This window comes from Dendropsophus ebraccatus, chromosome 1 (assembly GCF_027789765.1).
Source record: "Dendropsophus ebraccatus isolate aDenEbr1 chromosome 1, aDenEbr1.pat, whole genome shotgun sequence".
Taxonomy (NCBI): domain Eukaryota; kingdom Metazoa; phylum Chordata; class Amphibia; order Anura; family Hylidae; genus Dendropsophus; species Dendropsophus ebraccatus.
Window position 1 is genome coordinate 105,036,044 of NC_091454.1, and position 144,179 is coordinate 105,180,222.

Genomic DNA, 144,179 nt, shown 5'->3' on the forward strand with positions numbered 1-144,179 from the left:
TTTAGAGGCTGGAATGGAGGAGGGAGGCTATGTCGCAATTACAAAGCTCCTGTGCTGCCATGACATTAGAAACCCCCCACAAGCGACCCCATTCTGGAAACTAGATCCCATAAGGTATCTAAAAAGGGGTGCAGTGAGCATATGGACCTCATATGTGACGGGCACATATGTAGAACATGTGCCGTGAAAATAAAAAATAAATTTTTTTTCATTTTCACAGTAAAAATGTGCGCGTCACCAAGGGGCCATATCCCCGCTTCCCCCCTTGTTAGATTCCTTATGGGGTGTAGTTTCCAGAATGGGGGTATTATGCCAATTATTAGTTTATAAGGTTGAAAAGTACAGGTGTCCATCAAATGAACCTGTGTTGATCCAGAGGAAGGCAAAACCCCCCGTGAAGCAGACAACAGTAGCCTCATCAAAGAGAAAAAATTCCTTCCCGACTCAATAATGGCAATCAGAATAATCCCTGGATAAACGTGACCCCTCAAATAGGAATAAGGGACAACTCTAATTTATTTGGGGGTATTAGGCCAATTATTAGTTTATAAGGTTGAAAATGACAGGTGTTCATCAAATTCAACCTGTGTTGATCCAGAGGAAGGCAAAAAAAAACCCTCGTGAGGCAGACGACAGTAGCCTCATCACAGGGGAAAAATTCCTTCCCGACTCCATATTGGCGATCAGAATAATCCCTGGATCAATGTGACCCCTGAAATAGGAATAAGGGACAGAATTTAGAAAATGTAGAACTCCAATGACGTGTGGTACGCCTTGAAGCGATCCTGTATGCAGAGGCCGGGGTGATCAGGACAGGTGTCACACTGTAAAATAGTGTCCTTCCTGATCCCCGTTATGCCACACTCTGCACTTCTTCTGAGGTCTCCAGCTTTTCAGTGTGCATTTTCAGACGTCAGCCGGGAAAATGTTGCCCTGGTGCGATACGGGGTCCTTCATATCCAGAAGCGCTGGGTCCGCTCCATGGCTGCTAAATATTAGGGCTCTATTACTGCTTCTGGTATTTTCCGATTGTGCCGCAAGCTACAGTAGCTAGGGCAGCGAGGGACCGGAAGAGGGGGATGCTGGTATAAAAGTTATCCCCGTACAGGTGGTAACCTTTATTCAGCAGTGGGAAGATCAGTTCCTGAACGATCTTCCCACTAACTCGGAGGATGGGGGGGCATCTTGGGGCTGGATTCAGATGTCCCTTCCTTTATACACTCTAAGGCTGGGTTCACACTACGTATATTTCAGTCAGTATTGTGGTCCTCATATTGCAACCAAAACCAGAAGTGGATTGAAAACACAGAAAGGATCTGTTGATACAATGTTGAAATTGAGTGGATGGCCGCCATATAACAGTAAATAACGACCATTATTTCAATACAACAGCCGTTGTTTTAAAATACCAGCAAATATTTGCCATTAAATGACGGCCATCCACTCAATTTCAACATTGTGTGAACAGAGCCTTTCTGTGTATTCAATCCACTCCTGGTTTTGGTTGCAATATGAGGACCACAATACTGACTGAAAAATACATAGTGTGAACCCAGCCTAAGGCTGGGTTCACACTACGTATATTTCAGCCCCTCTATATTTTCCATATAGTTAGGCCCCTCTGTACCCATATATAGTAAATAGGTTTCTCTTTGCCCTTATATATAGTAGTAAAGCCCCTCTGCCCTAATATAGTAGATAGGTCCTTTTATTCCCCTATATAGTAGTTTAGGCCCCTCTGTGTCTCCATATAATAAATAGGCCTCTTTGTGCTCCCAGAAAGTAGTTAAACTCCCACCTTGTGGAGGTAGGTCTGCTGTAGGAAGTATCCCCAAACTAATCATCCCACTGTAGATAATCCCCCCAGTAGTTAGCCCCCCAGCAGGTTGTATCCCCCCCGTAAATAGCTCTCTATGTAGGCAGTATGTAAATAACCCCATAACATAGAGAGCCCTGTTTCAAGTAGGCAGTGTCCCCGTGTACATAATTCCCCTAACAGTAAGATCCCTCTCCAATTTAGGTAGCCCCCTAGCAATGAGTCCCCACCAGTGGGTAGTATCCCCATGTAATTATGCAGGAAGCCCTCTAGCAGTAAGATGCCTGCTTCAAAATAGGCAGTATCCCCATGTGGGTAACCCCCTATTAGTGAAAAAAACTTGCCGACCCATAACCCCCACACACACACACACACACATCCCCAAACCCACTACACCACTACCCCCCTCCAGACTGATGGGATCCCTGCTCTGTAAAAAAATAAATAAAAATTAACCAGTACTCACCTAGCTCCCATTCAGTCCCTTAAAGTATCCCCCTGTTCTCTGCTCCGCTCTCACTAACTGAGCTTCAGTGTCACACGAGTGACTCGTGCACCACTGGAGGTCAGTTGATAAGAGTGTCCTTTAAATCTGAACATAATCTAGGAAATTTAAAATGTATTTGTAAGACAAATTCTTGATGAAATGCTTGTACGTAGAGATGAGCACTTTAAGGGTGCCTTCACACCTAGCGACTCGCAGCGTAAATTACGCTGCGAGCCTGTCAGGTCCTGGCAGATCACTTTCACTACATACACGCAGCTGTCTGAACGACCGCTGCGTGTATGTAATTCTTCCGGCCCCTTAACCCCTTCAGCTCACGCCCGGCTCCCGCTAACACTCCGCTGTATACATTACCTCTCCTCGCTGCACGGGTCCCGGCGTACTGCTCTCCCGCCCGGCCAATCAGTGGCTACGGCAGGGCAACACACTGATTTGCCGGGCGGGAGAGCAGTACGCTGGGACCCGTGCAGCGAGGAGAGGTAATGTATACAGAGCGGGAGCGGAGCAGGAGCCGGGCGGCAGCTGAAAGGGTTAAGGGGCTGGCAGAATTACATATACGCAGCGGTCGTTCAGACCACTACGTATGTAGTGAAAGTGATCTGCCAGGACCTACCCGAATCGCAGCATAATTTACGCTGCGAGTCGCTAGGTGTGAAGGCACCCTAATAATAGTCTTAACAAAACGTTACTTAAAAAAATACCAAACTTTCTAACATTAAAGAATATAATTTAACAGCAGGTTAGCAGATATAACTTATCAAAATAACAGTGGGAAAACCACAATCCCTATGCAGCAAATACCAAATTCAAGAATTAAAGAGACATGCGTTTATAGGGGAATTTTTTTTAAAAAAAACTTTAATTAATTAATTTAATTTTATTGTTCACAAGGTAAATTAAACCCAAACACGGGTCAACAAAATACCTCACATAGCAAAAAAATGACAAAACATAAAAGACACATGAACCTCACACACAGCTAAAAGTGAAGGACCCTGGAGAACCTAAAACTCTAAGTCACATAGTAATGATAATGTGCAGTATTCCCCCAGAGAATACACATACACATCTATCAATAATCAACAGAGGGTCCAGGGGCCATACAACCCAATGTATATTTCGCTGCAATGCAGCTTCTTCTGGGGGTTCTTCCAGGAAGAAGCTGCATCACAGCAAAACGTATGTCAGGTTGTATGGCCCCAGACCCTGTTTTGATTATTGATACATTCAGCGTTCATTCAGGTTTATGTATCTTTTATGTTTTGTCATTTTTTTTTGCTATGTGAAGTATTTTGTTGACCTTGTGTACAGGAAAATTATGCTTTTTAAAAATTTCCCTATAAACGCATGTCTCTTTGATTGTTGAATTTAACAGCAGGTTGAAAAACAGTGCTAACTGTGTTAGTTGAGCTTGCTTTCATCATTGTTTTCTCTGCATTGCATATTGTGTTCCCTTGATCTCTGGCTTTATTTTTCAGACCTTGGCTTAGTATTTGGTACTTTGCTATGAACTGTGTTTTTGATCTTGGCTTATTATTGGTAACACTTTGCTTTTTATTTGGTACTGCATTGTCTCTCTTATTTTAACCCCTGCTTAGTTATCTGACTTTGGCTCTTGATTCTAATTTGTGGCATATATGTCCCTGTTTGTTGCTGACACAGACTATTAGCTATGCACCTTGACTGGCTCTGCCCTTAGCAGTGTAAGGACTGTCGACCAGTTGGGGTCTGTCGCCTAGGGCAACATGTCCAAGTAGGCAGGAACAGAGGGCAGAGTTCGTTAGGGCTCACTGTTCCCCTTGATGCATGTGACAATTAGATAATAGATGTTGTTTATTTCTCTTAAAGGGAATCTGTCAGCACCCAGGCCCTACCTAAGGCACTGACAGTGTGCTGTAGCTGGCAATAGTGAGCATGGTGACTTTTGGTAATTTGTTCATGGAGTGGATTATGTACAATCTCACGTCTCCTGCTGTAATGAAGTGTCAAAGAGGAGTTGTTTATGCCAAACTCTGGCACACCTCACCACTCCTTCCTCCTCCCTCATCTTTATAAATAATCAATGCTGTCTGGCCTCCTGCTCGCTCAGCTGTCAGCCAGTGTCTCTAATTGCAGATCTGTCCTCTTTAGGCAGTTTATGTCTTAGGGTAGCTTCACACGTACCGTATCGCAGCGGATTCTCTGCTGCAGATCAGCAGCAGACTTAACTAAAGGAATGAACACAGCATCAAATCCGCACTGTCAAACTTGCTGCAGATCCGCAGCAGATTTGATGCTGTGTTCATTCATTTATTCAAGTCTGCTGCAGATCTGCTGCGGATCCGCAGCAGAAAATCTGCTGCGATGTGGTACATTTAAAGCTACCCTTAAAGAAACAATAAGATATAGTTAATTCTTTGAGCCTAAATGTGTTGGAACTGTGGTCTAGGTGTAACTCACCTGGTATAAAGACCTGCCAGCAGTTCATTCTTTGATGACCCCTTTAATGACTAAATGAAAACACGAAGCTTGATGCCCGATGAAGATACTCGAAAACTTACTAGCTGCCATCTTTTTGGTTGGCCATTAAAAAGATGTCAACAACAGAGAACTTTTTTTTATAATTTCTGGAAAATTAAAGCTTCCTTGATATGAAAAAGGTATGTATGTAATGTAGTACATTTACCAGCCAATATGTAACCATTGTTATGTCAGAAGACATGTCTCCTTGCAGATGTTAGTAGATGTTAGTAGATGACTTATTCTGTTTCTCAAAAGGCAGTTTTTATTTAGCCAGTGCAGATATACTCAAAAAAGGGGAAAGATTCAACAGATTTTTTTGGAAATGGAAGCTTTTCATTACACAACCGTTCTAAACAGCCAAAATAAACATGAAGCCCTTCTACCGAAACCAGCGGTATGTAAGTAAGAACTTGAGGGACACTGTGGGCATGGTAAAAGTCTCAGATTCAGGGTCATTTTGGTCATTGACCTGAGGTATGGTGATGATCTGTATATCTGCAATGGGTGATAGATGCTCTTCATTGTGTTCTTTGGCCAGTCAATCTGATTTTGGTTGCATTATGTTTTTTATTCTTGTTCTCTGTTCTTTAAGAAAATTAGATTTTTCTTTTCCTTTATAGTTTCTTTTTGTCTTATTGTGACACTAGTATACTTTTACAATGACACATTAAGGTATTGTCTTTACAATCACTCGTAAAGATGTTTTCTATCTGCTAAATTGTACTATTTGGTGTTATAAATCTAAAGCTAATAAAATGTTATATAAAAATGTCAGAATGCTTTTTAAGCTGATTACTTGTACATTTACATTTACCTCTTAAAATTCATAAAGGTTTTTGTAACTTATTTTGGAACACTGGTAAACACTGATTGACTGCTAAGTGAACCATAGGTAAAATTAGCTACCACCAATATCAACATGCACGTAAATAATCACAACATAATAATAGAATAAAACAAAAAGTTCAATTTGTTCAGCTTTATATATAATGTCCACAAGATGGCCTCAGCATACCATAATCAGAGTTCATTTGTCTTTTGTTTTGTTAAGAGCTCCAGTGTTATAAATTTATATACTTTACTCTGATCACTCATTTCTAGGCAATAATAATAATAATAATAATTTACAGCCTTAATTTTTTTTTTACATATGTATCATAGTTATAAAACTTGTCACAATAAACATCAACATTATCAGCTATTAACTTCCAGAGCCCTGCGTATATAAAATACAGAGGGGTTTACAGGGGACTGAGAGTCCTGTCCACAAGGATTTATAACCAAAAAAAAACCTATAGATGGGGATAGAAGCTGCCACGATTGTCTATTAACCCTTAGGGGACACAGCCAGTTTTCATTGTTGCGTTTTCGTTTTTCCCTCCTTGTGTATATAAGGCCATAGCGCCTGCATTTTTCCACCTAGAGACCCAAATGAGCCCTTATTTTTTGCACAACTAATTGTACTTTGCTATGGCAGATGTAATTTTGCCTAAAATGTGCCGGGAAAGCAGAAAAAAATTATATGTGTGGTGAAATTTAAAAAAAATATGTTTTTTTTTTTAATTTGGGGGGGGGGGGTTGTTTTTACTCCGTTCGCCCTAGGGTAAAACTGACTTGTTATATATGTTCCTTAAGTTGTTACGATTACAACGATATGTAACATGTATAACTTTTATTTGATTTGATGGCTTGTTAAAAATTAAAACCTTTTAAAGAAAATATATGTTCCTTAAAATCGTTCTATTCCCAGGCTTATAGCGCTTTTATCCTTTGGTCTATGGGTCTGTGTGAGGTGTCATTTTTTGCGCCATGATGTGATCTTTCTATCGGTACTTTGATTGCGCATATACGACTTTTTGATTGCTTTTTATTACAATTATTCTGGATTTGATGCGACCAAAAATGCGCAATTTTGCACTTTGGGATTTTTTTGCGCTGACGCCGTTTACCGTGTGAGATCAGGAATGTGATTAATTAATAGTTCAAGCGATTACGCACGCGGCAATACCAAACATGTTTGTTTATTTATTTATTTTTATTTATAAAATGAGGAAAGGGGGGTGATTCAGACTTTTATTAGGGGAGGGGGCTTTGTGTTATTAAAAATACATTTTTCTTTTACTTTACACATATACTAGAAGCCCCCCTGGGGGACTTCTAGTATATGCACTCTGATCTCTCATAGAGATCCATGCAGTATAGTTATACTGCATGAATCCATGAGATCAGATCAGAATGCCGAGTCGGGATCAGCGCCATTACGGCGCAGACCCCGGCCCGGGATGGATGCGGGGATCACCCCCCCACAATCGCGCCGTGGGGGGGGGGCGATCCCCCCACTAGACCACCAGGGATGGAGATGAGCAAGTATTTAGAAGCAGCTGTCAACTTTGACATGCAAAAAACAAAGAGTGGTCAGCACTCACAACATGAAAGTCCCTTTAGATGGAATGTGGTGTTCTTATTATGGCTGTATGCCTCTCCACGAGCACGCGAGAAAAAACCCCCGGACCCAAGGGCATCCAACAAGGTATAAGCACGAAAGTACTCTCCAGCTCGCTTGATTACTTTTAAACCTTTATTGTATAATGTTTAAAAGGCCGACGCGTTTCGGGCTCTCTTGCCCTTATTCATGGCTCTAAACAACATGGAATACGGTGTGTTAGAACATACATATCTGCATATACAACCATGTAAGTAACAAAACAGATAAAAGAAAAAACCCACATATAAAGCATATATACATACAGAAATGTGAATGACATGCACAAAAACAAATACATGAAATTAGTAATGTTAATATTAAAACATGCAATGTCACGTATGAATTGAAAAAAGTACTGGGATGAAAGGAAAACTAGAATGAAAATGCTAGGATAGGAAGAAAAAAAAAAAAAAAAAAAAGACCCTCTTTGTCAACTTTGACAGCTGCTTCTAAGTACTTAATTAGCGGGCACGGCGATCGGACCGTGCCCGCTAATAGCCGCGATCACGGGCTACATGCGACACCCGGGATCGCGGCAGTTCAGAGGGGGGGCGCCGCGCGACCCCCCTCTGAACTCCCATAGCAGCACGAGGACGTTCAGTAACGTCCTGGTGCAGCTATGGGTTAAAGCACTAAACCAATTTCATATAATCACAATCATTTATTAATTTAAAATTAAAATCTTTTCACAAACATGATAAGGCTATGTTCCCACACAGTATTTTTGCTCAGTATTTTGCAACCAAAACCAGGAATGGATTGAAAACACAGAGCTAAAAATTGAGTGGATGGCCATCATGGCAAATAATTGCTGTTATTTTAAAACAACAGCTGTTTTGAAATAATGGCCGTTTTTCAGTTACACCATTGTAGTAAATACAGATTTATTGCATTAAGCCATTAACAGAATAAGTACTAACCCAGTGCACACCTTATTCTAGCATCTATATAAAGTATTCCAAACATATAAAGCATAGTTGCCCATCTAAGGATATGCCAGGCATTACCTGATAATAACTGCGTGAAGTCACCTCCCAACACTCGTCTCCTGCCACTAGGTGTCTCTGGTATTGTATTGCACGGCTGATAGTTAAAAGTACATAAGGGTTTACTGATGTGTCCATTATTATGTATTTCCTGCCACTGTCTTCAGATATTCAACTAACCAATCCCTGAGCTAGTTACCTCAGGAGATCTACCCTATTACAGAGGGTTATTCCAGGTGTATTACCCACTCAGATCCCCTTTTGTTAGCTCTATGTAAATAATGGGGTGGGACTAATGGGGTGAGTCTTCAGTTCCAGTTGTGGCCTAATACAGCCAAGTATATGAGAGAGAGCAAGGTTCCAGAGCCCGTTGACCGGCTACCTTCAGGCTCTGACCTGCTGCCAGGAGCCTTGCGCAGGATTTCTGTATTTTCTTCTGTCTAGATCCTAGCCATGTCTGACTAGAGCACCATGTGGAGCTGTGGTGAGGACGGGACTAACCTATTACACTGTGGGACTGTCTTCTCTACTTCTGCTACCTCTGAAGGAGTCTACAAGAGTAACTGAGGTAGCAAACTCTCAGTCAGTCAGTAGTTTAGCTAACTTCAAAGGCTGAGTCTCTACTGCAACTTGCCAGAAATATCCGTAGAGGGTCTCCTGGACAACTAAATCTTCCACTAAGTGGACCTATAATCCCTATACCGTGTCACTTCATGCCCATGTAATAGTTCAACAGATGTCCTTTCCTGTGGATTCCGGACTTGTCTCTCACAGGCCCAGCTGAGCCACCATGCCAATAGGTCCCCAGCTTCCAATAATCCGGCAGCATCCTAACCTACCTACACTCTACAACTATAGTCTATTTCAACTAGCTACAAAAGTCTACTTCAACTGCAAAGTGTCAGTATATTGTCTACCAGTATTCAATTTGTCTGTTATATTGTCAGCTACAAGTGTTATCTCGAGTCTATTCTAAATTACAGCTGTCTTCTCAAGCACTACAAAGCTTTATTGTATTCTCATTTTGTCAAGTCTTCAATCAAGACTGTCTGTATATATATATATATATATATATATATATATATATATATATATTTCTGCAAAACTGTGTATCTCTTCAAACAAAATATTGTTGTATTCAAAACTGTTAACTTCTATACTTGACCTTCAAAGTATTGCAAATAAAAGCTATTCTTGGTTTACTAAAACCTGTGTCTCAAGTTTACCATTGACTTATACATACAGCAGCTGTGCAAGGCTCAGATCTCTACACGGCACTACAGCAGCTAGAACTTAACTGTGCATGCGGTGCTGCTGAGCCAGCGCTCAGGAATAGCCAGCTGGCCCCACTTCTGGCTTACTGTGAGAAGAGCCCGTGGGGTGCTTCCCAACCAACCCAACATCTGCCTCCCTCTGTTGCTGCTGCTCGTCCGTGGCCCGAACGCTGCACATAGGCTAATAGAGAGTAATGTAGATTCAGATTCACTTAGGAATTCATTTGCTGTATATGTATTCTCTGAACGCAGAAGAGGCTCAAGGGGCATTAGTACTATGTGGAGGCACAGACAGCATTATTACTGAATGGAAACACAGGGGCATGATTACTATGTAAGGAACACAGGGTGCATAGTTTCTATGTGGAGGCACAGGAGGGCATTATTATTAAATAAGGGCACATGGGGTATTTTAATTGAATGGAGGCACGGGGGCATTATTACTATATGGTGCACAAGGTGTACTATTACTATATGAGGCATAGGGGGCATTATTACTATATGTGGGCACTAGAAGGAATTATTACTATATGGGGCCACAGGGGCATATAAACTATATGGGTGCATAGGGGGAAATATTATTATATGGATGCACAGGGGACATTAATACTATATGGGAGCACAAGAGGGAAATTTTAGTATATAGGGGCACAGTGGGGAATTATTATTAAATGACAGCACAAGGGGCATATTAACTGAATGGTGGCACACAAGGCATATTAACTATATGGAGGCACAGGGGGCATTATAACTAAAGTGGTATCTTGGTTTAAGAGTAACTTGGATTAAGAGCGTTTTGCAAGAAGAGCTTACAGTTTTTCAAAATTGTAACTTAATTTAAGAGCATTGCTTTGGTTTAAGAGCTCCCTGTACTGGGTGGGAGCGGGAGTGGGGGAGGGGCATGGTCTGCACAGCATAGTCTAGAGCTCTGTACTCTGACCCAGGAAGTCTCCATTATCTTCAAAATCATAGCAGATCCACTTCAGGCTGGGGCTCACATCAGGGGACAGGACTGTGGAGGTAATCTCTCCATAGCTGTAACCCCATTATGTGTCCACATCTGCCCTGCTCATTCCTTCATGCTCCCTGCAGTCTCCGTCAGCCCTTGTGTTTCCCATCCTTTCCATTCCTGCTATAATGTGCCTGCACTTAAACTCAGCTGCTGTTTTTTCAGGTTTATGCACTTACTATGCATTATACTTTATATTCTGATTGCTATACTGTACAGTAACTTATAATATCACATATTCAGCTGTTTCTAAATGTTTATTTTATCTGTTCTACAAGTTATTCAGAATAAAAAAAAATATTTTTGGGTTGTGGAACCAATTGTCTGCACTGCAGTTAAAATTTGCTTTGATCTAAGAATGCTTGTAATACAAGGCACCACTGTATATGGGAAAACAGGGCATTATTAATCTATTGGAGTACAGGGGTATTCTTACTATATAAGGCAATGGGGGGCATTACATGGGGGCATTACTTATAAGGGCAAAGTGGGGGCATTATTAGTAAGCAGGTGCACAGTTAAGGCATTAATAGCAAGTGACGGCACATTTGGGGCAACTTTACTGTATACTCTAATACACCCTATTCTGAAAAGAAGAGTCACAGTTGGAAGTCCTCAAATCGTTCTGAGTCAAATGGAGAAGAAAAGGGAAAGAGAACAATTGTGATCAGAACGGATGCAACCTGTGAGTCACTAGATGTAACTGCAGTCACTTATATGTGCTGCAGACCTTCTATATTTATACTAGTAAGTACCACTGTATAGGAGTAATAGGAGTTATATTGGTTATAATCATCTTTTCAGAAGATGCATTATATGTGGTCTTGGTGTGGAGGAATAAGTGCAGGATTATGCTACATTAGCTGTGGCTTACCTCCCCAATGACAAAAGAATTGAGCAGTTGAAATCCAACATGCTTAAAGGGGTGCTCCAGCTAAAAGTAAAAATAAAAAAAAACCTACAGAAGTATATAGCATTGCTTACCTGTATGGCCCAGTTCTGAAACTACCAAAAATCCATTTGTTTTGGGGGCCTTAGTTCTGTATTTTCTTGTTATACTTCCTGGTTGAGCAACTGCTCAATACTACAGGTTCCTCAGCTGTTCATCACAGTCCCCACCATGCCAATTCAATGCCTATAGCTGTTGCAGAACATCTAGGCTGTGTTCACAAATTGCAGTTTCATTGTGTCACTGCATGACTTTATTGTGTTCTTGCCCACACAGAGCACTGTATTTTCTTCCTGTAACGCCGTTATTGGGATAAAGTAGTGATCTTTTTCAATTTAATTTGTGCATTTTTTTTTCTTTTCATCTCCACACACATATTCTGATCCAGCATCTTTTGTCTTTGAACTTGAACCCCTCAAGGACTTTATCCGATATTATCTTACACCTGATAGATATACTGTGTATAACTCATTATTTGTCTACCGTAGGTGGGATTGGCAGTGCCAGCTCTGATCTTCTGTTCCGTTTCGTATAATTTAATTGTGTTACTGTATCATTTTTGTGAAGAAGCTGCAGTACTGCAATGAAACTCCAACATGTGTGAATTTCACTGCAGACTTTTGCACAAGCAGTGAAGTTGCGGCAGTTGCCTCTGTCACTCCTTGTCTGCTCAGGTGTAGGCTGAAGGGCCGGTCAGAGATGGTGAATTGGTTAATCACTCAGGGGGGTGGGAGATCCAGCCAAGTCTCCTGTGATTGGTAATAACATTACATTAGAAAGTTATGTATTTTGCGGTGATAGAGTACCGCTTTAATCCCTTTATCTTTAACATTCAATATTAGGAGAGAGTTAAAAAGCTGCCATATACATTAGATTGTGGGTTCAGCTAAAATTCATACGATGTGTATGGTCAGCTATAGTGTATCATCATATATTTATCCACATTAACAGGGCATACAGTAAATAATTTTTTATAAGTAAATTCTGCTCAGACAGGTGGTAAGAGTAAAAAAGAGAAAAAACCTATACTTACCTTCCTCTCTCCCCTGCTGCTGCAGTTACCTATGAGCCTCTGCCCAACTGCGCAGCTCTTCTATTATCACAGTAAATTATCTGACAAGTTTGCTTTAAGAATTTAAATCTCTAACTACAATGTTTTTCTTGAAATGTGATAATATAAATAAAGATCTCTGGCTAACCTCACAAAGGATTAGCATGCAAACATGTTTTCTAAGCTAAGTCTTTGAATATATTTCACTGGTCTCTAGATATGTGGTTCAGATATCAGTAAAGGATAGTAAGAGTGAAGATGAAAGCCAAATGATTCATTAAACTTTGGCAATTGAGAATATTTTAGAACTACACTGGCTAAGACTACTGATAAAAATATATATGGTAATATAACATTGGCTCTAGCTTTAATAGTGGATTATAAAAACAAAATTTAAACAAGTAAAATGTTCCAAAAGTAAAATGCAGAAGGCAAGGTAAGGACAATGGTGGGAATATATTGTGATCGCTATACAAGCCCAACGATCGAAGATAAATACCTGCCCCCCCCCCCTGCCAGATTTACTAAGAGGCTCACACCTATCAGTAAAATCAGAGATTCTGAGGCCGCTGCAAGGTTATTTTCACACATTGTATTAAATATTTTATAATTGAAAGATTGGCACAATTTCTGTGTTTTTTAACCCACTTCTGGTTTTGGTTGAATACTGTAAATACTGGCCAAAAGATTGACAGAAATACTACATGTGAACATAGCTAAAACTAAATAAAAACAACAATCTTGTAGTTCTAGTAGTCTAATTATTAGAATAGAGAAGCAGGGCTGTTAGAGGTCTGTGTGGTTACATGACAGCAAGGGGGGGGGGGGTGTTCAGCATGGACCAATCAGGAAGTGAGAATCACAGCGCTGTGCAGGAGGACAGTGACAGTAACTTCTCTATACAGCAGTGTGAGTGGCTAAGTGTAAGTGCAGGCACATTATAGCAGCAGTGTGTATAGCTGAGTGTGAGTGCAGGCACATTATAGCAGGAAAGGAGAGGATGGGAAACACAAGGGCGGACAGAGACTGCAGGGAGCATGAAGGAATGAGCTGCACATATGTGGCCACATAAATGCAGCACTTTCTGTCTGGGGATAGATGGGTTATAGCTATAAAGAGATTACCTCCACAGTCCTGTTCTGTGATACAAGCCCCAACCAGAAGTGGATCTGCCACGATTTGGAAGGTGAGGGAGACTTCCTGGGTCAGAGTACAGTGCTGTAGACCACGCTATGCAGACCATGCCCCTCCTCCACTCGCGATCCCACCCAGTACAGGGAGCTCCTAAACCAAAGCAATGCTCTTAGACCAAGTTACAATTTTGAAAAACTGTGAGCTCTTCTTGCAAAATGCTCTTAATCCAAGTTACTCTTAAAACGAGGTACCAATGTACAGTATATGTTTAACCCAGGCATGTTTACATTCTGTTATTGTGGATTTGCCTACCACATCTGTTGGAGGTTTGTTTGAAGCATCTACTACTGTTTCAGTAAAATAATATTTTCTCATGTTGTTTCTGATCTCTGTGTCCTCTTGTTCTTGAGTTTAGTTTATTTTTCTAAAAACACATCCCTCCTGAACCTTATTTAATCCATTAACATAATTAAAGGTTTAAATTATGTCCCCTCTTTCTCTTCTTTCCTCCAGACTATACAGCTTCAAATCCTTAAGTCTTTCTTTTCATGAAAAGAGCAGCCAAAGAAGGAAAATGAAACAAGGAGAACGAGGAAAGAGGAAATGAATGACTGCAATCAGGGATATTTTTTGGTAAGTGTATTAATACTATTCCAAGATTTGTTATATAGTATACAGTATATACAGAGCTGTGGCAGAGCTGATGCATTTATTGTCCTGATATAATAATATAGGTGTACTGGCCCTTTCATATATTCAGAAATTAGTATGTACATCCTGATCTATTCTAACAGATTCTTTGCCTACAGTTATAGAAATCAATTTCCCTCCTCTGACATGCTATAAACGCACACACAACATAAGAGACAGGTTGATCAGAGCAGACATAGGAAGTACTGCCCCATCCACAACACAGACCACAATAACATCATGCAAGGTAAAGACCTACCCTTGCTTATCCTGTAGTCACTGCTCATCCCTCATAAAAGGGGAATACATTTTGCACCCCCACACAGGAAAAAGAATACCAGCCAATGTTTTTTTACATGCAGTTCAAGTTTTGTGGTCTATCTACTAAAATGTCCATGCAGTTTGGCATTTATGTCAGGGAAACCATACAACGGATTTGTGACCGTTTAAAGAAACACAAGTCAACCATAAAGTGTAAAAATACTTTGGGGGATATTTACTAAGGAGTCTAATTTGTGTGACTCTTCTTATGAGGATTGGTGCAGGCCCGCATGACTGGGGTTTGGAGGTGGGACCTGCACGTGAGTCTGGGCCGGGGAGAACATAGGAGGCTATATTAGGGGGTGGGGGTGAGCGGGAGAACATTCTGGCAGGAGACCGTTGAGCAGTGCGGATCTCCTGTGCTGTCCTCCCCTCACCATGGCTGACGTACCTGGCCTCCTGGAGCAGATTAGAGCTGCTGCCGGCTCCACTGATGCGGCATGGTTGGAGGAGAGGCTCAGGGAGCTGCTGGCAGCTGCTCCCCCAGCGTGGAACGCGTCTCCCCCGCCAACTCCAGGTACCTCCCGGCGCCCCGCCCGCAGGACCCGGCCGCCGGCTAGATTGATCCCGGACCAGGTGAATAGAGGGGTCAGGCGGCGCCCACGGAGCCCCTCCGGGGACCCTCCCTGCCGAGCCCCGCGGCCTACTGCCTCTGGCAGGTGGGCTCGGTCCGGGAGGAATCTGTACAGGCGGCCTGGCCTAGCGGTGGGGAGCAGGTCCCCTCCCGGGGTGGGGGCGGGGCCTGCCCGTCCCTCCTCAGCTCCCAATAACTACTCCGTGGCGGCCTCCGGCGATGCTCCGGCTGGACCGCTGGCCCTCCGCCCCCTGCTTCCGGTCCCAGTACCCCGCTCAGCCGTGACCCGGCCCTACAGAGATGGCGAGGCGCCTGTCCTGGCGGCCCCTGGTCTGCAGTCGGTTGCAGCACAAGTCCCTGCAGTCCTGGCAGCGCCCACAGTCCACAGACTTGCCTCCAGCTGGGCCTAAGGTGGGGCACTTGATGAAAACGTGGGGCACAGCCCTGCAGCCCTGACTGAGTCGGACAGTGGTCGGGTGGAGTTGCCTATGCCAGCTGGTGGGATCACAGCACCTGCGCAGCCTGGTGAGTGTTTGTCCCTGTCTTATCCTTTTCCCCCTATTCTGATGTCTCAGGGTGCTGAGGTTAGGCCTACGTTAGGTTCCCCTCTTACTCAATCGATTGGTGGGGGGAGTGGGTTGGAGGGCCAAGGGGATAGCGTTAGCGAGCTGCTGGGTAGTGTACGGGAGCTCCTGGCTAGGTGTGAGTCTGGGATGGGGGTGAGTGGGGGGGGTTCCCCTATTGCGGCTTGGGTTCAGCAGCAGTCTGGGTCACTACCTACTAGGGCAGCGGTGGCAGTTTCGGTGCAGACGGACAATGAGAAGGAGGGTGATCAGGTGAGGTTGGACGATAGGGCGCGGGGGGAAGTGTACGTCTGCTTTGAAGGCCCCCTAGGTTCCCACTTGAAGAAGGAGATTAGAGAGAAAATATGGAAGGATGAATATATAGAGATATTTTCGCTCCTTCCATTGGAAAAATTCAATCTAGATAAGACCAAGAAGGATGATAGTAAAAAAGAGGATGAGGAGAAGAGGCGGTGGCGTCTGATCCCTCAGACTTTTAATAACTGGTTGCAGGCATTTGGCATCTTGGCAAGTGTTATAGGAGAAAAGGCGCCGGAACATTGTTCGGGCCTTTTCTGCTATATGGACGCCATCAGTGAAGCTCATCGGGTTTATGGGGGCCAGGCTTGGCTCCGCTACGATGAGCAGTTTCGACAACAAAAAGCGATTAGACCCTCAATTAGGTGGGATCATAAGGATATAGGCCTGTGGCTTAGAGTAATGGCTCCCACTCGTTACGGGCATTCCTTTCCAGGTGGGGCCGGTTCGGCCGGCCATGGAAATTCGGGGGGGGGGGGGGGGTCGTCCTCCGGTGGCCAGCACGCGGGACAGAAGTCCGGTGTTTGTTGCCAATACAACGAAGGGCAATGTAGATGGGGGAATGATTGCAAATTCAAGCATGTTTGCTCGGTCTGTAGCAGCACCTTGCATGGGGCAGCAAAATGTTATAGAAAGGGTAGGGGGCGGGGTTCGGGGTCCGGTAATAGCCAAGGGGGAAACACCGGTGAGGCTGGTCGCGATGCTCTCGGATCTAAGTAGATTCCCTGATAGGCGGAGAGCAGAATTATTGCTTGCAGGGTTCAGGGATGGTTTTGTTATCCCATCACCTCCGCACCATATACCCTTTTAAAGTCTGCTTACCAGCACCCCCAGGTTGTTACGGACAAATTGGGTAGGGAAGTTGCATTGGGTAGGATGGCGGGTCCTTTTAGTCCCCCCCCCCATACCAGATTTGATCGTTTCTCCTCTGGGGGTCGTCCCTAAAAAAGAGCCGAATAAATTTCGGCTCATACATCACCTATCGAATCCCAGAGGTTTGTCCGTCAATGATGGTATAGACCCGGAGCTTTGTTCTGTGGTCTATACGTCGTTTGACGCAGCGCTACATTGGGTTAGGGCTTATGGGGTGGGCTCCTTGATGGCTAAGGCCGATGTGGAGGGGAATTTCGACTCCTGCCGGTCCATGCCGATAGTGTCGGGCTTCTGGGTTGCTTCTGGGACGGTGCATATTATGTGGATCGGTGTTTGCCCATGGGATGTTCCATCTCATGTGCTTACTTCGAGGCCTTTAGCTCGTTCATCGAGTGGGTGGTACGGGATGTGGCCGGTGTCCAGTCCCTCATCCACTACTTGGACGATTTTTTATGCATCGGCCCGGAGGGTTCCCCTGTATGTCGGGCGCTGCTGGACACTTTGGAAGGGGTGACACGGTCTTTTGGAGTCCCCCTTGCACCCGAAAAGACTGAGGGGCCCACGACGGTGTTGAGTTTTTTGGGAATCACGATTGATTCCATTGCCATGGAGTGCCGGCTGCCGGAGGTCAAACTGTTGTCCTTGAGGCATGAGGTTGGGCGGATTAAGTTGTGCAGGAAGGTTCAGCTTAGGGTGCTGCAATCGCTGCTGGGGAAGCTGAACTTCGCCTGCAGGATCATCCCTATGGGCCGGGTGTTTTGTCGTAGGATAGCGGCTGCTACCGCGATCTGGCAGTGTGGGACAGTTTCTTGAAGCAATATAATGGGAGGTCTCTGGTGATGGCGGAAGTTAGGGACAATGCTGACTTTGAGCTGTTTACCGATGCTTCAGGGAGCTGGGGTTTCGGAGCTTACTGTCAGGGGCAGTGGTGCGCGGAAAGGTGGCCGGCAGAGTGGGAGGGGTCGGGGTTGCAGCGGAACCTGGCCTTTTTGGAGTTGTTCCCTGTGGTGGTTTCAGTATTTTTGTGGGGGGACAGGTTTCGGGATAGAAAGGTTAGGTTCCACTGTGATAATATGGGGGTTGTCATGGCTCTTAACAATCTGACGGCTTCTTCTCCTCCTGTGGTGCGTTTGCTGCATTGCCTGGTGTTGGAGTGCTTGCGGTTGAATGCGTGGGTGGTTGCCGTGCATGTGCCAGGAAGTCTTAATTCAATTGCGGATTCTCTCTCCCGCTCGCAGTTCGATCGCTTTCGGCAGCTGGTTCCCGACGCGGAGATCATAGGTCTGAAGTGTCCGGAGCACCTCCGGGAGCTGGGCTGCGGGCGGCAGGACAGTTGATTCGGTCTTCCTTGGCTACTGGTACGTGAGCCTCTTACGAGTCAGCGTGGATGGCTGTGGGAGGAGTGGTGTGAGAGTCTGGGGGGAGTGTCCTCAGAGGAGGGAATAAGAGTAAGCTTGCTTTGTTGGCTGGGGGACATGTCGGTTAAGGGGTGGTCGGTGTCAAGGCTTAACAGGGTGCTGCCGGGCTTGGCTTTTGGATTTAAGTTGCGTCGGTTGCCGGACGTTACGAAGGATTTTGTGGTGGCACAGGCAGTAAAGGGTTTAAGGAGGTGTAAAGCGGTTAGAGATTCGCGGTGGCCCGTCGGGTTTCAGCTGTTAGATAGGTTGGGGGCGGTGGTGGATGAGGTATGCTGTTCTCCCTATGAGGCAGTGCTATTCAGACTGGCGTTCGTGTTGGCATTTTTTGGGGCCCTCAGGATTGGTGAACTGGTGGCGCCTAGTGGTAATAGGTTGGGCGGGTTGTTGATGACTGATGTGCAGATTTTTTCGGGTCGGGTAGAGTTCTGGATTAGGAAGTCAAAAACGGACCAGTTGGTGCTTGGGGAAGTGGGCGGTTCGATCGTCTGTCCGGTTCGGTGTTTGGAGATGTTTTTGAGTTTGCGCCCTTCTGGTGCTCTCCCGTTATTGTGCCATGCAGATGGTAAGTACCTGTCCCGATACCAGTTTACGGTTATTTTCCGACGGTGTTTGTCATTTTTGGGGTTGGATCCGTCTTGTTTTGCGCCACATTCTTTTAGGATAGGGGCCGCGACAGAGGCGGCCGGCTGGGGTCTAGGGGCGGAGGTAGTGAAACGGATCGGACGTTGGGACTCAGATCGCTATAAAAGTTATGTTCGCCCACATTTCAATCATAGTTGAGTGCTTATGGGTAGGCTTGGGGTGCCGGGGGGGATTGCTCGGGCTTAGTAATGAATTTTTGTTATGTGTCTTGTTTTTCCTCTTGCAGACGTACGCCCGCGCTTAGTGTGGATATTGGGGCATTCCTACGTGGTCCGGGGTGCTCGACGTGCGGATGTCCGCCAAAACGAGAGGCAGCTTGGTTTCTCACGGGAGGTGGCGGTAATCAGATGGCTTGGTTTTAGAGGCTTGGTGTGGAGCAGAGTCTTGCCGGAGGTACACCGTTTTGTGGGGTTGGATCGTCCTCCTGAGGTGTTAGTTCTCCATGTGGGGGGAAACGATCTGGGTGCCCGCCCTATGTGGGAGCTTATCAGGGACATCAGGAACGATCTGTTCAGGCTGTGGAGGGAGTTCCCGCGTACGATCATTGTCTGGTCGGAAATTGTGCAGCGGGCAACTTGGCGCACAGCCAGATCAGTCGAGAGGTTGAACAAAACTAGGATTAAAGTTAACCGAGCAATCTCTGGGTTTGTTACGCGTAATGGGGGAGTGGCTGTCCGTCATGTGGAGTTGGAGGGTGGCCAGGAGGGATTCTGGTTGGGGGACGGGGTACATTTGTCAGCGATTGGTATTGATATTTGGGCTCTGGCTTTGCAGGACGGAATCGAGAGGGCATTGGTGTTGGGGGGTCTCTCGCAGGCTAGAGGGTTCAAGGCCTACTCGTTTATGGCTTGGTGTCTCTGAGTCGGGCTGGGTGGCTGGAGGCAAAAGACTACAGAGATTAATATTTAGAAGTGGGCGTCAGATCTATGGGGTAGCTACAAGGACCTCCTCCAGGGCTATTGAACCTGTGTTAATGTTATAATAAAGTTATTGGGTTAATTGCAATAAAAGTTTGATACATTTTTTTATGATTTTGTATAAATAAACATTGGCTGCTGTGGCCATATTTAGCCAAACAATGTCTCAGTGTTTCTTGGGGGGGGGGGGAAACGGGAGGTAAAGTGGGTGGGGGTGGTCAGGGAAGGGTTGGTGTCGTGGGGCGTGGTTTTGGGACCATACTCTACAATACCAAAGTCAAGAAGGGCTGGAACGGGGCCGCAGGCCTGCGTGCAGGCCCGCATGACTGGGGTTTGGAGGTGGGACCTGCACGTGGGTCTGGGGCGGGGAGAACATAGGAGGCTATATTAGGGGGTGGGGGTGAGCGGGAGAACATTCTGTCAGGAGACCATTGAGCAGTCCCTCCCCCTCCCTCCCTGGTTCTCGTGATGTTGGGTTGTTTGGGGGGGTCACAGCAAATGGGGGGGGTTTGGTTTGCTGGGAGATGTAGTCGTCATGGCAGCCACGGCGGGGGAGTTCCTTGTAGTTAGAGGTCAAATTGGTGGGGGGATGGGGGGGATCATCGTGGGGTATGACCCTCCTCCTCAATAATGATTAAGGCATTTTTTGAGGTCTGGCGCATTAAGGGGCTCTCTAACGGAAGGTGTATCGCCAGAGAGCAGGAGTTGGTTTTGGTAGCCATACATGGCTTGGTGTCTCTGAGTCGGGCTGGGCGGCTGGAGGCAAAAGACTACAGAGATTAATAATTAGAAGTGGGTGTCAGATCTACGGGGTAGCTACAAGGACCTCCTCCAGGGCTATTGAACCTGTGTTAATGTTATAATAAAGTTATTGGGTTAATTGCAATAAAAGTTTGATACATTTTTGTATGTTTTTTTATAAACATTGGCTGCTGTGGCCATATTTAGCCAAACAATGTCTCAGTGTTTCTTGGGGGGGAAAAACGGGAGGTAAAGTGGGTGGGGTGGTCAGGGAAGGGTTGGTGTCGTGGGGCGTGGTTTTGGGACCATACTCTACAATACCAAAGTCATGACATTCTTATCTGTACCTGAACACTACACACTACATGCTCATATCAGTGTATAAATGGCATTACATTGCAGGTTATTTAATTACACAGCATACATAGAATAACATTTCAGTGCTCCGGAGACTAAGTTCCTTCTTGGAGCCCCGGCCGTTAGGACAATAACTGCATCCCCTGCTGAACAGACCGCAGGACAGATCTTGGATTAAAAGCAGCTATCCGAAGGTACAAGTGGTTTGGGGGGGACAGATTGAGGGTACAGAGTCGCTTTAAAGTGAATCTGTCAGCTCCTGGGCCCTACCTAAGGTACTGACAATGTGCTGTAGCTGGCAGCCCCCAGTTAGCATGGTGCCTTTTTAGTAATTTTCCGTGCAGCGGATTATGTACAATCTTATATCTCCTACTGTACTAAAGAGTCACAGAGCAGTTGTTCGTGCCACACTTTGGCATGCATCTTCCTCCCTCTTCATTTAATGGCAAATATTGGAAGTTGTTTTAAAATAACAGTAATTATTTGCGATTAAATGACGGCCATCCACTCAATTTCAACAGTGTGTGAGCATAACTTTTCTGTGTTCTCAATCCACTCCTGGTTTTGGATGCAAAATACTGACCAAAATACTGAGCAAAAATACTGTGTGTGAAAATATCCTTAAAAATGATACAATAATGAGAAAAAAAAGACATCTATTTCATTTCCATCAGGGAACCAGAGAATGAACTGCTGGCGGTCTCTAGACAGATGAGTTACCCCTAGACCACAGTGTTTCTTTCAGACATAAACTGCCTACAGAGGACTGATCTGCAATCTGACAGCTGAGCGAGCAGGAGGCCGGGCAGCATTGATTATTCATGAAGAGGGAGGAGGATGCATGCCAGAGTGTGGAAGGAACAACTGCTCTGTGACTCTTTAGTACAGTAGGAGAGATACGATTGTACATAATCCGCTGCATGGAAAATCACCAAAAAGGCACCATGCTCACTGGGGTCTGCCAGCTACAGCACACTGTCAGTACCTTAGGTAGGGCCCAGGAGCTGACAGATTCCCTTTAAGAAAATTGGGCATAACACCTTCCATTTGGTTGACTGGCGTTAGAGCATGAGAAGAGACAATGGGAGCCTGCTGAAAAAATCTATGCCACTGCTCTTCTTAAAGGGGTACTCCAGGCAAAATATATTTTTAAATATATTATTGCATAAAGAAAGTTATACAAATTCCTAATATACACTAATTATGGGAAATGCACATATAGTGCTATTTCCCTAAACTTAGTAGATCAGGCAGGCTCACTTCCTGAAAAAAAAAACGTGACGTCACGTTTCAAGTGTAGGGTCCAGCAGTGGGCGCATGTAAAAGTATAGGAATAGATTAGACGTCTATTTTCCCTCTCTCCTTCTGTCCCACCCCCCTGCCCAGTCCTATTACAGCTTCTGCAGTGGGGTGAGCGCTCTTTATCCGATGCTCACCCCAACTAGCCGCCCCCACTAAGCCAGTCTCCCCCCTGCGCCTCAGCGCTCACCCCGCCACCCGGTCCCGGTGGGGTGAGCGCTCATGCACCTCCTCACAAGCAAGCTACATCTTCTCCAAAGCAGCTTGCTTCATGTAAGCCCATCTCCCCCCTGCGCCTCAGAGCTCACCCCGCCGCTCAGTTCCGGCAGGGTGAGTGCTCCTGTTCCTTCTACCAAGTTCTCTCCCATGCTGCCCACTCTCCCGTGTCGCCCGTTCTCCCGTGCACGAGCGCTCACCCGCCGCCGGGTCCTGGCGGGGTGAGCGCTGAGGCGCAGGGGGGAGACGGGCTGACATGAAGCAAGCTGCTTTGGAGAAGATGCAGCTTGCTTATGAGGAGGTGCATGAGCGCTCACCCCACCGGGACCGGGCGGCGGGGTGAGTGCTGAGGCGCAGGGGGGATGCTGGCTTAGTGGGGGCAGCTAGTTGGGGTGATCAGGTGGGGCATCAGATAAGGAGCGCTCACCCCACTGCAGAAGCTGTAATAGGACTGGGCAGGGGGGTGGGACAGAGGGAGGGAGGGAGAATAGACGTCTAATCTATTTCTATACTTTTACATGCACCCCCTGCTGGACCCTACACTTGAGACATGACGTCACTTTTTTTTCAGGAAGTGAGCCTGCCTGATCTACTAAGTTGAGGGAAATAGCACTATATGCATTTCCCATAATTAGTGTACATTAGGGATTTGTATAACTTTCTTTATGTAATGACATATTTAAAAGTACATTTTGTCCGGAGAACCCCTTTAAAACTTTTTTATATCTCAGATCTAGGGATGGTCCGAACCTGCCGAGGTTCGGGTTCGTATGAACCCGAACGCTCTGCAGCAGATTCCCGCTCTCTGCCTGCTCCGTGGAGCAGGCGGATCCAGCGGGAGTAACGTCTGGAAAACTGGGATACAGCCTATGGCTGTGGCTGTATCCCAGTTTTCCAGGCGGTCCTCCCGCTGGATCCGTCCTCTCCACGGAGCGGGCAGACAGCGGTAATCATTACCGAGGGTTCGAGTTCGTACGAACCCGAACCGAACTCGGTTCGGACCATCCCTACTCAGATCCAAGAAGATAGGGTGCAAGAATTCGTTAAAGTCATGTCGTCAACTTGCCCCCCTGACAGACACAGACACTGAATAACCTTTCACCCTGCCCACCTAATCCATGCCTACTCTCTTCCTGCTCACACCCCACTCCTTTAATGAAAATCTTTAAAGGGGAACTCCGGATAAGAAAAATGTTTTCTATTAAAAGTACATTAAAAGTTATATAAATGTGTCTATACAATGTATTACCGTATCTTTACGGTTCTGCCACACTGGTAGCTGATAGAAATCTAGGAAGTGAAAAAATATGGCCTCTGTGCGGATCCACATTGTCTCCTGATCCACTGGTCTCCCACTGTAGGAGACAGATATTCCATGCCTCTGTCTCACATTGTGTGTGTTTGCTAGGCACAGGCTGATGATGCAGACAGGGGGCAGGGCGTGATTCACCATCTCAGACTGGCCAGAAGCAGGTGTTTCGGCTTCGCTGAATTGTGCAAAAGTCTACAGAGAAATTAGGGCTATGTTCACACATGTTGGAGTGTCATTGCAGTACTGCAGCATCTGCACAAAAATGATGCAGTAATGGTGCGTTTACACAGACAAATTTATCTGACAGATCTTTGAAACCAAAACCAGGAGCAGACTGTAAACAGGGATCAGGTCATAAAGGAAAGACTGGGATCCATCCTCTTTTTAAATCCATTCCTGGCTTTGGCTTCCAAAATCTGTCAGATAAATCTTTCTGCGTAAACGCACCCTAATGCTAAGTTTACACGAGGCGATTATTGGCCCGATCGTACGATTAACGATTTCGAAGTAACAATTTTTTTCTATAACGATCAGCGTTTAGACGGTATGATATATCGTACGGAAAAATCGTGTTGCGATCATGCGCCCACAGCCCGGCCCGCCCGCCGCCCGCCCCCCCCCCCCCCCGCTCAACTGCAGCCCCCTGCGCCGCCCCGATCACCACCCCCTCTGCTCCGATCATCTTGCATTGATTGGCTGAAGAGATGAGCCGGGAATTTCAAACGGCTCCCCTTCAGCCAATCAGTGCTGAACAGGAGCACTGATTGGCTGAAGAGAAGCCATTTGAAAAACCCGGCTCATCTCTTCAGCCAATCAGTGCGCTGAAGAGGGGAGCCGGGGATCTCGAAGACCTGATGCGCGGAGCAGGTAACGTATGCTCACGGCCGCGGCGGTGGGGGCGATCGGAACGGCGATGGGGGGGGCGATCGGAGCGGCGGCGGGGGGGGCGATCAGATCGGCGGGGGTGTCGATCAGAGCGGCGGCGGCAGGGGTGGCGATCGAGCCGGCGCAGGGGGCTGCGGATGAGCGGGGGGCCGGGCTGCGAGCGGGGCTGCGGGCGGCCGGACTATCGCGCGACGACTGTTTACACGGGACGATCTGCGAATTTTTTGCGATCGGCGAACGACGATTTATGAACATGTTAAAAGATCAAAATGAACGATTTTTGATCGTTCGCTGCGTTTACATGTACGATTATCGTTCGAATTCAATCGTTATCACGAAAATTCGCCCGATAATCGTTTCGTGTAAACGTAGCATAACACAATTAGATAATGCTAAACAGCAGAGAGGATCAGAGCCAACACTGCCAATCCCACCTGCACAAAAAATAAGGCATAAATAGTATATCCCATGTAAGATAGTATCGGATAAAGTCCTTTTTGTGGGAATCAACTTCAAAGATAAAAGATGCTTGATCATAATATGTGTGTGGAGATGAAAGAAAAAATTTTATCTAAAAAGTTCTTTGCTTTATTCCAATATCAGCGTTACAGGTAGAGAATACAGCGTGCTGTGCGGGTGGGACCACAATGATATTATAAAGAACTGCAAATAATTCAGTAACACAATGAAACTGCAATGTGTGAACACAGCCTAGATGTTCTGCAACAGCTTTGAGCGGGGAATAGGCAAGGTGGGGGACTGTGAATAACAGCTGAGGGAAAGCATTGCATTCTGGAACCTGTAGTACTGAGTACATCTGCTCAACCAGGAAATACAGAAACACAAAACAGAACAAAACCCCCCAAAACAAATGGATTTTTGGTAGTTTCAAAACTGGGATAGATAGGTAAGTATTGTTATATGCTTCTGCAGAAGTTTCATTTTTTTTTTACCTGTACCCGGAGTTCCCCTTTAATTGTTAGTAATCTCTACAGTCTATTTCCTTAAAGAGTCACTGTCGTATTTTTTTTTTTGCAGAAATCAATAGTCCAGGCGATTTTAAGAAACTTTGTAATTGGGTTTATTAGCCAAATCTGCCATTATCTGCATGTAAAAAGCCTTTTCCCAGGTCCTCCCCTCCTTCCTCTTTTTCATCCACTCCAAAAAATCTGAAAATTGTGACTTGTTGCAGGAGTCGTCCCCTGTCTGCTCTAGGGAGAGGGGAGGGGGGAGGAGGAAGGAGGGAGTTAGCCGGCAGCAGAAAGCAGATAACAGAGGATTACAGGCACGGAGCTGGGTGACAGCTGTAATCCGAGCTCAGACAGGTCAGTGGTGACTGTCCCAGGAGATATCCCATGAGGGATTTGTAGATTAACTCTTTGTTGTCCTGTTTTGGTCTTTTCTTTAGCTCTCTCCATAGGAGAACAATGAAGACAGGGGGAGAGCTTCAAACTGCTTTTTCATGATAAAAATGCATTTTTCGGATAATAAACCCAATTACAAAGTTTCTTAAAATCGCCTGGACTATTGATTTCTGCAAAAAAAAATTTCACGACAGTGACACTTTAATATTTGAATGTATGTTTTTGCTGTTTCTTTTATTCCTTTATTTTTCCATTTTGTATTTGGTCTTCTCCTTCCTTCCTTGCATTCACTAAACATTCGGTCAGCATAAAGCATACTAGTAAGTCATTTTACATCTGTAATGGTTTAGACTATAAATATGCTGGTACATGGCAAGTTATCATGCATATTTTTTTTACATTACAACACACTCAATTATGTTTCATGTTATTGGCATGTTCAATGAATTTTGATTTTGTGTAATTTGTGCCCAAGTGCATTTAAATAGAAAAACTAAAATTTTAAATGTTGTGTGTAGGTTTATAATAAAGTCAATGTTATTGCTGTTTTGCATAAATGTCAATTCAATGTACTACTGATTGAATGATGCACAAAATACAGTATTTTTTTTTAGTCTTATTACAAATTGACAAATTGAAATACTGAGGCATGTTTACAACAAGTGTCTGAACTAACTCCCTATGTAGTGTGGATTTTGCCTGACTCAAGAACTGTCATAATATCTATTCAACTGTGCATATACTATGAAGTCAACAAAGGTCAAAATGATCTCATAAGGATAAATGTAAGCAAGACACTAAAAAGGGATTGCTTTCCATTTTAGGTCACATTATTTGTTAATGGAATCATACTTTCGTAACGAACATTAAAGAGGAATCATCAACAGGTTAGACAAATTAAACCTGCAGATATGTTCCTATTGGGATGAAGATGAAGGTATGTCCTCGGTCTGTACAGTTAGGGTCCTATTTCACGGGCCGAGCAGGGACCAATCAACGATGTAAACGAGCGCCGATCTGCTAGATCGCCGCTCGTTTACTGGGCCTATTCCACGGCCCGATGATCGTTGAGCGAGGGCTGCAGGGACATCGTCACCAATGTCCTTGCAGCCCTCGCAGCATACATTACCTGTCAGGTCTTCTGCTCTGCTCCGTCTTCCTCCCCGGGTTCCCGCGCACTCTGGCTTCAGAATGGCCTGTCAGCTGACAGGCCACTCAGCCAATCACAGGCTGCGGCGGTCCCGGCCTGTGATTGGCTGAGCGCTTCGTCAGCTGGCAGGCCACTCTGAAGCTAGAGCGCGCGGGACCCGGGGAGGAAGACAGAGCGGAGGAGAAGATATGACAGGTAATGTATGCTGCTGCTGCTGCTTCTCAAATCGTCGGTCGCCTGCCGCGCACCGCTATTCCACGTAGCGATGCGCGGTGGGGGAATGATGATTTTAGGTTGGCCCTAAATGAACGATCAGCAGATGACACGATCATCGGCTGATCGTTCTCTCTATTTCACCGAGCGATAATTGGCCGAATCAGGCCGATTCGGCCGATTATCGTTACTGTGGAATAGGGCCCTTAGTCCCCAGTGAGGTAAGACTCCCCCCCCCCTAAGCGCCAACCTGGCCTGCTCCATTGATAATCATTAGAAGGGGTGGGCCGGACGGGGGCTGATCGGTGACATGGGGATGAAGGTAAAAGACATACTTTCATCTTTAGCATATCTTGCACAATAGGGGGCTATCAGCAGGTAAGAATAGTCTAACCTGCTGATAGCTCCCCTTTAGGTGCAGATCCGCAGCAGATTTGATGATGCAGATATCAATGTAACTAAATAACAGAGCACAGCATCAAATCTGCTACAGATTTTCTACAGATCCTGTACATGTCAACGCACCCTTAAAGCATTCTTAAAGTGGTATTTCCACTTCAGCTAGTTATTCTCTATTTAATCCAATGGGAACACAATTGTCTCCTGAATAAATGGAGCATGCAATGCGCCTGTGTGGCCACTGCTCCATTAATTCTCTAGTCCCATAAAGAATCAATAAGGTGCAGGTCGTAGGGTAACAGCTGAGATAGGGTTGCACCTTTAAATCTGACACAACACTGATTTCATTTTGTCTGGGATACAAACTTAAAAAAACATTATGTTTTACCCAATGGCATAGTTGTAATTTTTACTTAACAAAAGAGTAATTTAGTGAGGAAGACATGTACTGTGTCAGCTTGTGTTAATGTCTAGCTGTCTAGAAATATAATCTGAAAAAAAGAAGTTGTAAACTGAGACCTATTTCTTTGGCACTCAATGAAGAATTTAGACTTAAAATGTTCTGTGTACAAATTAGAAAAGTAAATATTCAAATTCCAGGCGAAAGATTTAGTTCTATTTTTTCACTCTGCCAAAATGATGTAGATACCATTCTATGTTATTGTGTGGTTAGTAACGCTGCAAGAAGCACCACACTATTCGAAAGAAGAGAACTATATGTTAGCAACACCTCAAAGCAATGGACACTACTTGCCTAAAGAGAATGACCACCTTCAGTGCTACTGAAATAAAAACAAAGCATTCCAGCCTGCCAAATGTAAAATACTACTGTATAGATCTGGTGGAAGGATATTCTGTATACTTAAAATAGGACATACACATTCTGTATTTGTGATTATGATTGTGATTGTGACATTCTGAATTAGTGGTAGCTACATACTGTATAGAAGTGGCTCCCTCATCATGGCAACACTAATTCATATGCCCTGTCATAAGAAGGTAACCTGTTCAAGACTCCCCCTGTGCCCCCATAAGCCCCCATAAGAGTGGAGAGTTGCTCTCTATTGGCATGATCACATAGAACAATTATTTTTAGCAAAAACTGTGTTTTTCAGCCTAAAAATCATGATGTCTTTGGTTAAAAATCCCCTCCCATTGACAGACTTGTGAAAAAAACACAATCTTTTGCATTTTTTTTCTTCCTGACAAACCGCACCAAAGTAAAAAAAAAAAAAATAATAATCCAAAAAACTATTCTAAATTAGATGTGGGTTTAGAGTTTTTTTTTTTTTTTTGCAAACTGAATTGTTTATATGTGTTTTTAAACATTGTGAACATGACCTAAGGAGTCATGTTGATTTGCAGACCACCAAAACAGTTCTAATCTGAAAGGCATTTTCTTTGTGTCATAACCCTTTTACAATAGGTGGTGTATTAGTATTGAGAAGGCAGTAGATTGTGTAATAATAATAATAATAATAATAATAATAATAATAATAATAAAATTGTGTAATACACAGTCCTGTTCTAACAAGAAATGGCAAGGCAACATCTGATCTCCTTTTATACCCTTTTATAGTATGTCCCCAATGAAACCTGATTGCAGTTTGTAAAAGTAAAAGCAAGGATTTTTCTCTGCAATGCAATCTATACCCATGAACAGAGCATAAAATGAAGATACAGCACTCATTGTGTCTTGAATCCAGGCATAAACTTTCATTACTGATGGATTACGGGATGCAGTGGGGTGCAGGACGTGTCTACAAAGGCAACATCCGTTTAAGGCATTCGCTTTTATACACATTGAGACTGTGCAGATCTCCTACATCCACTCTCCACAAACGGCTTCTGTGTCTGGTGGTGCCGGCCAACTGTTTCTACCTGGACTACTAGCAATCTACACCCATAGACAGCTGAGTAGACTCTGGGTTCATGAAAGGGGTTATCCAGATAACAAAAACAATCTTCTACACTATTCCCTTCCCAATACCACTCATTGTCTAATACACATGTATAACCTATCTTGCATCCTTTCCCTGTTTTTTCCTCATTCTTATCCGCTTTGGATGTGTAAAATCCTCTACTCTGGGTCAGGGCCGTTTCTTGTGCCGGGCGGGCTGGGTGACGGCACGGGGCGCCGACAGTTAGGGGGCGCTGGTGGCACCCCCAGGACCTTACACAGCAGGGTTGGCTAGCACGCCACATGCCCCCCAGACCGTCATTTATACTAGTAAGTACCACTGTATAGGAGTAATAGGAGTAATATTGGTTATAATCATCTTTGCAGAAGATGCATTATATGTGGTCTTGGTGTGGAGGAATAAGTGCAGGATTATGCTACACTAGCTGTGGCTTACCTCCCCAATGACAAAAGAATTGAGCAGTTGAAATCCAACATGCTTAAAGGGGTTCTCCAGCTAAAAGTTAAAAAAAAAAACTACAGAAGCATATAGCATTGCTTACCTGTATGGCCCAGTTCTGAAACTACCAAAAATCCATTTGTTTTGGGGGCCTTAGTTCTGTATTTTCTGGTTATACTTCCTGGTTAAGCAACTTCTCAATGCTACAGGTTCCTCAACTGTTCATCACAGTCCCCCACCATGCCCATTCAATGCCTATAGCTGTTGCAAAACATCTAGGCTGTGTTCACAAATTGCAGTTTCATTGTGTCACTGCATGACTTCATTGTTTTATTGCCCACACAGAGCACTGTATTCTCTTCCTGTAACGCCGTTATTGGGATAAATTAATGATCTTTTAATTTAATTTGTGCATTTTTTTTCTTTTCATCTCCACACACATATTCTGATCAAGCATCTTTTGTCTTTGAACTTGAGCCCCTCAAGAATTTTATCCGATATTATCTTACACCTGATGTACTGTGTACGAATCATTATTTGTCTACTATTTGTAGGTGGGATTGGCAGTCTATTATTTGTAGGTGGGATTGGCAGTGCCAGCTCTGATCTTCTGTTCCATTTCGTATAATTTAATTGTGTTACTGTATCATTTTTGTGAAGACGCTGCAGTACTGCAATGAAACTCCAACATGTGTGAATTTTACTGCAGACTTTTGCACAAGCAGTGAAGTTGCAGCAGTTGCCTCTGTCACTCCTTGTCTGCTCAGGTGTAGGCTGAAGGGCCGGTCAGAGATGGTGAATTGGTTAGTCACTCAGGGGGGTGGGAGATTCAGCCAAGTCTCCTGTGATTGGTAATAACATTACATTAGAAAGTTATGTATTTTGCAGTGATAGTTTCCTTTAAATACAATTTTCTCATACTGGAGTACCCCTTTAATCCCTTTATCCCTAACATTCAGCATCAGGAGAGAGTTGAAAAGCTGCCATATACATTAGATTGTGGGTTCAGCTAAAATTCATATGATGTGTATGGTCAGCTATAGTGTATCATCATAATAATTTTTTTATAAATAAATTCTGCTCAGGCAGGTGGTAAGAGTAAAAAAAGAGAAAAAAACTGTACTTACCTTCCTCTCTCCCCTGCTGCTGCAGTTACCTAGGAGCCTCTGCCCAACTGCGCAGCTCTTCTATTATCACAGTAAATTTTCTGACAAGTTTGCTTTAAGAATTTAAATCTCTAACTACAATGTTTTTCTTGAAATGTGATAATATAAATAAAGCTCTCTGGCTAACCTCACAGTGGATTAGCATGCAAACATGTTTTCTAAGCTAAGCCTTTGAATATATTTCACTGTATGGGAGCATCGGTGCTCAGGGATGGTCCCTGAGTGTCAATGCTCCGAGAGAGGTGGGATAAGAGCCAGCTTGAGTACCATCCGTTACTAGTTTAGCGCTGAGGAAATGCTCAAATTAGTTTAGCTCAGATTAGTTTAGGGTAATTTGCATACAGTGCAATACATTTACAAACTTCATTTTTAGGGAGTATAGGCAAAGCTCATAGATGTCAGTTACACATTTGGAAACAGTGCAGGGGGTTTCAATACACCGTACGTATAGCTTCTTGGGCATATTGGCAGTGATTGGTTCTTTTTAAACATGTATATTGGTAATATAACAGCAGTTATACAGGTAGTACATGCTTTATTCACAAATATGTTTTCAGGCTGCTGCAAGTCTCTGTTAGCAATGTGCTTCTTCTTACATGCAAAACTGCTACACTGAACAGAACAGGAAGCAACAATAGTTTCCTGATGCTAAAATCTGCTCTATTGCAGAAGCAGTTAGACTATGATCTAAGGGCCCTATTCCACAGGAACGATAATCTGCCGAATCGGCCCCATTCGGCCGATTATTGCTCGGGGGAATAGAGAGAACGATCAGCCGATGATCGTGTCATCGGCTGATCGTTCATTTAGGGCCAGACCTAAAATCATCGCTCCCCCCACCGGGCATCACTAAGGTGGAATAGCGGTGCGCGGCGGGTGACCAACGTTCTGAGAAGCGCAGCATACATTACCTGCAGGGCTTCTCCTCCGCTCTGTCTTCCTCCCCGGGTCCCACGCGCTCTAGCTTCAAGTGGCCTGTCAGCTGACGGAGCGCTCAGCCAATCACAGGCCAGGACCGCCGCGGCCTGTGATTGGCTGAGTGGCCTGTCAGCTGAAAGGCCATTCTGAAGCTAGAGCGCACGGGACCCAGGGAGGAAGACAGAGCGGAGGAGAAGACCTGACAGGTAATGTATGCTGCAAGGGCTGCAAGGACATCGGTAACGATGTCCCTGCAGCCCTCGCTCAACGATCATCGGGCCATGGAATAGGCCCTGTAAACGAGCGGCGATCTAGCAGATCGGCGCTCGTTTACATCGTTGATCGGGCCCTGCTCGGCCCGTGGAATAGGACCCTAAATGTAAAGTGGAACCAAAAGGCTCAGGAGGCTGTGCCTGGTGAATCTTTCTTAAAGTGAGACCTGTCAAAGGGTGGAAAGAAACAGCTGCGGATGTGTCAGGAAGCAATGATTATTCATTCCTACTACAGGGTAATCTTGTGCATTAAGGACACCTCTACTGTGATTTAGCCAGCTTTAGAACCCATTGTGCTAAAAGACCAGGTCCTTTGGCTTAGGAGAACTCATCCAAAAGATCATGGACCAATTCCTGGCCATGGATCACTTGGTCCAATCTTGAGCAGAAGAGGTGTATTTTTATAACTATACCTGGTAAGTACCAGGGGGACTACCTACAAGAGGGATTTCTACCTACTTAGGAGGGGGGTCTAGCTTCAGGGGGAGCCTAAATACAGAGGGGATAGCTACTTGGGTGATACTACCTACTGTCGGCCTATCTGCACTGAAGCCTAATTACTATTTAGATGGGCAGAGGGGGGCCTAACTACTATTCGGGTGCTAAAAGGACGCTGGTTGACTTCAGGCAGATCAACCAAAACACCGCAGAGACACCATCACATTTCTTGACGTCATTGTATTCTAGAGCATTGCCCCCTGGGAAATCGAATATGCAAAAGAACACTGCAGAGACACCATCACAGAGACGTCAGTGAACTAGCCAGACCTTCTCCAGGAAGGAACAACCAAGCCAAGGAATGTCTCCAATCATGGAAACCACCCAAGCAAGGTATCCATCCACAGACAGCTGTTTCAGGGTAATACCCTTGGCTTGGTTGTTCCTTCCCAGAGGAAGGTCTGGCTAGTTCACTGACATCGAGACATGTGATGGTGTCTCTGCAGTGTTCTTTTGCATATTCGATTTCCGAGGGGGCAATGCTCTAGAAAACACTGACGTCGAGACATGTGACGGTGACTCTGCGGTGTTTTGGTTGATCTCCCTAAGGTCAACCAGCGTCCTTTTGCATGCACTTACTAGTCATTGCTCCCACTAGCCAGTTTCCTACTCCACAATGATGAGGGGCAAATACCCCGAAACAGCTGTCTGTGGATGGATACCTTGCTTGGTTGGTTTCCTTGATTGGAGACATTCCTTGGCTTGGTTGTTCCTTCCCGAAGGAAGGTCTGGCTAGTTCACTGACGTCAAGACATGTGATGGTGTTTCTGCAGTGTTCTTTTGCATAACTACTATTTGGGGGCACAGAGGGGACTATCTACTATATCAGTGTTTCTCGACTCCAGTCCTTAAGACCCACCAACAGGTCATGTTGTGCGGATATCACATACAGCTGTGGCAGTTACTGGTGCACTGACTATAATTATATCACATGTGAAATCCTCAAAACATGACCTGTTGGTGGGTCTTGGGGACTGGAGTTGAGAAACACTGTACTATATGGATGCACAAAGGAGCCTAACAACAATATGGGGCACACAGGAAACCTAACTACTATATAGGGACACAGGGGTAGCAATGAACCTAAAATGTTTCTTTGGCAGATTCTGCAAAGAACAGTTGAGGCTGGAGCCAAATGGAAAAAAGTGAACAACTCCAATCAAACCATGTCACTTGTGAGCCACTAAATATGAGTGCACTCTCATCATTTGTACATTCAGCAGAGACTAAGTAGAACTAGAACATTTACCTTTTTTGGTCAATGTATAGGGAGATATTGCTCTTAGTATAGTACAGAATTTTGTTCAGTAAAATATAATGGTAATGGTAGTGATCATGCATGTTATTTGTTTCTTGTATACTGGCATTAATTACCTATTTGGGTACAAGTAGACATCTATCTATCAAGGTCGCTAGAAAAGGGAGAAGCCTTCAGGGAATGCCCTGATGATTTGTAGTTCAAGCAGTATGAAAGTGATGACAGTTTCCCTTTAACGGGGAACTATTAGCAGGTTAGATGAATCTAACCTGCCGATATGTCCCTAATGCACAGGAGACGCAACCGTTCCCGTGCAGCAAGTCATGTTCCCCATGGTCCGATGAGACCACTAGGATCACTGGGGCACCTGTTAGGAGCACTGCCCGCTTCATTCATTATGAGCAGAAAGGGACGAGCTGGATCTGCACTATTGGGGTGGGCAGTTCTCCTAACGGTCTCACCAGACCATGGGGAGCAAAACTAACTGCACCGGAACAGTGCCGAGGAGGAAGGTAAGAAACATACCTTCCTCAGCATCTTCTATGCAGTAGGGACATATTAGCAGGTTAGCTTTGTCTAACCAGCTGAAAAACCATTTTGAAATCCAGCATAGACTATTCTCTCCCCCAAGCGGCAATCCCCTATGCAAATTAGATAGCTGGCCAGGTTAGCCTGTTTAAGGCTTCCTGAAGTCTTGATGAGTTTTCAGGAGTGCACATACAAATTATTGATATAATGTTCGTTGTTCCGTAGCTGAAAGTTTTCCATTAGTTGCTCAATACATCAGGCCTTGATGTTGGTGCACTAATGGAGCCAGGCCTGTTCATCTGGTTAATTTGCCCCTTGCATCCAGTCTGTTCTGTATAGGAGTCCCAAATCCCAAAACTTTTGCCGGTATAAGATGGATCTTGCATGCCCAGAGCATAGGGGTATTACATGCCATGAAGAGGCCATAGTACAGTGTAGGGTCTGCCCCAAGCATGAGGCCACCTTATCGTGGTGGGTCGGTTCACACTGTTTGCAAATGGTAACCAAGAGCTTCATTATTTTTGTGGAAGTTTTTTTTTTAGCAGTTAGGGGGCTACTTTTAACTATTTTCATGTCTGTAGTGGGTCTGTATCTTGCCATTGCGGTGAGCTGTTGCATTTTTCTGTGTTTTTGTGTGTTTGGGTAATCTGAAACCATTGTTTGTCCGAACACATTTTAACATTTCGCAAAACTATGCATGGTATGTAGGTAAGGTGACATTACTCCCTCAGACCCTCATGCGGTCATGTCAATTTCTTATTCTGGAGAGATTAACTTCTTCCTGTTTCATACGACTCGTTAAAAGGCAAAATAGAGGGGCTGTGACAGGACCTGTTGTTTGTAAAAACTTTTGAAACGTCAAAGAGACATATCAAAAGTATGGATTGGTCCAGTTCAGACCCATACCGATCAGGTAGCCGCTCCTGATTTTGCCTACAAATATTGACCAACATTCTGGCAGAGAATTATTGTACCAAAATCGCCTTTCTGTGGCTAACACGGTACAATACTCTACTAGCAACTTGGAAGATACCACACAAGAATGGAACTGAAAAATTGCCTTTCTATGGCCAACATGGGAGAGGACATGTGCATGTACATTTATGTGTGTGTGTGCGGTCTGTATACAGGGGGAGAGGTGGGGGGGGGGGGGTCTGTATACCAGTTGAAGACTGGTGGGGGTCTAAATACAGGGGAGAGTCTGGATATAGGGGAGAGGAATGGTGTGGGGGCATCTATATACAGGGTAGAGGACTGTTGGGGGGGGTCTGTATACAGGGGGAGAGGACTGCTGGGGAAGGTCTGTATACAGGGGGTGAAGACTGGTGGGGGTCTAAATACAGGGGAGAGTCTGTATATAGGGGAGAGGACTGGTGTGGGGGCATCTATATAATGGGGAGAGGACTGGTGTGTGTATGTGTGTGTGGGGGTCTGTATACAGGGGGGAGGACTGGTGTAGGGGATCTTTATAAAGGGTAGAGGACTGGTGGGGGGGTCTGTATAAAGGGGGAGAGGACTAGTGTTGGGAGTTCTGTATACAGGTGGAAAGGACTGGTGTGTGTGGGGGGTCTGTATACAGGGAAGAGGACTGGTATGGGGGGGGTGTCTGTATAAAGGGGGAGAGGACTGGTGTGGGTGTCTGTATACAGGGGAGACAACTGGTGTGGGGGAGTCTGTATACAGGGGGAGAGGACTGGTGTGTGGGGGATCTGTATACAGGGGGAGAGGACTGGCGTGTATGGGGTCTGTATACAGGGGGAGAGGACTGGCGTGTGGGGGATCTGTATACAGGGGGAGAGGACTGGTGTGTATGGGGTCTGTATACAGGGGGAGAGGACTGGTGTGTATGGGGTCTGTATACAGGGGGAGAGGACTAGTGTGTGTGGGGGTCTGTATACAGGGGGAGAGGACTGGTGTGTGTGGGGTCTGTATACAGGGGGAGAGGACTGGTGTGGGGTATGTATACAGGGGGAGAGGACTGGTGTGTGTGGGGTCTGTATACAGGGGGAGAGGACTGGTGTGTGTCTGTATACAGGGGGAGATGACTGGTGTGGTGGGGGGGTCTGTATACAGGGGGAGAGGACTGGTGTGTGGGGGATCTGTATACAGAGGACTGGTGTGTGTCGGGGGAGGTCTGTATACAGGGGGAGAGGACTGGTGTGTGGGGGATCTGTATACAGAGGACTGGTGTGTGTCAGGGGAGGTCTGTATACAGGGGGAGAGGACTGGTGTGTGTGTGGGGGGTCTGTATACAGGGGGAGAGGACTGGTCGGGGGAGGTCTGTATATAGGGGGAGAGGACTGGTGTTTGGGGTCTGCATACAGGGGAAGGGACTGGTGTGGGGAGGTCTGTATACGGGGGAGAGGACTGGTATGTGGAGGTCTGTATACAGGGGAGGGGACTGGTGTGGGGGGGGGTCTGTATACGGGGGAGGGGACTGGTGTGGGGGGGGTCTTTATATGGGGGAGAGGACTGGTGTGGGGGGGGGTCTTTATATGGGGGAGGGGACTGGTGTGGGGAGGTCTGTATACAGGGGGAGGGGACTGGTGTGGGGAGGTCTGTATACAGGGGGAGGGGACTGGTGTGGGGAGGTCTGTATACAGGGGGAGGGGACTGGTGTGGGGAGGTTTGTATACAGGGGGAGGGGACTGGTGTGGGGAGGTCTGTATACAGGGGGAGGGGACTGGTGTGGGGATGTCTGTATACAGGGGGAGAGGACTGGTGTGTGTCTGTATACTGGTGAGACGACTGGTGTGGGGGGGGTCTGTATACAGGGGGAGAGGACTGGTGTGTGTGTCTGTATACAGGGGAGATGACTGGTGTGGGGGGGTCTGTATACAGGGGGAGATGACTGGTGTGTGGGGGATCTGTATACAGAGGACTGGTGTGTGTGTCAGGGGGAGGTCTGTATACAGGGGGAGAGGACTGATGTGTGTGGGGGTCTGTATACAGGGGGAGAGGACTGGTGTGTGGGGGGGTCTGTATACAGGGGGAGAGGACTGGTGTGTGGGGGGGTCTGTATACAGGTGGACACATACACCAGTCCTCTCCCCCTGTATACAGACCTCCCCCCACACACACACCAGTCCTCTCCCCCTGTATACAGACCTCCCCACACACCAGTCCTCTCCCCCTGTATACAGCCCTCACACACCAGTCCTCTCCCTGTATACAGTACCCCCCACACACACCAGTCCTCTCCCCCTGTATACAGACCCCACACACCAGTCCTCTCTCCCGTATACAGACCCCACACACCAGTCCTCTCCCCCTGTATACAGACACATACACCAGTCCTCTCCCCCTGTATACAGACCTCCCCACAAATACCAGTCCTCTCCCCCTGTATACAGACCTCCCCACACACCAGTCCTCTCCCCCTGTATACAGCCCTCACACACCAGTCCTCTCCCACTGTATACAGTACCCCCCCCCCACACACACCAGTCCTCTCCCCCTGTATACAGACCCCAAACACCAGTCCTCTCCCCTGTATACAGACCCCACACACCAGTCCTCTCCCCCTGTATACAGACACCATACACCAGTCCTTTCCCCCTGTATACAGACACATACACCAGTCCTCTCCCCCTGTATACAGACCCCACATACCAGTCCTCTCCCCTGTATACAGACCCCACATACCAGTCCTCTCCCCTGTATACAGACACATACACCAGTCCTCTCCCCGTATACAGACCTCACACACCAGTCCTCTCCCCATGTATACAGATCCCCCCCCACACACCAGTCCTTTCCCCCTGTATACAGATCCCCCTCCACACACCAGTCCTTTCCCCCTGTATACAGATCCCCCCCCCACACACCAGTCCTTTCCCCCTGTATACAGATCCCCCCCCACACACCAGTCCTTTCCCCCTGTATACAGATCCCCCCCCACACACCAGTCCTCTCCCCCTGTATACAGATCCCCCCCCCACACACCAGTCCTCTCCCCCTGTATACAGATCCCCCCCCACACACCAGTCCTCTCCCCCTGTATACAGACCCCCTCACACACACCAGTCCTCTCCCCCTGTATACAGATCCCACACACCAGTCCTCTCCCCCTGTATACAGCCCTCACACCCCAGTCCTCTCCCCTGTATACAGACCCCACACACCAGTCCTTTCCCCTGTATACAGACCCCACCCACCAGTCCTCTTCCCCTGTATACAGACCCCACCCACCAGTCCTCTCCCCCTGTATATAGGCACACACGCACCAGTCCTCTCCCCCTGTATACAGACCCCACACACACCAGTCCTCCCCCCCTGTATACAGACCCCACACACACCAGTCCTCCCCCCCTGTATACAGACCAGTCCTCTCCCCCTGTATACAGACCCCACCCACCAGTCCTCTTCCCCTGTATACAGACCCCACCCACCAGTCCTCTCCCCCTGTATATAGGCACACACGCACCAGTCCTCTCCACCCTGTATACAGACCCCACACACACCAGTCCTCCCCCCCTGTATACAGACCCCACACACACCAGTCCTCCCCCCCTGTATACAGACCCCACACACACCAGTCCTCCCCCCCTGTATACAGACCCCACACACACCAGTCCTCTCCCCATGTATACAGACGCATACACCAGTCCTCTCCCCCTGTATACAGACACACACGCACCAGTCCTCTCCCCCTGTATACAGACCCCACACACCAATCCTCTCCCCCTGTATACAGGCACACACGCACCAGTCCTCTCCCCCTGTATACAGACACACACACACACCAGTCCTCTCCCCCTGTATACAGACCCCACACAGACCAGTCCTCTCCCCCTGTATACAGACCCCACACACCAGTCCTCTCCCCTGTGTACAGACCAGTCCTCTCCCCCTGTATACAGACCCCACCCACCAGTCCTCTCCCCCTGTATACAGGCACACACGCACCAGTCCTCTCCCCCTGTATACAGACCCCACACACACACCAGTTCTTCCCCCCCTGTATACAGACCCCACACACCAGTCCTCCCCCCCCTGTATACAGACCCCACACACCAGTCCTCTCCCCATGTATACAGACGCATACACCAGTCCTCTCCCCCTGTATACAGACACACACGCACCAGTGCTCTCCCCCTGTATACAGACCCCACACACCAGTCCTCTCCCCCTGTATACAGGCACACACGCACCAGTCCTCTCCCCCTGTATACAGACACGCACCAGTCCTCTCCCCCTGTATACAGACCCCACACACACCAGTCCTCTCCCCATGTATACAGACACATACACCAGTCCTCTCCCCCTGTATACAGACACACACACGCACCAGTCCTCTCCCCCTGTATACAGACCCCACACACACCAGTCCCCTCCCCCTGTATACAGACCCCACACACACCAGTCCCCTCCCCCTGTATACAGACACATACACCAGTCCTCTCCTCCTGTATACAGACCCCACACACCAGTCCTCTCCCCATGTATACTGACACATACACACACCAGTCCTCTCCCCATGTATACTGACACATACACGCACCAGTCCTCTCCCCATGTATACTGACACATACACGCACCAGTCCTCTCCCCATGTATACTGACACATACACCAGTCCTCTCCCCCTGTATACAGACCCCACACACCAGTCCTCTCCCCCTGTATACAGACCCCACACACCAGTCCTCTCCCCCTGTATACAGACCACACACACCAGTCCTCTCCCCCTGTATACAGACCCCACACACACCAGTCCTCTCCCCCTGTATACAGACCCCACACACCAGTCCTCTCCCCCTGTATACAGACCCCACACACCAGTCCTCTCCCCCTGTATACAGACACATACACCAGTCCCCTCTCCTGTATACAGACCTCACACACCAGTCCTCTCCCCCTGTATACAGACCCCACACACCAGTCTTCTCCCCCTGTATACAGACGCATACACCAGTCCCCTCTCCTGTATACAGACCTCACACACCAGTCCTCTCCCCCTGTATACAGACCCCCCACACCAGTCCTCTCCCCCTGTATACAGACCCCACACACCAGTCCTCTCCCCCTGTATACAGACGCATACACCAGTCCTCTCCCCCTGTATACAGACACACACACGCACCAGTCCTCTCCCCCTGTATACAGACACGCACCAGTCCTCTCCCCCTGTATACAGACCCCACACACACCAGTCCTCTCCCCCTGTATACAGACACACACACGCACCAGTCCTCTCCCCCTGTATACAGACACATACACCAGTCCTCTCCTCCTGTATACAGACCCCACACACCAGTCCTCTCCCCATGTATACTGACACATACACGCACCAGTCCTCTCCCCATGTATACTGACACATACACGCACCAGTCCTCTCCCCATGTATACTGACACATACACCAGTCCTCTCCCCCTGTATACAGACCCCACACACCAGTCCTCTCCCCCTGTATACAGACCCCACACACCAGTCCTCTCCCCCTGTATACAGACCCCACACACCAGTCCTCTCCCCCTGTATACAAACCCCACACACCCCAGTCCTCTCACCCTGTGTACAGACCCCCCTACACACAAGTCCCCTCCCCCTGTATACAGACCCCACACACCAGTCCTCTCCCCCTGTATACAGACCACACACACCAGTCCTCTCCCCCTGTATACAGACCCCACACACACCAGTCCTCTCCCCCTGTATACAGACCCCACACACCAGTCCTCTCCCCCTGTATACAGACACACACACCAGTCCTCTCCCCCTGTATACAGACCCCCACACACACACCAGTCCTCTCCCACTGTATACAGACCCCACACACACCAGTCCTCTCCCCTGTATACAGACCCACACACACCAGTCCTCTCCCACTGTATACAGACCCCACACAGACCAGTCCTCTCCCCCTGTATACAGACCCCACACACACCAGTCCTCTCCCCCTGTATACAGACCCCACATACCAGTCCTCTCCCCCTGTATACAGACCCCACACACACCAGTCCTCTCCCCCTGTATACAGACCCCACATACCAGTCCTCTCCCCCTGTATACAGACACACACACCAGTCCTCTCCCCCTGTATACAGACCCCCACACACACCAGTCCTCTCCCACTGTATACAGACCCCACACACACCAGTCCTCTCCCCTGTATACAGACACACACACACCAGTCCTCTCCCACTGTATACAGACCCCACACACCAGTCCTCTCCCCCTGTATACAGAACCCACACACACCAGTCCTCTCCCCCTGTATACAGACCCCACACACCAGTCCCCTCTCCTGTATACAGACCCCCCACACCAGTCCTCTCCCCCTGTATACAGACCCCACACACCAGTCCCCTCTCCTGTATACGGACCCCACACACCAGTCCCCTTCCCCTCGTATTGTGGATATTTGAGCTCCCTTCCCTCTGTTTCCCAGCATACAGGAGTGCACAGTGCAGCATCTCACTGCTTCCTACTTCCTGCTTCTAACCTCACTAGGACCCCGCCCCTCCTGAAAGAGACCCCGCCTATCTTTGCTGACATCACACTCTAAGGAAAGTATACACTCCAGCATCTTGTGTGTGGGGCAGAGCCGGCAACTTCTTCACAGTCCCTCACAGAGCAGACAGGAGCCATGGAACTGGAGAAAGAAGTGAAGAAGGTGAGAGCAGCTGGTGAGGGGTCAGCATGGAGGGGACACACCTTCCTGCATTGTGTGCTCAGGGTGTGGCCGCCCCAGGGCTCAGGCACAGGACAGCTGGAGTCTGGAGAAGCCATGGTGCTGCTGGGGAGGGCACAGTGTGGCCTCATAGACTTTGCACAAAGTTACCTCTGCATAGAAGATAGAGGATCACTGTATTGGGTATAAGGTGTGTGTACCTGGGGGTATGGGAGGTCATAGTCACAGGCCAATGGCTGAGCCCCAGTGTGGCTGGGAATACCTGAGGTGATCAGGTATAGGACACATGGCGGCCATGTACAGCAGACTTGCCGCCACAGGGTGCCCTATACTATATGACAGTGACTGACAATCCCCTATATACATATATTCTGCCAGCTGGGATTTCACCCTGTTCACATGTGGCGGATTTATTGCAGAAACTTCTGCCACTACCAATCAGATCCATGTATCTGGAGCTGTTCCTGCTGCTGTGTGTGAATAGGCTTCTGCCCCTCTCATTCTGATGACTGGGACACTCACAGCAATGTCTGCAATGTGTAACCTCATCCCCACAGTCTCCCTACTGGAGATGAATGTCTATTGAAGGAAGGCGCTCTGCGATCAAGCTCTAATAGATTCTTTGTGCAAAATGGCCAATTTTGAGCAACCAAGTCAATAAATGAAGTCCAAGAAAGATAAGTTTGTTGATAAAAAGATAGTAACGCCTGAGCCATTGTATTAGTCATATCAGCAAATAGGAACACCTTTTAACCCCTTTGCAGCCAGACGTGTCAGGAGTTTTTGCATCTCTCTCTCTCTTTCTAGTTTGTAGGCTGCCCCTGCACCCAGGGTCCTAGCACCTCTGGGCTCTAAATCACAGGTGTCAAACTCAGACCCTCCAGCTGTTAAAACTACAATTCCCATCATGCCTGGGCAGCCAAAAAAAGCCTGGAAAAGCTGGATCCAGTCCTAGGAGAAGTTTCCCAGGACTGGATCCAGATTTTTCAGGCATCAGGAAGCTGATATTTAAAGGGGTATTCCACTCAAACATAACTTTTGATATGTTGCTGCTCATGGTGAGACTAACAATTCCTTCCAAACTTGTTATACATTCAGTCTCCTTCCTCCAGTTCTCAGCTGCTGCTTTCTGCTAAGACACAAAGATCTGTGAGTTAGCCTCTCTGTCTCTCTCTCACACACACACACACAGACATTTTGTGTTTTTATCAGAAAGCAGCAGCTGAGAACTGGGGGAGTGGAATACCCCTTTAAGACTCTGCAGCGGACATTTGTAATGTATATCTGGGGTATGCATACACCTTTAGGCACATGTGTGGGCGATATGTGTTGTTGATTATGTTGAAAAGCGTTCTAGAGTTGTTATTACAAAGAAACTCTCAAAATAAGTATTCCACACAAAATTACCCACAGTGAGCATCTCTATACACTGGAGCTTTCTTTGCTGATGCAAGGAGATTTAAAGTGACTCTGTACCCACAATCTGCTGCCCCCCCCCCCCCCCCCCCCCCAACCGCTTGTACTGTCAGATTGCTACTTTTAATCCAAGATCTGTCCTGGGTCCATCAGCAGGTGATGCAGTTATTGTTCTAAAAAACAACTTTGAGGGTATAAACCCACACACCGTATACACAGCGTATTTACTGCTGCGATACGCAGCGAATACGCAGCAAAAACGCAACAAATACGCAACAAAAACGCAGCAGATTAGATCTAAATAACTGAACTCAGCATTAAATCTTCACCATCAAACTGCTGCGTATTTGCTGCGTATTTGTTGCGTATTTGTTGCGTATTTGCTGCGTATACGGTGTGTGGGTTTGTACCCTGAGGGTACGTTCACATGTACCGGATCCACAGCGGACTTTCTGCAGCAGATCCACAGCAGATTTAATCTACATAACTGAACACTGCATCAAATCTGCTGCGGATCCTGTACGTGTGAAGGCACCTTTAGGGTGCCTTCACACGTACCAGATCCGCAGCGGATTTCTCGATGAGAGTTTGCAGCGAAATCCGCTGCAGATCCTGGTATAGTAAAGGTCTATGGGGTCACATACCCGCAGCAGAATTTTTCATTTAGCTGCAGATATGTGACCCGGCCCTTTAAACCCCCGCAGCATACATTACCTGCTCGGCGCCGCAGCTGTGTGTAAGGCTCCCGTTGGTCCCCATCAGCCAATCAGTGCTTAGGGAGCCATACACACAGCCTTGGCGTCGAGCAGGTAATGTATGCTGCGGGCGCAGGATGCGGGGGGGTTAAAAGGGCCGGGTCACATATCCGCAGCGGGATGAAAATTCTGCTGCGGGTATGTGACCCCATAGACCTTCACTATACCAGGATCTGCAGCGGATTTCGCTGCTAACTCTCAGCGTGAAATCAGCTGGATCTGGTAAGTGTGAAGGTACCCTTAAACTTGCAACCCTGTGTCAAATTGGTTTGACCCAGAGTACCCGTGCCCTAGGCCTGCACTGCCTCTCAGTCCCTCCTCCCTGCCCTCTTCAGGAATGCCTGAGTATGATTTCTCCTGATCACCACTTGTCTGAGCACTGCACATGTGTTGGATTGTTAAGGCACCTGTGCAGTGATCAGACAAGTGATGAATAGGAGAAATCCTGCCTGGAGCACTCCTAATGATGATGAGGGCGGGAAGGAGGGACGGAGAGGCGTTGCAGGCCTACTGTAGGGGTACTCTGTGCCACTCCGATTTGACACAGGGCTGCAAGTTTGAAAAGTGTTTTTAGGACAATGACGGCATCACCTGCTGAACGGACCCCAGGACAGATCTTGCATTAAAATCAGATGGTTCAAACGATTGGGGAGCAGATTGTGGGTACAGAGTCGATTTAACACCTGTGTATACTACTGAACAGAGCCTAATGTATAGGGCTTACAATTTGGATAGTTTTTATGTAGATTTTTCTGTGGTGAACTCCTTAAAGCGTGAAGCTGCCTGGTTAATAAGAATACAGTATGGAGTCTGTGAGAAGTGTCTTTAGTGGCAGCTAAAATAAAACAGAGATGTCTTGAGCATTGCTCTGTCTTCCCCACCCAGGACACATACAAGCAGGAAATGACTAACACACTCTGATCTATTGCTGGTAGCTGTCAGAAGGAATGCACATATACTGTATATAGCTGGGCTTTCCATGGACAGCGCTAGTCCTGTACGCCACAGCTAAAAACTAGGAGGGAGCCAAGAGCATCACTGAATCTGGAACCAAAGTAACCCGTAGCAGTTTCTCTCATATTCTTAAACATTTTACTTCTATAAACTGTTTGTATTTCCTGGTTAAAAATAATACCCTTAAAATGAAGAATTATGTTAGAAACTGCTACACACGTACACAGTATCACTGCACCCAGCTATGGTTATATGACAGGAATGTTTGACTGCACCCATTGGTAGACTTAGTACCGAGGGGACTTTCAAGTGTTTAAGGGACTAATAAAAGTAGGTATACTGTATGCCCCAACTGTTTGCCATACATAGAGTATACAAAACCCCTTATTTCCTCCATAAAATAGGATATAGACAGACCTCCACTTGTCCGAGATGTGGAGACGCTGAAGCACATATTATACATATGTTCTGGGCTTGCAGAGAGCTGGAATCATACTGGAGAGGAATAGTTACTCTTGTAAAAGATGTGTTTGGTATAGTATTAACTCTTACGCCTAAACATTGTATTCTGGGACTTATGGGGAGTACTCAGCCTGATGATCATACTGCTCTGGGGATCCAGCGGATCCTTTACTAGGCCAGGAAGACATTTGCCTCCAAGTGGACACATACTGACCCACCGACTATGGAAGAATTTACATGTAGAGTGAATGCTGTGATTAGGCTTGAGAGGGGTGTATATATGAAACAGAAATGCCTTAAGAAATTTGAAAATATTTGGGGAAGGTGGATAGACACTCCTGGCCTGCCCTCACCTATACTACATAGAATTTGTAGAAACCCATTTCGGATCCTGTTGAATGCGTTCTAATGGTGTCTAGTGGCTACTATGGTGTCCCAAGACTTGCTGTAATGTACTATGTCTTGTGACCTGCTAAGTTAGTTTATGTTTTGTACACTGGAAGAGGGATGCACTGGTTTAAATTGTTTATGGGAACAAATACAAGACATATACTTGTTTCTCAGTTATCTTTTTTTTTTTTTTTTTTTTTTTTATAAATATATTTCCACCCCAGTGGTTACCGTGTGTGGTATCAGAGTGTATGACATGGTCTGCAGTTGGACCTTACTTACTGTTTCATGATACTGTAAAAGTGTGTGATGCTCCATCTGTCTTGAAAAATGTTTTATTACGTCTATTTGTGGGAAAAATCCAAATAAAAATGAAAAAAAAAAAATGAAAGTAGGTATATTGTATACAGAAAAAATAAGTCTTCTGTAACAACATACAACCATCAGTCAATCATATTATTAGATGATGATGATGCCGATGTGTCGACCATCGTGTGGCAAGGGCTGGGAAGAAATTGTTAGTGGTGTCTCTGCTGCCCTTGCTTTCACATAGAAAATAATAACGTTTATACTTGCCTTTTCCTTGTGTTTCTTGCTCCCTGCAGCCACCTCTGACACTTCAGGGACTTCTGGTTGCTCAGCCAATCACTGGCCGAGACAGGACAGCCTTGCAGCCAGTGATTGGCTGAGTGGCCTGTCAGTATAGATAAGGGGCCAGAAGTGTTAGAGGTGGCTGCAGGGAGCAGGAAACACTGGGTAAAGGCTGCAGGACACCAAGGGAGCCTGGACACATAAGTATAAACTTTATTATTTACCTTACACTGTCATCAGCTGTTGGCTGTTCATCACTAACACACATAGCAATGTGCGCTCGGTGGCCTATGATTTTTCAACATGATCGGCTCTTCAGCTGTCTTTATTACACGGATCCATAATCTTCTGAATCGGCCGTGTAATAGGGTCCTAATTCATATAGCCTATCCACTGTACACCACATGAAGTATGTTGCCTGGATATCTGTTTAATCCTGTATATTTCCCCTGTAAAGGGTTATCTAGGATGAGAAAACTATAGCTCATTTCTTCCAGAAACAACGCCACCCCTGCCCTCAGTTTGTGTGTGGTATTACAGCTTCGTTCAATTGAAACAAATAGAGCTGAATTGTAATACCATGCACAACTTGAGGACAGGTGTGGCATTAGAAGAAAGTGATTGTTTTTCTAATTTTAGCCAACCCCTTTAAATTACCATGTTACAGTGTATGAGCAAAGTCATCCCCCAAATTATGCCCCTGCTTAAGAAGAGAGCTGGGTTGTGAAATTCCACAATGGACAGACAACCTCTCTGTAGAATGAGTAAGTGCCCCCTTAGTACGTTAGCTACTTGTAGATCCATGAGTAAATACCTAGGGGGTCCTGAAATAGAGGTTTTACATGTTTTATGGATATAAGGACTGTAGCTTTCAGCCTAACTCATGAAGTTCTAAATGCAAGAGCAGTATAGCCTGTGTGTGTGTTAAGGGCATTTTCTTGTTTTTTCAGAGCTTTATGTTTCTGTATTGGATGATATAAATCAAGTGAAGTGTAGCTCTTTAATGATGAATGTGAAAGTGCTGAGTGGCCCTGGTTTCAGAAACTGGATGTACCATGTATCCCAGGACCTCTGACCAGTTAAAATGTCAGTATGTTACAAAAATATTGTTATTTAGTTATTTAGTAGAATTCCCAACTGTTTGTATGGGACCACGTGTTGTTGCCATGATCACATACCTAGTAGTACATAGTATGCTTAGTAAATGACCTAGGAATTAATTTTGATTTAATAAAAAAATACACATGGTATTACTGCAGTTGTACAGGACCTGCAGTCTCCTATTCTCTGTGGAAGGCAACATTGAGCTAAACATATTACAGGCCAGGAGGCTATCTTTATGAGATGGGAATGCCCATTTAACATACTGTAGACTATTTATTTCCTCTATGTTTAAAAAAAAGGTTTGGTATGTTTAGCTTTCTATAGCATAAAAACAATAACGCAAAGATTTAACCCCTTAATCGGCTCCAGATAGTGCCTATAGGCAGGAGCGGATTAACTTTACCATGGACCCCGGGCTGTTCATCAAGCTTGGGGCCCTCCCCCCAACCCACTGTAACTATAGCAGCACTAGCTTTAGTCTTTTTCTTCCATATTGCAGCCTGTAAAGGACCTGTGATGACATCATTGTCACATGATAAGGTCCTTCAGTATGTTCTCTAATGTTACTGCATTGTCTCCTAGCGGCAGTTTTGCCCTGATTTGTGCAAAATTGCAGTAAAAAGCAGCGATTTTTATGCAAATTGTGGCAAAACTATAGCATGGAGATAATACATCACTGAAAGTATAAGTCTGGGGGGCCATGGGCGCACGCGGCGATACTAAATATGTATACTTTTCTTTTTTCTCTACATTTATTACACTATATTTATTTATATTTTTATTTGTGTGTGTGTGTTTTTTTTTTTTGTTTTTTTTTTACTTTTTATGCTGTTCCACAATGGGGACAGGCAGATTACATTGCAGTGCAGATCTGGATTGCATTGTCATCTCCTTGTCAAAGGCACAGCTGAACAGGGTCTGCCTTAGGGTGGTATTACACGGAACGATAATTGGCCCGATTCGGCCGATTATCACTGTGTAATAAATGCAATGATCAGCCGATGACAACGATCATTGGCTAATCGTTGATATAGGTTAGAACCTATTTTTGTCGGGCACCGACCGCGTACCGCTGCGTGTAATAGCGGTGCACGGGCGGCGACTAACGATATACATTACCCATCTACGTTCCAGGGCTGCTCCTGCTGTCCGCTTCTCCCCGGGTCCCGTGCGTGCTCTAGCTTCACAGCGGCCTGTCAGCTGATAGGCCGCTCAGCCAATCACAGGCCGCGGCGGTCCCGGGCTGTGATTGGCTTAGCGGCCTATAAGCTGACAGGCCGCTGTGAAGCTAGAGCGCGTGGGACCCGGGGAGAAGCAGACGGCAGGAGGAGCCCTGGAACGTGGATGGGTAATGTATGCCAGTTTAGCAAGGGCTGCAAGGACATCGGTAACGATGTCCTTGCAGCTCCTGTTAAACGATTATTGGGCCGTCTAATAGGCCCAGTAAACGAGCAACGATCTAGCAGATTGGCGCTCGTTTACAGGTATTATCGGGCCCTGCTTGGCCTGTGTAATACCACCCTTAGGGCTGAGCCTGATCAGCCACCATAGCTATGACACAGAAGACCTCAGGGAAGCCTCTTGCTGTCATAGCAACAATGTGGGCTGTGCGATCCCTTTGCACAGCCCTGATGTGAACACTGGGAGAAATCTCCCTCTATTTTACACTGTATTTTACTGCCGTGGCACACCTGCATTTTAGAAATCACCGGAATTCTCCTTTAAAATGCCCCTATTGTGACTCTTATAACACTTTTTAATTTTTTTTACCTATGGGGCTGTATGGGATGTCATTTTTTGCGCCATGATCTCTAGTTTTTATTATCATGTTTGTGTAGATCAGACATATTGATCAGTGATCCTGGCGTTTTTTATCGCTTTTTGTTTATGCTGTTCACTGTACAGAAACAATATTGTTTTATTTTAATAGATCTGACAATTACGCCGGATGCAATATATCACATTTTCATTATTTTCATGTGTTTTATTTGTAAAATTGGAAAGGGAGGTGATGTCAACTTTCATTGGGGGATGAGCTTTGGTGTATTTACAAAAAAAAAAAAAAATTAAGTCCCCCTGGCAGACTATTACTCGCAATCATTAAATTGCATAAACTGATCAATGCTTTGGCACAGCATCCTGCAGGGTAAGTGCTGTTTATTTAAAAATAAATGCATAAATAAATGAATTGCTGTTTTATTTTGTCACCTTGACACCTAAAATTATATAAAAGGCAATCGGGCAGCCCATCACCCCCGAACCAGTGTCCTGCCCTGGGCACTGATTGGCGGAGAGAGCAATCACCCTGGTACATAACGTTGCCGTTAGGAAAGCTATGTGGCATGAGGATATGTAAGTATAGTTTATTATTTTCACGCAGCCCTTTTTTTGGGGGGGGGGGGGGGACTTCTGAAAAATGTAGCTCCTCCCATGGAACAAGACACTTTTGTATATTTATTTCAAAGCAAAAAAATAAGGTGTTTGCTCTTGGAAGAAAAAGATTAAATTAGATTTTTAAAGAGCTAAAGGTAAAGCTACTTCAGCTGCCAATATCAGACATGTAAATAATAATTTTGCAGATAAAATAAAAGTATGGTGGGTTATCTGTTCTGGCTTCCATATATGGAAATATCATTGTTGTCTTGGTTACAAAATATTTTTGTTAGGTCTTGTGTATCTGTGGTTGTTCTGCATGGTGCATATTGTTTATGGACACACTGCCTAAATAATGACCTTTCTTGTGCAAATCATTGCTTTCTGGCCTCAAAATCTTTCCGAAGATAAACAAATATAAATAAAACCCCTAAAAAACTAAAAGCTTGTGCTTTATGCATATAAAAGCTAGGCTACAAAGCTTAAAGCGACTCTGTACCCACAATCTGACCCCTCCAAACCACTTGTACCTTCAGATAGCTGTTTTTAATCCAAGATCTGTCCTGGGGTCTGTTCAGCAGGGGATGCAGTTATTGTCATAAAAATAACTTTTAATCCAGCAGCGCTGTGTCTAACGGCCGGGGCTTACATTTGTATATGCATTAGGCTGGCACACCCTCTCTGTCCTTCCTCCCCACCCTCCTCATCATTAGGAAAGCTCCATGCAGATAGCTTCCTATTCCCCACCTGTTTGTATTATGAACATGGGCTGGATCGTTAATACACCTGTGCAAAGCTCAAACAGCAGTAAATGTTGGGGAGGGTGGAAAGGAAGGACGGAGAGGTGGTGCCAGCCTAATACATATACAAATGTAAACCCCGGCCGTTAGACACAGGGCGGCCAGATTAAAAGTTGTTTTTATGACAATAACTGCATCACCTGCTGAACGGACCCCAGGACAGATCTTGGATTAAAAGCAGCTATCTGAAGGTACAAGTGGTTTGGGGGGGGTCAGATTGTGGGTACAGAGTCGCTTTAAAGCTACAGAGCTTTTTTTTTTAGCCCATACTCATTGTCCTGTGTATCTTTTTAGTTTTGTTATTCGTTGTTACAATAATAGATAGAATGCTGTGAATATTTTTTCATTCTAAGTGCCTTATGTTTTATTTTATTGAAGAAATAGGCTACATTCACATTTATATATCCTGGTAAAATGTGTCCATACAGGTCCATTGTCAGACAGAGGCCAAAAGAGTGTCTTTCGGGACTTCATCTGACTGGTATACAAGTACAGAATAGAGTGGCAAACAAATTTCGGCCATTAAACAAATACCATATTATACTATAGGTGAGAACCCAACAAAAATATGACATCTTTTTAATGGATACATTTGGAAGCGCCAGTTACACTGCTGTCTATGGACATTGTCCCTGGGGCTTTTGTAGGCAGAAATGCAGGGATCTACTTCTCCTTTTTTCCTGAGCTCCTTCGAGGGAAGTGGTACTGCTGGCAGTGTCTGTCAGATGGCTGTTTTGTGGTACCACTGCTGTGCATGAAGTACTAAAGTAAGGCTAAATTTCCTGCACTGCAATTTTGCACTTTGGAATTTTTTGCGCTTACGCCATTTACCGTGAGAGATCAGGAAGTAAATAAATTAATAGTTTGGGTGATTACGCACTCGGCGATATAAAACATGTTTGTTTGTTTGTTTATTTATTTATTTTTATTTATAAAATGAGGAAAGGGGGGTGATTAAAATATTTTATTAGGGGAGGGGATTTTTTATTATTAAAAAAGAAACTTTTTTTTTACACACACATTTTAACTTTGGCAGCTGCATTTAAAAGGCTAATTAGCGGAAACAGCGATCAGACTGTGCCCACTAATTGCTGCGGTCCCAGGCTGCAGATATCACACGGGATCGCGGCGGTTCAGAGCGGGGTCGCCACGTGGCCCCCCTCTGAACTCCCCCACCGGCATGAGGACACACAGTTACACCCTCATGCGGAAAGGGGTTAAAGGGGTTTTCCAGGCAAACTTACTGATGAGCTATCCAGAAAATAATTCATCAGTCATTGATCAGTTAACTGTTCGGTACCTGCACTACACAGTGAAGGGGTGCAGCAGTTGGCTGCATTCACTGCGTAGTGGTGGCGACATGCAACTCCAATTCAACTCCCATTCAATTAAACAGGAGCTGAGCTGGAGTAACCAAGTCCGGCCACTACACAGTGAACGGAGAAAACTGCTTCCAGCTCTGGACGGGCCCCCGAAAATGGCGCAGGATAAGTTTACTACAACTGTTTTACAGATTGATGGGCTTTACCACTTTTTAGAATTACTAACTGTGTTTCTACAAAAATATGACAGGATCTTATATTATTATATTTTTTTTCCAAATATTTTTATTAGATTTTTCAAATTTTATCTATAACAATACAGTTACATATCAAAGGAAGACATAAATAGGATACAATATAGTAAGTTTGAAAACAATTTTGCTATAAAAAACAATAGAATCTAAAGAACAAAAATTAATGCTCTACAGGATCGAAAGAAATGTAGATAAAGAATCTCTATCTTTAATATAATTAAGGAACTCTGAGTACTCCTAGGGTGCCCCTTGCCTCCGCCGTCTGATACCAAACAGTATTACAAAAGTCTTTCATAACAGCTTCCCTCTCCTCCTGCTATATTATTTTTTTTTCTCCAAAAAAGGCTAGAACTTATTTTTATGGTAGTTCTTAATTTCAGAGAGACTGTTGGCAAACAGTGGGGGCATGAAATTATTTATTTTACAAAAGAAGAATCACATTACAATGAATAATTTAACCCCTTAAGGACAGAGCCTGAAATGGCCTTAATGACAGAGACAAATTTTATGAATATGAGCAGTGTCACTTTATTCATTAATAACTTCGGGATGCTTTTACCTATCCGGCTGATTCTGAGATCGTTTTCTCGTGACATATTGTACTTTACATTTCTGGTAAATTGGAGTCGATACTCATAACAAATCTTTATGAAAAAAAACCAAATAATGTGAAAAAATGCATTTTTCCAACTTTGAAACTTTTTTGCGTATACAGAAAGTGGTTATACCACATAAATTATATATTAAATAGCATTAGCAACATGTCTACTTTATGTTGGCAGCATTTATTAAACTATCTTTCATTTTTTTTAGACGATAGGAAGTTTAAAACATTAGCAGCAAATTTCCAAATTTTCAGTAAAATTTCAAAATCAGATATATTTTTAGGGACCTGTTCAGGTTTTTAAAGTGTATTTGAGGGGCCTGTATGTTAGAAAGCCCCACAAAGCACCCCATTTCAGAAACTGCACCCCCCAAACTCTGCAAAAGCATATCCAGAAAGTGTTTTAACCCCTTAGGGGAGTCACAGAAATAAAAGCTAAGTGTGTAAGGAATTTGAAAATTTTAATTTTCTGTGCAGAGATTTTATTGTAATCCAATATTTTTCATAATTATAAACCTATTACCAGAGAAATGCACCCCAATAATTATTGTCCCGTTTCTGCAGTTTATAGAAATACCCCATATGTGACCCTATTGCGCTATTTGACGCAACCACAAGCCTCAGATATAAAGGAGCGCCTAGTGAATTTCAACGCCTCCGTTATATTTGGTCATTTTTGACTGTACCACTTCAGGTTGGCAGAGGCTCTGGGGTGCCAAAACCTAAAAAACACCCCTAAAGGGACACCATTTAGAAAACTACACCCCTCAAGGAATGTAACAAGGGGTGCGGTGAGCATCTGGACCCCGCAGGTGCTTCACAGATTTTCCGAACAATATGGCGTGAAAAAAGAAAAATTTATTTTTTACACTAAAACATGTTCTAGCCTTCAATTTTTCATTTTCTTAAAGGGATAAGAGGCAAAAAAAGACACAAAATGTGTAGCGCAGTTTCTCCCGAGTACGGAAATACCCCACATGTGGCGATAAAGTGCCAAGGGGGCGCAGGACGAGCCTCCAAAGGGAAGGAGCGCCAATTGGCTTTTGGAAGCTGAATTTCACTGAAAAGGATTTCAAGGGCCATGTCGCATTTACAGAGCCCTCGTGCTGCCAAGACACTGGAAACCCCCCACAAGTGACCCCATTCTGGAAACTACACCCCTCAAGGAATCTAACAAGGGGGGCAGTGAGCATATGGACCCCACTGGTGACGGGCACAAATGTGGAACAATGTGACGTAAAAGTAAAAAATTTCATTTTTTCACTTTCATGGCACAAATGTGCCCGTCATCAAGGGGTCAATATCCTCACTGCACCCCTTGTTAGATTCCCTGAGGGCTGCAGTTTCCAGAATGGGGTCACTTGTGGGGGGTTTCCAGTGTTTTGGCAGCACGAGGGCTCTGTAAATGCGACATGGCGTTCATCATCCATTCTAGCCAAATCCAACCTCCAAAAGCCAAATGGCGCTCCTTCCCTTGGGAGGCTTGCCCTGCACCCACATGGCGCTTTATGTCCACATGTGGGGTATTTACGGACTCGGGGGGAAATTGCTCTACACATTTTGTTTTTTTTTTCCTCTTTTAACCCCTTGTGAAAATGATAAATTCAAGGCTAAACCAACATTATAGTGTAAAAAATGTAATATTTCATTTTCACGCCACATTGTTCCACATTTGTGCCCGTCACCAGTGGGGTCCATATGCTCACTACACCCCTTGTTACATTCCCTGAGGGGTGCAGTTTCCATAATGGGGTCACTTGTGGGGGGTTTCAACTGTCTTGGCAACACAGGGGCCTTTTGAATGCAACATGGCCCCTCGAAATCCATTCCATCCAAATCCAGCCTTCAAAAACCAAATGGCGCTCCGTCCCTTCGGAGGCTTACCCTGCACCCGAATGGCGCTTTATGTCCACATGTGGGGTATTTCCGTACTCAGGGGAAATTGCGCTACACATTAAATGTTTTTTTTTTATCTTTTAACCCCTTGTGAAAATGAAAAAATCATGACAAGATTAATGATTTAGAGTAAAAATTTTACAAAAATTACACTAAATGTTGGTCTAGCCTTGATTTTTTTCCATTTCCACAGGGGGTTAAAAAAGAAAATGAACACAAAACGTGTAGGGTAGTTTCCCCTGAGTACGAAAATACCCCACATGTGGGCATAATGTGCCATATGGGCACAGGGCAAGTCACCAAAGGGATAGAGAGAGCGCCATTTAGAGGCTGGAATGGAGGATGGAGGCCATGTCGCAATTACAAAGCTCCTGTGCTGCCAGGACAGTAGTAACCCCCGACAAGTGACCCCATTCTGGAAACTACACCCCATAAGGAATCTAACAAGGGGTGCAGTGAGCATATGGACCCCACTGGTGATGGGCACTTACGTAGAACATGTGCCGAGAAAATAAAAAATACAATTTTTTTCATTTTCACGTCCCAAATCTGGCCGTCACCAGGGGGCCATATCCCCGCTGCCCCCCTTGTTAGATTCCTTATCGGGTGTAGTTTCCAGAATGGGGTCACTTGTGGGGGGTTTCTACTGTCCTGGCCGCACAGAGGCTTTGTAATTGCATCATGGCATCCTCTAATGGGAATGGTGGCCATACCTACTTAGCTGGGGAAAAGGGACAATTCTAATTTATTTGGGGGTATTAGGCCAATTATTAGTTTATAAGGTTGAAAATAACAGGTGTCCATCAAACTCAACCTGTGTTGATCCAGAGGAAGGCAAAAACCCCTCGTGAGGCAGACGACAGTAGCCTCATCACAGGGGGAAAATTCCTTCCCGACTCCATAATGGCGATCAGAATAATCCCCGGATCAACGTGACCCCTGAAATAGGAATAAGGGACAGAATTTAGATAATGTAGAACCCCAATGACGTGTAGTACGCCTTGAAGCGATCCAGTATGCAGAAGCCGGGGGGATCAGGACAGGTGTCACACTGGTAAATGGTGTCCTTCCTGATACCCCTGTTACGCCACACTCTGCACTTCTTCTGGGGTCTCCTGTTTTCCAGTGTGGGGGATGTCACCTGGAAAATGTTGTCCTGGTGAGATACGGGGTCCCTCATATCCAGAAGCGCTGGGTCCGCTCCATGGCTGCTAAATATTAGGGTTCTATTACTACTTCTGATATGTTCGGATCGTGCTGCAAGCTACAGTAGCTCAGGCAGCGAGGGACCGGAAGAGGGGGGTGCTGGTATAAAAGTTATCCCCGTACAGGTGGTAACCTTTATCCAGCAGTGGGAAGATCAGTTCCCGGACGATCTTCCCACTTGTTCCGAGGATGGGGGGGAGGGGGCATCTGGGGCTGGATTCGGGTGTCCCTTCCTACATACACTCTAAGGGTAGGTGCACACTGCGGAATCGCGACAGATAACCCTTCGTGCATTCCGCAGTTGGCACCCGCCGGCGGACTGATGCAGGCGCACGTCTCCACACGTGTCATAGACTCCATTCTATGCACGGGCGGATTCCGCTCTCCGTCCAACGTGTTCATTCTTTGGACGGACGATGGAATCCGCCCATGCATAGGATGGAGTCTATGACACGGACGGAGACGCACGCCCGCATCAGTCCGCCGGTGGGTGCCAGCTGCGGAATGCACAAAGGGTTATCCTTCGCCATTCCGCAGTGTGCACGTACCCTAAATCTGTAAGTGTACCCTGAGGTACTCTCACAGAGTTTGTAGAATTTCACTCCATACCGTCATCTCTTATTGGGACGGTACTGGCGGAAAAGACGTGTCTGGGGGGCAGCGTACGCTACACTACCCCCCAGACATGTCACTGGATGATGAGGATGATGAGGATGAATGGAGGAAAGAAGGATCCTCCCATTCATCCTCACTGGCTGTTTCGGTGTCGGAGGCAATAATAACGTATCCCTCTGACGCCGAAAACACCCTGGGGGCCATATTTATACGGGGATTGGTATATGGGGTATGTAGTGGTGTAGTGTCAAACTTTATTCAATGTAGTGTGGTGTAATGTAGTGTTTTTTACGTGTTTTTTTACAGTAAGTATAAAAAAAAAAAAAAAAACTACGCCAACAAAGGAGTTGCTGATAAATGCCGCACTTATGTGCGGCACTTATAAGCAGACCGTGGCAGTAGAATATAGAAAAAAAACACCCTACGCCAAAAAGGAGGAGTTGCTGATTAGCAGCGCACTTTCGTGCGATGCTGATCAACACTCAGCGGCGATAGGGTGCGGAAAATAGAAAAAAAAAAACTTTGAAAAAAAAAAAAAACCTTTTTCTACATTCTGAACATCCCTGTAGCTGCTGATAAGTGTATTACACATATCAGCCGCTAGAGGGCAGCAGAGCGCAAAATACGGAAAAAGCCGACGCTGGAGCCGAAAATAGCCGAGAGAAGCCGAACGTGATGTCACGGAGGAAGCCGAAGACCCGAACCAACACGAGGACGCCGCGAACCCGGAAGACGCCGATCAGGAGCCCGGGACAGGTGAGTAGTGTACAAATATCTGCTCTGGACCCCTCGGCTACCTAGCTGAGGGGTCCAGGGCAGGTATTTACTATTTTGTGGGACTCTGATCGCCGTGCCACCGGCCCGATCGCCGTGAACGGCCGGCCGGTACCGTACAGCCGTTCACGGCGATCGGGCCGGTGGCACGGTGACCACCATTACTTTTTACAGTAATGGCGGTCGGTGCCGTCCTCGGACAGCACCGACCGCCATTTTTTTCCGGGTCATCGGGTCACCGATGACCCGGAAAGGTTCCGATCGCCGCTATTGGCTGATCTGAATTGATCAGCCTATAGCGGCGATCGTAAGCACGGGGGGTGTTAACCACCCCCCGTGCCGAGAAGCTAAGATGGCCTGCTATGATTTATAGCAGGCCATCTTCCCCGATCGCTGTGTGCGAACACGCAGCGATCGGGGAAACATCGGGCGTAAATTTACGCCCTGATGCGCCAAGTACCAGGACGCGAGGGCGTAAGTTTACGCCCGATGTCTTTAAGGGGTTAAAGATACCCTTTAAATTCAACCTTGCAAGTAAAAATGTCCCTGCTCTGTTGGCTCTTCTCTTCAGCTCTGCTTCCAGACAAGTGCAGTGATTTACAGTGTTTCTTTCATCCTTTCTCTCTAACAAATGACCAGCTCACATAATAAATAAATGCACCACTTATGTAAATGTTCCAATGTTAAACTATCAGACGAGGCATAATTCAGAAGTATAATGTCATAAGCCCTTTGGCGTCCAGAACTGTGTTCATACTTTTCACAACACAATCAGTTATAAAATGTAATTAATGAAATAAATAAATAAATAAATAGAAATGTATGCTCCATGGACCTCATATACTTGGAAAAATAAGATTCTTGGCTCTGAAGCGGGTTGTCCAGGCTTTTAAAATTGGTGGCCCTATCCTCATTATTGGATCACCTGCTGGTGTTCAAGCAAACGCTTTAAGGGTATAAACCCACACACCGTATACACAGCGTATTTACTGCTGCGATACGCAGCGAATACGCAGCAAAAACGCAACAAATACGCAACAAAAACGCAGCAGATTAGATCTAAATAACTGAACTCAGCATTAAATCTTCACCATCAAACTGCTGCGTATTTGTTGCGTATTTGTTGCGTATTTGTTGCGTATTTGCTGCGTATTTGCTGCGTATACGGTGTGTGGGTTTGTACCCTAAACGCTTATCTGCTATTACTGGCACACACCACACTTCTAGGGCTGTGCTTCCATATGCATGCATCTGAAACCTGCCCTCATGCATTCTCCAGTGCAGTGTTGCTGTACCTTTCTTCAACCTTCTGCTGCCATTGGTAACCACATGGGTGGTTTCAGCCATTCAGTATGTAGGGACTACACTTTGGAGATGCGGTCTAAAGCAAATGATATTATTGAATGTGTACATTGTTGATATGAATAGACTTGGAGCCATTTGATTTCTAATCCTGCATATGCATTTGTGTAAATCATGTAATAGTCTTGGTGAACACATTGTTGGACAAAGTCATTTATAGTTGTGCCAGCATTTTTTGTGATGGTTATGCAGGTTCTGGGGACAGGTGGGGGGTGGTTCTAACTGCAGCAGTATTTCTCTCACAGGGTCTGAGTGGGTCCCACACTATTAGATGGGAGGAGAGCATTAGTCTGTACGTACTGTATAACATAAATTTATTTGATGGGATAACTTTTCTTATTCTCATCTAGGCCATATGAGAGAAAATGATTAGCAATGGTTTCATGGTTAACCATTTATTTGACTAGGTAAACTGGCCCCTATCAGATCATCTAACTCATGACCTGGCTACTTAAAGCGACCTTCAGATAGCTGCTTTTAAACTTGCAGCCCCATGCCCAACGGCCGGGGCTTAGATTGTGTATGCATTAGGCTTGCACAACCTCTTTGTCCCTCCTCCCCGCCCTCCTCATCATTAGGAATGCTCCAGGCAGATTGTCTCCTATTCCTCAGCTGTGTTAGCACGGCACATGGGCTGGATCGTTAAGGCACCTGTGCAATGTTCAGACAGGAGAAAATGTTCCAGTGGCATTCCTAATGATGGAGAGAGTGGGGAGGAGGGACGAAGGGGTGGTGCAAAGTTAGGGCACAGACACTCCCGTTGGGCACAGGGCTGGCTGCAAGTTTAAAAGTTGTTTTTTAGGACAGTAATCGAACCACCTGCCGAACGGACCCCAGGACAGATCTTGGATTAAAAGCAGCTATGAGAAGGTACAAGTGGTTTGGGGGGGTCAGATTGTGGGTACAGAGTCGCTTTAATTCTTAGTAGGAATTAAGCAGGCAGAACAACCTTTTTTACTTAAATATTTTGTAATAAAATTGAATTATTCATAATTGAAATAGTGTTTGTCATTCTCTCCATTCACGGCAATGCATTGTACATGGTGGCAAAGACAATGAGACAAGTATGGAAGGTCAGACGGTAGATCCTGTATCCTAATTTTATAATTGGAAAGTTTTTATAAAATCTTTAATGACTGTATGCATTTCATCCAGAAAAAACAAAGGCATATTTAAAAGGCATGTTCCTGATAAAATGTAACCAGTAAATCCCAAATGGCTTGTAAACTGTCGTGCTTCATCTAAGCCAGCTGCTTTCTAAAAATCACTGTCTTTGGACCTACTGGTTTAAGTTAGTAAGATATAGTAAGTGAAACATTTCTACAATCCTTAGGAAAAATTATAGAACCAGACACTTGAAGTGTAACTGTTGTAATAGAAAACTTTTGACATATCAAATATTTTTCGATCGATGGGGGTCTCGCTTCTGAGATCCCCTCCGATCAGGAGAATGGGGGAGGCAGCATACGTCTCCAGCTCATACTGAACCATGGAAGTCTCAGCAGAGAAACCTCAACTTATCAAAACCTTTGACGTGTCCCAAATGTCCTACCTTCCTTTTCACAGACGTCTGTAAGTGAAAAGTTAGGAGGTAGCCATACACCTTATTCAGTTGGCCAAAATCTGAGGAGTATGGATCCCTTTACACTGTCCTTGTACTGCCGCAAACAGTGCTTGCAGTGTATTTACAAAACACAAAGCAAAAAGTCTTTCAGCAGCACAAAAAAGATGTGGGTGCACGCCTCACCAAACTGGACCAGGTTGGCATCAGGTAATCCACAACATAATAGTAGAGGCAGCACTTCCATAAAAGTCCATTTGAATTGTTTATTGTACACCAGTGTGACATTTCGGCATAGTAGCCCTTTTTAAGCAAGGTTACTATAAACTTCACATGGACTTTTATGGAAGTGCTGTCTCTACTATTTACAAAACGCATGAACGAATGCTGTATTGTTTTTGCAGCCATTCACATGGCTGCACATCTCCTGTTGATTTGTACGGCCGCACACAATATGAAATCCAATTGCTTGCTTGTCGGCTGTTCGCTGGCTCATTTACACAGGCCAATTATCGGGTGAATATGGGTCTCTAGGAACGCTTGTTGGTGATAAACAGCTAGTGTAAAAGGGCCTTAGGGCCACATTTAGAGAATAGTCATGGTAAATGCACAAATCACAGATATGATACAATAGACCCTAGAACGAAACAGGAAAAAACAAATTATGTTACGTGTGCCCTGTTCTTTAGGATAAAAAGTATATTAATATGATGCCCCAAATATCTACACACGTTGTTGTTGTTGTTGTTGTTGTTGTTGTTGCGCTATTAGCACGACAATGTGTAGTGTCTTAAAAAAGTAGGATTGCAGCCCCCATCTGCCCAGGACCACCTTCAAGGGCTTGGTATTAGGAACAGTAGTGCAGCAGGTTCAGTATCGCACATTAAAGTCACAAACTTTGCATTATTGTTTATAAGTTATAGATGCATTTTACATCAGTAGACCATTTTTCTTTTCCTCACTAATTATTCTCTCTCACTATCTACAACAGATTAGTAGTTTACTTATTGCCCCCAAAACGCAGCAGTTTTCTGCTTTGGTAGAGTGTGACACCACTGACTATTTCCTGCCCTGTTGAGGTCCCATATACCTAGCTAATGGACTAAAGATTGAGATTCCACACTGAGTATATGGGACATCAATGAAGCAGGAGGAGCTGGTGATGTCACGGGTCAGATGATGTGGAAAATGGGTGGATTTTTTGGGGCAGTAAGTAAATTACTTTGCTGTGAACAGCGAGGGGAGATAAACAGTAAAATTAAAGTAACCCCTTTAATAGCTGATCATTCTGGCTGACTGAAACATACCTCCAAATTGGAGCTGTGTCCCATGTAACCCACTGATTGGCTAAGCGGGCCTTTACACTAACTTCTCTAAATCCAGGAAGCTGCCACACAGCAGGGACCAGTGCAGCATGATCCCAGCAATGGTGAGGGGGCCAGGAAGGTTGTGTTTGTGGCAACGTTCACTCCCACCCCACCCGTAGAAGTTTCCCTTTGCTTGTATGTTGTTTCAGATAAAGTACAAATAAGAATCATGGGATCACCTTTTATTTTAATTTACATTTCTAAAACAAATACTAGCACATTCAAAAAAAATTGTGAATGTAAATTAGTCTGTAGTATAGGGGAGAGTGTCTAGACTTTATTGTACTGCAGGACATGGAGAATTGAAAGAAAACATGGCCCCAGCAAAAGAACTTTTAGATGCAACAGTGGGAAGGGTTATAAATAGAGTAGAGATGAGCGAATTTTGAGATTCCCTCTTGTTATAAATAGTGATGAGCCAACATACCCAACAATAGGGTTTCTTTCAACCGCATTTGAATCCCAGCGGCTGGATAAGTACAGCCTAATGGTGGTTTTACACGGAGCGATAATACGCCCGATCGCACGATTAACGATTTAAAAGAACAATGTTTTTTTTTTTTTTTATAACGATCAGCGTTTAGACTGAACGATACATCGTACGGAAAAATCATTATGCGATCGTTTAGCCTATCTCACACATAGGTGAAATCGGTGAAAGACTGTTTACACGGAACGATCTGCGAATTGTTTGCGAACAATCAACGACGATTTGAGAACTTGATGAAAGATCAAAATGAACCATTTCTCGCTCGTCGCTTCATCGTTCGCTGCGTCTACACGTATGATTATCGTTCGAATTCGATCGTTATCGTGTAAATTCAAACGATAAATCGTTCAGTGTAAAAGTACCATAAGGCTGTATCTTTTTTTTTTTTTCCAGGACTCCCTAGGATGGCATCCAACTTCTGTCCTATGGGAGTCAGATGCTGAAGGTTTGGGTCCAGACAAACTCTGCCGTACCCAAAGTTTCAGCAAGTTCGCCCGTCACTTCTTAAAAATAAAAATGCAGCATTGAGTATGGCAAAAGGTGATGACTGTTCCTAGTCAGGTGTGCATAAAATTAGCTGTATAAAATGGTAAGATTATATAAAAGGAAAACAAATATCAGTGTCAGGATAAACTCAATAGGCCTCAGGAATAAAAGATTCACCACAAAACATATGAGAAGCCCAAATGAAAGCTAGCACTAATACCTAAACAGCAACAAACAAAAAAAGTTACATGGGGCTAAAGAGAAGCAATTCTAAAGTGTGGGATATTGGATGAAAGTGATATTCACTAATAAATGACCAATCTGTGTTGGCCAAGAAGATGAAGCTGGGACATTTGTCTGCTGCCGTTCTAATGAAATGTTACATTTATTAAACAAATTATGTGGTGCAGAGCAGCAGGTTTTCCATTTGTATTTTTCATTTTTACATGATTTTGTCCCAGATGCTATACTTTGTTATGTATTTAGCCAGAGAACTGTCATATGAACCTTGATAAATCTGCCCAACTGTGCTGAGAAACATTGTGTGGGAATCTAGTCTTGCAGTTTAGGCTATTTGTAATCTGGACATTATATCCTTCTTTCTAACCTTTTCTGACAGAAGGAGTAGTAGATCTAAATGTTATTCATGTTTCTTACTTTTTTTTTGTGATTGTTTTTTTTGTTTTTTAACAGATGACATTAGGCCATGAAGAAGGCTCTGGAGCGCCTTGCCTAAAGTGTAAAGATAAATGTGAGGGGTTCGAACTTCACTTTTGGAGGTGAGAATAGTGTTTCATTTACACTGTGATCTACAGAAAAAAAATGGAAGGAATACATGATGTGTTATCATTTAGGCTGTGTTTACACTACGTTTTTGCAAAAAACGGATGAAAAACTGAGGAAAGAGCAGATGCAATTGTGTGCATCCATTTTGATCCGATTTTTTTTAATTGACTTCCATTATAAAAAAAAAAACGGATCAAAACGGATCAATTACACTGACTTATAGGGCCACTTAATATGGTGGATTTGGTGGTTTCCTAACAGGATTCCAAGCCAACGATCGGCACACCAGCTCACCGAGGTGCCAAGGGAACAATCGCACATGTATAAAGAAATAAATCCCGGCACTCACGTATTGCGAAGTAAAATAAGGTTTCTGTGTTTATTCACACATGGGACGCTGCACGCGTTCCGGCCATCAAGTGACGGCTTCACCGGATTTTCTCCACATACCGACGAGTGAGTTCAAAAAACGCCAATATGAACGTGATTTCAAGAAATTTATTGGCTATGATCTTCATACTACAACTCTCGCTGAGTATGTTCGTTCAAAGCGGATCCCTCGCGGCCTGAGGGTTAATCTACGACCAACTTTCTTCACCGATGATGCTGAGTACTGTTCAGACTTTGAAAAAATCATAAATAAGTGTTCTATGGACATTATGATACTCACCATTAATCGTTTACAGAAGGCTATCTCTACATTAAAGGAACAAATCACGTCTACTGAGAACCAACTAAAAGATTCCTTGGACTCGGAGGAATTCACCAAATTAAAGGAAACTATTGACACGCACTTAGCGTCATATCGCAAGGACATTGAAGTCAAAAAGAGGAATAAATATTTACGAGATTCAGAGGACTACCTTACTAATAAGGTGTATCGTTGGCAAGATCCATCTTTCCGTCCTGGCAGGGGAGGCCGTGGAGGTTATTATTCCTCCAGTTCTAGCGACGGCCAAGAGGGCCGGGATCGACGTCCTTTTTTTCAAAGGGGACAGAATCGTCGCCCCCCAAGAAAAGTCGGAGGGCAGGGAGGAGGCACCCTCGCAGATGGAGGAGTGCGCACCAGAGCACAGGTACCGAGAAATCCCTTGTCATAAATATTTCATCTAAGAACTTGACACCGACACAAATCCAAGTGTTGGAAAAGGGTCTATCATTTAGCCCTATAGAAACTTTTGATACCTTTCAGATGGACATTGATTTATCCAGGTTTTTCCGCAATATTCGTTTAAAATCTTTTTTTGCTAATCATGATAACATTGTACCCTCTGTACAATCTAGGGTTCTAGACAATGAGGATTTTGACAATGTTGATATGTTATGTTTGGACAAATTGGGTTTGAGGATTAAAAGTTCATTTAATCCTCCAAAAACTGATCATACTGTGGAAGCTTTTGTTAGCCTGGTGAAGAAAGAGGTCCATGGTTTCATGAATGAAGTTAAAAGGGGTTGCTACCCTATTGCCAAAAATCTTTCTAAAACTGAAAAATTTGCCATAGATTCACTTATCCATGATAAACAATTAATGCTAAAACCCGCGGATAAAGGGGGAGCAATTGTTATCATGGATAGAGAAATGTACATTACAGAAGTGTTACGGCAATTATCAGACACTGAAACCTATAGACCCCTTTCTCGAGATCCAACACCCGATATTAAACAGAAAATACAGACATTGGTTGATTACTTCACAGAGAATAAAACAATAGATGTTAAACTTAACAAGTATTTGATTAATCAAACACCTATTATTCCAGTCATATACATGCTTCCCAAAGTCCATAAACGTCTGAACAATCCACCTGGTCGTCCTATAGTGGCTTCTACCAACTCCATACTCAGTCCACTTGCTATTGTACTTGAAAAAACTCTTACACCATTAGTGAAAAACACCAAATCCTTCTTGTTAGATACAGGGGATTTTTTGATAAAATTACGTGAATTACCTGCAATGTCTGACGAATGCTGGCTTGTGACAATAGATGTAGAAAACTTATATACTTCTATCTCCCACACTAAGGGTATTGCATCTGTGACTAAACTATTGGATTCTAGCACATACACTTCTGCACAAAAAAGTTTTTTTCTGGGCCTTTTACATCTAGTACTCCACGAGAATTTTTTTATGTTTAGAGACACTTATTATGTCCAATTACGTGGTTCGGCGATGGGGTCGAATGTGGCCCCTCCCTACGCAAATTGCTATATGGCTGATTTTGAAGAAAATTATGTATATACACATTCTTTATTCCAACAACACGCCCGTATATGGCGTAGATTTATAGACGACATATTTTGCGTATGGGAGGGGCCACTCGACCTCTTATTGTCCTTTTTTGCCGATTTGAACACAGTGTGGGAGGAGCTTAACTTTACGATTTCATACAGTAAAGACAAGGTTAATTTTTTGGACACCACTGTTTCCTTTGATGAACAGAGACATCTATGTACTGACATTTACCGTAAAGAGACAGATCGTAATAGTCTCTTATTGTACAGTAGTGGTCACCCCTATTCAACAAAACGAGCGATACCGATTTCACAATTCAAACGGGTAAGGAATATTGTGACCCATCCCGAGACTAGAGAGGTGAGATTGAGAGAAATGGAAGAGAAGTTCCTCATGAGAGGTTATCCCAGTAACATCTTAAAATCTGCACTTAGTGAGGGTCCCAGGCAGTCGAGGCAACAGTCTAACCGTATTCCATTCGTGAGGAAATTTCATCCTCTAAATTATAAAGTTGATACCACCATAAGGAAATATTGGCACATTTTACGGGATTCCCATCCTGATATTCCAGAATTTAAGGACTTTCCTCTTATGTGCAACAAGAAAGCACCCAATTTACACAATAAATTGGTACGCGCAGACTTAGGGGTTGAACAAAAAGCGTGGCGTCAAAGGATACTTACAATTCAGAAGAATGGTACTTTTCCATGTCTGAATTGCCAGTCTTGTTCTAATATTATTCGGGGTGATAAATTTTATCACCCACACACTGGGAAAGAGTTCAATGTTCGGGGCCACCATACGTGCAACAGTAGTTGTGTGATTTATCTGATTAAATGCCCGTGTGGGCTTTTATACATTGGTGAGACTATGCAAAGAATTAGACAGCGCATGAGCCAGCATAAATCCACCATCCGATGTCATAATACCTTACTTCCTTTGCCAGCACACTTTGAAAAATGTCATCATAACTTATCACAGTTTAAATTTCAGATTATCGAGAAAGTACAAACTCCCAGACGTGGTGGTGATATTAAAAAACTTTTATTATATAGAGAGGCTTACTGGATTCACGTCTTAAACACATTAGAACCGCATGGTCTGAACAGAGATTATGAAGTCAGCCAGTTTTCATAAGCGTTTTCTTCTATCTTTTTTCCTTTTTTCTTTTTTTCTTTTTCTTTATACTTATTGTGTTTTACACATTTTATTCACAGCTTCTACAATCGGGAGAAAATCAATACTAAATCGGAAGACTAGATGTTATACGTCTTGCTATATATTTTCCATGTGAATTGTAACAGGGCCAGTCATGGGTTAATGACTCAGGATTTCGTGGGCCATTCTCATGACTTACCTGATGACGTCATTTTTGTGAGCCTGTTTGCTGATAAAAAGCTGCACTTTGTGTTCATCTGTATGCTGTTGAAAAAGGCCTGATGGCCGGAACGCGTGCAGCGTCCCATGTGTGAATAAACACAGAAACCTTATTTTACTTCGCAATACGTGAGTGCCGGGATTTATTTCTTTATACAGGTTTCCTAACAGGAGCTGCCACTTGGCTGGGTCCTTCCCGGAGGGATATCTGGCTAGTCCTGTGTTTTGAGACTCTTCAATGAGGCTCCACGGACTCCTCTTTTGCATACTCATGTTTCCCAGGGGGCAATGCACCTAGGACTTCACTGCATTGAGCGCTTTGATTAGCAGCCGGCAGTGTTGTCATTTGGCTGTTCTCCCTGAGTTCAGCAATCTGTTTCTCTTAAAAAATTCAACACACACACACATTTTTATATAGACACACCCATACAGACATGATTAACACTTGTGCAGTAATTCACACCATCATAAAAGATCTCCTTAAAACACACCCTCCAGTGTATGATAGTTGAGCAAACACTTTCCGAATAGAACAACCCATATGGCCATGGATACATATAAACACAATAAATATTGGGTTATTTATGCTTGAGAAAGGCAGTTGCGTCTGCCGAAATGTTGCTATTGTATGCTGATGGATTTACAATAAAGCACTTTTTTTTTTTTTTTAAGCAGATCCAGTGGCTACAGGTTATGGGGTCATGGTGTGTACAGTTAATGTGGTCATTTGGATAGTAGGAAGAGCCCTGCACTCACCAAATAATTTATGCTTCTTTATTGCAGTGCAGCAAACATATGGTACAGGAAGGACACTTTTCGGCCAAGCATGGCCTTCATCAGCTTAAGGCTTGGTACACCCTTAAGCTGATGAAGGCCATGCTTGGCCGAAACGCGTCCTTCCTGTACCATATGTTTGCTGCACTGCAATAAAGAAGCTCTTCCTACTCTTGCTACTATCTGAATATTTCTGCCTTGTGCACCACTGCCACGGAAGTGCCGTCTTCTACACATCTCTATGTGGCCATTTGGGCCTTGTATAGCTCTTAGTAAGATTTGAGAAATTGATAATATAGAAAGTTGATCTTGGCTTGTTTTTTTCTGTCAGTTATTGGTCAGGCTTTTCTGACCATGCCTGTAATGAAGTAATGGTATAACCCCATTAGACATATCCAAACCACAAGTGGCCAATAAAGATTAAATAACCCAACATAATATACAATAATGCAGTATCAAAATGACTCCATTGGGAGAAAGAATCACACCACTATTTTCACTGTTTACTATGAGTTTACTTTTTCTTTAGTTAGTATGAACCTTTCATCAGTAGGCCTCCTCGTATAGACTGTCCTCACATGTCAGCAGCATGATTGGCATATGTCAGTCTATGTGAAACAAGCGCATGACAAACTGAGGTGGGAAGAAGAGACTCGAGTATAGAAGCACCGCCTAGGTGACACTCTTGACCTGGTGACACTCTTGAGTGTCACCTGGTCAAGAGCGTCACCTAGGCGGTGCCTCTCTACTCGAGTCTCCTCTCCCCACCTCAGTTTGTGGTTTAAAACTTGTTTTAAACCAAAAGAAGCCTTGGACTGGACCTGCTTAACAGAGGTACAGCCACAATGTGCAGCATCCACTACTGCTGTTAACGTCACCCATGGGATCATGAGTGACAATATCGCTTTAAGGCATAAGAGGGTGCAACTGAACGTCTTTATTTCTTTGGAGACAGAACATTAATACATTTAATAAAAGGAGTCATGGGTCTGTGTAAATGTAAGTGCTAGTGTAAGATGATTGATCTTCTGGAGCACGATGCATCCTTGGAAAGTTCTATCCTAATACAACATGAGAATAAAAACGGCTCTTCTGCCATTCACATATGTATCTAAAAATGATTTTTTTTTTCTACTTTACAATGTTAATAGTGTCCCCCCTTGTGTTGATTCTAAGCAGCTGGCTAGGTTTTCTACACACAGGTCAATGTTTTATTGTGAACATAAAAATGCATTCTCTAGTATAACTGAAAGATTAAAATCCAGACTATCTCCTAATCTTTCTTAATGCTGTCCATAATTCAGAATATGGCTAGTGTTCAGATGAATAGAAAGTTGTATCCAAAGAAGGCAAAAAATGCCACAGATGTGATAGGTCTCTGTTAGACACTAAACATCCGAAGGAAAAACAGATTTTTCCACATTGATAACATTTTTATAGCTAGCAGGGATATTATGAGCAATGTGTTATATTCCACACCATGGCTTTATGTTTTATTTCATATGTCCCAATATCCCCTGCTTCCATCAAGAGGAGCTATGTGCCAGTCATCATTCACACACACACAAATATTCTTTAATAAAACTGAGACTAATATTCTTTAATAAACTGAGAAAAGCTCATTCCTCATAATAGCATTTATTTCCATATACACAAAGGCACTGGGAGCACTGCACATTCAATTTCAAATGAAAACATAAAAAAAAAATGTAAACTGAAAACAATGGAAAAGGACAGTTTTTATATAGTTAACAGAAGCTATATTTACCACCACTAGGTGTCTTTGTTCCTCTGAAGGTCAGTATCTGGTTTTATCTGTAATTCTAACCCTAGGGCCAATTCACACAGAGCAAAAGCGGCGGAACACTCTGCAGCAGAATCCCGCCTGCCTCAGTGTGACACTGTTTTCCTGTGGGAGGGCTCGAGCCCTCCCATAGAGAAACAGTGTCACACTGAGGCAAGCGGGATTCTGCCAATTTTGCGCTGTGTAAACTGGCCCTAATGCTAAACCTCAACCCCAGGTGGAGAACCAACACAAAAATAACACTAATACTATGCAAACCAAATATTAACACTAAATATATACAAATAAACACACACTAATAATATATACAAAACAATATAACAAACATAACAAACCATAGTGAGGCTTCTCAGTCTCGCTTACAGCCTGAAAGCCCAAGTTCAGAGTATGCTCTGCTTTCGTTGCTCATGGAGTCCTTCAGTTGTCACAGCTACCATCAGGACTCTGTGATTGCTTCACAGAGCCCCAAAGGTGAACAGCGGAATCTCCCTCTGTTCTTACTATAGATGCTGCAATCACTCTGACTGCACTGATCTATAGAGTTATCTGCCAGGATGTGAGCCTCTGGCAAGGCAAAGGCACGGTTTCTGTGCCTGTTTCATCCCCAGACATAACTGTACATTTATGAGCACAAACTTACCGCAAAAATGGACGTACGGTTCAGGACATACGGTCTTGAATAGGCTAAGCACTGAAACTATATTTACTTTACATCTGTGTGGCCTGTAGTCAACCGAGATGAAAATATTGTGCCACTTCTTTTTAGGGCAGTCAGTGTGTTATTTGGGAAACTAACCTTTTTAACACTTAAGTCTTTTAATTGTCTAGTAAGGGTAAATTCACACGGGCGTCTCGCACAAGAAATCCGCAGCTAATCCGCAATACACATTATTCTTATTATTAATACGTGTATTGCGGATTAGCTGTGGATTTCTTATGTGAGACGCCCTTGTGAATTTACCCTTAGTCTAGTAATTGTATTTTTAGGGTGCCTTCACACCTACCGGATATGCAGCGGATCTCACTTCTGCGGATTCGCAGCGAGATCAGCTGCGGATCCAGTACCATTGATGCCTACGTTAGCACATACTCGCAGCGGGATTGAAATCCCGCTGTGAGTATGTGCTTTAACCCCCTGCCGCCCACAGCCCGCCGCTCCCATCAGCCCGCCGCTCCCATCAGCCCCGCCAGCGGCATCTTCTATCCCCGCCCCCATCATCCCCGCCGCGCGCATCCTCCATCCCGGCCCACCCATCAGCACCGCTGCCCGCATCCTCCATCCCGGCCCCCCATCAGCACCGCCGCCCGCAGCCTGCAGCCTGCCGCCAAGGGCATATATTACCTGCTCCTCGGCGTGGCTGTAGTGAGGCTCCCGGTCCCGCTCAGCCAATCAGGGTTGCCGTGCGCTGATCGGCTGAGCGAGATCGGAGCCGGGAGCCTCACTGAAGCCGCGCCGCCGAGCAGGTAATGTATGCTTTCGCCGGCGGGCGGCAGGGAGGATGCAGGCAGCAGGGATGATGGAGGATGCGGGCGGCGGGGAGGATGCGGGCGGTGGTGCTGATGGTGAGGCCGGGATGGAGGATGCGGGTGGCGGGGATGATGGGGGCGAGGATAGAGGATGCTGCTGGCGGGGCTGATGCGAGCGGCGGGGCTGTGGGCGCCAGGGGGTTAAAGCATATACTCACAGCGGGATGTCAATCCCGCTGCGAGTATGTGCTAACATAGGAATCAATGGTACTGGATCTGCAGCTTATCTCGCTGCGAATCCGCAGAAGTGAGATCCGCTGCGGATCTGGTAGGTGTGAAGGCACCCTTACAAAGGTTTCTTGCAAATAGTTTGGCTTCATGTATGCATCAACTTCTTGATCAAAGTTCTTACTTCAGTATAATATCTGGAACCACAGATTTTACTTATTGAGCAATGGCTTAAATCAGCAGGTACATTTGCTGCCCTCCTTCCTTAACACTTTAAGCCACCGTGATGTACATTGTATGTCGAAACATCGGTAAGGCATTTAGCAGCATTTAAATGGCCCAGCTGCGCGTCATGGGTGGTGCAATGGAATGGATTTGCTTCCAACTGCAAGATCGTGAGGAACCAGTCAGTTCTAACGGCAGCCTGGAACCTCCGCTATAATATTACTGTAGCAGGAACTTTTTCGAAAAATTACACGCTGAATACTGATATCCCTAACTTTTTGTGAGTAATAACTAGAGGCCTATTTACTATTTGGAGAAATAGAGGGGCCTAACTATTGTATGGAGGCACAAAGAGGCTTAACTACTTTATAAATGCACAAAGGGGCCTGATTACTATATTGGGGCTACACTGCTGGATCTAACTACTACAGATGTAGCCATAAAAAATAAAAGGGATCTGCTTTTAAGTACAGTATTTTCGTGCGCATAAAACTTCGGGACCGGACCGGAGAGTCTGCCGTCACCACATACAGTGGGGGGGAGCTTACAAATGACCGCATCACTGCCGTATGCGGAGACCATATGAAGGGCAACGCAAGCTGCAGGCTACCAGGGTATGGAAAAATAGAGATATGGTAGAGTGGCGCTGTGCCCAAAAAAAAACACCTCTTTCACCTATCTGGCCTGCCCTTGTATTCTACCGGTATTACTGTGCCTCCTGCCACTCAGATCTCGCTGCTTTCTTATGTTTTTTTTTATTTGGCGTGCATTGGAGCAGGGGTAGTCTTATACGGCAAATATATCCCAAGTTGGGGGTTGTCTTTTATTTCCATTCTTCTTATACGCCGGATAATACTGTACAGTGGTGCCTTGGATTACGCTCATAATTCGCTACGGGACCGTGCTTGTAATCCAAAACCACTTTTAAACCAAAGCAAATTTCCCCATAAGAAATCATAGAAATGCAGACAATTGGCTCCACACCCCAAAAATAATGCTTTATTATTCTAAATTATATGTAAAACGAATGAAACAAAGATTCAGAAACAGCAGAATATGTAATATTATAAGTTACTGTACAGTTATGGGGAGGATGGGAAACACAAGGGCGGACAGAGACTGCAGGGAGCATGAAGGAATGAGCAGGACGTTTATGTGGGCACATACATGCAGCATCTCTGTCCGGGGAGAGAGGGGTTACAGCTATGAAGAGATTACATCCACAGTCCTGTCCCCTTATGTAAGCCCCAGCCTGAAGTGGATCTGCTATGATTTGGAAGGTGAGGGAGACTTCCTGGGTCAGAGTACAGTGCTGTAAACCACGCTATGCAGACCATGACCCTCCCCCACTCACGCTCTCACCCAGTACAGGGAGCTCTTAAAGCAAAGCAATGGTCCTAAACCAAGTCACAATTTTGAAAAACTGTGAGCTCTTAAACCAAGTTACTCTTAAACCAAGGTACCACTGTACATCGATTTGATTTGGTGCAAAACAGTGCAGGTATGGTGACCTCACTCAGGGGATGGGCCTTGAGCTTAGAGACAAGATCCTACTAATTCTCCAGAGACAGCAGAGGAGGTGCAGGGAAACCACTGAGACACTATCACACTACACAACTTACTGTAAGGGGTAATTCAAGCAAAAATATACTGAGGCCAATACAGTTTGTGAGAACACTATATTAGTGAGTTACATGGGGTGATATAAGGCTTTTCTTTTTTTACCCAGTCTTCCAGATACCCACTGTGATATTTTGTATTTGAATTTGTTCACTAGTTAATTGAAATTAGTTTTGTTTTATATGATCATTATATGTTTTCTGAAATTTAGGAAGATCTGTAGGAATTGCAAATGTGGACAAGAAGAACATGATGTTCCTTCAAACAACCAAGATGATCAGAAGGTTGGCAAGCTTTTCGAAGACACAAAATATACAGCTCTGATTGCAAAGCTGAAAACAGATGGCATTCCCACTTACAAAAGGAATGTAATGATCCTGACTAGTCCAGTCTCCGCAAAGAAGGATGTGTCTATCAACACAGTGACCTATGAATGGGCACCACCAGTGCAGAACCAAACTCTAGTGAGTAATAATAATAATAATAATGCTTTTATTTGTATAGCGCATTTACACTTTTTTTTTTAAATTAGAATGGAAAGATATGTTAGAGATAGGGATTATCATGTAACATTTCATTATTAACATTTTGTTAGTCAGATCCATTGCTGAATAGGTAAACCTGTACTGCATTGAGACAGGTGTGTTTGCAGTAAACTGGTAAATTATATGATCTGTTACAAAAAAAAGCCTTACTATTCGGTTTGTAACATGTGCAAGACCATAAAAATGTGTGTGACCATTTATTCACCTTTTGGAAGAATCCCTTGGTTTGAAATAACAAATTTATTATTGGAAATAATATTATTGTTATTATTATTATTATTGTTATTATTTTTATTTTTTTTATTTGTTCTATGTACCTTTTTAAGATTTTTCCTGTTCTCTGCAGCTGCCATTCTGACCTTACTATGCCTTGTTATTCTAGGCCAGGCGTTACATGGAACTTATTCCAAAAGAGAAGCAGCCTGTAGCTGGTTCAGAGGGAGCCCAATACAGGAAGAAGCAGTTGGCTAAGCAGCTGCCAGCTCATGATCAGGATCCTTCCAAGTGTCATGAGCTGTCTCCCAACGAAGTGAAGCAGATGGAGCAGTTTGTGACAAAATACAAAAATGAAGTTCTCGGTGTAGGAGACATCAAGCTGCCCAAAGAAGTGGGGACACAGGCAGCTCAATCTGTTAAGCCGGACAATGGGGATCGAAGCACACTTACTACTGTAAAGAATGTAGAAGACAAGGCAGCAGCACAATTGGGATCTGCTTACGTGAGTTATAGCTGATGACTATTTTATACAGCTAAACTGCATGTTTTATAGCCCAAACTGATACAAATGTTGCTTGTTTCTGTGAAAGTCTTCACCCCATGAAGTCTGATCTCAGACTTGCAGCAGATTATTCTTCCTTACATTCTGCTATAAAATGAATGCAGACAGCATTATTCATCTACTTTAGTTCCCTTTTTCTGTTTTATTGATATCATACACTAGAAGAGATGCACCAGCAAACCCTTTACCATATGCTTGTCTCTTTCGCTGTTCACTTTGGCTTATACCCAATGTGCAAGAAGAAGTGTGACTTTCTAGAAAAAAACATCACTTCTCTTTTACAATGATGCTGTGCAGTTTACTGAAATTAATTTATCTATTCTATTTATCTATGTAATCTATTCCTAGCTCTTTTATACTAGTTGAACACATAACTTCAGAGTGGTCTGTTTTGTCAGCTTTACTTCTTTCTGTGACTTCAGCTGCTTAACATTTATCATACATGAGATTTGTAGATCTATAAAGTAAAAAATGGAAAGATTATCTACAGTTCCTAGTTATACTTCCATCAACAGCACACTGCAGACAGGAGAGGTCGTAGTCAGGGGCGGACCTACCGCCGTAGCAGCCGTAGCGGCCGCTACGGGGCCCCTGGCACCAGGGGGCCCGTGGCCTGGGCCCCCCAGAGCTGACTGTCTGAAGCACCCGGGGGCCGAGCGGGCCTCCCGGGTGTTAAGTGTCGTGATTGACAGCGCGAGAAGCCATAGGCTTCCCGCGCTGTCAATCACTCTTGTGACCGCAAGCAGCGTTTTGCTTGCGATCACAAGAGTTTCCGCCCGATGAGCAGCTCCCTGCCGAAGTCCCGGGCAGCGCCATCATTGAGCGCCGCGGCGGCTGGGACTTCCGGTTTGCGTTCCCTGTACAGGAAGTCCCAGCCACCGGGGCGCAGTCTGAGCTCAGTGATGGCGCTGCCTGGGACTTCAGCAGGGAGCGGCTTATTGGTCGGAGGAAGAGAGAAGAGGAGACCGGCGACCGACGGGGGAGCGTGTGGTTAGGTGAGTTGAGGGGAACACTGGGGGCTATATGGGGGCTGAGGATGCACAACACTGGGGGCTATATGGGGGCTGGGGATGCACAACACTGGGGGCTATATGGGGGCTGGGGATGCACAACACTGGGGGCTATATGGGGGCTGGGGATGCACAACACTGGGGGCTATATGGGGGCTGGGGATGCACAATACTGGGGGCTATATGGGGGCTGGGGATGCACAATACTGGGGGCTATGTGGGGGCTGAGGATGCACAACACTGGGGGCTATATGGGGGCTGGGGATGCACAACACTGGGGGCTATATGGGGGCTGGGGATGCACAATACTGGGGGCTATATGGGGGCTGGGGATGCACAATACTGGGGGCTATGTGGGGGCTGAGGATGCACAACACTGGGGGCTATGTGGGGAAGGGGATGCACAATACTGGGGGCTATGTGGGGGATGGGGATGCACAATACTGGGGGCTATGTGGGGGCTGAGGATGCACAACACTGGGGGCTATGTGGGGGCTGGGGATGCACAATACTGGGGGCTATATGGGGGCTGGGGATGGACAATACTGGGGGCTATGTGGGGGATGGGGATGCACAATACTGGGGGCTATGTGGGGGCTGGGGATGCACAATACTGGGGGCTATGTGGGGGCTGGGGGTGCACAATACTGGGGGCTATGTGGGGGCTGGGGATGCACAATACTGGGGGCTATGTGGGGGCTGGGGATGCACAATACTGGGGGCTATGTGGGGGCTGGGGATGCACAATACTGGGGGCTATGTGGGGGCTGGGGATGCACAATACTGGGGGCTATATGGGGGATGGGGATGCACAATACTGGGGGCTATGTGGGGGGATGCACAATACTAGGGGCTATATGGGGGATGGGGATGCACAATACTGGGGGCTATGTGGGGGCTGGGGATGCATAATACTGGGGGCTATGTGGGATGGGGATGGACAACACTGGAAGCTATACGGGGGGGGGGGGGCTGGACATCATAAGCGGGCTTTATGGGGGCTGGACAACATAAGGGGGCTATATGGGGGAGTGGACAACATACAGGGTCATCTCTAAGAGGACTACACAGAAGTAATCTCGGCTCTCCAGCTGTTGCAAAACTACATCTTTAGCTGTCCAGGCATGATGGGAGTTGTAGTTTTGCAACAGCTGGAGAGTCGAGGTTCCCTACCCCTGATATAGGTGATGCACATGGGGCCATCTATACGGAGCACTGAACAAGGGGCAATCTATAAGCTGTCTACACAGAGGGGGGCATATACTATAAGGGATATATATATATATATATATATATGTTCCTATACAAGGAGTCAGGGCTACTCACTGAAAGAGGGTACAAAGGGGCCATTACAGATGTGCAGTTTGTATACAGATGAGGATGGTGTCAGTGTGAGGAGCCTAATATGTCTGTCTGGCAGATTCTGTGGATTCGTGGCTCCGAGAAGTTCTCATAACGGCCCAGGACAGATGGAGAAGATGATGAAAAGGGAAGAACTCCGATCAGAGAAGACGTCCCCTGTGAGTCACCTGATGTAACTACACTGTAATTTATATGGAGTACAGAACCTGTGTAGATCTGGGTGTGTTGATGGCGTAGTGGTCGGTCAGGGGTGGGGGTGGATTTGGGGTAGGGGGGGCCCCAATCAAAGGTTTGCTATGGGGCCCAGCCATTTCTAGTTACGCCCCTGGTCGTAGTCCAGTAAAAGACAGCTTTCCTATAGTAGCCTCCATCAGACTATAATTTGCCTTCCAGTTTCTCTCTTCTTCTGCTAGTGGTAACATATCAGGGCATCCATTTCATATCCATTTCAAAACCTGTGCAAAATTCAGCTGGCGACATCCATTTTTTTCAGTCATAATTTTATTTTATTTTTTCCCCTCCAGACTAACCTGATCATTAGCTATCACTAATATGTTTAATATATATATTTTTTTATTTATATTTAATATATTATTCGTAATATATTTGCACTCAGTGTGCTGAAAAAAAGAGTGCTGACAAAGTGTGCAGGTTCACACTTGGCTGACCGCTGATCAGTGGTTACCAACCCCTTGATAATCCATAGATTTATTGCATACTCCATCAAGGGCTCTTTAACATATCAGGCACCGGAGCAAACAGATTGTTCTGTCTTCCTGCACGTTCTCACAGTGTGCAATCTGACATCCAGCATAAACCTCTTCCTGTCTTCCCAATAAGCAGACTGTGTTCTCAATGTTAACTTCTTTATTGATTAACAGTATGGATATGAAAGTGATGGTATGGACAGGAATGATTGAAATGGTAAAACTACAAGGAATACAGAAATACAGTTGTCAGTAATCAGCATATAATAGCATGACAATGACATTTATAATACAGGAACACATGACAGGATGACTGACTAAACATGGCTGCCTATACAAGTGAGCGCATGGTATCATCATCTCCCTGAGTAGCAACTGCAATCTAACTAACAACTCATAACACACATAAACATAATAGCACTCTGATCAGACTCCCACCAGATATGCTGTGTCCAGGACAATGAATCCAAGATGAGTGGTGCCTCAGACAAGTGTGTACATGTCTGCTCATATCAATTACATCTTAGTACTGCCTTCTTCTTCCCAGCTTGCCTTTCACCTCTGACATCAGACTCCCAGACTGCATTGCAGTCTTAAAGTAAACACACATAAGACACTGTATAACTTTGGCCAGCAGATGGTGCTATAACAAATACATTACATGTCTTCTAACTAACAATTATAGTTAACCTGTGGATAATATATCTCCATATGCTTGGAACAGCACACTCCCCGCCTGACATCAACTGATGTCACCACTAGGCTCTTTTGGCGAAAACAACAGAACAAGTTCCGCTACTGGTCTGAGGAATAGTTTGCTCTCGCCAAGCTTCCATACTTTGATCTCAGCTTTCCTTACATTCCCATCTGTACTTGGGAACGTTTGGGTGACAAGGCCCAATGGCCACTCATTCCGGTGCGACTGGCTGTCTTTCACAAGCACAACATCACCAGGTTTGAGGTTTGGCTTGTTCACCTGCCACTTCCTCCTTGTTTGTAGGGTGGAGATATACTGCTTCCTCCATCTGTCCCAGAAAATGTTGGAAAGACTTTGCACTTGCCTCCATTGTCGCCTGTAGAGGTCTTTGTCACCAAATTCTCCAGGTGGTGCACTCACAATGTTGGTTTTCTGAGTCAGTAACATGGCAGGAGTGAGGACAGTTGTATCCCCAGGGTCGCTGGAAAGTGTAGTAAGCGGTATGGCATTCATGATGGCTGAAACTTCGGCCAAGAATGTAGTCAAGGCTTCATGAGTGAGTCTCGTACTGCCCACTTGCAGGAAGATTGAATCCAGGATCTTTCGTGCAATCCCTATCATTCTCTCCCAGGCACCTCCCATATGGGAAGAGTGTGGTAGGTTAAAGGTCCAGGTGCAACCTTGCTCACTTAGGTATCTTTCGACATTGGTAGTGTCCAAGTTAGAAGGAATGTAAAGTTCTTTTACTGCTCCAACAAAATTCGTGCCTCTGTCGGAACGGATATGTTTCACAGGCCCTCTCATGGCGATAAACCGTCTAAGTGCGTTAATGAAACTTGAAGTGTCCATAGCTTCAATCACTTCTATATGGACAGCTCGGCTAGACATGCAAGTAAACATGACAGCCCAGCGTTTAGCACTGGCATGGGCTCCCCTAGTGTGTCGTGTAGCCACAGTCCAAGGACCAAATACATCCAGACCCACGTTGGTGAAGGGAGGATCTGTACTCAGTCTGTCAGATGGGAGATTGGACATCTTTGGTTTCTGAGATGTGCCACGAAGTCTGCGACAAGTGACGCAGTTGAAGATGAGTTTATTCACAAGTCTCTTCGCTCCGACTACCCATAATCCGGCAGCTCTTAGGCTCCCTTCTGTAAACAACCGGCCTTGGTGCTTTACTTGAACGTGGTGACGTTGCACAAGCAGAGTTGCGACATGATGATGTCCAGGAATTATTAAAGGATGCTTCTCCACAAACTCCACTTTGGCTTCTTGAAGACGGCCCCCTACTCTGAGCAGCCCATCTTGGTCGATGATTGGGTCAAGCTTTCTCAAAGCGCTGTCTTTAGAGACAGGTTGCCCTTTCTTTAGGTTGTCAATTTCTTTATCATAACATTCTTGTTGTATCATGTGAATTATCATGTTCTTGGAATTCTCCAGGTTGGGAACGGTGAAAGCATGTTTACAGTGATGCCAACCCTTGCAGGATTCTTGCTCCATGGGTAATGTCGACTTGTAAGTCTGAGCAATATGAGTCAAACAAGCAATAGCACGAACAAGTGACTTCCAGGTTGAGAACCTGCTGAAACGGTGGGATTTGAGGCAGTGTTCTGATGCCACTGTATGTAGAACAGATACTTGGGGGCGGATTTCACCGTCATCATCTGGGTCTATCAGCTCAAACGTGTCAGGTTCGGTAGTGTAAGACGTTGAACGGTTCAGGAATGCAGGGCCCGTAAACCATGTGGTGTCTTTCAGGTGGTCCGGTGCAACAGATCTGGTTGCGTGGTCCGCTGGATTATGATGCGTAGGTACATAATGCCACTGTTTGGGACAAGTGGATCTCCTGATCCTCAGCACTCTGTTGCTGACATAGACATAAAAGCGTCGTGTTTCGTTACAGATGTATCCTAGGACCACCTTGCTGTCTGTGTAGAACTCAACTTCTTTGATTTCAAGGTTCAATCCTGTTGTTATTAGTTCAGCCAACTCCACTGCAAGCACAGCGGCACAGAGTTCCAATCTGGGAATTGTGTGTTCACGGAGTGGCGCCAGTTTCGTCCGGCTCATAAGGAAGCCTATATGGCATTGTTCTTTGACATCTATAGTTTTTAGGTATGCTACTGCTGCAATCGCTTTGACTGAGGCATCACAGAAGATACAAAGTCTTTGCATTTTGACTTCTGTTGATGGCACAGGAGCATAAGGTCGTGTGACATGGAGACTGGACAGAGCTTCCAGGGACTTCTTCCAACTTGCCCACTGGTCTCTTTTCTCCAAGGGAAGTGGGTCATCCCAATCGGCTGTATCTTGGGTGAAGTCTCTTAACATCCATTTACCTTGGATAGTGACAGGAGCAACGAATCCCAGAGGATCGTATAAGCTGTTTATGGCAGACAGGACACCTCTGCGTGTAAAGGGCTTCTCTTCCTTGCTGACTTGGAAGGTGAAAGAATCTGCCTTTAGGTCCCAGAGCAAACCAAGGCTTCTCTGCATGGGAAGGGAGTCACAGCCAAGATCCAAGTCTTTTAGGTCTGCTGAGTGGTCTTGAGAGGGGAAGGCTTCCATAAGTTCCCGGCTGTTGGAAGCAATCTTATGCAACCTCAAATTAGACAGAGCAAGCATTTCCTGAGCCCTTTTGAGAAGATTGATTGCTGCCTCGTTCGTGGGTGTGGATTTCAAGCAGTCATCCACATAGAAGTCCTTTTCCACAAAGGACCTAACATTCGACCCGTACTTTGCTTCACCTTCTCTGGCTGAATGTCTGAGACCATAGATTGCAACTGCAGGGGAAGGACTGTTTCCAAAGATGTGGACTCTCATCCGGTACTCTATGATGTCTTCACAGGGGTTGTTGTCACGGTACCAGAAGAACCTCAAGAAGTTTCTGTGTTCTTCCTTGACGAGAAAGCAGTGGAACATCTGTTGTATATCAGCCATAAATGCCACAGCATCTCTGCGGAAGCGAAGAAGCACTTCTATAAGTCTGTTGTTGAGGTCTGGGCCTGACAGTAGGACATCATTTAATGAGACACCTTCGCACCTTGCACTTGAGTCAAATACTACTCTTATCTGACCTGGTTTCTTTGGATGATAAACACCGAATATGGGTAGGTACCAACACTCTTCAGAGCCTTGCAGCGCTGGTGCGATCTCTGCGTGGCGGTTCTGGAATATCTTCTCCATGAAGGCAAAGAAGTGTTGTCTTGTCTCTTGTGATCTCTGGAGTTTCTGTTTGAGAGAAACAAATCGACTATAAACACTTTCTCTGTTGTTGGGTAAGCGTGGTCTCTGGGGTTTAAACGGCAAAGGTGCAATCCAACTTTTTGACTCATCCTTTACTATTTCCCGATCCATTATGTCCAAGAACAGCCTGTCTTCTATGGACATTGTTACCCTGTTATCTTCTTTTGTCCTGTGGAAAACTGTGCACCCTATGTGGTCTGGCTCACCGTCACAAGCGTTGTCTTCACATGAAGGGTCTGCGAACGGGCAAGGTAGGGGGGCACTGCATGGCAAATCCTTTACCAGGAAACTACTCTGACAAGGTTGGAAGAGAGAAGGACGTCCATTCTCAAGTGTACTAGTGAGCATGCTGTTGACTGAGGTCGGCTTATGTGCTCCTCCTAGACAGACGTCTCCTATGATGACCCATCCGAGGTCAAGTCTCTGGGCGTAAGGAGCGTTCTGAGGGCCATTGATCTGTGCTCTGGCTTTATGGACTCGTAGTATATCTCTCCCAAGGAGCAGGACAATCGGTGCTCCTGGGTCTAGCTCTGGTATCAGGTGAGTTATACGCTTCAAATGGGGGTGGAATGCAGCTACATCCGGTGTAGGTATTTCTGACCTGTTGTCGGGAATCTGATTGCACTCCAGTATGGTTGGCAGAGACAAGCAGGTTTGACCATCCAAGGACTCAACTTTGTACCCAGTTGCCTTTCTCCCCGCCGTCTCGACAGTACCTGCACATGTCCTTAAGGAGTAGGGAGAGCTGGGCCCTTTAATGTTAAAGGTGTCAAAGAAGGTGGATTTAGCTAGAGACCTGTTACTCTGATCATCTAGGATTGCATATATCTTGATTGCTCTTTCTCGGTGGCTTGCTGGATAGACTCTGACAGGGCAGATTTTAGAACAGGACTTTCCTCCTAAAAGTCCCTTACATATCTCTGTACACTGAGAGGTGACTATCTGGGTGTCTTCTATGTCAGTGTCAGTCTGCTTTCTGACACACTGCTCAGCCTGTGAAGGCACCTGTGAGGGTGGTCCAGGGTGTAGAGCTGTGTTGTGTTCTGTGCTGCCACATTCTGTGCATTTCACACTGACCTCACAGTTCCTGGCGAAGTGCGACGTAGTTGCGCAGCACCTGAAGCAGATGTTGTTCTCCTTGAGGAAACTCTTGCGGTCCTCTAGAGACTTCTCCCTGAAGACTCTGCACTTTAGTAGAGGATGCGGTTTCTTGTGTAGGGGACAATGCTTGCTGAGGTCCATAGGTACGCTCTCCCCTTGGGGGGACTTAGTGGCTCTGTAAGAAAAACCTGAGGAAGTAACATTAGTTTTGTGGACTGTCACTGGTGTTTTGAGAGGTTTGACACCAGGGGCAGTGGAACATGACATAGTAAAATCAAAACTGGGGTCATTTCTGATTCTAGCCTGTTGAGTGACAAAGTCTACAAACACTGTGAAAGGAGGAAATGGGACATTATGAACCTGTTTATAACGAGAACCATGTATAATCCATTTCTCCTGTAAGTTATATGGAAGTTTTTGTACAATTGGATTAACACCTCTGGCAGTGTCTAGGAATGCTAACCCTGGTAGATCTCCTTCTGCCTGAGCAACCTGCACCTCTATTAAGAGGTCACTCAGTTCCCTGAGTTTCTGGTAACCTTTACTCACTATTCTGGGAAAGCTATCTATTCTCTTATATAAAGCATTTTCTATAGCTTCTACCGACCCATAACATTCATCAAGTCTTTGCCACACCATCCTTAAGCCTGTGTCAGGATGATTTATGTTAATGTCTCTGATTCTTTTGGCGTGTTCAACGGACTCGCTTCCAAGCCACTTTACCAGGAGATCTAACTCCTCACTGCAGGAAAGGTCCAAGCCTCTGATGGCATTCTGAAAGGAGATACGCCATGCTCGGTAGTTTTCAGCTCGATCAGTGAACTTTACAAGTCCCTTTGTAACCAACTCCCGTTTAGCAAAGAATTTAGCAAAGTTCATGGAGGCTTGGTTAGTGTCCATGTGAGCTGGTGTGTTGTTGTGGTGATGTGTGTGCAGTGTATCACCATACCTTTTCGGAGCTTCTGGCTTAGGACAATCTGTATAATACCGTTCTGAAGCGAACGGTGTCCCTTTAAGACAGAGGGGAGGCTGTATCCTCTGTCCTGTCGAACGGTAGTTGTGGCTGACGTCAACTTGTTGCACACCTTCTTGCTTGTAATATTGCAGTTCATGGTAGGGTCTCTGGTAATCTGTATAGGTTGATAGATGTACTGGATCATGGTTGTCGTCTATGCCAGGATGTTGATAGACATATTCTGAGACGCGCTGTGCTGGATCTTGTTGTTCTAGGTCTGGCCCAAGTATACTGCTGTGTTTTTCAGATTCTGAAAACTCCATGGCTTCCAGGAACTCTGCTTTGGCCAGTGCAGCTGCTGTCTCTTTCTCTGCAGCAAGTTTTTCAAGTGATGCTTGCAGACGTGCTCTCTCTGCCTCTTGATCTGCTTGCTTTAGCTTTAATTGCATCTCTTGAGCAGCAAAGGAGGATTTTACTTTTGCTGCCTCAGCTTCTGCACGAGCAAGAGCAGCACTTTCTTTTATGGAAGACTTGATAGAGCGGCTTGCTTGGGACCTCGTCCTGACTGAAGACGCCTTGCTAGTAGACATTGTGTGCCTGCTTGTGGGCTGCAATCTAGATATGAGTGGATATCAGCACTTGCTGGAGGATGTACACTCGTACTTGCGACAATATGGCGGCCGCTACAATAGCCGTGCATATGACCATGTGCGTGATGGCGGCTCCGTATAGTCTGGTCCACTATCGCTTGTGACTAGCATCTGTTTTACTGTTCTGTCTTCCTGCACGTTCTCACAGTGTGCAATCTGACATCCAGCATAAACCTCTTCCTGTCTTCCCAATAAGCAGACTGTGTTCTCAATGTTAACTTCTTTATTGATTAACAGTATGGATATGAAAGTGATGGTATGGACAGGAATGATTGAAATGGTAAAACTACAAGGAATACAGAAATACAGTTGTCAGTAATCAGCATATAATAGCATGACAATGACATTTATAATACAGGAACACATGACAGGATGACTGACTAAACATGGCTGCCTATACAAGTGAGCGCATGGTATCATCATCTCCCTGAGTAGCAACTGCAATCTAACTAACAACTCATAACACACATAAACATAATAGCACTCTGATCAGACTCCCACCAGATATGCTGTGTCCAGGACAATGAATCCAAGATGAGTGGTGCCTCAGACAAGTGTGTACATGTCTGCTCATATCAATTACATCTTAGTACTGCCTTCTTCTTCCCAGCTTGCCTTTCACCTCTGACATCAGACTCCCAGACTGCATTGCAGTCTTAAAGTAAACACACATAAGACACTGTATAACTTTGGCCAGCAGATGGTGCTATAACAAATACATTACATGTCTTCTAACTAACAATTATAGTTAACCTGTGGATAATATATCTCCATATGCTTGGAACAGCACACAGATTATGCAGGCCTTTAATCTGTATATGTTTATCTCTAGATCAGTGCTTGCCTTTCTTAATGCCATGCTTCACTGTCACCTGGTTTTCAGTCTGGTGCCTTTTCCTCTTGTTGGTAATAGAAACAAATTGGTTGTTGGTCCCTGCTGTAGTCCTGTTCGATTTCCTTTCTCTGGCATTACACTCAGACAATCATTGGGCAGTGTGTGCAGGAGCAGAACATTATCAGAACAGCACTGCAGCAGGGACTGGAAAATCTGACAGTGGCAGCATCAGGTGAGATAAGTATAGCTTCATTTATGTTTTTAATGTACAAAGTAAGTATAAAAATTTAAGTCAAAGGTACATTTAAAAATCTCTGTTTACTACCATCTACAGCTGTGATCTGGTGTATTTCTTCAATACATCCTAAGGCTGTGTTCACACTATGTATATTTCAGTCAGTATATGTATATTTCAGTCAGTATTGCAACCAAAGCCAGGAGTGGATTGAAAACACAGAAAGGATCTGTTCACACAATGTTGAAATTGAGTGGATGGCCGTCATTTAATGGCAAATATTTGCTGTTACTTTAAAACAACGGCTGTTGTATTGAAATAATGGCCGTTATTTACTGTTATATGGCAGCCATCCATTCAATTTCAACATTGTGTGAACAGAGCCTTTCTGTGTTTTTAATCCACTCCTGGTTTTGGTTGCAATACTGACTGAAATATACGTAGTGTGAACGCAGCCTAAACATGTTTCAATCTTTTACAGTTCTTACAGTTGTTATGCCATTTTTGTTTTCACACCCACATGCTTGGCTTAATAAATCCCGGATCGTGTTCTAAGTTTTCTAAAGGCAAGATTCACACAGGATGGATCCGCAGTGGTTTTCACACTGTGAATTCGCAGCAAAATCTGCTGCGGATCCCTTTCCTGTCATTTTCAATTAGATGACGTAAGGGGGGTTAAGAGGGCGGCACTTACATACTGACAGCGGGATGACAGTCACGCTGTGAGTATGTAATCTCATTGAAAATTACAGTGAAGGGATCCGCAGCGGATCCGTCCTGTGTGAATCTACCCTTATGGTGTGTTCACAACTACAGGATCTGCAGCTGATTTTCTGCAGCAGATTTCATTTAAATAACTGAACACAGCATCAAATCTGCTGCAGATCCTGTAGGTGTGAACGCACCCTAAGGGTGCGTTCACACCTACAGGATCTGCAGCAGATCTGCAGCAGATTTGATGCTGTGTTCAGTTATTTAAATGAAATCTGCTGCAGAAAATCAGCTGCAGATCCTGTAGGTGTGAACGCACCATAAAGGTGTTTTCTGCAGAAATATAAAATTGAGCATACTGCTTTCCCTTGCAGTAAAACAATAACAGAGCCCATATTTAACCCCCACCCCTTTCCTGCTATGCAGTCTTCCAGGCCCGGCTGTGGTAACATTCTGCCACATATGTCCCACTCCCTTCTCAGTGCATCACAAACCTGAATGGGGAGAGCAATATAATTTCAAGCGGTCAGATTGGGAACACAGCCAGGACTAAAAGATCACACAGCTGGAACAGCAGGGGAGCAAGGAGGGAGAAGTTTGGGCTCTGTTATTATTTTACTGCAGAGGAAGGCAGTATGCCCCATTTCCCTGGAAAACTGCTTTAAGGCTATGTTCACGCACAGTATTTTGCAACCAAAACCAGGAGTGGATTGAAAACACAGGCTCTGTTCACACACTGTGGAAATTGACTGGATGGCAGCCATTTAATAGCAAATAACTGACGTTATTTCAAAACAATGGCCGTTGTTTTAAAATAATGGTAATTTGTCATTAAATGGCGGCCATCCACTCAATTTCCACAGTGTGTGAACATAGCCTTTCTGTGTTTTCAATCCACTCCTGGTTTTGGTTGAAAATACTGACCAAAAACTGAAAAACATAGGGACGCTGAGAATAAAGGTCATTTTCTCACCTTCTTCCTTGGCACCAAATCTTCAGTTTAATCTATATATAAATAGTTTGATGCACTGGGGGCGGGGCTACCCCTCATAAATGTTGAGGTGGCACTCTGCAGTGATGTTACTCCGGTGCTTATTACTGCAAAGTTCTACTGAATATTCATGAGGAAGGTAGCGGCGCCCCCCCCCCCCCCCAATCACCACCTGCCTAATTTGCATAGTATATAGGGTGAATATTTACCAGAAACTGGGCACTGGGTATGATAATAAAAAAAACTGCATTGGGGATGATGTTTTATTCTCAACGCCCCCAGCCCTATGGAAACATAAGAGCAGGTTAGAGTATTCTTACCTGCAGTTTGTTTCATTTTACCAACATGCACTAGGGCAGCACCTCCTTTACGTGAAACCTAAAGGAAAGTGATGCTAAAAGTCTTTTTTGTTATGCTAAGCCTTGCATACTGTTATCAGTATTGGCTGCTTAGTACACTGAATTGGTAAAATGTTAATATATATAATATCAGCTGTGTGCCGTTGATTTACAATAGGATTTATAGCGTAGGATCGTGTTACTGTGTGTCCTTAGACACAGACATCTACTTGGCCAGGTAGTCTGCTGTTCTGAAGCCTTTGCTTACAGCATTGACTCCAAACCTTTTCACCTAATTTATGGTGCGTGGTTAGGAATTCTTTCCTGTCTCCTGATATAAGATCTGTAAAAACATTACTTTTTTTTATGGTTATGCAAATGTGAAGTGGAAAAGATGTGTTGGATCTTCCTTTACAGTGTTTACAGGTTGCTTTCCATCCAGAACAGCCCATTATGCTGTTATTTATTTACTCTGACCGCTGCAGCTTTCAGCCGTGGTTGGAAGGGAATCCTATGTGTCATAAAACTCTCATTACTCACAAAACTCCATCAGAAGCATATCTCCAGTTATGGGAATATCTTGTGTTGTGAGCTGCATCCATGTCTGAGGCAGTTTTTCCACCAGAGGCGTTCCTTTCCTTGGACAATGGGATGTTTGTGACTGCAGCGAAGGGTTAAAAGATTGAGAGGGCGAAGAATGCACTGTGACCCGGCTCACAATTGGATTGCTAATAAGCATTTTATCGTGGCGTAGAGAGGGAGTGTTGATACATTAAGGAGCACTGTGGAAATAGCTGGGGCATGCCTGCACAGTTCCTGTTCTCAGACCAATTTTTCACTGTCACAGCAGGATCTAAAAGCCTCCCTGCATTGCTAATTCATGGTCCATGTCACTGTCTACATGGCATTTTGGAACTGGGATGCACGTAGGTTTCAGGATGACATATGTTTCTGTTGGCACTGTTTCAGACGTTGCTTGTCATTTGCAGCGGTTTTCTTTTCATTTTCCTCCCTATTGTTTTACTCAATTAAATATAGTCTGTTTATGTTTTTTTGTAATATTACCTATAAACTGATTTCGCTTGTATCCACAGTACTGCTTCCGGTGCAAGGAGAACATGAAGGAGGGTGACCCTGCAGTGTACGCAGAACGAGCGGGCTACGACAAGCTGTGGCATCCTTCTTGCTTTGTCTGTTTCACCTGCAATGAACTCCTAGTTGACATGATCTACTTCTGGAAGAAGGGAAAACTATACTGTGGCAGACATTACTGTGACAGTGAGAAGCCGCGGTGCGCAGGTTGCGATGAGGTAACCTCATGTTTATTTCTTATTCGGCAACTCTAAAAACATACTAAGGCAGCAATTCCTTAATATTTCATCATTAATAGAATCCATTAGCTACTGCTTCCATAGTCCGCAAGTGTTATGCACACTCTCTACACTATAGACCTTGTAAAACAGTGTCTAACATGCTCAAGTCATCTGTTCTAAATTTCACCTTTACCTACAAAAGATACTACAAAAGTGAATACACATGAACTGTGGGCATAAATCCTACAAGAAGGTATGCTCAAATGATATACAAATCCCACAAATTAAATCACACTTTATGAATGCAAAAATATTAATAAAAAAATTATAATATCTCACAGATAAGCATAGGTTACATAGATACACCACAGGTATCAATCTATATAGAATTGTCACAGGAGTATTAATAAGATTATATAGCAGCCACAAAGAAATATATAAAGTGCTATGTTAATATACACCTGTCAAATTAATGGCTGAAATCTCTACCTTATCCCTAGCCAGTATCCGACAATATCAATAGGGTTGAACAAGTGTTCAGCTTCCTGAATACAAATGAAAGACAAAGTGCATAATAGTAATGGATACCTGATGGCAGTGGGGTGTCCTCTCCTCCCCAATGCGCGTTTTGCGTTAGCTGGATCACGGCGCTGTCACTTATGTGTGAAGATGCAGTGATTTTGAAAATTTAACAACACGCATCCATTCATGCTTGCTGTCTGTAGCAATAAATTTTCAGTATGGTTTCAAGTTACAATGTACAGGAAAAACCACTGAGGCCACTGTACTCACATCTTTAATCTTTGCCACATCCAATGCAACTACTTCTTCAGTTTCCCTTCAGGGATTTGCTTATTGGTTGCATTAATGGCATGCCTGTATACATTACCTATATCACCACTGCAGCCTCAGCAGTATATGGCATAAGACCACAGACAGCATTGACTAACTGCAGCAGTAATGTGGGTATATGGCCAGGTTATTACTGCACCTAATTTAAAGTGAATGTGTCATCGGTTAATGTTTCTGACCAATAAAAATGTTAGATATGTTAGGTCAAGGAAACACATGGTACTTTTCCTATATTTGTCTGCAACTGAGAATAAATGCGTTTTTCTACTTTCTGGAAGCACATAGTGTCAAACAGACTTCTGAATTGCTGAAAGCTGGAATATCTCCTCACTGCTCTATCATCCTTGTTCCTACTTGATTAACAGTGACCTGGAAGCTTAGCCCCAAGCAGGGTTAGGGATGGGAGAGGAGCGAGGGGACAGTCCAGCATGCTGCACTTCAGGAGCCTGAAAAGGCCTCTTTGCACTGAAGACTAAAAGCAGTGCAGAAGCCATGGATGTATGTGTAATTTTATTATTTTCAATTTATTATGGACTCTGACCACCTTTTGTCCCGACCAGATTAGTACAAAAAACATTATAAGGGAAAGAAATATCATCAGTACAACCCCCTTAGAATATATTAGTTAATGAAAACCAATGTTCCTCATTTATCCGCTGCATTGTTTTTCACAGAAATGGAATTCATTAAAATTTTGCAGCATGTGGGATTTGTTGGGTTTCTTTTTTTTTTTTTTTTTTTCCTCATTGGGGAATGTGAAGACGTGGGAGTAACACATTTCTATCTATATTCCTATAATCTCTTGGCAGGTATTTGCCTAACACCTTGTGGAGAGAAAGGGCTGTTTGCTTTCATCAGCAGGTTTAAGCAGCCAAAACTGGAAGAAAAAAAAACAAACATTTTAAAGTGTGCCTAATGCTACACTACAGCAGTATAACTGATTAGCAGTGTTTGGACATATATGATAAAGTGCACAGCTCCTCTGTTTTCTCACATACCAGCCTCTCCTACTAGGGAGGCCTATCTGTGTGCAGCTGTATATGACAACTATTAAATATGAGCTGTATACAGATCTCAGATCAATGTAGCAACAGGAGCCAATCTTGTTGGTGAGGCAACAGAGAATTGTTGTAGTGTGATACAGGAGCACCATAGCCGTATAATATGTATTATTTATAATGCTAGTGGTGATAGAAACTACACTTTAGATGTGATGAGCAGTGGTAAATTAGGCAGTGAAGACTAGAACAATAATAAAATATTCCAGTAAAATAAGCTTCAGCATGCATTAAAGGGGTATTCCACCCAACAGTTAAAAAATGAAACCCAAACTTGGCTGGGCTTACTCACCAAGCAAGTCCCCCGAGTATTGTGAGCCATTTCCTGTCTTTCTAGATGCTGCAGTTCCTGGGTTACAGGTTTTTCTAAAAGCCAGTCTATCTTGTAGTATCTGCCCATTGCTGACTCAATCTGTAAACAAAATATCTATCTATCTATTCATCTGCTTAGATAGATGAAAGATAGAGAGATGAAACTACTGTGTTTACTTTCTCCTATACTACTCAGGAGGCGATCACTGTTCTGTTGTTTCCCCACCCCTTGGCCAGGTGCTTAGTGATTGGAGTAATGTTAGTGGTAGGTGGGGTTACAGATGAGGTGTTACAGCTTGCCTGGCAACAGAAGAGAGAGCGATCGTGTGACTTTTTGGTCTCAGAAGGGAGGGGGAGGACAGGAGACAAAGTGGACCAGAAAATGAGTATTTTCTGCATCTTCAGGCTGGGTTCACACTACGTAAGTTTCCGGCCGTAGCGCGTTCCGTGAATAAGCGGCCGGAAACTTACGTAGTTTGCGTACAATGTAAAGTATACGATCTACTGCCGCACAGTTCACACTACGTACGAACTTACGCCCGGATCGTATGCGGCGCCGTAAAAAATGAACCAGACCATTGTTTCGGGACGGGAATGCCGTAACTTACGCCCGTAGCGTTACATGCGGTCCCGTACGTAGTGGTGATTTCTTCATTTTGAAAGCTTTTTGTGCCGATCCAAAAGGTTCTGTGGGGTGTCCGGGGCTAGGCGAAGATTTCCAAGTAAAAGACCGCTGTCAGATCGCTACGAAGAGCGCTCAGGAAGCGTAAGTACACTACGGGCGTAAGTTTGCGGTCCATACGTATCCGGCAGCAACTTGCGTAAAGTCCCGGCCGGAGTTTCATACGTATATGTCCGGCCGCGGAAAATATGCGGCCGGACATATACGTAGTGTGAACATAGCCTCAGGGTGTAAGTCAAGATGTATTGCAGACAAACTGTCCAATTCATGTAATAAAAACCTATTACAAACAAGCTTAGATTATAGGTGGGGATTGAACAGGGTTAAATCTTTCTTACCCTTTAAAGGGGGTTATTCAGCAAAAATATTTTTCTTTCAAATCACTTCGTTTCAGAAAGTTCTATAGATTTGTAATTTACTTCTATTTAAAAATATCAAGTCTTCCAGTACTTATAAGCTGCTATTTTTCCAGCAGGACATGTTTGTTTTCTTTTCAGCCGGACACAGTGCTCTCGGCTGCCACCTCTGTCCGGGACAGGAACTGTCCAGAGTAGAAGCAAATCCCCATAGAAAACCTCTCCTGCTCAGGAAGTTCCTGTCTCTCCCAGAGATTTCAGCAGAGAGCACTGTGTCTGACTGGAAAGAAAACAACATGTCCTGCAGGACATATAGTAGCTAATAAGTATGGGAAGACTGGAGATTTTAAAATAGAAGTAAATTACAAATCTATATAACTTTCTGAAACCAGTTGATTTTAAAGAAAAATATTTTCACTGGACAATCCCTTTAAGAGTGCCTTCTCTCGTAACAGATTGCAGCGTCTTCAAATCCGGCTTGCTGCACGGGGTCCCGGCTTCCTGCTTTCTCGCCCATCTAATGAGTGGCTGCGGCTGGGCAACGCACTGATTGGCTGGGCGGGAAAGAAGGAAGCCGGGACCCCGTGCAGCAAGCCGGATTGAGGACGGGTGATGTATGCGCCAGCAGTGTGTGTGTTAAGGGGGAGGGGGATTTACTTAAAGCAGTCTGAAAGATCTCCTGCAAGTATGTATTCAAATAGGAACTGACAGGACCTTCAATTGTAACGGATCTCGCTGCAAAACTCACAGCGAGAAATCCATTGTGATCCGTTGTGTGAAGGCACCCTAAGGCATAGTTCAAATCTCTGTTTTGATAAGATCGTGAAAGACTGATGAGAAAAGAAAATGCAAATAAAACTATGCCATTTATATCTGTCACCACATCGTGGTAAATTCTTGAATTCAAAGTATTTTAGGAGTGATACCTTTATTGGCCAACAAAAAATTGTTAGAGCTGTGAGCTTTTGGGATTCACAAGATCCCTTTGTCAGACAAGTTCACAAATGAATGACTTACAGAAACAGCACAACATTTTAGGGATGTTACAAACAAGAAGGGAGAGACATCTGTGAATTGGGGAAGAGGGGGAGGGGGTATATACATCACATAGATAAGCCAGGACAACAAAAAGGACTTGTTGTAAATTAAAGCTTATTTGGAAGTCCAAGATTCTAGGTCAGTTCAGTCTTATCTGTGGAGTGTGTCCATGTATTAATGACTGGAATGTTTTTATCAATTTGAATTCCCACACTTTCCTCTCTCTGCCACTCTGGAAGTGACCTTTAAGTAACTAAACCTGGCACCTGGATTTATGACCCACTACATGGACACACTCCACAGATAAGACTGAACTGACCAAGAATCTTGGACTTCCAAATAAGCTTTATTTACAACAAGTCCTTTTTATTGCCCTGGCTTATCTATGTGATGTATATACCCCCCCCCCCTCCCCAATTCACATGTCTCTCCCTTCTTGTTTGTAACATCCCTAAAATGTTGTGCTGTTTCTGTAAGTCATTCATTTGTGAACTTGTCTGAGGAAGGGATCTTGTGAATCCAGAAAGCTCACAGCTCTAACAATTTTTTGCTGGCCAATAAAGGTATCATTTCTAAAATACTTTGGTTGCAAGTATTTAATACGATATGGATTTTTCTGGCTAACACGGTACCATACTGTACATTTTTTTTTCTATATCTGTCACCATAAACTTTAGTTTGAAAGTTTAAATGGATATACATAGACATGGAGAACAAAATGGCACATACTTTTTTTTTTGGAAGGGAGGGGGTATGTTTTTTTGTTTGTTTTTTTTCCTGCAACAGACGGAACTAATTCAAGTTAAGATGAACTGAATAAAAAAGTTTAGCCATTCATTAGTTGGGTCAGTTCTTTTCCATTAGGTAAATGCATAGCAAGTGGAGGAAACAAACACAAATGTGAACATATTCTCGAAGTGTTTTAACTAGAGATGAGCGAACCTCGAGCATGGTCGAGTCCTTTCGAACCCGAACTTTCGGCATTTGATTAGCGGTGGCTGCAGAACTTGGATAAAGCCCTAATGCTATGTGGAAAACATGGATATAGTCATTGGCTGTATCCATGTTTTCCAGACAACCTTAGAGCTTTATCCAAGTTCAGCAGCCCAAGCTAATCAAATGCCGATCGTTCGGGTTCCCGGTTCGCTCATCTTTACTTTTAACCTCTTTAGAACTTTTTTTCTGTATTTGTCTGTATTTTTCCTACATGTGCACTAGGTGGCACAAATCATCAAATAAAAAATAAGGATCTGGTGACATCTAGTGGTCAGAACTGAAATCATCAACAGTGCAGGACTACATAACAAATCACTGTAAATCTTATGATATATATATTTTTTCTCTTGTTAGTTGATTTTCAGCAATGAATATACCCAAGCAGAAGGTCAAAACTGGCATCTGAAGCACTTCTGTTGCTTTGACTGTGATTGTGTTCTGGCTGGGGAAATTTACGTGATGGTGAATGACAAGCCAGTGTGCAAGCCTTGCTATGTGAAAAACCATGCTGTGGTAAGACCATGTGATTCTTTTATTACTAAAAGTCAAACTGCCTTCTGTAGTTGTCTAACAGCTCCTAAAGTCTACTGCAATGTACTGAATTAGATTACGGCACATTGTGGCTTTAGAAACCTTTTTTTAATGTATTGTACTAGAAAATGTGCGTATCCTAATGGTTTACCTCAATATTATATTACTTGAATCTGCTTATCCATATTAAAGGGGAACTCCAGGTAGAGGTTAAAAAAAAAAATGAAATTTCTGCAGAAGCATAACACATTACTTACCTGTCTATCCCAGTTTTGAAACTACCAAAAATCCATTTGTTTGGGGGGGTTTTTGCTGTGTTTTGTGTTTTCTGTTCTTTCTGGTTTGGCATTTCCCAGAATGCAATGCTTTTCCTCATGTGATCATCACAGCCCCCACCCATTACAATCAGTAAAATTAGTGCAGCAGCTGCTTCTGTTCGGTCAGAGATGGTGAATTAGTCAGGGGATTGGGTTATCCAGCCAAGCCTCCTGTGACATCACGCCCTGCCCCCTGTATGCATCATCAGCAGACACACACAATTTGAGACAGAGGCATGTAAGATTTGTCTCCTGGGGGGGATAGCAGCAGGAGCAGGAGACCATGTGAATTGACACAGGGGCCATTTTTTTCACTTCCTGGATTTCTATCAGCTACCAGTGTGGCAGAACTGTACAGATTCAGTAATACATTGTATAGACACATCTGTATACCTTTTAATGTACTTGTAATAGAAAACAAGTTTTTCTTATCCGGAGTTCCCCTTTAAAGAAAAATACTAGATAAGGTATCTATGTAGAAATACACTTATAACAATGAATTTAGTTCTTTGTAAATTGTCTTCAGTTCCTTATTTCGTTCTGCATACATCCTATTTTTCTTAGTTTCTTACATCCACAGTTTTCTTAGTTGTTTGTTGGTTTTGGCCCCTTTGTTCAGCTGTTTACATATCAAACGTAGGCTCAAAACAGTGTATGAACATAGCTGTATGCTGAAACTTTAGAGCAATTCCCAAGCTTATTTCCTTCATCAGAGCTGTCCATGGTAATCCATAGGAACTCCAGAGTAAGCTAAAGACGACCAGTGATGCTGAATTGCCTCCTGATATTGTATGATGTTGTTTGGTTCTGCTGTGCTGTCTTCTCATTGTCAACAGGTTGCAGATTATCAGCACTGTAAAGAGGAAATGTCTCTAGATGCCCTTTTTGTAGTGTGGGTCCGAAGAGCCTGTTTATAATGAGTAAAGTGGTCTGGGGCTTGTTTCCCAGAAAATGTTTGCTGTATATTTAAAATGTGTTCCCAAAAGCGCATGCTTTTTGGACATCCCCAGCAAACATACTGCATGGATTCCATTTCATTATTGCATCACCAGCAGGTTTCAGGGTCTCTGAGGTCTAAAGGGTATAATGGCACCTAGAAATTATTTTTTTCATTTTGTTTGTTTACCTGCAATGCCAAGGATTTATCACTTAGATGTCCGTCCCTGCAACTGATGATTTACACAGTATTGTATGTCTTATTGATGTGTCGCAAAATAATTATTGGGAAAAGAATGGCTGCACTCATCAGTGCCGACCTCTGGTCAGTTTTCGAAGGGACAAAACGCCGGTCAAACCTTGACAAAGCAGCACACTGTTATGCTCTATATAATTGATTTACATGATTATATATATATGATTATGGGTTTTTTTTTCTTCCATTAGACTTGCCAAGGTTGCCACAATGCCATCGATCCAGAAGTTCAGCGTGTGAGCTACAGTGGATTTCATTGGCATGCCTCATCAGAGTGCTTCTTATGCTCATGTTGCAGCAAGTGTCTGATTGGCCAGAAGTTCATGCCAATAGAGGGGATGGTCTTCTGCTCTGTTGAGTGCAAGAAGAAAATGACTTCCTAGAGAAGGCAGTCATACAATTTTTTCTATTTCAAATCAGGTGGAACGTTTTGCAGATGGATAGCCCAGCAGTTGTGGCATGACTCCACCTGACGTCTCAGTTGTCTTTCAAAATGAAAATAGTTTTTATGTTTTATGCAAGTTTATCAAACTGAACAAAGCTGCTTTGCTTGATGTAAAAATCTACACATCTTTGACTGCCTAAATACTATTTCCTCATATCATATCAACCACATCTTCTTCTTATCCAGTAACCTTGCATTTGATTGCAGCACTTTATCGTGAATGTATCGTTGAGATGAGGAAACTGCATTCCAGGGATGGTTTACAACCTTAAAATGATTTGCCTTTGTAGCTATCGTTTTAGCTATGCTTTTATAGACCTGTGTAGCCTACAAGGTTTCTATATGTCCCTTAAAATTAAAAGATCACTAGTAGATATTGAGTCATTGACTTGTTTTTTTTCAACTAGTCCAGCAACCATAAGATTAACATCTGAGAAGGCTGGGTGATGGGGAGTCCGGATCTTCCCGAATATATAGTAACCAAATGAACAAAGCATGTAATGCTGCTTTAAAGTGGTTCTTTTGGACTATAATTAATGTTCTGGAGACCCTCCGGCAGATCAGTTGTGTTCTTGTCAACCCAACTTCCAGGAGACATCAGTAGGAGGAGAGAAGTTATGATCACCCAATAACCCTTTAGGGTCCAATAACACATACAGAATCTGCTGTAGATTTGATCTTGTGTTCCATCATTTAGTTACATTGATATCTGCTGCATAAAATCTGGAGCAGATCCTGTACATGTGAATGGACCCTTAAAGTCATTTTGGTTACCTTTAAAAATAGGGTTTTAACTTGCAGCAAATAAAGCTATTGTTTGTGTAAAGAAAAGTTGTTCAGTTTTCTCATATACATTTTGTATGTGTTCATACTGTTTGTAGTGGTAGTGCATGGTACTAATACATTGTTCTGTTCACATGAGTGAGAAAACACTGCAGTACTTTGCACCACAGCTACCAATGCTGTGGAACATGGTTGGTTGTCAGGTGTACTGGGAGTCAGACTCTTGCCAATTTAAAAATAATCCTTAGGACATGCCATTCATGATAGAATGATATGCTATTAAAGTCTGGCAAAAGTTATACAAGTCACCAATATACACTCATTTTGGGAAATGCTTATAAAGTGCTTTTTTCCCTGCACTTACTACTGCATCAGGGCTTCACTTCCTGGATAAAATGGTGATGTCACGACCCGACTCCCAGAGCTGTGCGGCTGTGGCTGCTGGAGAGGATGTTGGCAGAGGAATGCTCTGTGTTCCCCGAGTGCCCTGTGTCCCTCAGTGTCCCCCTGCCATCATCCTCTCCAGCAGCCACAGCCCACACAGCTCTGGGAGTCGGGTCGTGACATCACCATTTTATCCAGGAAGTGAAGCCTTGATGCAGTAGTAAGTGCAGGGAAAAAAGCACTTTATAAGCATTTCCCAAAATAAGTGTATAATGGTGATTTGTATAACTTTTGGGGGCCAATACAATACTTTACAAAATTTTTTGCTGGACTTCTCCTTTAATAATAACCTATTTAAATGGGTATTCTGGAGAAATTGTTTTCTATCTAACTGCTTAGGGCACAGTTAAATAAAAAAATAAAACCTATTCTCACACCCCTTACTCTGCTGCAAGCACTGCCATTTCTGTATCTGTACTCCCTTGTGTCTGTTGGACAAGGACCTTCCTGATTTCCAATCAGGGGTTGCTACAGCTTCTGGTTGGGAAAACAGAAAGATCCTTGTGCGATACAGACACAGAGTGCAGCACGCATCCACCCAGAATTGCTTTGTCTTGTGGGTGTTGTATATTCTATATACATTTTCATTATTTGCAGCTCCTCTTGTGTTTTCAGTCACATGACCACTCTGTTTGTGATTTGTTTACTTCCTGTGATGTACGTGATCACATGTGGAGTCATGAGGTAGGTGGGTCTGGTGTCCTTCCCATGGGCTGGCTGGAAGTTGGAGCAAATATAGGAGCTCAGTGCTGCACTTTCTGCACCAGCTCCTGCTGAGCTCTAATATTAGCTCCGTCTACAGGGGCAGAACTAAAATCAATGTGGACTTCTATCCAGCCCATGGAAGGGACACCTGACGCACCTATCTGACAACTTCTTCTGTGATCATGTTAAGTAGAAGGAACAGGAATAGATATTGACCATGGCATCACAGGAAGTAAGCAAAGTGGCCATGTGGCTGAGCCTGAGAACACAAAAACAGCTAGAAATAAATAATGAAAGTGCATATAGAACATACAACACCAGCAGAAATCTATGCACTGCTAGTTTATTGAGAAGAGTTTACTAGATACAGACTTAATATCAAACTCTCATATAGAGCATGTGAATGTCTCATATGGGGGTCTAAAATGAAGAGCTGCTCAAAGGGCCAGACCTGTCAATGTTTAAATGTCCAATTATTACTGACACTTAATGCCTGTACCGCCTTGCACAGGTTCCCCGGCTGAACACAAGAGGTTAAGTCGGTGCTGTACTGTGACTTTTTGTAGCACTACAAGATTGGTTTACTATGATTCTAGAGCTGCACTCCCGAATCCACACTGAACTCTATGCAATGTTACAGACAGAAGCTGTCACTCAGCAGATAAAACCAATCTTGTTGCATCACAATAAGTGGCAGTGTGGTTCTTATGGGCTTATATAATTTATGTGAAAATAAAGACCCAGACCAAGAATAAAAATAAGTAGCAATGCAACAGGTAAAGCAAAGGGTTAACATATCCATCTGGTTTCTTTTGTAGCATAAAGGAAGCAGTATGTTTCCTGTCGGTATCTCAGCCCATTGTGCGGCTATGTAATTCAGAAGTGTCAATCTTTATTTGCATGCTGTTTACTAGCTGTAACTATACAAACTGTTATGTTGACATAAATTCAATAATTTCAGAAAGATAATAAGCTACTTTTAAAAACCACCCTCAGTGTCTACATTAAAGGCCATAAAACATTTTTCTGAGGCAGATCAATTCGAAGATTTCTTTATATTCCACTGAATGGTGTGCATTATATGCAAAGATATTCTAAACGCACATAAAGACATCACCCATTGTGCTTATTTAGAGTAAAGTCATCCATCATTGTGCTTACTCAAAGTAAAGCCACTCTTCTATCTAAGTAAAACTAGCATCCTTCACTATGAAGTGTGCTAGTAGATAGAGATTAGACCAAGCCGTAGCTAGTCACTGCTCTCTGCCTGTGGTCACGCTTTGTGGAGAGATGCGACCTGTTACAGCTTGGTCTTCACCCCATGCCCACTTAGTTTGCATAACCCTTACATCAGATTAAAAGTATGATTTCTGATTCCATTTATAACTATCCCTTAAGCCCCATTCACAAGTCCATGTCAGTTTTTACTGTCAGGAAATCCTAATCAGGAGACCTTAAATGTCATCAGGAAAGTATCAGGATTTCTTGACAGTAATCCGTTTTTACCTTCAGGAAACCATCAGGAAAAACCTTCAGGATTTCCTGATCAGAAGAAAAATAGGACACGATCAGAGATGTATTTCTGCAAACTGGATGGTCACAGCTTGCAGAAGTACAACTCCCATCATGCCCGGCTGACAGGTCATGATGGAAGTTGTACTTCTGCAGTATGTGGTCATCCAGGTTGCAGGACATGATGGGAGTTGTACTTCTGCAACCTGGATGGCCACAGGCTGCGGAAGTACAACTCCCATCATGACCTCTCAGCAGGACTTGATGTGAGTTTTAATCTCACCTGTCATGGTCTCCTGGCTGCCGGGGGTGGGGGGGGGGTGGGGGGGCCGCGAGCGGTGGGGGCAGGGGGAGGGGGGTCTGTGAGTGGCGGTGGGGGGGGACCCCGAGTGGTGGGGGGGGGGGTGCCGTGAATGGCCGCGGGGGAAGGGGGATGGTGAAGGAACAGGCAGCAGGAGGCCGGGGCAGACCAGGGGCAGCGGCGGATGGTGGTCCGGGTGAGTGGAACTCCTAGACTTCTATGGGGGCGTCAGAGCCAGATTTCTGGACAAAAATAGGACCGGTTCTAAAAAATCCTGTCCTATTTTCCGGAACGGACACCCTTCCGGAAAATTCCAGAAGGGTGTCCGTGTCCAATGAAAGTCTATGCGTCCGGAAATCCGTGTGGTTTTTCCGGACGTGTGAAGGGGGTCTAACAGTACACAGGCAGGGCATCAAACTTTATTAAAAATGCCTACTACACACTGCTGCTAGTGTTATATGCCCCATTGTGCTGACAGGCACCATTTCATGTTACTGCTACTAGTGCTAGTTATTAAACACCTCAGTCAAGCATCATGTATATTATACAGTTAAATGCTGTCATTATTGTGCCTGGTCCAGGCACGTTTACATGCCAAATATTTGGTGTAAATTGTGACTTTTGATACTTTACCAAAAGTACAGTAAGTGCATGAATGCAACCAAAACCTGAGTGGAAACACAGAAAGGCTATGTTCACACACTTGAAATTGAGGATGACTGCCATTTAAAGGGAATCACTGCCATTTAAAGGGAATCAATCAGCCCAATCGGGCTGATATGGTTCCCTGTACTGCTGCACGTACCGGCCGTGGCTGCAGCAGAAGCTATATACCCCAAAAAATAGGACTTTAATCCCCTGGGCGCGTGACAGGCAGCGGCGGGGAGGTAGTCATCTGAGCGGCTTCCCACCCATATCTAGTCACCACGCTCTGCCTGTCAGCGCGCTCGGAAGGGCATGATTGACATGGAGAGAGGTCCTTTACTGGCCTCTCTACATGTCATTCATCCTCTCCGAGCGCGCTGACAAGCAGAGTGCGGTGACTAGATACGGGCGGGAAGCCACCCAGATGACTACCTCCCCGCCGCTGCCTGTCACGTGCGCTGGCGATTAAAGCCCTTCTTTTCGGGTACGTGCTGCGGCTGCTGCAGAAACTGTATACTGCAGTTCAGGGAACCATATCAACCCGTTTGGGCTAATTGGTTCCCTTTAATGGCAAATAATTGCTGTTAGTTTAAACCAGGGCCGTTGGACTCTTATTTGCTGTCTGTTTGCAATCTGTTTCCCAAGAGTTCATAAAACCCTTATTTTTTGCTGCGTTGACATTAGCTTTTGGTACAGCAGATCTGGATCTACCATACTGGGATGCACCTGTAACATGCTCATCATCCATCCTTTGGGACTTCCAGTGATTATGAGAATAAAGGGGCCAAATACTCTTTACAGTAATTTTATACACAGTGTGTTTTGGACCTCTATTGCCAGCTGTCCTAATGCCCATCCACAGGTATCGGAGAATCCAGAATTTACATAAAAAATATTCCCCAATGCAGCAAGTTTATGAGCAGTGATAAAAATATTTGAGATGAGTATTCCTTATGCAGATAAACTCACAGCTAGTAGCCAAAGCAGTAGTGGAATCTGGTTGTTTCCTAGAAGTCTGTTTGCATACTTACCCATCACTGGCATCTGTGCTAAATATTCCCCAAGCCATTTTTCCACCTTATCTACCCAGAACTGTGAATACGGGATGGAAATGGTTCATCAATCCATGCTGCATGCACTAAATACCCTCCCATCAGTGGTGCAATACAAATCTGAAGGAATCTGACACCCACCACCAGTCATCCATTTTTTCTACACTTTTCCCCAATAAAGTCTTGCCTTTCTGTTCTCTTTTAGCAGTGGCACACAACTGTCCTCTGTTATAACCCATCTGTGCTAAGAAACAGGGAGTTGTGTCAAGATTAGCAGAGACCATTCAGCACTACCTTTAGGCACACAAGACCAATATAGCATGTATTAGTACTCAATGGTAAACAGAGTAATAGTGCTAAGTCCAACTGTATGTAGAAAGCACGCCACTCACCAATTGCTAGTTAATACAGATCCTCTTTATTCATGTCACCAATTACAAAATAGGAATGATGCAAAGCAGAGCAGCCAAATGGCTATAGTGCACCAGATGACTGTTTGTCAAGGCCTGATGAGAGATCACATGATAAGTGTTCAAATCTCCCAGCAGTGCCTAAACGTGTTCTCCGAGAGGCATTAGTGTCACACTTGTGTTGCTTGGTGGCTGCTTTCTCCGCCGGCGGTGCCTGCTGGGTTTGGGGAGGGGGCCTTGGGGTTTGGTTCTGTGACAGTGGGGTTGCAGGGCCATTTCGTACTGCTTGCGCTCACTTTGCGGGGTTGGCAGTCGCTGACCGACATAGTATTGATCTAGTGTAGTGTGAACCAGGGGACCTAAACGTGGTACATGAGGCAATATGGTTTGATCAAATTATATACCAACATCCTGGTGTTGGTTTTTAAATGTAGCCAAGAGGCATTAGTGTCAGCCATAGGTGTGAGGTTCAGCAGCTCCTTTCTCTCTATGTCCGTGTTCTCCCATAAGTACAATAGACAACCACTTCATTTAAAACAGACATCAATTACAAAAACAATTTTTTTACAGAAATCATTATCATTATGGTATTTGGGGCCGGTAGGACCTGTTGCTGCAGCTTTCATTCTCCAGCCAGCCTCTGCCTCGTGAAGGCATAAGAACTAGAGATGAGAGAAGCGTGCTTCATTCTGATTAGTATGAACTAGTCCACTCGGCTTTTGAATCCAAGCGGGCTGCTTCGCAAGAATCGGAACAAAGCTCGCTTCTCTCATCTCTAATTAGAACCATCTCTGAAATCATTAAAGGGGTTGTTCAGATAAAATCTTTTTCTTTCAAATCAACTGGTTTCAGAAAGTTATATAGATTTGTAATGTACTTCTATTTACAAATCTTAAGTCTTCCAGTATTTATCAGCTGCTGTATGTCCTGCAGGAAATGTTTTCTTTTCAGTCAAACACAGTGCTCACTACTGCCATCTCTGTCAGGAACTGTCCAAAATTTCCAATATTCTGTGGCAAAAAAAAACAAAAAACGCCTCACTGCATTTATCCCCAACTGACAAAGGTGTGTCTAAATAGTCAAATAAAGCAAAACCACACCAGCTTCCCTCAATCAGTTTTTTAATATTTTTTTTTCTTTTGCAATACAATTTTAGACCGAAATAACCACTAGGACAAAAAAATCGTTTGTCGTGAGGAATTCACGGATATTTTTAAGCATAAGTCCATTCCCTAAGTCGGGCTACTAATATCAGTCTACGCTCTTACGCGCTAACAGCTGCACTCACAGACTAGCGTTGGCTGAAGAGATCCATGTCTACATGTCTGCGACGTTTCAAAGCAAGATTGCTTCTTTCTCTAGATTGAGAAAGAAGCAATTTGTAAGGCAGCAGTAGCTATTACAGTGAAAAAAAGAAAATTTCATAGTTTGAAAAATGTCAATCCTCAGGCAGGGATTAACTGTTTTGGTGGATGAGTGTTGGAAAATGACGCTCCCTCTCAGGACAGCAGTGGACAGTGGCTAGCTACCCTAGAGGCAGGGTAGGCAGCTGCTATGGGGCCCGTGGATGCACAGGGAAGATAAAGAGTTTCCTGTGTCCTTCTGCTTAATTCCTTATGTACTGCAATGTGTAAGTGACTCAATGTTCATTTACATGCTGCAACATAAAAAAGGGTTAATATGCAGAAGACAAGGAGCATAACTGCTTCACTGCTCTGATAACCCCTGACCTCTGTTCTCCAGCTGCTGCAATCAAGTAGGAAAATGTGCCAGAGGTGAGGGGTTATCAGTGTAGGGCAGTGAAGCAGAGATCTTCCTTTTAACTCTTTTTGTGTTGCAGCATGTAAGTGACCTTTGGGTCACTTACACACTGCAGTACATAAGGGGTTAAGCAGAAGGTGGTCTGCTCCTGCACCTATGTATTTAACCATAAGGCTTGTAATGGGCCCTTATTGTTAAATACAGTGGACTGACAGAGCAAGCAGCCATTGGCTCTCTGCTCTGCCAGTCACTTTTGTAGCTGCATGCAGATTCTGCCTCTGGCCACAAGAGATTTTATTTTTTTGCCACATCACTGATGATATATGCAGTGCTTTGTGTTATGTGTAGGGGAGGGGGGGGCGGCGGACAGTTTTTTTCTATGGGGCCCCATGAATCCTAGCTACGCCCCTGGCGGTGGACATGTCGGATTAACGGCATAAAAATGAAGTTTTCTCCCAGGATAGCAGTGAGCGCTGGGGAATCAGTGGCGTAAAATTACATTTTCTCCAAGGACAGCAGTGGGCGTAGGTGAATCAGTGGCATAAAATGAAGTTTTCTCCAAGGACAACAGTGGGCGTAGGTGAATCGTGGCGTGAAATGAAGTTTCCTCCTTGGACACCAGTGGACGTTGGTGGATCAGCGGTGTATACTTACGTTTTCTCCCAGGACAGCAGTGTAAAATTACGTCTTATCCCTGATCAGCAGTGGACTTTGTGGAACAATGGTGTTTAATTACGTTTTCTCCATAGACAGCTGTGGACATTGGTGGATCAGTGGCATAAAATTATGCTTTCCCTCAGGACAGCAATGGACACTTTAAAGTGGCAGCACCATGAAGGGCAATCTGTTTTACTCAGAGTGGCCTAAAACACACAGCTGGAAGTGGCAGCACCAGCACTGGCACTTTTTTAGACCCAAATGGGCTTAGAGACCTGGAGGATTCCGCCGTCCGCCCCAAAGAATTGACTGGTCAATTCATCTGCTGGATGGCTGACTACTCTGACTACTAGCCCTGAATATTGTCAAGTGTTTTTTTTATAAAATGTCCAGCAGTCATACAAAGGGTAAGGCATTCATCTTAACTTATATGTCCTTTGTAAACTTACAAGGAATGCATGCTATGCTCTGGAGTGGTGCAGGTTCACACTAAGTTCATGCCTTCTGGAGATTATACATTTTACTGTAACCTGATTAACTGCCATCTAGCCTTAGTGTTGTCGGAACTAATGGTGCTGTAAAATTAAACAGGAGATAAGCTCACATACCTTACCATGTTTATGGAGAATACTCAGCTGTAAAATAACTTTTCTTTCTATATGAGTCGGTAGCAGGAGCAGGGTGTTTGGCAATGATGGATAAAGCTTCGTGACCTTTTTCTTTTGTTATTGTTCATTTATTCATTCTCTTAAATGTGTGTAATCTGTTAGCTCATAATGTACTACGTGTGCCAAGGCATTCAGGTGCTTGTAGAACAGTTAACTGTGGAAATTTAATGTTTAGTCAAGTACTAAATTCACGCCACGTTTGAGTTTAAAGTTCTAAAAGACCTATATCTTCTAAAAGGTCTATATCCAAGATGACGCTGGCGGGGCCAAGAAACTACATTTCCCAGCATGCATTGCACCTCAGAACCAACTGCCAAGTATCTGCCTCACCTTGTAGTTTCTGCCCATCAATGGATCAATCTAGTTTTAATTTACACTATAAGGCTATGTTCCCACAACGTATTAGACCGGCCGTTCTGTGACCCGGCTGGGTCACGAAATGGCCGGTGTTTGAAAATATCATCCCAGACGGTACTGCAGTACCGTCCGGATGATCTTTTCTGCCACAGAGTTCTGGTGCGGGCGCATCCTTGCGTGCCTGCATCAGAGCTCCCCACTGCACACTATGGAGTGTTCAGCCACAGCCGCTCGCTCAATAGTGTGCACTGACAGGGTTTTCTACAGCCGCTATTCAATGAATAGTGGTCACAGAAAACTGACATGTCAGTTATTTGCTCCACCGCGTGGGATCCCGGCTGGAGCGTATACTATGAGTATACCCTCCAGCCGGGATCCCATAGACAGCTATGTAATGTATATTTCCATAATAATCATGGCAGTTGTACAACGGTTGCGATTTTACGAAAATATATACGTTGTGTGAACATAGCCTAAACAAGTATTACACCTGCTATATATCTATGCATATATGTATGTATCTATCATCGATAGAACACTGTTTTCTTTTCCCTTTACTGCTCAAGAGGCTGTTACTTTTCTGTTGTTTCCCCACCCCTAGGCCAGGTGCTCACTGACTAGTGTGATGTCAGTGGTGGGCAGGGTTGCAGATATGGTGTTACAGTTTGCCTGGCAACAGAAGAGATCATGTGACTTTTTTCTCAGAAGGGAGGGGAAGCACAGTGGAGTGGAGACAAAGTGGACCAGGAAGAGACGATTTTCTGCAGCTTCATTGGTGTGAGTTGCTGTGCTGCAGACAAACGGCGCAATTAATGTCATAGAAACTTATTAGAAACATGCTTAGATTATAGGTGGGGATTGAACAGGGTTAAATCTTTCTTAAATGCAATACCCCGTTAAGGATAAGTCGCCAGTTGCCTTATATATGCCGGCAGTTACACACTGTTTATTTCCTTTTTACCTCCTAAATATCTAATAGCCTAGTGGGAGATAGAGTCATAGGACTTAGGAAAAAAAATAAACATGCTGCAGAAGCATATAGCATTGGTTACCTGTATACTGCAGTTCTGAAAGCATTAAAAGCCTGTTTATTTTTTCGAGGGTTTTTTAAATTAGTTTAATTTTTTCATGGCCGTGCTTCCTGATTGAGCGGCTGCCCAGTACAATACAGCACAATTCTCAGAATGCAGTGCTTGCAGTGCTTTCCCTCAGCTGTTCATCACATTCCTCCCACTCTGCCTACTCCCCTCCCCTGCTGGTTTACCACTTGTGCAGAACATCTAATTTCCCTGCAGACTATTACACAGTTAGTGAAGTTGCAAAACCTGCTGCTTTCATTCCCTGTTTGCCCTTCTGCCTTGGCATTACTCAAAACAAGAAAGAAAAAAAAATCGCTAAGGATGTAAAGAGAGGGTTCAAGCTGTAAGCCTTTTCTTTACAGCGCTGTTACTTACAGCAGTCGGGGACCGTGGCTCTTAGGCATGGCCAGCTAATTAACCATTTCAATGCCACTGCCATAACTGACAGCGGCATTTAAATGCCATTAAAAAGCTGTCCTCTGTGGTCCAATGGGGGATCGGCTTCCCGCGATGCAAATGACGGAAGCTGATCCTTTATACTTGACACTCGTGGCCTTAGCGACGCTCCTACACCTTCAGCAGCCTCTAGCGAATAAGCACAGATGACATAGTTCAATGCAGTACTGCAGAAATTCCCTGGGGGAACTACAAATAAAACAAAAGTTTTTTATTTAATACATAAAAAATCCCTTAACATATTAAAAGTTTAAATCACCCCCCTTTTCCTATTTTTTAAATGAAAAAAATATAAAAGAAATAATTAACATATGTGCTATGCGGAATCGCCCAAACTATTACATTATCACATTCCTGGTCTCACACAGCAAACGTTGTAAGCAGAAAAACCCACAGAAGAGCAAAATTGCAGATTTTTCACATAAAAAAGAGTTGTACGGATCATAATAAAGCAATGTTAGGGTGCCTTCACACCTACCGACTCGCAGCGTTAATAACGCTGCGAGTCGGCTAGGTCCTGGCAGATCGCTGTCACTACATACACGCAGCGGTCTGAACGACCGGTGCGTGTATATAAATCTGCCGGCCGCTTAACCTCTCTGATGCCGGCCGCCTCCCGCTCCGCTCTGTATACATACCTCCTCGCTCCACGGGGTCCCGGCGTCCTGCTCTCCCGCCCGGCCAATCAGTGTGTTGCCCAGCCGCAGCCACTGATTGGCCGGGCGGGAGAGCAGGACGCCGGGACCCCGTGGAGCGAGGACAGGTAATGTATACAGAGCGGGAGGCGGGCGGCATCAGAAGGGGTTAAGCGGCCGGAAGATTTACATACACGCAGCAGTCGTTCAGACCACTGCGTGTATGTAATGACAGTGATCTGCCAGGACCTACCCGACTCGCAGCGTTATTAACTCTGCGAGTCGGTAGGTGTGAAGGCACCCTTAAACACATTTTTGGTAAATAAAGAGATGTGCAATCCACATCAAATGGAGGGAAATTGATTGAATTGATTGATTGATTGATTGATTGATTGATTGAAACAACAGTATGGCTACGTTCACACAACGTCAAAAATAGAGAAAAGGTGGACGATTTTGCTATTTAAAATAACGTCCGTTTTTGCCACAATTTAACTGACTGCAATGGTAATACATTGAAGTGCATGCAAAGAAGGATGTTTAATGCACTCAATGTACTGAATAACGGACGTTTTTACCGCGGATGTCAAAATAATGAACATGATCATTATTTTCGGACGTCTTTTGCAAACAGTGTTTTATTAGTTGTTCACACGCAGTTTATCTTTTTCCACTGTTTTTTTCTCCGTTTTTACTATAAAATTCAATGGACTTTTCAATTAAGCCACAGCCAAAGGCCAATTAGTAACCTAAACTAGACTAATGTACCAACAGCCGTCATTGCACTAAGGGGAGGCCAGGCTGCTAAATGACATCTGTTATTTTAGACTCAAACAGAGCTCAAAAATTGTTTTGTGAACATAGCCTAACTGTGGCATGCAATACATTAAATGTCAATTTAACATTTGCTGCTTTGTAGTATGCAACATGTTAAATAGCAAGTTAAAGTGTAATACCTATCCACTAACAAGCAATATGATAAAAAAAAGGAAATTGTAGGCAGCAAATTGTTGGTGCGTGCAATAATTTAACTATAATATAGTGTGGAACATTTTAGAATCAGGAACAAAAATGCCATTTTCCTTTAGACACAATGCACAATCACAGGATACGAGGAGAATAAGATTACAAGGGCTACAGACATTAGTGCCAAGGTTTTGATGAACAATCCCTTATCAGAACATTTCTTAACATATGGCCACTGCAAGAAAAAATCATCCTTGTGAGTTGAGTTTTTGGCTACCTCTGTTTAAACTTTTTGCCAGCTATTAAGAAATCAGTTACCTTACTTTTCAGAGTAAAAAAAAAAGCACCTGGCTATACGATGCACTCAGGTTTAACCAGCAGGACATAAGCAGTAAAAATAGGGGAGGCATTACTGTCCTTATGCTGCCCTAAGTTAACACATTCTATGTTACTTTACATTCTTTTACTTCTTATTTATTACTTTTTCATTTATGTTTTTGGCTGTGTTCGTCTGTTCAACTAATTGTAGGTTTCCTTAATAACTGAAATGGGACCTATGACCACAAACCCCAGTAGACTACACAGCCTGTAACTGCATGGACTACTCTGAGCAATTGCTTCATTAGGGAACAACAATTTACCCTCACCCTCAACATCATCCCAATAATAAGTTGTACGCTGTATCCTTAAAGAGGGTACTTCAAAGACTGAAAAAAAAGTTGTTGTTTTTTTGTGTTGCTGATGCATTGTTTATAACACGTATAAATGACTATAAATATATAGTTTTTTATTTTTTATTTTCATAGCGACTTCTATTGAATGGCAGCAATAAGGGACAACGAGGGCCCCACTGCTCCCACCAAAGCTTGTGTCAGGAACAGCAGGGCTGTCTAAGCCCAGCAGTTCCAGATCCTCTGCTTTGATCAAGTACTGCCAAACACCTCTATACAGAGCAGGGTCCCTTTCCCCCAGTGTAGTATCCATAGAAACCTTTTTAACCCTGTGCCTCTGCAGTCTATTTTAGTCTTAATGACCAGCCCATTTTTTTTCTTTGCATTTTTGTATTTTCTTTCTCGCCTTTTAAGAGCCATATCGCTTTTATTTTTCCACCTACATGGCTTTTCGTTCATGCTGTTCCCCGTACAGAAATAGTATTATTATATCTTAATAGATCAGACAATTGCCATATTTATAAAAAAAAAATATATATATATATATATATATATATATATATATTTACTTCTTTGTGAGAAGATTGCCTAGCTGCAAGGAGGAGGTAAGTATTAGACCTTTGGCAGACAGGGGAAATTATCGGGATTGTGGTGTATAAGGGGTAAATGGTAGATGGCAACAAGATCACTGTTGCCTATCTGTCAGGAACTTACCTGACCGCGCTCAAGCGACGTCCTCTTTGGCTAGAGCGCAGCGCCGCCTTCCCGGCCAGGGCCGTGTGACGTCACAGAGACAACGGCGTCCCTGGTTATCGAGGGAGCTGGAGGCTCCAGTGACGTACGGACGCCCAGCTGAGCGGTTTGGTGCTCAGCTGGACGGCGTCAGCGCTCAGGGTGAGTGGCAGACATCTCTGCCACTCTCTCTGCAGCACTACAGCTGATTGTGGTCAGGACTCAGGAGTCCAATTACATTCTGGTCTGGACTCCTCGTCCTGTATTTAAAGGGGAACTCCAGATAGAGGTTAAAAAAAATGAAACTTCTGCAGAAGCATAAAGCATTACTTACCTATCTATTCCATTTTTGAAACTACCAAAAATCCTTTTGTTTTGGGGGGTTTTGCTCTGTTTTGTGTTTCTGCACTTCCTGGTTGAGCAGTTGTACACAGTACTACAGGTTCCAGAATGCAATGCTTTCCCTCAGCTGTTCATCACAGTCCTCCACCCTGCACATTCCCCACCCAAAGTTGCTGCAGAACATCTAGGCTGTGTTCACACATTGCAGTTTCATTGTGTTACTGAATTATTTGCAGTACTTAATCATTTTATTGTTATCCCACCCACACAGCACGCTGTATTCTCTACCTGTAACGCTGATATTGGAATAAAGTAATCAACTTTTTGATTTTTTTTTTCTTTTCATTTCCACACATATTATGATCAAGCATCTTTTATCTTTAAAGTTGAGCCCCACAATAAGGCTCAGATCCTCTCTGCCATTTAGCATCATTTACTTGTGTTACTGCATCATTTTTGTGAATACACTGCAGTACTGCAATGACACTCCAACATGTGTGAACACAGTCCTAATTTCACTGCACACTTCTGCACAATCAGCGAAATCAGTGCAACACCTGCTTCTGGCCGGTCAGAGATGGTGAATCACTCAGGAGATTGGGTGATTCAGCCAAGCCTCCTGTGAGATCACGCCCTGGCCCCTGTCTGCTTCATCAGCCTGATCTCAGCAAACACACACAATGTGAGACAGAGACATGGAGAATTTGTCTCCTAAGGGGGGATAGCAGAAGGTGCAGGAGACAATGTGGATTAGCACATAGGCCATTTTTCTTCACTACCTGGATTTTTATCAGCTACCAGTGTGGCAGAACCGCACAGATATGGTAATACATTATATAGACACATCTATAAAACTTTTAATGTACTTTTAATATAAAACAAGTTTTCCTTATCCAGAGTTCCCCTTTAACCCCTTAAGGACAGAGCCAATTTTGATTTTTGCGTTTTCGTTTTTTCCTCCTTGTGCTTAAAAGGCCATAGCACTTGCATTTTTTCACCTAGAAACCCGCATGAGCCCTTATTTTTTGCGTCACTAATTGTACTTTGCAATGACAGGCTGAATTTTTGCATAAAGTACACTGCGAAACCAGAAAAAAATTCAAAGTGTGGTGAAATTGAAAAAAAAACGCATTTTGTTTATTTGGGGGAAATTTGTTGTTACGCCATTCGCCCTGGGGTAAAACTGACTTGTTATGCATGTTCCTCAAGTCGTTACGATTAAAACGATATGTAACATGTATAACTTATATTGTATCTGATGGCCTGTAAAAAATTCAAACCATTGTCAACAAATATACGTCACTTAAAATTGCTCCATTCCCATGCTTATAGCGCTTTTATCCTTTGGTCTATGGGGCTGTGTGAGGTGTCATTTTTTGCGCCATGATGTGTTCTTTCTATGGGTACCTTGATTGCGCATATACGACTTTTTGATCGCTTTTTATTACAATTTTTCTGGATTTGATGCGACCAAAAATGCGCAATTTTGTACTTTGGGATTTTTTTGCGCTTACGCCGTTTACCGTGCAAGATCGGGAATGTGATTAATTAATAGTTCAGGTGATTACGCACGCGACGATAACAAACATGTTTATTTATTTATTTGTTTGCTTTTATTAATAACCTGGGAAAAGGGGGGTGATTCAGACTTTTATTAGGGGAGGGGGCTTTTTACTATTAACAACACTTTTCTTTTTACTTTTACACTTATACTAGAAGCCCCCCTGGGGGACTTCTAGTATAAGTGCTTTGATCTCTCATTGAGATCTCTGCAGCATAGATATGCTGCAGAGATCCATGAGATAGGCACTCGTTTACTTCCGGCTGCTGCAGCCGGAAGTAAACGAGTGCCGAGCCGGGGACGGCCCCATCTTGGAGCGGTCCCCGGCCGGCTTCAGAAACGGAGATCGCTCCTCCGGGATAACATCCTGGAGGAGCGATCTCCCCTCTAGACACCAGGGATGACGCTGCGTCCGGTAATCGGATGCAGCTGTCAACTTTGACAGCTGCATCTGATTACTGTATTAGCGGGCACGGCGATTGGACCGTGCCCGCTAATACCTGCGGTCCTGGGCTACAAGCGGCACCCGGGACCGCCGCGGTTCAGAGCGCGGCCGCCACGCGGCCCCGCTCTGAACGTCCCTAACGGCATCAGGGCGTAAATATACGCCCTATGTCGTTAAGGGGTTAAAGAGCCAGTGGTCATTAGGTTAATACCCTGGTCCCAGCTCCCCCGTGTCTATTCCTGCGATCCCCTTCCTAACTCCCTTTGCTTGCTCGACTTGTTTTCTGACCTCCGTCTAACTTTTGACTATCTGATTGTTTGCTTACTTTGTACTGTGTTGCCCGTTTGGTTCTGACTTGGCTTGTTTACTAACCGATATTGTGTTTGTCTGTCTGTCTCGTTTTTGTGTTCCACTTGCTCAGCATAGGTAACGCCTTTGTGGTTGTCCGCAGTCATCTAGGGCCGCTTGAGGCAAGTAGGTAGGGACAGTGGGTGGGTTCAGACCTAGGCCCCACTGTCTTGTCCTGTGCATACCTCCCTGTCCTCCTCTCCCAAATCCAGCAGGATCAACAGGCGCAGCTACTCCCAACAGTATAAAAACGTATAAAAGTATAAAAACAAACTACTGTATTAAAATAATAAAAACGTATAAAAGTATAAAAACAAACTACTTTATTAAAATAATAAAAACGTATAAAAGGCTCAGCATTATGCGTTTCTAGACTGGACTGGTCTGTCTCTTCATCAGATGCTTGGTTAATACAGTGAGAGGTAGCAATATTTAAACCCAACAAGAGGAAGTGACATTACAAGTAGGATGATATAGAGTATATACAAAACATAATAAATCACCAGACAACCAGATATTAATGAAGTATACACATTCAGTATATACGGACATGAATATTTTTATATACATACACATATACATGAACCCATAGCCAGAATTCATATACACAGCAAAAGAGAGATGACAAGTTATTATTTAACCTCTTAAGGACATATGACGTACCGGTACGTCATATGTCCCCAGGAGGTGTTCAGAGCGGGGCCGTGCAGCGACCCCGCTTTTAACCGCCACGATCCCCGGTGCCGCGTGTAGCCCGGGACCGCGGCTATTAGCGGGCATGGTGTGATCGCCGTGCCCGCTAATCAGGTAATCGGAGGCAGCTGTCAAAGTTAACAGCTGCCTCCGATTACCGGCTGCAGCACTTCCCTGGTGTCTAGTGGAGCCATCTCTGTACCTGCTGCTGGCCGGGGTCTGCTCCAAGATGGCGCCGACCCTGGCTCGGCACTCGTTTGTTTTTGGCTGCAGCAGCCAAAAGCAAACGAGTGCCGATCTCACTGATCTTTGCTGTATAACTATACACCAGGGGGGCTTCTAGTATATGTGTAAAAAAAAAAGAAAAAAGTATTGTTATAAGTAAAAAGCCCCCTCCCCTAATAAAAGTCTGAATCACCCCCCTTTTCCCAGGTTTTAAATAAAAGTAAATAAATAAATAAATAAACAAACATGTTTGCTATCGCCGCATGCGTAATTGCCCGAACTATTAATTAATCACATTACTGATCTTGCACGGTAAATGGCGTAAGCGCCAAAAAATCCCAAAGTGCAAAATTGCGCATTTTTGGTCACATCAAGTCCAGACAAAAAGGAATAAAAAGCAATCAAAAAGTTGTATATGCGCAATCAAGGTACCGATAGAAAGAACATATCATGGCACAAAAAATGACACCTCACTCAGCCCCATAGACCAAAGGATAAAAGCGCTATAAGCCTGGGAATAGAACGATTTTAAGGAACGTATATTTGTTAACAATGGTTAACAAGAAAAGTTATACATGTTAACAAGTCAGTTTTACCCCAGGGCGAATGGCGTAAAAAACACATTCCCCCAAATAAAAGAAATGCGTTTTTTTTTTTTTTTTTTTTTTTCAATTTCACCACACTTAGAATTTTTTCCTGGTTTCGCAGTGTACTTTATGCAAAAATTCAGCCTGTCATTGCAAAGTACAATTAGTGACACAAAAAATAAGGGCTCATGTGGGTTTCTAGGTGAAAAAATGCAAGTGCTATGACCTTTTAAACACAAGGAGGAAAAAACAAAAACGCAAAAACAAAAATTGGCCTCGTCCTTAAAGGGTTAATGCTATAATTTTGTTTTGTATATACCCTGTATCCTCCTAATTGTGATGTCACTTCCTCTTGTTGGATTTAAATATGGCTACTTCCCACTGTACTAACCAAGCATCTGATGAAGAGACCAGTCGAGTCTAGAAACGCATAATGCTAAGCCTTTTATTAATGTTTTTATTATTTTAATAAATTAGTTTTTTATACTTCATCTGTTGGGAGTACCTGCGCCTGTTCATCCTGCTGGATTTGGGAGAGGAGGACGGCATCTTGGCAATCAAGAGACTGCAACTGTGTCTATAAACTGTTGGGGGGAAGGACCTGAGCTTTCTCCTTTGAGAACTGAGTTGTGACCACCTAGTTAGTAGTCTGGGCCCTCATTTACATATTAAAACAACAGAGAACACCTGTGAAGCTGTTGACAAATGGATGATGACATGCCTCCTGGACTTTTAAGCATTATTTGAATACTAAGAAGATTTATATCTTGGCACTGGAAATGACTTTGGAGATAAAAAAAAAAAAAAAAAAAGACGAAAAGCCCTATGTAGCCACAACTGTATTTAACCTGCTGATATCTTCCTGTAGCATACGAGGCACTGAGCGCTAAGTTTATTACCTTTATCGTGGTGCCATTTTGTAGTATGTACGTTAATCCATATGCTAATCCAGTTTGGTGCACTGTGGGCAGAAATACCACCCCAATGCATCAATCTTCCCCCAGCCAGCCCTCCCCTCCTGATGAACATCTGTAGAGAAGGCAGGAAGGGTGGGGGCAGTCCAGCCAGGGATCAATCAATGCACTGGGGCTGGTAGTCCTGCACCCAGAACACAAAAACACGTAATTAACATAGCTGTTTAATCCTCATGTTAATTAGGTATTTGTGTGCACTGGGGGAAGGACTACCACCCTGATACTTCTAATCTGCTGATGGTTTCCCTTTAAACTATGCTTTTCTTACACAATTTGTACTTGGTGGAGGCCTAAAACATTTCATTATTTTAAAGTTAATTTTCCATGTGTTAAACTTCCTATATTATTTACATAGTTAGTGTTAGGTATCTGGGGAGGTATGGTCTTTCTATGTTTTTTATGATTCATTGCATAAATAAGTCATTGCACTTCTGCACTATTACTCTCTTCTCCTAAATTGTAATGCTTGGATGTTAAAAAAAATACAAAGCTTTATTTTCAGGCAGATGGACAGTGAGAGACCATCCCCAAACAAAAGTATGTAATTCTGCCTCTGTTAGCACTGAGCTCGATACTGCACATTCCAGACAACTGATTCATTGATGGAACATTATACCAGTGCCAATACAGCATGAAGCAGTATTGTACCATTGCATCTAAAGCTACAGGTGGAAGATGGTCAATAATAGTTGTGTTACATAGACAATTTTCTTCATGCCTCTTTCCTGAAGATTGATCTGAGGGGTATTGTTAACATATATATATATATATATATATATATATATATATATATACACTACCGTTCAAACGTTTGGGGTCACAATTTTGTGTTTTCCATGAAAAGTCACACTTATTCACCACCATGCATTGTGAAATGAATAGAGAATAGAGTCAAGACATTGACAAGGTTAGAAGTAATGATTTGTATTTGAAATAACATTGTTTTTATATCAAACTTTGCTTCCGTCAAAGAATCCTCCTTTTGCAGCAATTCCAGCATTGCACACCTTTGGCATTCTAGCTATTAATCTGTTGAGGTAAGCTGGAGAAATTGCACCCCACGCATCTAGAAGCAGCTCCCACAAGTTGGATTGGTTGGATGGGCACTTCTTGCGTACCATACGGTCAAGCTTCTCCCACAACAGCTCAATGGGGTTCAGATCTGGTGACTGTGCTGGTCACTCCATTACTGATAGAATACCAGCTGCCTGCTTCTGCTGTAAATAGTTCTTGCACAATTTGGAGGTGTGTTTAGGGTCATTGTCCTGTTGTAGGATGAAATTGGCTCCAATCAAGCGCTGTCCACTGGGTATGGCATGGCGTTGCATAATTGAGTGATAGCCTTCCTTATTCAGAATCCCTTTTACCCTGTACAAATCTCCCACCTTACCAGCACCAAAGCAACCCCAGACCATCACATTACCTTCACCATGCTTAACAGATGGCGTCAGGCATTCTTCCAGCATCTTTTCATTTGTTCTGCGTCTCACAAACCTTCTTTGTGATCCAAACACCTCAAACTTGGATCCATCCGTCCACAACACTTTTTTCCAGTCTTCCTCTGTCCAATGTCTGTGTTCTTTTGCCCATCTTAATCTTTTTCTTTTATTGTCCAGTCTCAGATACGGCTTTTTCTTTGCCACTCTGCCCTGAAGCCCAAAATCCCGCAGCCGCCTCTTCACTGTAGATGTTGACACTGGTGTTTTGCGGGTACTATTTAATGAAGATGCCAGTTGGGTACCTGTGAGGCGTCTGTTTCTCAAACTAGAGACTCTAATGTGCTTATCTTCTTGCTTAGTTGTGCAACGCGGCCTCCCACTTCTTTTTCTACTCTGGTTAGAGCCTGTTTGTGCTGTCCTCTGAAGGGAGTAGTACACACCATTGTAGGAAATCTTAAATTTCTTAGCAATTTCTGGCATGGAATAGCCTTCATTTCTAAGAACAAGAATAGACTGTCACGTTTCAGATGAAAGTTCTCTTTTTCTGGCCATTTTGAGCGTTTAATTGACCCCACAAATGTGATGCTCCAGAAACACAATCTGCTCAAAGGAAGGTCAGTTTTGTCACTTCTGTAACAAGCTAGACTGTTTTCAGATGTGTGAACATGATTGCACAACGGTTTTCTAATCATCAATTAGCCTTCTGAGCCAATAAGCAAACACATTGTACCATTAGAACACTGGAGTGATAGTTGCTGGAAATGGGCCTCTATACACCTATGCAGATATTGCACCAAAAAACAGACATTTGCAGCTAGAATAGTCATTTCCCACATTAGCAATGTATAGAGTGTATTTCTTTAAAGTTAGGACTAGTTTAAAGTTATCTTCATTGAAAAGTACAGTGCTTTTCCTTCAAAAATAAGGACATTTCAATGTGACCCCAAACTTTTGAATGGTAGTGTATATATATGTATATATATATATATATATATATATATATATATATTTTTTTTTTTTTTTTTTTTTCTTTTCAAAATATACAAAGTGTCTCATATTTCAGCATGAAAGCTTTAATTTCAGTCAGTATGTTAATAAAGGGTAGAATAAAGCGAATACTTCCCCTTTTAAATTTCATGTAAAAGTAAAAACACTTTTTTACCTACATATCAGAAAATAGGGAAAATGTATTCATGACATTTCATATTTCCCACTGATGGCCAGCAGAGGGAGCTACACCAGAGAATGCGTTATATGTAGTGACCTATATATAGTTGCTGAAAATTGGGGCTGTTCCCTTGCTCTGGCTATAATGCCATCACTTCTCTTCATTTTTTGCAGTATGCGGAAGGAGGTGGGGTGTTGCATTTTTGCCATTTTGTTTTACCTGTACAGTGGTATACTGAAAAAGGGCTTGATCCAGCAGATAGGTAAAATCCTTACACGTGCCTAGATATCCTAGACACATTTCCGGTGCATGTGCACCCTTTGTCACAGGATTTTACCTGTCTGCTGAATCAAGTCATTTTTTCTATTTATTGCTGAGCACACTGAAGAAGTTGGATGCAGACCTAGGGAGTCCTGGAAAACATGCATACAGCCTAAGGTTATGTTCCCACAATTTACAAAAAAAAAGGGGCAACTAACATCCATTGTTGCAAAACAATGTCCGTTATTAATGATCCTGACCATTAATAATGACCGTTGTTTTGCAACAACGGCCATTATTTGCTCTTATTTTTACATTGTGGGACTATAGCACTAGGCCATGTTCACACAACGTAAGTTTTATATCAATCACGGCCATTGTTGCTGATTTGCAACAATGGCCATGATTAATACAAAATTTATGCGCACTGCAGGCTGAGGGAATCCCGGTTGGAGTGAATACACATAGGGGGACATTTATGAAGCAAAAAAATTTTTCAGCGGAAAGGGGCTATTTTGCGAATAAAATATTAGCATCTGGCCACTTTCCACCCGGTACGCCAGGGGGGCGGACTCAGAGGACTCAGAGTCCGCTCTATTCATCATTTTCTTTGCAATAAAAAATTCAGGAAACCTACTCCAGCTCTTAGCTGGCGTAGGTTTCCTGGATATTCATTGAATAGCAGCCGCACAAGCCTGACAGTTCACACAATGGAGAGTGCGACTCTGGACGCACTTTCCATTGTTGGCTATGGTGAATTGGGATGCGGCTGCACCTGGATGTACCTGCATCCCAATTCAGCACAAATGAAGATCATCTGTCCGGTACTGCAGTACTGGCCGGGATGATCTTCACTGACACTGGCCGTTCTGTGACATAGCCGAGTCACAGAATGTCTGGTGTCGTACACCATGTGAACATGGCCTTAGGGCTCGTTCCCACTGAGCAAAAGCAGCTGAATTTCTGCGCTGAATCAGCGCTGAAATTTCAGCCGTTAAAATAGGTGCAGAGCTAATTTCCATTGTGTTGAATGGAAATTCTGCTCTGCAGTTCACACAGTGGAATTTCCGCACTGAACTAATCCGCTTTCCGCCAGAAGAATGAACATGTTCATTCTTCTGCTAGCGGAAGCCTATACAAATCAATGGGGCTCTGATTTTCTGTTTCAGCGCGGATTCAGCGCGGATTCAGCGCGGAATACAAGCGTAATACAAGCGGAAATTACTCGCTGAATCAGCGCGGAAATGGGGAAAAGGGGGGGGAGGAGGATTCTAGTATATGTTCTGGTATAGTCTAGTTTACTCACCAAATACTCGCTGAATTTCAGCGCTGAATGCATGCGGATTCAGCGCGGATTCCTCGAGTATTCCGCGCTGAATTTGTCAAGAGCTGATTACGAGCTGAACACTTTCCTAGCAGAATACGCAGGGATTCTGCTTGCATTCTGCTTATATTCTGCTCGGAATTCAGCGTCAGTTGATTTCAGGCGGAAATATTTCCTTGCGTAATCCGCTCCTTTTGCTCTGTGTGAACGTAGCCTTAGGCTGTATCCATACTTGAGCCACAGTCACCTCTAAAAAGAAACAACTGTCACAAAATGCAAAAGGTTCCAAATAGCAGAAAAAAATTGTATGTTTTTGAGTCTGGAAATCCTGTGTGTGCACATGTCCTTACTTCTACATTATTCTTCTATACTTAGTTGCCAAAATAAATTGCCTTTCTTCATCAGATTCAAAGGTTAAAATACAGACAGTTCCTATTTAATAATAGAGAAAACATCTCACTTCTTATCTTGACTTTGATGAAGTGATTTCCAACAGCTATGTTGAATGTAAAATCTTTGAAGACACTCCAAACTTGTAATGACTAATGTTAATGACTAATGTTAGCGCTTTGGAAACCACATATTCCTCATGGGAAGTGAAGTTCATAACATTCATTTGATACCTACAGATATCAACAAAATATCTTTTTCAAAACTTAAAGAGCTGCCCTAAGTGATCCATGAACTATCATGTTGTTGTTGTTGTGATACATCCTTGGTGTGTAGACAAATCAAGTGTCAGGCATACAGTCATAGCCCAATGTGGCATACTAGAAGTGTTGCCTACACATATCTTGCACATATAATCCAGCAAACCTAACTTTTTCTGCAAATTATATTAAGACATGCAGCCCATTTAGAATACACATCATGCAAAAACTATTTTGATTTGTAACCCCCTGCCCTGCCCATTTCTCATAGGCTCTTTGAGCTCCAGCTCATGGAAGAGGGATGGTTATTGCAATGAATTTTTGGTTGTGCAATATCAGTTAGACCTTGGCTGTTAAAGCAACAGACTGCGTGCCACTAAATTGTATAATGTGAAACCATAGATAGTTAAATGCACTATATACTATTTCATGCTTTGTGTGCATTAAAAGCACACATTAAAGTGTACTTGCAGTTTCAAAACTTTTTTAAAAACCTGCAAGGTTGTTAGATTAGGTAGTGATTTTAGTATTCTCTCTGCTGTTGTTGAGTACCCTCCATGGTGCCCAACTATTTCTCATGTTCTCATTCTTTACATTTCAGGGGACGGGACCAAAGCTGGGCAATTTCCCACTAGTACGTACATAGCGCATCTTTTCCCTTTCCTTTCTACTAGACTATCACATAGTGCTGGACAAAGTGCAGTGGGCCAAACAGGCTGGTACTGTGCTAGGTTGATTATATACAGTAAAGTACTATAGATGGTGTGGAAGGGGGGAGAAGGGGTTACTGAAGTATTGGTTCAGGAAGGTTTTATGTGACCAGAAAGGAAAGAAACAGCAGCAACACAGCAAGGAAAGGGTTAAACTAAGCACAGAGTCACCATTGTTGCTGCTAAGAACCTGAAAGCAAAGGGAAGGAGAAGATTACACTGCAGCACTATACATAACAGTAGGTACACTGGTATTTGCACAAGGAAAAGCTACCCTGGGCTTTATGGGTGGTGACATGACATGGAAGCCCTTATTTACCTTTCGTGAACAGTGTGGATCATCTTCAGCAGGCAGACTGGCCCAGCTTGCAGGTACACAGCCCAGACTTTCTTTGCTTTGCACATAGCACCTCCTATATTTTGTCCTGCTCTGTCTGTTACTAGAGACAGATTTCTTTTAACAACATGCAGTGGAGAGCAAATTTCAAAGAAGTGAGACACATGGGAGGGAATTTAGTAAGACTGTTGTCTCTTAATTAATATTCTGCTGCCTTAGCATTTACCAGATTCATTAAAGGGTTTGGTCACTTAATAGTAAAATTGTTCAGTGTACAGTATTAGATGTTGTACTCACTGTATATACTGACAGCAGCTCCCTGTGTACCTCATAGAGCTAAAATCAGACTTGTTGTGCTTTCCTGCTCTATGGTGATTCTGTCCATAACATGGATAACATGGAAGAGCATGTTGTCATGCCCTGCCCCTGTCCAACACTAAGTCTGCGTGTGCCTATAGGACATTAGTAGAGATGAGCAAACCTCATCCATCCGAACCCAAACGTTCGGCATTTGATTAGCGGTGGCTGCTGAAGTTCGATAAAGTCTATGGCTAAGGCTAAGTCTAAGGCTATGTGGAAAACATGGATATAGTCATTGGCTGTATCCATGTTTTCCAGACAACCTTAGAGCTGTATCCAACTTCAGCAGCCACTGCTAATGAAATGCCGAACGATCAGGTTCGGATGGACTCGAGCATGCTCGAGGTTCGCTCATCTCTAGACATTAGACATCTTATGGGCAGACATTGTTTATGGACAGACAGAGTGATTATAGTAAATAAAATGATTTACAAATATTCTAGGAATCACATTGGCTATCAAATAACGAAAAGATGTTACATCAGACATGGCTAATCATTAGAAATGAGTGAACCTCGAGCATGCTCATGTCAATCCGAACCCGATCAGTCGGCATTTGATTAGCGGTGGCTGCTGAAGTTGGATAAAGCCCTAAGGCTATGTGGAAAACATGGATATAGTCATTGGCTGTATCCATGTTTTCCAGACAACCTTAGAGCTTTATCCAAGTTCAGCAGCCCCAGCTAATCAAATATCGAACAATCAGGTTTGGACTCGAGCATACTCAGGGTTCGCTCATCTCTACTAATCATCAAACACAGAGGGGGAGATTTATGAAAGGGTGTAAATGTACACCTGGTGTAAACTGCCCACAGCAACCAATCACAGCTCAGCTTTCAGCTCTGGTAGAATAAAAGAGGAGCTGTGATTGGTTGCTGTGGGCAGTTTACACCAGGTGTATATTTACACCCTTTCATAAATCTCCTCCAAAATGCGTAATAGTTATTAGTAGTCCATCAATAAGCAAAATTAATTCACACCTTGAGAAAGTGACCTCAGTGAAATGTGGAGTTCATTGAACCTGTCTCCTGTGTGTGAACTTATGGGAAGGTAGAAAAGGTATGGGAAGTAGAAAACCACAGACAGACACCCATTTAAATCTCCTGCCACTGACAGCAGCGAGAGCTGGAGCTGCTCGTAAATGGTCAGGCACTGATGCTCTCCTGATAAGCCTACTAGGCCACACATCATTGGGACCTGCTTAAGACATACACCTCTGCACATTGGTTGCTCAGCCATTTTTACAGAAGTCTCCAAAGCATGTGGAGCAAAATACATGACAGTTTAACAGCCTTAGAACATGTCACATGTGCCAAATATTTTTATGTAAATAATGAAGAGATGAACTTTACCTATCGTTATAGGTAGGCGTAGCTTTCAACTATGTGAGTGTACTAAAGACCCTGAAAGAGCAACTGGATAGGCTGCTGGACTTCCAGCACAGGCAGCGACTCCGTTAAACACAAGAAAGAGCACAGCAGTCCACCAGGATAGAAGGTGAAGGGAACTGTGTGACAGGTGAGTTTATTTTTCAGGGGGGCAAAGAGTGGCTTTTTACTGTATGAGGGCTGCACAGGGGGGCCTAATACAATATGTGGCACAAAGGATGTTTTACTTATAAATATACCCTAATATGAGGACGATGAAAATGCCTCTGTGGTGCCTACATGCTAATGTTAATCTACAAAATAAAGGATAAGTTTTCAATGCATATTTAAAAATCTGAAAACAGACTGCACAACCCTTCTTTACACCTCAGGCCCTGCTCCATATGATGGTCACATACACATTTCTGTAAGCCAGAATCCAAGATTTTAGAAAGTCTGGTAATCCTGGATTGCTGTATCATTTATGTGTACGATAACAATAAATTTTACCAATGGTTAAAAGATCCAATCAGCCAACGAGCAAATGTTTCTCAGCTGATCATTGACAGTTTTACATGGGCTAATTATCGGCCAAATGGGCAGTTCTAGGAAGACTTGTTCTTGATAATCAGCTCTTTTAAAAGGACCTTAACCCTTTCATGACCCAGCCCAAAATGGCATAAATGATCAGGCCAATTTTCATTTTTTCATTTTCGTTTTTTCCTCCTCACCTTCAGAGAGTTTTAACTCTTTTATTTCTGCAACTAAAGGACCAGGTAATGGTTTATTTTTTTCAGGAACAGGTGTACTTTGTAATGGCACATTTCAATCTACCATAAAATGTATGACAGAACCCCAAAAATCTTATTTATGGGGTGAAATTGAAAAAAAAGGAATTTTGTAACTTTTGGGGGTTTCTGTGTTTACGTAAAGCACTTTATGGTAGAACTGACTTGATATCTTTATTCTATAGGTCAATACTTATGATTAAATTTGCCCTATTGTGGCTCTTATAACGGTTTTATTTTTTCACCTATGGTGCTGTATGGGGCGTCATTTAGAATCAATGAAGCAGTGTCACAGAGGGGAGATCGTCACACTGGGGGCTGGCAGGCCTACCTCCAGTGCTTCATGCTGGGTGGGTGCTTGGGAATGGACAGGCGCTGTGTGTTGGAACTGCGTGGCAGTTCAAAAAAAGGCCTCGGCACTAGCATCCCTGTGCCGGCCCTGGTCTTTTCATGTTAAAAAAACAAAACGCTCTACCCAGTGGTACATTCCCTTTTAATTTCAGCCAGACTTACCTATGTGTCAAGTGATAGGATTCAATAGAAGCTACTCCAGGTATACAAAGTTTGCTTTTTACAGTCTGGGACTATGTAAAAGATTTCCTGACAGCAGATATAATATAGTCTTTCTAATCAATATATTAATAAAAATAAGACTTTTATTAGTAAGATGCTTCAGTCTATAGCATAACACCCTCTAATTTAGAATTGACTCACAAAAATGGCTTATTAATGGTACTTGATTTTGTAAATTAACCATAAATACCCCTTTCTGATTGAGATGCCCCTTTAAAGCAAATGTACTACTTTGCTTAAATTTTTATGATACCTGGTCAGTGCTGGCTCGTAGAACCCGTGCTGCAGTCCATTTATCAAAACGTAGCCCGATTACCGCCCGCTCTATGCACTAGAGGCCTAGCGCCCCCAATGCACTGATATCCCCTCCCCTAGGTTACATGCCACAATCAGAATTGAGTCTGGACTAATTGCAGATCGAGAAACCGACGCAGATGGCGGGAACTGCACGGCAGTTTAAAAGATTAATGGCGCCGGGATCTACACGCTGGTGCCAACTAGGTAATGTAAAATTTTTTTTAATGAGGACTGCTGTAGCTTTTATGTAGCAGGAGAGAGTTTGTCTATAAAGAGTTTGTGGAAACTATACACATACACCACAACATACAACTGTACAAATGTCATTGGGATAAAAATGTCACAACAACCACTTCATCATTAATGGTGTGCTTACATTAAAGAGAGTTACATTTTAATAGTTTATATTAAAAGGAATTTATAGGGATCTATATTTATAGGGAAAAATCTAAATATGCTTTGGTCTCTACAAATTACCGAGTATTGTAAGGCTCTTCCTGTGCTTTTAACCACACACAATAGTTTATCTAAAAAAAAGGTGTTTCCTGCAGTTCAGTTGTAATTAACACACTATAAATCTTTAGGAAATGCCTCCAAGATATGCAACAGATTTAAAGAGCTATTCCACCTGTGTTTAATACAGATAGGTACTATCTAGGCTAAACTGTCTTTTTAACTTCTATATCTGTAATACAGAAATTGCGTTTATTTAAACCACAAAATTATTGTTGATGGTGTTTTCAACATGCAAATGAAGTGTGAGTTATACAGCCAATGTAATTTACCCCTTCATGACCAAGGTCATTGATGCCCGCAGCAGGATTGCAGTTGCCTGTCATTATCCTCGGCTCCTGGGACACTGATGCGTGCGGGGCCGTTCACACTGCAGCAGTCCCGCACACATCAAAATTCTACATTCCTCCTGCACATGGCATCTGAAGCAGGGACGTATATATATGTATTATTGTCGCAAAAGGGTTAAAGGGGTACTCTGGAGACCTTTTTTTTTTGCTAATACATTGCTTTAATAATGTTATATTACTTTGTAAATGTATATTTACCAACAAAACACAGTAATCACTGAACTCAAGGAGAACAGTGAAAAAAAACTCCAATGAAGTACTCAATCAAGAGTCTCCACTGATGCCCCCAAAACTTTAAATATGCAAAACAAGAGTCCGTGGAGTCTCGGTTGCGAGTCTCAAAACACGGGATAGCCAGATATCTCTAGCCTGTTGCCACGGGGTGCCTCCATAATGGGGAGAGCACCACCCTGATAAATAGCCCCTTAAGTCCCACTCGGTTGCGAGTATTGGAACACAAACAGGGAAATACCAGGGTGGCCCCTTTTGTCAATGTCTAACTCAAGGTACGAGTATTGCGATCATGACAAGGGCTTGCCAAGGCAGGCCTCCATCCACAGACAGCCGTTTCGGGGTATTTGCCCCAGAGATATCTGGCTATCCCTTGTTTTGAGACTCGCAACCGAGACTCCACGGACTCTTGTTTTGCATATTTAAATTTTTGGGGGCATCAGTGGAGACTCTTGATTGAGTACTTCATTGGAGTTTCTTTTCACTGTTCTCCTTGAGTGATTACTGTGTTTGGTTGGTTGATTTGTTATTGCCCCAACTAGCCAGAATCCTGCTCCACAATGACAAGGGGCAAATACCCCGAAATGGCTGTCTGTGGATGGAGCCCTGCCTTGGCAAGCCCTTGTCATGATCCCGTGTTTTGAGACTCGCAACCGAGACTCCACGGACTCTTGTTTTGCATATTTAAATGTATATTTATTCAACACTGGGAACAGAGCCAGATGAGGATGTGGAGAGGATGCCACACTGTGCTATAACAGTAGGCTATATAAGAATATGCAGTATGAAGACAAAAAGGGACTCCCCTCTGTATAGCGCTGTGAGTCAGAGCAGGGTCCAGGAACTGCAGAGCTTAAACAATCCTGCAGTTCCTGACACAAATGCATTGCCCCTTACTGCTGCCAATCAAAAAACTATAATTGTTTTATAAAGTTATATTACAGAGTAACTTTATTCAAGTAATATATTAGTAAAAAAAATATATATTTTCTGAGTCTCTGGAGTACCCCTTTAAGAACTATCTTAAGAAAATTAGAACTGAGGAGTCTTGAAAGTGATTATATGACCCCCACCAGGGGCGTAACTAGAAATGGCTGGGCCTAATAGCGAAATTTTGATTGTCCCCCCCTCCCTGACCACAAACCTATCAAAGGAACATTTACAGCACCCTGAAAGACCGCTCTGCCACTGGGTGCTGGAAATCATTACGGCTGAGGGCGCCCAGTGTATTGCAGGGGGGAGGGCGCAGGGCCCCCTGATTTGGCGAGCTATGGCTGCTACAGCAATAGTTGAGCATTCCACCTCAGGCGGCAGATTCTGCGGTCCGGCGGGGGGCGGCATTATGTCCTCCCTGCTGTCATTTTAGTTTTTACTTAACAAAAATGACAGCAGCCCCTCACCTGTCCCGCTGCAGTCAGCCCGCGTTCTCCGCTGTCTCCACATCCCGTAGGGTCCAGCGACGTCACACTGCAGCTGTCATAGACCTCCAGGCTATGGTGAGTGCCCAGGGACGCGCTGGAGCGATCGGGTCGCGCGGGGCCGCCGGGAGGGGGGGGGGGGGTTGGATGCGGTGCAGGCGGCGTTATGTCGGCCGTCACTGAGGGGGGCGGCCGTCTGAGGTTTGCCTCAGGCGGGAGAGACCCCAGAATTGTCCCTGCCCTGGGCCCCACAGAGCCCTGATCTCAACATCATTGAAATTACATGAAAAAAGAAAGAATGATTTAAGCAAAACTACATCCTAAGAAGATCTGTGGTTAGTTCTCCGAGATGTTTAGAACAGTCTTCCTGCTGAATTCCTTCAAAAACTGTGTGCAAGCACCTAGGTGTCTTTTTGAAGGTAAAGGGTGGCCCAAATATTTTATTTAGATTTATCTAGTAGTTTTCTAGTAGTTTTCTAGTAGTTTCTATTAGCACTTCTATTTTTTAAAGCATTCTTACTTTTCGGCCACATCTGCATAAAACGTTTGCATAGTACTCTATATATTTTTATTTACTCAAATTTACATTTCAATCAGTAAGGATCATTTTTGATTAAATATCTAATAGGTGGTCATAGGCCGGCTTGCTAAAAACAAACGGTTTCACGTTTTTTTTTCCATACATAGCAGTGGCACAGTATGCTTGATGGTTACAGGCCTAGCAGGTACAATTTAGGTGGCTTTTGGCCATTATTGCCTCTAGATGGCATTATTACACCTGGTGGTTGCAGATCACTCTTACTGATGTGGAACACTTCTGTTAGTTCCACAGAGATCTCAATTAGGTGTTGCTTTCACGCAGACCTCCTAAAGACAAACAATGGTAGCAATATAAGTAACGCTGATGAGCTCAGTATCTTTAAAAGTGGCACGTCAATCTATAAATGTAAATCTAGCTTTATATTAATTTTATTCATGAAAAAATTGTTTCTGAAAAACACCAGTGGGGTCAAAAAGCTCACTACACCCCTTGATGAATTCCTTATGGGTAGAGATGAGCGAAGCAGGCGAAAATTTGTGGGTCAAATTCATTCATATTTGCGTATCAAATTTTAACTAATTAGAATAACAAACACAGCCAAACTATTGTAGCTACAGTACTGGGACTATTAAAGTACCCTTTCACCTCCCCTTGTGTTGAAATAATTTGTTCTCTGCAAGGATATTCAAGTGTTTAAAGAAGCCTGTCCCTTTTCAGGGTTTGACCAGTGGCAGCAGGAGAGATAGCAGTCAAGGGGATGGAAGTGGTGGCACATGGGGTCATGATAGCCAGTAATAGCCAGGCTGTTTTTGTGGAAGTTCAAGCTCTACAGCAGTCAGTAGTCAATCCCAGAGGAAGGAATTAAGGGAAGGGCCCGGACTTTCTAGGTTTGTCCAAAGCTTTCTGGCTGATGGTCCAGCAAAGGTTGACTGCGGTCAAGACGTGGCCTACAGCTGTTTTAAAAAAGTTTTCTAACACCAGATAACCCCTTTAAATCCACTTCAGAAATGTAATGTTCCCATGAACATTTAAAAATTTGCTGCTAATTGTCTAAACCCATTAATGTCCTAAAAAAGTTAATGGAAGTTCACGAATAATGCCAACATAAAGTATTGTAAATTTGAAATATTATCGTATTTATGTGATATGACTATCTTATATGCAAGGAATTTCAAGTTTCTGAAAATGCTAATTTTTAATTTTCACTCATCTCTATCACTTGAATATGTTAAAGTGTCCCTGATCAACAGTAGATGTGAAATAAAGCAAGTTTGCAATATACAGTCATTATTTTTTTTTGTTGTTGTTTTCATGCTGTAAAACAAAGCTGAACTTACCAGAAATCCAGGTCCAGTCTCCTGAAGGCAGATTTTCTGACTTGTACTGATTTAAAAAAAAACAGACTGAACACAGAAATTCCAGCCAGTACAGAGAGTCACAAATTAATATGTCTGTCAATCACATGACTGCCTTCTCTCATCTCTGTGAGTGCTCAGATGGCCTGGGATACACAGGACTTTTTTGAGAAAAAAAAAGTCAGAAGTGCTGTGTTTTCCATGATAACTAAAAAATAAATAATGAATGTATATTGCAAACTTGCTTTATATCACATCCGCTGTTTATTTAATTTTAAAAGTTATAACGAAACTTTAACCCTTTGAGGACCAAGCTTAAAATGACCCAGTGGACCGTGCAAATTTTCATTTTTGCGTTTTCATTTTTTCCTCCTCCTTTTCTAAGAGCTCTAACACTTTCATTTCTCTATCTACAGGCCTACAGGGCCATGTAAGGACTTGTTTTTTTTTTCAGAAATAGGTGTACTTTGTAATGGCACCTTTCATTCTACCATAAAGTTTATGACAGAACCCCAAAAAGTTTATTTATGAAAACTTGGTGTAAAAAAGAATGCAATATGGTAACTTTTGGGGGTTTGAAACAAAAAATAGTGGAGGTCTGCTTCACCTAACCCCTACGGATGGAATCCACCCTCTTCGAGTGCACCACTATCCCAGAGCTCACAGGATATAAATGAATGAATGAATATGAACAAATGTAGAGGGCTCTCTAGAAGCGAGTGATATGTTGCAAACACTGTGGAGACATATGACTTATGCACCTATATAGATTGTACATCAACATTTATTACTTTAATTCATATATTATGTTTGGTCTGAATCTCATCAATCGATCATCGCTGTAAAAAACCTTGTATAGGTCAAACTTGTAATAGAAAACAATCTAAATATATAGAAAATACATAAAAATCCTAACTAGTATAAAGATATAAAAAGGTAGAACAATAAAAATCTGTATGATAAAACTTATGTGTATGGGGAGCCTAGTGAAGTTAACTGCGCCGGGCCCAGCGCAGGCAGCTCACCTGAATGAATTTAGCAGTAGTCCCGAATCTCGAGGTCTGGCATGAGCTCGTATCGCTGTATAGCCGTTAAAATAATTATGTTAATATTAGTGTCTTGGTTAGATGGTTTTGCTTTTCAGATTATACACATTGAAGGTAAGATAAAGTGACACTTGAATGACAAATGGTGGAATGTCCACCTCTCACCCTGTTGGTGGTAGCTCTCACGGTCCGATATGGTATTGTAGCGGTAGTCCGTGTCTCAGTCAGTTCGGCTTGTTTGAGATCCGTGCAGTTGAGATCTGATTCAGCACAGTGAGCTATCTCATGCTGTTTGCGGCGTCCGCATGCATGTGAGCGCGCGCTCTTGCTAACTGCCGCTTGGTTTGAATGTCCAGGCAGATACGGCTTAAGTTCGGGATCTAAAATCAGTAAATTTTAAAAGGCTCTGTTATCCTTGATTCTTGAACGCGTTTCAGGAGGTCTACTTGCTCCTTTCCTCAGCAGAGAACTTTGGATAACTCACTTTTGGGGGTTCCTGCACTATATGGTAAAAGTGACATGATACCATTATTCTATAGGTCATTTTCTAATGTTAGATATATTTTTTATGAAATCTTTTTTTTTTGCAATTAATTATTAATAAAATGGGCCTATTGTGACGCTTATAACGGTTTTAGTTTTTCACCTATGGGACTGTATGGGGTATAATTTTTTGCGCCATGATCTCTTAATAATACCATATTTGTAGCTCGGACGTTTTGATCACTTTTTATTATTTTTTTATATATATAATGTAACAAAAAATCAGTAATCCTGGCACTTTTTTCCCTCTCTTCTTCTCGATGACGATTGTTGTATTTTAATAGATCGGACAATTAACCCCTTAGTGACCGCCGATACGGCTTTTTACGTCCGTCACTAAGGGTCCTTATTCTGCTGCCATCAGCTTTTTACGGCGATGGCAGAGAATAAGGCTGCAGGGCCGGGACGGCCCCCACCCCATCCCCCCAGAGGGGTTGGGGCGGTGTGTGGGGTCTGTCCCGCCCCCCCCCCCCCCCCCCCTTACCGACGATCGCCACTATTAACGTTATAGCGGCGGCCGTCGGTAAAGGGGATTACCGGTGCCGCCGCCTTTCATCTCCCCCCGCCGTGAATCCGCGGCGGGGAGAGATGAAATAAGTGTATATCAGACCCCAGATCAGACCCCCCTAGTGCCCCGATAACTAACCCCCCTCCCCCGGCGGCCATCATTTCCAAGATGGCCGCCGCCATCCCTGCGAACAAACAATGTTTGTATGCAGGGATGGTAAAGTTTAAATGAATGAAAGCCCCATGCTCTCCGCCACCGGAGGTAGCGGAGAGCATGGGGCAGTCATCGGGGACCCCCCTGTGGGGTCCCGGTACAAGCGATCAGCGGTATATACTATATACCGCTGATCGCTTGTACCATGTGCCGCCGGCACTTTTTATCCCCTGTCACCATAAATGATTGGTGACAGGGGATAAAAAGTGATGTCCCCCCACCCCCCAAGTCGCCCCCCACCCACCCTGTCACCCCCGTCACCCCCCCTTCCCCTTATACATTACCTGATCCTGGAGCTCCTTCCTCTTCGGCGTCCTGGCTGGTTATGAAGTGCGCATGCGCTTCACAAGCAGCCAACTCTAGAAAATTTAAAGTGACAGAGACCAATTCGGTCTCTGTCACTGAACTATGATTACTGTGATAGAAAATATCACAGTAATCATAGTAATACAGTGAAATTATATGTATAAAGTACAAAAAGTGACAAACATACAAAAAAATAAAACACACACTTTTTATTATAGTAATAATTGCAGTTTACTCCCAAATTACCCCTACCCCCCCCCCCCAAGATTACCAGTAACCACCGCACGTTGCCAGTAACCACCGCACGTTGCCTGTAACCACCGCACGTTTCCCGTAACCATAGCATGTTGCCCGTAACCAACGCACGTTGCCTGTAACCACCCCAAATTGCCAGTGACCCCCTCCAGATTGCCCGTAACCACCCCAAATTACATGTACCCACCCCAGATTACCTGTAAGCACTTCAGTTTATCAGTAACAATCCCAGATTGTCTGTAACCCTTCCAGGTTCCACATAACCCCCCCAGGTTTCGCGTAATCACGCCAAATTACATGTAACCCCCCCAGATTGCATGTAACCACCGCACGTTGCCTCTGACCACGCCACGATGCCTCTGACCACCGCACCTTGCCTCTGACCACCGCACCTTGCCTCTTACCACCGCACCTTGCCTCTGACCACCGCACCTTGCCTCTGACCACCGCACCTTGCCTCTGACCACCGCACCTTGCCTCTGACCACCGCACGTTGCCTCTGACCACCGCACCTTGCCTCTGACCACGCCACCATGCCTCTGACCACGCCACGATGCCTCTGGCCATGCCACGGCGCCTCTGACCACGCCACGTTGCCTCTGACCACCCCAAATTGCCAATGACCCCCTCCAGATTGCAATGCCCATGCCAGATTACAGGTATCCACCCCACCTTCAGTTTATCCGTAACCACCCCACGTTGCCCGTAACCACCCCAGACTGTTTGTAAGCACTGCAGGTTGCCCGTAACCACCCCACATTTCCCGTATCCACCCCAGATTGTCTGTAAGCACTGCAGGTTGCCCGTAACCAGCCCACGTTGCCCGTATCCACCCCAGATTGTCTGTAAGCACTGCAGGTTGCCCGTAACCACCCCACGTTTCCCGTAACCACCCCAGATTGTCTGTAAGCACTGCAGGTTGCCCGTAACAACCCCACGTTGCCCATATCCACCCCAGAGTGTCTGTAAACACTGCAGGTTGCCCGTAACCACCCCACGTTGCCCGTAACCACCCCACGTTGCCTGTAACCACCGCACGTCGCCTCTGACCACGCCACGTCGCCTCTGACCACCGCAGATTGCCTCTGACCACCGCAGGTTTCCTCCGACCACCGCAGGTTGCCTCTGACCACTGCATGTTGCCTCTGACCACCCCAAATTGCCAATGACCCCCTCCAGATTGCGGTAACCATGCCAGATTACAGGTACCCACCCGAGATTACCTATAAGCACTTCAGTTTATCCGTAACCACCCCACGTTGCCTGTAACCACCCCACGTTGCCCGTAACCACCCCAGATTGTCTGTAAGCACTGCAGGTTGCCCGTAACCACCCCACGTTGCCTGTAACCACCCCAGGTTGCCGTAACCACAGCAGGTTGCCCGTGACCATCCCATGTTGTCAGTAACCACCCCAGATTACCTGTAACTACCTCAGGTTGCCCATAACCACCCCTGGTTGCCCGTACCCACCCCATATTACCTGTAATCTCATTTTTTTTATTTTATTTTAGTAACTGCGCTATTCTAATAACCATTAAATTGGCACTCCTTCTGAGCCCTGCTGTGTGCCCATACAGTGGTTTATTCCCACAGATGGGGTACTGTTGTACTCAGGAGAACCTGCGTTACATATATTGGGGTGACATTTCTCTCCTCTTCCTCGTGAAATTGAGAAATTTCAAACTAAACCAACATATTATTGGAAAAATTCGAGTTTTTCATTTTTACTGTCTAATTTTGAATACTTTCCTCTAATACCTGTGGGGTCAAAATGCTCACCACACCCCAAAATGAATTCTCTGAGGGGTGTACTTTCCAAAATGGAGTGACTTATTGGGAGATTTTACTCCGCTGGCATTACAGGGGCTCTGCAAACGGACCTGGCGCTCAGAAACTTCTTCAGCAAAATCTGCATTGAAAAAGCTAATTGGCGCTCCTTCCCTTCTGAGCCCTCCTGTGTGCCCATACAGTGGTTTACGCCCACATATGGGATACCACTGTACTCAGGAGAACCTGCTTTACAAATTTTGGGGTACATTTATTCTCTTGTTCCTCGTGAAATTGAGAAATTTCAAACTAAACGAACATATTATTGGAAGAATTCGAGTTTTTCATTTTTACTGTCTTCTTTTGAATAATTTCCTGTAATACCTGTGGGGTCAAAATGCTCACCTCACACCAAGATGAATTCTTTGAGGGGTGCACTTTCCAAAATGGGGTGACTTATGGGGTTTTTTCTCTCTGCTGACACTACAGGGGCACTGCAAACGCACCTGGCGCTCAGAAACTTCTTCAGCAAAATCTGCATCGGAAAAGCTAATTGGCGCTCCCTTCCTTCTGAGCCCTGCTGTGTGCCCATACAGTGGTTTACGCCCACATATGGGGTACCGTTGTACTCAAGAGAACCTGTGTTACAAATTTTGTGGTACTTTTTTTCTCTTGTTCCTCGTGAAATTGAGAAATTTCAAACTAAACGAACATATTATTGGAAGAATTCGAGTTTTTCATTTTTACTGTCTTCTTTTGAATACTTTCCTGTAATACCTGTGGGGTCAAAATGCTCACCTCACACCAAGATGAATTCTTTGAGGGGTGCACTTTCCAAAATGGGGTGACTTATGGGAGTTTTTCTCTCTGCTGACACTACAGGGGCACTGCAAACGCACCTGGCGCTCAGAAACTTCTTCAGCAAAATCTGCATTGGAAAAGCTAATTGGCGCTCCCTTCTTTCTGAGCCCTGCTGTGTGCCCATACAGTGGTTTACGCCCACATATGGGGTACCGTTGTACTCAAGAGAACCTGCGTTACAAATTTTGGGGTGCTTTTTCTCTCATGTTCCTTTTGAAAATGAGAAACTTTAATCTAAACGTATATATTATTGGAAAATTTTAATTTTCCATTTTTTTACTGCCTAATTGTGAATATTTTCCTCCAGCGCCTGTAGGGTTAAAATGCTCATTATACCCCTAGATTAATTCTATAAGGTGTGTAGTTTCCAAAATGGGGTCACTTATGGGGGTTTTCAGAATACCAGACTTCTAAATCCATTAAAAAAAAATAACTGGTCCCTAAAAAAATCAGTTTTGGAAACTTTCACGAAAATGTGATAATTTGCTGATAAATTTCTAAGCCCCATAACACCCTAAAAAAGTAAAATATGTTTACCAAATTATGCCAGAATAAAGAAGACATATTGTTAATGTGACTTAGTAACTAATTTATGTGCTACGACTTTCTTTTTTTAGAAGCAGAGAATTTCAAAGTTTATAAAAAAATTTTAATTTTAAAGTGAGACAGGTCAGATTTTGAAAAATTAGCCTGGTCATTAAGGCTCAAACTAGCTGCAGCACGAAGGGGTTAAGCACGCTACAATATATATTATGTTTACTTATTTTAATATGTTTTATTTATATAATGGGAAAGGGGGTAATTTTAAGTTTTATTGGGGGAAGGGCTTTGGGGTATTTTTAAAAACATTTTTACTTTTTTTTTACACATTTTAAGTCTCCCTGGGGGACCTTTCTTTTTTTTTTTTTACTTTTGCCCTGGGGGACCTTAACCTGCAATCAATAGATTGCATACACTGTACAATGTTATGCCGTAGGCAAAGCATTGATCAGTGTAATAGGCGCTCTTCTATGAGGGTGCTTCATAGCACCTTAGACACCCAGGATGTATAGTTACAGTCTGGTGACAGGCGACCAGGGCGTAACTGTACGTCCAGGGTCGTCTAGGGGTTAAGCAAGATCAATAAATTTAGAGGTGATAAATTTGGTGTGGAGGAACTAATGTGAATTTTATCTTGGGGATAAATATCATTGCCTGACTCCCCTAGTACTCTGTTGGCTGAACTGGTACAAGTTCCCACAGACACCTCCCGATCAATCACTCTTGTGACCGCAAGCATTGTTTTGCTTGCGGTCACAAGAGTCCGGCTCCGTCCTCCTCCAGCTGCTGCGCGGCTGCCGGGGTGTCGCGTCTTATCCCCGACAGCGCGCGCATCCCAGAGCTCCCTGGGAGCCTTGGGCCCTGACTTCCGGTTCCGGCACCTAGGGAGCTCTGGGATGCGTGCGCTGCCGGGGATAAGACGCGACACCCCTGGCAGCCGCTCAGCCGGGGACAGACCAGGAGGAGAGAGGATCAACGTGGGAGCGCGTTGTCAGGTGAGTTAAGTTTTGTTTGGTTTTTTTTTTTTTTATCAGCCTGCACAGGGTGGGGGGAAAGAGGGGGGCATCTATGAGGGTGGGGGGAAAGAGGGGGGCATCTATGAGGGTGGGGGGAAAAAGGGGGCAATCTATGAGGGTGGGGGGAAAGAGGGGGGCATCTATGAGGGTTAAGGGAAAGAGGGGGCCATCTATGAGGGTGGGGGGAAAGAGGGGGCCATTTGTGAGGGTGGGGGAAAAAAGGGGGCCATCTATGAGGGTGGGGGGAAAGAGGGGCCATCTATGAGGGTGGGGGGAAAGATGGGGCCATCTATGAGGGTGGGGGGAAAGGGGACCCTCTATGAGGGTGGGGGGGAAAGAGGGGGCCATCTATGAGGGTGGGGGGGAAGATGGGCCATCTATGAGGGTGAGGGGGAAAGAGGGGCCATATATGAGGGTGGGGGGGAAAGATGGGGCCATCTATGAGGGTGGGGGGAAAGGGGACCATCTATGAGGGGGGGGAAAGAGAGGGCCATCTATGAGGGTGGGGGGGAAAGAGGGGCCATCTATGAGGGTGGGGGAAAGGGGATCATCTATAAGGGAGGGGGGAAGGGGACCATCTATGAGGGAGGGGGGGGAGGGGGCCATCTATAAGGGAGTCGGGGAGGGGGCCATCTATGGGGGAGAGGGGACCATCTATAAGGGAGGGGGGAAGAGGGGACCATCTATAAGGGAGGGGGGGAGAGGGGACCATCTATAAGGGAGGGGGGGAGAGGGGACCATCTATAAGGGAGGGGGAGGGGAGAGAGGGGGCCATCTATAAGGGAGGATGGGGGAAGAGGGGGCCATCTATAAGGGAGGGTGGGTGAAGAGGGGGCCATCTATAAAGGAGGGGGGAGAAGGGGGTCATCTATAAGGGAGGGGGTAGAGGGGGCCATCTATATGGAGGGGGGAGAGGGGGCCATCTATAAGGGAGGGTGGGGGGAAAGGGGGCCATCTATAAGGGAGGGTGCGGGGAGAGGGGGCCATCTATAAGGAGGGCAATATGGGGGGAGAGGAGCCATCTATTTGGGGGGGCAACATAGGGGGAGAGGGAATACACAGAGGGGGCCATATATTATTAGGGGGTCACATAGAGTCAGGGCTACCCACTAAATGAGTGTTTAAAGGGGCCAATACAGATATGCAGTGTGTATAGAGATGAGGATGGTGCCAGAGTGAGGAGATATGTCTGTCTGGCAGATTCTGTGGATTCGTGGCTCGGAGAAGTTCTCATAACGGCCCAGGACAGATGGAAAAGAAGATGAAAAGGAAAGAACTCTGATCAGAAAAGACGTCTCCTGTGAGTCACCTGATATAACTGCACTGTAATGTATATGGTGTATAGAACCTGTGTAGAGCTGGGGCCACCTCTATATGACTGGATGAGGTGATTTAGTATACTGGTGATGATGGTGGTTGTGGTGTGGCGGTAATGTTTCCTTCCTATATACTGGTAATATTGGCCTCAGTATACAGGATTTGGTCAGTAACAGTATGGCGGTAATATGTATGGTGATAATATTTTCTCTTCCAATATGCTGGTGTTATTGGTAATACCTGTCTTGGTGTGTGTGTATATATATATGTATATATATATATATATATATATATATATACACACACACACCAATAGCATCACTTGGTCGTGAAAGGAGGGGGGGGCCAAGTTGGCCTCTCGCACCAGGGCCCAGGAGACATTAGCTACGCCCCTGCATACTCCACATTCTTGTGCAAAACCTTGTGAAGACAGTTACAGACGCAAAAAGAGGTCCAACCTCATATAAATCCAGGGTTTTGTTATGTACATTTAGAAATATAGGCCCAGATTTATCAAAAGGTGTAAATAAAAATAAAATTGGTGTAAACTGCTCATGGCAACCAATCACAGCTTATTTTTCCGTTCCTATTTCAAACACATGAATAAATCTGGGCCATAGTGTATATATAATGAAATGTTCTGCACATGTTACAGTCAGCACACTATTTTTGCCATTTACACAAGGATCTTTTGAACTTCTTTTGAATCATTTCTTCAACTGTTTATTAAAAGTGCAGCACAATGAAGTAATTATATCGTTGTCTCAAACTTCTCACTGTAATAAAAGGTGGATCTCCCTCTCCCTCCCTGGTCTCAGGGCACCCTGAAAAAACATGGCATGGAGTGGAGAGTTCTGTAGCCCCTGCTTTGAACCTGTACTCTACTATGAAAGGAAATGTATCCATTTTGTTATTTGGAAAAAGGAGCCAGTGCCAGATATTGTGTTGTCACACCTGCACACATTAGTGAGAGAAATATTTTTAAAGAGGAAAGAACATGCCATCTTTATTTGATTAAGATGATTCACAGTAAAGTGGGAAAAAAACAACTCCATATCCATCAGCCTCTGATGACTATTCTGTTACAGACCACACCCTCGCTTGGCTCTCATTATTTGATAACCTTTTCTGTCCCAAAGGTCCTTTTACATGGGCCGATTATCGCAAACTATGCACACTCATTCAGCTAAAAGTCGGCCCATGTAAAAGGGCCAGGGATCAGTGGACGATTGAGAAAATGCCAGCTCGTTCAGCGGGCCATAAAAGTCATAGTCATAGAGGAATTTTAGGGAACAGTGAGTTTTTTAAAAAGGTTTTAAGCTTTTAAAAGCTATCAAATAAAATAAAAGTTATACAAGTTGTAATCGTACCAATTTCAGTTAATACCCAAAGAATGCAGGGGATAAGAAGAGAATTAAAAAGAGAATTAAAAGCCCTGCAGTCATCAGGTAGAGAACGTCTGCTGCATATCAGCAGGTTCATTTGGGAGAACTTGCTTATAGTGCTGCTTTAAGTGCTGTGAATTGCAAAGTGAGGCCTCTATTTCTATCCCTCATATTGTGGGGACAAATGCTTCATTTGAGATTGGTTTCTTCTCTTTGGGTTCCAAAAGTTATCAATAGAGATGAATGATCTTTTAAAAGTTTGGTTTGCTGGAATGCTGAACATTGGCATAATGTTCGGTAAACCTGATCCAATAGACCTATAACCTGTGTATAACAGCCCTAAAAGTCCTATATAACACTACACAAAGGAGTGTATCTAAGTACTTTTAAGCTGTTTTAAGGCAAAGTTGATGTAAAAGTTACAGCTACATGTATGGCTATGGGTAAAAGGATGGTACCCAGTGGTAACTAACTTCCTGTTCAAAAATTATCCCATTTTGTTGGCAGATGCCAATAGCTGCCTTCTTAGAACTAGGGTAACCCCCTCTGCTAGTCACTATGTTTCGTGCTACACTATAGGGGTGGACGAATATGCCACTTTTTTTTTGCTCTGTGATTCTCACTTCCTGATTGGTCCAGGCTGAACACACACCCCTTACCCATTGCTGTCATGTGACCATACAGACCTCTGACAGCAGCCCTGCTTCTCTATTTTAGCCGGTTGTACTACACTACTGCATTATGGGGATCTGCAGCTCCATCCTATATCTACAAACTGCAGCTGTGTTTTCAGATTAATGCACTTACTATACATTACACTCCACATCCTTATTGCTATACTGTACAGTAACTTATAATATGACATATTATGCTGTTTCTAAATGTTTGTTTCATTTGTTTTACATGTTATTCAGAATAAAAAAATCCTTTTTTTTTGGGTGTAGAACCAATTTAAATTAGAAGCACAGTCCCGGAACGAATTATGCTAGTAATTCAAGGCACCACTGTATCTCTATACTGTACATCTGAAATATAGCTATATACACACCAGCCAGACTACTGCTTTTAGAATAAAGTGGTGGTTTCTAACCTAGACAACAAGCTGTCAACAATAGGAGGAAAAGAGCAGCATAGAAGGTAAAGGAGGCAAAATGTACCAAATGAATGTACAGTATTTGCAAAAAAAATTACTTGACAGGCCCTACAAGTATAATTATATTAGTTGCGATGGGAACACCACTTAAAAAAAGAAGCATATGTGGTGTTTCCATGATAGCATAGAGAGGTAGCCAAAAGCCTTCAGCCATGTACAACTCTCACAGCTTTGTCACCATTTATTATTGCTTTCTGCTATCTTTTGTCAAATTTCTAAAATGTATGATGTACTTTTTTTTATTGTAATGTCCCAGTAATTGTTTATAGGAATTCTAATGATAACAGGGATACACTCCCTGCTAAAGGCTTAAGATCAGGCATCCCCTGCACACTGGCATGAAAAGGGCGGCTGTCCGTAAAGAATGAATCATTGCCATACACTGAACTGTTTGTATATGTTTCAGTGTATCCAGGCAAAGATTCTTAACTTTCCATCCTACAGTTCGAGCTGTAGTTTCCTGAATGCCAGCCAGGAAAGTTTGTGTAGATTTGGCAGAGATGCTGTGGGAAGCCTAGTTCAAGAGTTGCTTAAGTGCTAAAACAGAGGCTTTTTATACCGGCGGAGGACTAGAACTCCTGCCTTTGTGTCACTGTAAAAACTGAAAAAATGGCAAGAGAGATTAATATCAAAGCCCATTGTAAGGGACTTGGGTTTCCATTATGTTACCTCCACGTGGCCAACGTAATCTGATATCTTCAGCTGCAAAACCAATTAGTAACTGTTCTTAATTTATCCATATACTCATGCTTTAGCTATTCAGTATCTTGCACTTTTGGCTTCAAGCCATTTATTCTCAGTCCCCTGAGAAGCGTCTGACAAATTAAGATAACAAAATTACTTCATGTTTCTTTCAATAAGAAAACAAGGCCAACTTCCTTCATTTAATAATTGAATAACGTCAATTTCCATGTGGTGTGCGTAGACCTTCAGAACAGGGCTCTTCGTTTTTCACGTAAATGTAACTTGCAAGGAATGCTAGGAGGAGACAGGCATGTCTAAGTCTGTAATCTTTTGGAAAAAATCATCTCGACCTCATAGTAAATAGAGGCATTTATCAAATTTATTTCCACTCAGGGTCATTTCACAACACAGAAGCGACCTGCGGAATATCCTTCTTGGAATGCTTAGCATACCTGACAAGCTAGAAGCTAGAAGAGAAGAAAAAACTTAACTGAATCCTACTAGAGTAGGGTATAAAGTGCATGCATAAACATTGTTGGCCATTGCTAGTATAGGTGAACCCAACTGAAAAGCATTGTTGTAGGAAAGGGAGTTTACTTTTTCTGTGGTAACAGTTTATAAATGTCATTAACTGAAGGGAATGTGTAGCCCGAGGCAAGCGGAGAATAGACTCAACCACAGCTTGGGAAATATTCCAAGGAGATGCAGATTGTTTGCATGGGAAGTGGTATAACAAACAATAGAATAACAGACCAGTGTCTGTGCCATGACTTGGAAAGGGCACACACGCATTAAATTCTAGTCATATTTCAGTTACAGAACATTGTTTAAAGTACAAGATCAAGGGCAGTCTGGAGAAAATGTTCCTGCATTTTCTTTCTGGAGGGGTTCTTAAGTTTTTTGTTTTTTTTTAAAAAAGTTAAACTAACAATATTGCCGTAATTTTTCAGTCCTATAGCTCTGATCTTGAAGCACTGTCTTCAGATGTTATCACAAAGTGATAAATAAGTAAAAGCTTTCATTTTAATTTCCTGCATGATATATATTGACTCTTACAGATGCTTTAATCTTAGTACAGGACACAACCTGTTGTTTGGATGAAATATTCTGTATATAGGTAGGGGTACTATTGTTAAAGCGACTCTCTACCCAATATCTGCCTTCCCCTAACCACTTGTACTGTCAGATAGCTGCTTTTAATCCCTAAAAAAGTCACGTGATGTAACGATATGCGTAGGGTCTGCAGTCCGGAGCCCCATTGCAGAGCCCTGGGTGACATGCGATGCAATGTTTTTTTTTTTTTTTCAGTAACTGACTCTCTGATATTAGGGTGCATTCGCACATAGTCACTTTTTGGATGCGTTCATGAATTTTTTCACTGATTATTCTATTTAGTATCTATTTATCTATGTATTTATGTGAGCGCGTGCACTTTAAGGGTGCCTTCACATGTACCGTATCGCTGCGTATTTAACGCTGCGTATTTATCGCTGCGTGTTTAGTGCGATTTTTACATACAAGTTTTGATTTTCACATGATTTTCATGTGAAAATCAAAACTCGCATGTAAAAATCGCACCAAACACGCAGCGATAAATACGCAGCGTTAAATACGCAGCGATACGGTACGTGTGAAGCTACCCTAAGAGGTATTTACCATGAGTGTCAGTGTCTGAGATATATTTGGTTATACAATATACAGGGTCTGGAGCTAATATTGTTTTGGGGCTGCGGTGGGAGCGACATATACGTTCTCATATGTTTTCCCTGTGATGGTTTAACCATATTGGGTTTTTAGGTGTTTTTAAGTGTTTGTCCATTTGCTTTGTTTTGTCGTTGTATTTTTTGATAATAAAGATGCTATTGAGATATTGATTTATTTGTCATACGTTTGTGGGTGCGCCATATATTGTTTCTCTGTGCCTATTTATAGCATGTTCTGTGGTTGGAACATAGACAGCATCCCATCTGTAGATTTATAGCAGCTCCCACCTTTGTTTGTATAGTAGCTACTTTTAATCCATAATCTCTCCTGGGGTCCATTCAGCAGGTGATGGTTATTGTCCTAAAAAACTACTTTTAAACCTGCAGCCCTGTGTCAAATTGGCGTGGCCTAGAGTGTCTGTGCATTAGGCTTACTTCCCTCCTCCCTACCCTCTTCACTATTAGGAACGCCCCTGGCAACATTTTTCCTATCCCTCACCTGTCTGAACACTGCACATGACCTGGATTGTTAAGGCACCTGTGCAGTGTTCTGACAAAGGATGAATAGAAAAAAAATGGCCCAGGGGCATTCCTGATAATGAAATGGATGTAGAGGAGGCATGGAGAGGCCGTGCAAGTCTAATGCACAGACACTCTAGGCCAAGCCAATTTGACACAGGGCTGCTAGTTTAAAAGTTGTTTTTTAGGACAATAACTGGTGGTTTGCGGGGGCAGATTATGGGTACAGAGTCGCTTTAAAGAGGATGTACCATCAGGTGCCGTGGTCCCTTTTTTGAACCACGGCCCGGTTCCCGTGTACGCCGCCATTCTATCCACGGGTATCGGGGCTGAAGCACTAGAGGCGGGCCGATTCTAATGGAGCTGCGTCATAGAGGGGAGGAAATTTCCTCCCACTGGGGGCGGGCCGGCCCGCCTCCTGTGCCTCAGCTCCGGCCTGGAACCTGTGGATAGAACGGTGCAGTACACGGAAACCGAGCCGCGGTTAAGAAAACGGACCGGCTTCCCCGTGACGGCGCCGTTC

The 144,179-nt window shown here is 44.1% G+C and overlaps 1 protein-coding gene across 2 annotated transcripts; it reads left to right on the forward strand.

Annotated features, from left to right (window-relative positions):
- The first annotated feature begins 14,175 nt into the window (after positions 1-14,175).
- Positions 14,176-97,519, forward strand: TES (testin LIM domain protein). 2 transcript variants are annotated; one of them, XM_069976361.1, is made up of 7 exons: positions 14,176-14,344; positions 64,074-64,159; positions 74,106-74,358; positions 74,822-75,157; positions 89,150-89,365; positions 95,017-95,175; positions 96,894-97,519. In XM_069976361.1, exons 1-7 carry the CDS (start codon positions 14,315-14,317, stop codon positions 97,083-97,085), a joined length of 1,272 nt encoding a protein of 423 aa, XP_069832462.1. In that variant the 5' UTR covers positions 14,176-14,314; the 3' UTR covers positions 97,086-97,519. The 2 variants fall into 2 exon arrangements, with proteins under 2 accessions (XP_069832462.1, XP_069832469.1); XM_069976368.1 differs by lacking the exon at positions 14,176-14,344 and adding an exon at positions 42,456-42,580.
- The last annotated feature ends 46,660 nt before the right edge of the window (positions 97,520-144,179 follow it).

Excerpts from the sequence above, each read along its gene's own strand:
- TES (XM_069976361.1), top strand. The coding sequence starts at position 14,315 with ATGAATGACTGCAATCAGGGATATTTTTTG. Across the intron at positions 64,160-74,105 it reads TTCGAACTTCACTTTTGGAG|GAAGATCTGTAGGAATTGCA; the intron begins GTGAGAATAGTG and ends TCTGAAATTTAG. Across the intron at positions 75,158-89,149 it reads CACAATTGGGATCTGCTTAC|TACTGCTTCCGGTGCAAGGA; the intron begins GTGAGTTATAGC and ends TTGTATCCACAG.